This window comes from Muscardinus avellanarius, assembly GCF_963383645.1.
Source record: "Muscardinus avellanarius genome assembly, chromosome: 10".
Taxonomy (NCBI): domain Eukaryota; kingdom Metazoa; phylum Chordata; class Mammalia; order Rodentia; family Gliridae; genus Muscardinus; species Muscardinus avellanarius.
Genome location: NC_137796.1, coordinates 104283534 through 104391233, shown reverse-complemented (window position 1 = coordinate 104391233; position 107700 = coordinate 104283534). Strand labels below are relative to the sequence as shown.

At 52.4% G+C, this 107700-nt stretch overlaps 4 protein-coding genes across 4 annotated transcripts in view; 2 read left to right on the top strand and 2 right to left on the bottom strand.

The window, feature by feature from the left end:
- Positions 1–11629: 11629 nt before the first annotated feature.
- On the top strand, positions 11630–26399 carry NUBP1 (NUBP iron-sulfur cluster assembly factor 1, cytosolic; the record flags this gene model as incomplete). The annotated part of the gene is made up of 11 exons (XM_080702422.1): positions 11630–11672; positions 11751–11855; positions 13667–13800; positions 17875–17943; positions 20292–20324; positions 21552–21642; positions 22556–22710; positions 23311–23421; positions 23869–23971; positions 24957–25040; positions 26341–26399. Exons 1-11 carry the CDS (start codon positions 11654–11656, stop codon positions 26397–26399), a joined length of 963 nt encoding a protein of 320 aa, XP_080558548.1. The 5' UTR covers positions 11630–11653.
- A 626-nt stretch (positions 26400–27025) lies between these two features.
- On the bottom strand, positions 27026–54638 carry TVP23A (trans-golgi network vesicle protein 23 homolog A; the record flags this gene model as incomplete). Its single annotated transcript, XM_080703953.1, has 7 exons — positions 27026–27187; positions 28436–28564; positions 29532–29660; positions 29862–29951; positions 31121–31265; positions 54426–54508; positions 54630–54638. 7 exons carry the CDS (start codon positions 54636–54638, stop codon positions 27026–27028), a joined length of 747 nt encoding a protein of 248 aa, XP_080560079.1.
- A 13905-nt stretch (positions 54639–68543) lies between these two features.
- LOC308268848 (lysine-specific histone demethylase 2-like) lies at positions 68544–75995 on the bottom strand (the record flags this gene model as incomplete). The annotated part of the gene is given in 8 exon segments (XM_080703952.1): positions 68544–70388; positions 70390–70466; positions 70469–70580; positions 70584–70996; positions 70999–71016; positions 74130–74147; positions 75104–75162; positions 75895–75995. Coding segments are annotated over 8 exon segments (2643 nt in total).
- A 24105-nt stretch (positions 75996–100100) lies between these two features.
- CIITA (class II major histocompatibility complex transactivator) overlaps positions 100101–107700 on the top strand; it is a gene marked incomplete at both ends in the record, with an annotated part of 45646 nt that continues 38046 nt past the window's right edge. Inside the window, 7 exons of the mRNA XM_080703950.1 lie at positions 100101–100421; positions 101032–101087; positions 101314–101407; positions 103907–104026; positions 104141–104152; positions 104246–104328; positions 104460–104633. Of these exons, the coding sequence (XP_080560076.1) occupies positions 100101–100421; positions 101032–101087; positions 101314–101407; positions 103907–104026; positions 104141–104152; positions 104246–104328; positions 104460–104633 (860 nt within the window). The remainder of the gene's footprint in view (positions 100422–101031; positions 101088–101313; positions 101408–103906; positions 104027–104140; positions 104153–104245; positions 104329–104459; positions 104634–107700) is intronic.

Below are 107700 nucleotides of genomic sequence, written 5' to 3'. Positions count from 1 at the left end.
CTCTGAGCTACAACCCCACCCCTTTTTATCATTTATGCTGAAACAGGGTCTCGCTGGCTCATATATACATCCCGCCTGCATACACGCTGCTCCAAAGCTCTCGCGGGCCTGGCGTGGGCTCCAGATTCAGCGCTGATGGATCAGCTCAGATGCGGCTGCTCTTGTCTGTGCCGCCTGCGCCCCAGCACCACAGGTGTGGAGGAGCTCGGGTGTGCGTGGCAGTGCTGGGAAGGGTTCCCCAAGCCCCCCCTTTCCAGTGCCAGCTACAAGGCTGGGGGTGGGAGCATGAGGGGCTTACAAAGAATGTCCCTGGGTCACTTCCTCTCTGCAGACCAGAAGCACCTGGGCCCTGGAACGCCTTGGGCAGTTGTGTAGAGACAAGTCCCACTGAACATCCGTCCCTATGTGGGGAAAATGAGTCACCACGAACTAACCCACCTGCCTGTTGTGGCCATTGGAGGCCCGGCGGGGTTTTTTTCCTAAGTGAGGTGAAGCATCTGGGAGAAGAGAACCAAGTGGGAGCTCCTGAGGTCTGGCTTTGCGCACATGCCTTTTTTGACGGGCTCTTCCACATGCACACACACATTTATGCATGTGTGGCCTGCTTGCAATTTTTCCAGCTGGGAAAGAAGACAAGGATATCCATCGGGGCTCGGGGGTGGGGCAGAGAGTGACTTGCCCGTGTGGCGTTTTTGTTTGGAACGCAAGTTTTAGCTCTTCCGTGAAATCTTGTACTGAGTTCAAACAGTACTTTGAAAACCGAAATGCGTTCTCTTTTGTATTTGTTCATTGTATCAAAACTAAACAAAAATGTGATGATTACTGAGAACCGTATTGTTAGAAGGGTATAAAAACAATCTACTCCGGCGTCAAATATCCTAGGCTGCCTGGAGAGCCCTCTGTCTACCACCAGAAGACTGTTCTCAGCCTCTGGTAAACCACGCTAAGGAAAACCCCGTTGTCTTTCTGAAATGGTGGATGGCAGGAGAATCCACGTCCCTGTGGGAGGTGGCGGAGGGGGTGGTGACACCGGAGAGGAGGCCCGCGCCGTCCCCAGGACGGGGCTCCGGCCCTGCTCGAGCCGCCAGCCCCCCGCGGTCTCAGGGCCAGGGTCGCCCGGTGTCACCTCAGCCCCTGCCCGGCCCTGCGCAGCCTGTTTTGAGCTCCGGTGCCCGAGTGTGTGGGCTTATGAACGAGTGTGAGCATGGTGAAGGCACGAGTGAAAACAAGTGTGTGCACGTGTGCACACCTGTGTATGGTCAGGTGGGCATGTTATGTGTGCACGCATGTGAAATGGTGAGTGTGAGGGGACACGGGCGTGTGTGTGTGCAGATGTGTGTTTGTGTATGGGCTGAGGGCAGGAGTGTGTGTGAGCGTGACCGTAGTGTGTGGGTGTGCCCCCATATGCTGTGGGGGAGATCAGGTATGAGGGGCACCAGGATGAGAAGGCAAAGGAGACAGGCCCGACCAGGGTCCGAGCGCAGGACCGTGGCCCTCGGGGCGTCCCTGACCTGGGAAAGTGCGGGTGGCCACACAGCGCCGGCCGTGGCCCTGCTGGGTCAGTTCCTGGAGAGCATCCTGAGTACGTGGCTTCCTGCCGTCATCCCCCCTGCACAGGCTCACACGCACGGAGCTCTCAGGGCCGCCAGCCACCAGCCAGCTGCACTCCTTGCACAGGCGCAGAGCCCAAAGCGCCAGGTCACCTGTGATGGCTAGTGACGGACGGATGGAGACAGGGAAAGGAGGGGGCCTCCCGAGCAGGCGACAGGCCTGGCCTCCTCCAAACTGCCACAGTGGAGGAAGGACGGACGGAGCGGGGACTTAGAGCAGGTGAAGGCCGCTGCGTCCCCTTCAGTGAGCGGCTGCCTGGCAGGAGGAGTCTCCTTCCCTTCCTCAGCCACCTGCAGGTGGTGGTGTCAGACAGAGCACGGCAAACCAGAGAAATAGGCCACTCTCATCCTCCCTCCCCCCTCCCCCTCCCTCTCCCTCTCTCTCTCTCTCTCTCTCTCTCTCTCTCTCTCTCTCTCTCTCTCCTCTCATTGACCGCAGCAAAGACCAAACCCAGGAACAGCAGCTAGCTCAGCGTCCCTCCGGTGCGGTCAGCGCGTGGCTCCGGCAGCACAGCGCACTCCGCAGCAGGGCTCTGTCCCTGCTCTGAATCAAGAAGATGCGCTGCCCCAGCCTGGGCTGGTACCCAGTGATCTAGCAATCCTCCTGGAATTCTACCTGCAGACGTGTGCGCGCACACACACATGCACACACACATGCACACAGACACGTACACACACGCACTAAGAGGCTCCTGGAGCCGCACTCGGTTCTGTGCTGATGGTAGCAGGGAGATGGTGGAACTGACCCCTTGTCCCTGGGTGGGTGGGACACGCAGAACCATTCTGTGGGACACACTGCAGCGCAGAAAGAGGCCGGGCTGCACCTGCTGATAAGGAGAGCTTTGAGCCAGGCGTGGTGGCATACGCTTGTAATCCCAGCACTCGGGAGGCTGAGACCGGAGGATCACGGTTCGTGGACACCCTCAGCTACTACTTAGTGAGGCCCTCTGCAACTCAGTGAGACCGGGTTTCAAAATAAAGAATAAGCCGGGCATGGTGGCACACGCTTGTAATCCCTGCGCCTGGGAGGCAGAGACAGGAGGATAGTGCAGGTTCAAAGCCAGTTGTGCTGGCTTAAGAGACCCTATTTCCAAAAATAAATAGGTCTGGGAGTGTAGCCCGAAGGTAGAAGGGCTTCCAGGAACCCCAGTACCACCAACCCCCCCAAAAAACCCCACAAATAAACAAACAAAAACAAAATAAAGAATAAAAAATAGGGCAGGGGGTGTGGCTCGGAGGTCGAATGCCCCTGGGTTCCATCCCCAGACCCCCCCCAAAAAAGAGCTTTGCAAGATGTGTTTAGTGGAGAAGGTGTGGCTTAGACGGCTGGTGCAGCGCGAGGCCACTGAAGAGGACACACTTGGGGCTGGACCCACAGAGATGTTTCTGGAGGGAAACAGCGCTGGGGTGTCAGCCCTGACCCAGTGCAGATGGAGAAGGTGAGGGGCAGAGAGAGGTGAGGGGCAGAGAGACTCGGTCAAATCCTTTCCTAGTACTTTATGTATATACACATATATTCACACCTTATAATATTCATGCATCTTTTATGGAGAGGTATCAGGGGATTGAACCCGGGGACATTCTACTTCCAAGCTATACTCTAAGCCCATTTACCTATCTATCTATCTTTGAAACGAGATCTTGTTATGTTGCTAGGGCTGGCTTTGAACCTGTGAACTTCCTATCTCAGCCTCCCAAGTACTGGGATTACAGGCATGCACCACTGCACTTGGCCATTTTATTTTATTTTATTTTATTTTATTTTATTTTATTTTTGTGGTACTGGGGGCAGAACCCAGGGGCTTTCTACCTCCAGGCTATACTCCCAGACCTATTTTATATTTTATTTGGAAACAGGGTCTCACTAAGTTGCTGAGAGCCTAAGTAGCTGAGGCTGGCTTCGAACCTGTGCGATCCTCCTGTCTCAGCCTCCCAAGTGCTGAGATTACAAATGTGCGCCACCACACCCCGCATGTGCTATTTGATTTTTAAAGTTTTAGATTTTATCCCTCAAACAGAAAAGCAAGTATAGCAACTTTATATAAATATATCGTTTATTATGATATTCATAACACACATATCTATGCACGTATGCATATGTAAAAAAACTTCGTTCAGGATTGAGTAAACAAGGTTGAACCTTAGCCTTCTATACGACACAACTCAAATAAATGCACTCAATACATAAAACAGTGGTGTCTGAGAGAGGAGACCTCGGGTCACGCAGGACAGTGATCCCTGGGGAGAGTGTCCAGGCTGGCACAGGACGAGTCCCGCAGTGTCCAGTGATGTTCCCGAGTGGAGGAGACAGAGCTGGGAAGGTGGGTGCAGCGTGGCCGGAGAGGCGAGCACAGAGTCCCAGGGCAGAGCCCCGGGGAGCTGCTCAGGGTCCTCTCTGTCTCAGCTGGGTACCGCTCAGAACATGCTTGTGGACAGAGCTTACGAGCAAGTCCCTAAGAAAGAAAAACGTTTCCAAGTAAATTAACTGGGCACTAGAAAAAAAAAAAATCAAGGATATTTGTAATACAGGAAATTTCAGCACTCGATAAGGAAAAATTCACCAGCTTCTGGCACCCAATAAAACGTCGGTGAGCATGCGGAGAAGCAGGAAAATATGATCCCTACTGGGGGGTCAACGGGACCCGAAGCTGAATGACGCAGGCAATCGATTCAGTAGAGGACATTTAAGCTACTATCATTGCATTCTGTCCTATATGCGCGTGAAACTAGAGGCAGGATTAACACAGCGAAAGGAGGCATGGAAGACACTTTTGCTGGACTCGAAGGAGGAAGTAGAAAACTCTCCCAATTTTGTTCCCACCTCCGGCTGGCCGGGGTCCTAGACGGGGGATGGCTGCCATCTAGTGGTAAAACGGAGTAACTGCAGGCGCCTCCTGCGCATCTTAAAGAGCCCGCGTACCTGTTTAAAATGTTCCTGCCCTGCGGAATCAGCAGCTAAATTTTGACCAGGCTGGCCCAGGTGCTGGGCTCGTCCGTCCACGATTGACTGTGTGGTCGGTGCAAACTTCCCCGCTGTGGCCTCAGTTTCCCCATCTCTGCAGTTCTAACCCACAACTCTAGGTTCACCTAAACACCAGGGTGCTTCTGGGTCTTTACTCTCTAGAAGCGCTGTGCTGATGGCTTGCCTGCATTACCATTTCCCCGGCCACCTCCGGAGGCAGGTGCTGTCCTGTTTTACAGCTGAGAAACCGAGGTTGGGACATGAAGTGACTGGCTGTTATTCCGCTCAGGAGAGTTAGGGTCAGGATTTGCACAGATGTCCAACTCCAGGCATGAGCTGTAACCCCACCCCCACCCCCCGCACAATCTACCCGCACCTGCCTCACCAGCCGCCACCTGGAAGTCCGTGGCACCCTCGATGAATATTCTGAGGAGTGTCCTAAACATGCCTATGGCCCAGCCCTACGATCTGGACCAAATTGGTATGAGGGAGGAACACCCAGGCATGTGTGTGTGTGTGTGTATAATTTTTTTTTTTTTTTTTGTGGTACTGGGGTTCCTGGAAGCCCTTCTACCTCTGGGATACACTCCCACAGGCTACACTCCCAGACCTATTTTTTTTTTTTTTACCTTTTTTCATGTGGAAACAGGGTCTCTTAAGCCAGCGAGGCTGGCTCCGAACCAGCGCGATCCTCCTGTCTCCGCCTCCCAAGCACGGGGATTACAAGCGTGCGCCACCACGTCTGGCTCAGGCATAATATTTTGAAGACTCACACAGGAGAGCAGGATGCAGGGATGCTTAGGGAGACCCTGATTCAAAATAAAATAGGAGCCGGGCTTGGTGGTGCATTCTTGTAATCCCAGCGCTTGGGAGGCTGAGACAGGAGGACATCACAGGTTCAAAGCCAGCCTCAGCTACTTAGTGAGGCTCTCAGCAACTTAGACCTTTTTTTCAAATAAAATATAAAATAGGTTGGGGCTGTATCCTGGAGGTAGAAGGCCCCTGGATTCCATCCCCAGTACCACAAAAACAAAGTAAAATAAAATAGAATAGAGCTTGGGGTGTGGCTCAGAGATAGGACACCCTGGGTTCAATCCCCAGTACAAAAAAAAAAACAACATTTTTTTTAAAAAGGGTACACACAGATGTTCTAAGTCTTAATGCAGATTTAAGCTTTAATATTTCAGAAGTTTGAAGTTCATAGATGTTATTTTTAGAGTGGTTTTTAGGTGTGCAGAAACTGAGCAGAAAGTTCAGGTAATTCCTATATATTTCCCCTTGTCACTTCAGTTTCTCTTCTTGTTAGCAGCCTGCATGAGTTTGGACCATTTGTTACAACAGGTGAGCCCGTCCCGTCCTCCTATCAGCTGAAGTCCACAGTTCACAGAAGGGTTTACTCCTCGTGCTCTGCCTTCTGTAGGATTTGACACGCCAACAATTTGTGCTCACCACTACAGCGTCCTACGGAGTGACTTCACTGCCCCCAAAGATTCCCTGTTCTCTTGCCAGGCGTGGTGGCGCACGCTTGTAATCCCCGTGCTTGGGGAGGCGGAGACAGGAGGATCGCGCAGGTTCGAAGCCGGCCTCACTGGCTTAGGAGACCCTGTTTCCAAATAAAAATGTAAAAATAGGTCTGGGAGTGTAGCCCGGAGGTAGAAGGGTTTCCAGGAACCCCAGTACCACCAAAAGTAAAAAATAAAAAGATTCCCTGTCTCCTTCGTCCACTCTCCCCACCCCCCCAAAAGAACAGTTATTCTTATTTCAAATTATCTTTTATTTAGGTCTTTTGCGCTTAGTTATGTGAAAATAACAAATGTTTCATTTTGTTGTTTTGGTCTCATTTGCCATCTTCAATCAAAAGATCTGGAGTTAATAAAAAATTAAATACAGTCTTTCAAACTCACAGAAGTAAGTGTAAAGGAAATGTGCACAATTTTCAAATGCTTGTTTGGGGTTTTGTTTAGCATTCATACTTTGGAAGTTAATAGAAGAAAACCTGCTCAAAATTTTGGAACACCTTGTATTCAGGAAAAGAGGAAAGTTGCTGAGGGTGGTGGCACATGCCTGTAATCCTAGTATTGAGAAGGATGAAACAGGATTGCAGGTTCAAGGCCAGCCTCTGCAATTTAGCAAGAACTTGTTTCAAAATAAAAAATAAGAGCCAGGCGGGATGGCACACGCTTGTAATCCCAGTACTTGGGAGGCTAAGACAGGAGGATGGCAGGTTCCCGGCCAGCCTCAGCTACTTAGGGAGGCCCTCCACAACGTAGGGAGACACTGTGTCAAAATAAAGAATAATAGTTCACGATAGCCCAATTATGGAACCAACCTAGGTGTCCATCAACAGAGGAGTAGATTATAAAATTATGAGAAATACACACGGTGGAATTCTCCTCAGCAATAGAAGACAAATTCACATAACCTGCAAGAAGATGGAAGGACCTGGGGAACATTACGTTGAGATTAGTCAATCAGAGAGAGGGAAGGGTCACATGTTTTCTTTTTTTTCTTTCTTTTTTTTTTTTGTGGTACTGGGGGTGGAACCCAGAGGCTTTCCTACCTCCTGGTTATACTCCCAGACCTATTTTTTTATGTTTTATTTGGAAACAGGGTCTCATTAAGTTGCTGAGAGCCTCACTAAGTAGCTGAGGCTGGCTTTGAACCTGTGCGATCCTCCTGCCTCAGGCTCCCAAGCGCGGGGATTACAAGAGTGTGCCACCACGCCCGGCTTATATGTTTTCTTTAATATGTGAGGGATAGGGAGTAATTGGGATGCAGAAGGGACTCCAGATGAGGAGGACCCTCAGGGGAGCCAGGAGATCTAAGGGGAGGGGAGGGGGAAGAATGAGGCTCATTCATGGGAACGCCACCATCGACTCTGTGTGTACATGTGAATATATCATGGCGACCTGGGTGCTCGTATTGGGAGGGAAGGGAATGGGAAATGGGCGGGGGGACAAGTGCCGTGTGTATGTATGACGTATGTCATTGTCTACATGGTTTACATTATGATGTGAGACTATAATGCACCAATAAAAGCACAAATTTTTAAATAAAAATATGACTGTGGGTGTAGCTTGGAGGTACAATGTCCCTGGGTTCAATATGCAGTATGAGAGAGAGGGAGGGAGAGAGATAGAGATAGAGATAGAGATAGAGATAGAGAGAGAGAGAGAGAGAGAGAAAGAAGAAGAAGAAGAAGAAGAAGAAGAAGAAGAAGAAGAAGAAGAAGGAGGAGGAGGAGGAGGAGGAGGAGGAGGAGGAGGAGGAGGAGTAGGAGTAGCAGTAGGGGCAGAGGAGAGAAAAGTCAATTCTGTAGGGCAAGAGTGCCTTCCATGAGAGGACACTGCCAAGCCCGCTGTCGTGGAGGACTGGGTGATGCTGGCCAGGAAAGGGCCTAAGGATTAACATTCCTGGCAGCCGGGGAACAGCAGGCAGAGGCAGTGGGGAAAGGCAGTTTTTCAGTAGATGGCGCACTCCGCAAGAAATGTGGCTGGATGGGTAGGGATGAGTCATGACCACTCAACATCATATGAATACTGGACCTTCTTCCAGGAGCCATAGGGAGCCATTGGGGTTACTGGACGGCAGAGTGACAGTCTGATTTGTGCAGGGAAAGGATGAAAGGTCCGTGGCAATGATGCGGGAAGCTGTGGACGACTTCACCGTGACCACAAGCATCTGGTTCTCCTCCAGCTCCAAGCACGTAAAACTGCACTTAGGGATACAATCATCTGATTATGGCCAATAAGAAGTGAGCGGCGAGGTGTCCTTTTTTCTGGGCAAAAGTATGTATGAACCAATGTCAGACCTTCCAGACACCTCCCTCCTTAACGAAGCCACAAGAGCAGCTACTGAAACCAGAGGCTTCACAGGAAATAAAGATCATTGTTGCTTTAAGCCGCTACATATTGGGCTCACTTGTTATGAAGCACTTGGTGACTGATACAAGGGAGATGGAGAAAACTAAGCAAGACCAATGCTCAGATCTGTGGTCTGAGATCTTAGTGGAGACCTCAGCCATTTGCAGAGACAAGAAACCTAGACGCTGGAAGGTTTGAGAAAAAGTTTGGATTTATTATGCGGTGGGACATCCACGTAGCAAAATCCAACGGCGAGGACTGGAACACACAGATCTGCGCTGGGGAGGAGCAGGGCTGGGCCTGCGGGTAGAGGGGCGTCCACACTGGCTGATGGACGATGCCCAGGGACGGGGCCTTGAGGAGCACTTGCCTTACGTGACCCTGGGACTCGGGCAGATGTAATTTCCCCCAGGGGAAATGTGAGACGCAGAGTCCCTGGCTCAGCCTTTCCAACTCAGGAGGCACAGGAATCTGCTTTGCGGCCTGGTTTCTGCCCCTGTGTAAAATGAAGGCAAAATCCCTCCCAGGAGACCAGGGATTGGCTGGGGAAAGGGGCCACCAGAGTGGGGTTGAGGAGTGTATTTCACTTTCTGGGACTCTTTAGTGTGGAACGCTTCCTGCAGCCTGGCAGGGAGGTGTGTGGGGCAAGGGAAAGGTTGGCAATGGCAGGCATTTCCTCCTGCTGCCGTGCAAAGCTCTGCCGAGGGCTGGTGGAGGACCCTGTGCACTGATCACCCAAGAGAAACGGCAAGTGACACCTTCTAAACACAGATAGCAGGAACCTGCCCGGAAACGCCTTCAGGTACACCTGCGAGGTAACGCCTCGGGGATCCCGCCGCAGTGTGGAGTAGGGAAAAAAGGTTCCATGATCAGAAGAGTTCCGGGGCAGCCAGCTGGCTGTGTGACCCACACTGTAACTGCATAATTATCTGACGTCCCAACAAGCCTGGGCTGCAGGATGATGGGGGCGGGTCATTCTGGGAGCGCTAGCAGCAGCCGCAGCGATGCCTGACCCCGTGCACCTGACCCGTGCAGGCCGTACAGCCTGCTTCATTATCTCCTGAGCCGCCAACCCTGCTACGAGTCCTGTGACCATTAGCCACCAAGTGTATAAGGGCAAGCTCACAGCCAGCTGTGATCTGCAAAAGATACCAAAATTAACCTGTATCTTTTTGTTGTTGTTGTTGTTGTTGGGGTTTTTTTTTGTTTGTTTGTTTGTTTTTGTTTTTGTTTTTTTGGTGGTACTGGGGTTCCTGGAAACCCTTCTACCTCTGGGCTACACTCCCAGACCTATTTTATACTTTTGGAAACAGGGTCTCTTAAGCCAGCGCGGCTGGCTTCGAACCTGCGCGATCCTCCTGTCTCCGCCTCCCAAGCGCGGGGATTAAAAGCGTGCGCCACCACGCCCGGCTTAACCTGTATCTTAACCTCAGTTTTCTCATCCAAAAATGAAGACAGAGGGACCCTGAAGATAAGACTAAGGACGTGCAGTAGGTATTGACATAAAACACGCATATGAGAGCTGGCGAGGAGAACGTGTAGAGCAAAGGCCAGCTGGAATTAGCTGTGGGCATAGGTAACTGATTCCGTGCTGTTTAACACATGAGTGTCTACATCTTCAGGGCCCGGGCAGGTAGTGTATGTACTCACTAAGGCACACACTAGGCAGTGATACCCTAGTATCCGCGAGCACAGCACAGCACCCAGGCCTTAGTTTCTAAACACTGCACCCCCGCTGAAAGCAACCAGGCTCCTGCAGCAAGGACGGGGGTGAGCCAGGAGCGCCCGCCGTGTCAGGAAGCAAGAGCGGTCCCCAGAAGTCAGGCCAGAGTCCAAAGGTGACAGGAGCTGGCTTGGAAAGGCTCCACTGGAAAAAGTAGGGACCGTCCACATAAGGCTCCAAAAGAGGAGAGCGTTAGGAGGAAAGCCAGTTAATGAATATCCAGACGATAGATGATGACTGGGGAAAAATAAATCAACTTGTAAATATCAACAGAACTCATCAGACAGTGATGTTAAAACCAAGGAGAGAAAGGGGGATAGAGAAAAGGAGCTTTGGTCCTATTCATAGGACCTCAGGGTATCACCCATAGTCCTTGACTTTTGGGGGAGCTGCTGGGTTGAGCCCAGGGGCACCCTATCTCCAAGCTACACCCACGGCCCTTCTGACTTTTTCTTTTGAAACAGGGTCTTGCTAAGTTGCCGAGGCTGGTCTTGAACCTGCGATCCTCCAGCCTCCCAAGTACTGGGATAGTACACCTGACTACCCTAGCGTCCTTATTACTTCCAAAAGAAGGCAGGTCACTTTCACTGGAGAAATTGGGCAGACGCCACGATGACCAAGTGACCACGCTTCATTCCCAACAATGGGACAGTCAGCATGTACACCACAGCAAGCACACATCCAGGTGTGCTCTGCAAACCAAAATGGAGACTTTAACTTGAATCTCACCGTGGGAGATGATGGGGTAGGTGTTCCAGACAGGACAGCTGGCCTGGGCTCTCCAAAACTCATCAGCGTGATGAAAGATCAGTATATAAGTAAACGAAAGGAGGGAAGGATTGTATGGATTACAAGAAAGAGCCTGAAGAGACAACCAACGGTAGTGTATGATTCTCCATTGACTCCAGGACACGGGCGTGCTGGGGGCTTATCTGAACAGCTGAGGCAATCTCGATATAGACTGCATATTGGCTAACAGGGCTAGACCCACCTCTTGGGTACAGAAATAGTATCGAGGTAATGGAGAATAACTCCTTTGTCCTTATGAGATTTATGCCTTAGTATCAATGATAGATAATCCGCAGCTGTGGTGCTTTTTTTTTTTTTTTTTTTTTTTTTCCGGTACTGGGGATGGAACCCAGGGGCATTCTACCTTCGAGCTACACCCCTAGCCCTATTTTTTATTCTTTATTTTTAAACTGGGCCTCACTGAGTTGCAAAGGGCCTAAGTAGAAGCTAGGGCTGTCCGCGAACCGCGATCTTCCTGTCTCCGCCTCCCAAATGCTGGGGTTACCAGTGTACACCAGCAAACCCAGCTTTCCGCTGCTGTCTTAAATTAGGAAGCAGGAGAATGCAAAACCGCACCGCAGAGGGCCCGCGCATGCGCGGTCCGCTTATCGGGACGCATTTCACGCGGCTGGAGTGTGAGATTGGGCCCGCGAGGAGGAAGTGCGCCTCTGAAAGTTCCGGCGAGCGCGTTGACTAGAGCGGCGGGATGGAGGAGGTGCCCCACGGTGAGCTCGCGGAGGGGGCGTGGGTGGAGGGGCCGAAGAAATGCGAGCTGCTCTGACTGTGATCTCGTCTCCGCACAGACTGTCCCGGGGCCGACAGCGCCCAGGCAGGCCGAGGGGCCTCGTGCCAGGGATGCCCCAACCAGCGGCTGTGTGCTTCAGGAGCCGGCGCCGCCCCGGACCCGGGTGAGCGAGGGGCAAGGCCTGGGCAGGAAGTGAAAGGCGCGGGGCCGGAAGGGGCGGGGCTTTGGAGGATGACGCGCGGTAACGAGGGGGCGGGACCTGGAGCACGGGAAAACAAGTACGGGGTAGGCGGTACAAATGATGAAAGGGGCGGGGCGGGAGGGGTGGGCGGAGCAATGCGGAGATGGGCGTGGCCAGGTGTATTAAGGAAGGGCGGACCTGGGGAATGGGGGGCCTGGAAAAAAGGTCTGCAGGGACCCAGGCGGGGCCAGCAGCTTGAGCGACAGTAGCGACCGGGCAGGGTAGATGGTGCAGACCTTGCCTTGTGGAGTCCGGGCATAAGTCCTGTCTGTGCCAGGCAGACAGAATTTTCCTCCTTTTGAGGACTGAGTCTGCCATTCATTCAACAAAAATGGTTTGTTAACCATCTCCTGGGCGCGGTGCTCTGTGAATGAGACAGATGTGGTCGCTGCCCTAGTGGTTTAGCTTAATAGGGGAGACGCAAGAGAGACAGCAAGCAAGTCGCTACTGACACTGAAGGGTGAATTCCAGAGCGGCGAGGACTCCGAGCACCCACGTAGAGGATCTTGAAGGAGCTCAAAGGATACTGATTATGGGGCCGCTGCAAGCCGTAACTTTGAGCAAGGGCCTTAACCTCGGGGTGTCCTGTTCCTTCTTAGAAATGGAGAAAACCAGTTACCTCACTGTGTTGAGTTAAGAATCTGAAATAAAAGCCAGGCGTGGTGGCGCACGTTTGTAATCCCTGTAAACCTTGGAGGTTTGGGAGGCTGAGACAGGAGGATCACACGGGTTTGAAGCCAGCCTCAGCTGGCTTAAGAGACCCCGTTTCCAAATAAAACATAAAATAGGTCTGAAAGTGTAGCCCAGAGGTAGAAGGCCCTTGGGTTCCATCCCCAGTACCACACACATACACACACACACACACACACACACACACACACACAAGAATCTGAAATACAGCCAGGCACAGTGGCACACACCTGTAATCCCAATAAATACTTGGGAAGCTGAGACAGGAGGATCACAAAGTCCAAAGCCAGGTGATACACGCCTGTAATCCTAGTACTTGGGAGGCTGAGACAGGAGGATGGCAGGTTCAAAGCCAGCCTCAGCAACTGAGTGAGGCCTTTAGCAACGTAGTGAGACCTTGTTTCAAAAATAAAATAGGGCTGGAGTGCAGCTCAGAGATAGAATGCCCCTGGGTTCAATCTCTAGTACTACCAAAAAAATTAAAAGGGCTGGGGGTATAGCTCAGAGGTGTAGCTCCTCAGAGTTTAATCCCCAGTACCACACACACAAAAAAAAAGAATTTGAAATAAGAAAAGATGAAACCCACTAAACGCAAGCTACTCGTGATGGGTTCGTTTTACAAGCCTGCCCCCTGTCAGGGTTCCCGATCCTCTGTTGACATTTAGCGTTGGCTAGTCCTGTGCAGTGTAGACATTTAGATTCTACCCACTACATGCCAGTAGCGCCCCTTCTTGGAACATCCCCAGACATGGCCATACATCCCCTGAGGATTTCGCTGCAGGCTGGAAGCTCGTGATCTGCAGAGCCTCAAGACGGTCCCCCCCCCCCACAGAGTTAGCCTGCGCGTGGCAGAGACAGGCGTGTAAACAAATGTGACCCTTTCAGGTGTGAGACTAGCCTTGTTTTCTTCAAAGCGCATGTTGCTGCCACTGGTGAAGCCGTGTCCCTGGCATCCTTTGAGACTGTAGCTCCCTTTGCCCCTTGGGAGGGTGACACTCGGTCCAGAGGCAGGGACTTCATCACCAGAACCGCATTCTTTGCAGCCATAGAGGAAATCAAAGAGAAAATGAAGACTGTGAAACACAAAATCTTGGTGTTGTCTGGGAAAGGCGGCGTTGGCAAAAGCACTTTCAGTGCCCACCTGGCCCACGGCCTGGCAGAGGATGAGCACACACAGGTGAGGCCCTGGGGGAAACTGGGCGACGCCTCTTCGGTTGGGGGGTCCGTGTCCCTTCTGTCTGCTGGCTTTTAGAGAACCGAGGCCTGAGACTAAGTTAAACGGGCCTCTTTGGCCCCTGGACGTCTGGAGCCAGAAGTCGCAGCTGCCTGGCAATGGCCTGGGGCATTTCACTGACTTCGCTGGCCAAGAGAGCAAGGGGTGGGTGCGCATGTCTCTTTGCTGATAACTCATGACATTGTAGACTTCTTTTTTCTCTTTGGGGTTTTCTCTAAACCAAGAACCTGCAAATTCTACTCAGTGGGCTAAATCCAGCCCATTTCTCATGCGCTAAAATAGCATTTACATTTTTAAATGGTTCCTTTCAAGTTCTTTTTAAAAATTTTTTATTGGTGCATTGTAGTCGTACATCTTAATGGGATAAAAGATGGTGGAGTCACACATGCGCACATCACCCAGTTAGCCCTCATTCAGTTCCCGCTCCATTCCCTCCCCCTCCCTCTCTTCCATGCTTGGCTCAGTGATTGACTTTGATATGTTTGTTCAAGTACATCATGTGCTTAAGAGAGTTTCCCTCTTCCCTACACATTATTCTTGATTTTGCCCGTAAAGCAGGCAGATTTCCTGCTGAGCCTTTGCAGAAAGTATTTGTAGGCCCCGGCACTAAAGCTTTCATTTCTCCTTACGGATACAGAGGACCAGGAAAACTCCAACTATCCAGTTGAGCGTCAGACTAATAAAGGCGTAGTAAGTGGCCAGGAACACAGCTCAGGAGTCAGGCAGGACGGGTGCACAGCCCAGCCCCATCCACGCCAGGTCTGTGACCCCGAGGTCTCTGCCTCAGTTTTCTGATCCACGAAATGGGACTCACAGCGCTGAGTGAGGTCATTCGTGTCAAGTGCTAAGTGCCCCACAAATGGCAGTAGGCATGGCTACTTGGCTCCAGTAACTGGAATATGAAGGAATGACGATGATTTCTGCCTCAGAAATATATCTGTGAGCCGGGCGTGGTGGCACACACTTGTAATCCCTGCACTTGGGAGGCTGAGACAGGAGAATCGCATAGGTTCAAAGCCTGCCTCAGCTACTTAGTGAGACCCTGTTTCAACATTATTGTAATCCCAGCACTTGGGAGGCTGAGACAGGAGGATCTCACAGGTTCGAAGCCAGCCTCAGCTACTTAGTGAGGCTCTCAGCAACTTAGTAAGACCCTGTTTCCAAATAAAAATATATAAAATAGGTCTGGGAGTATAGCCTGGAGGTAGAAAGCCTCTGGGTTCCACCCCTAGTACCACCAGAAAAAAAAAAAAAGAGAGAAGAAATATATCCGTGAAATAGGTATGGTGGCGCACGCCTGTAATCCTACGAGATAGGAGGATCGCAAGTTCAAGGCCAGCAAGTGGTGACTTAGCAAGACCCTGTTAGAAACAATAAAACAGCTGGGGATGTATCTCCATGGCAGAATGCCCCTGAGTTTGATCCCCAGCACCACCAAAAAGGAAAAAGGAAAAAGAAATGCATTTGTGATCTATCCAAAGCGCCGTGCGGTCGCTTCACACATGCTCGTGGATTCGTCGTTCTGTTAGGTCATAATCTCCCTTTGCCTGAGAGTCATATACACATTGCCTGGTGAGCTGGTCAAGGATCTGTTTTGATTGAATTGTCTACACCATCCAAAATGATCTTTGCTTTCCGAAGCTGTTATATCTTTCTTTCTTTCTTTCTTTCTTTCTTTTTTTTTTTTTTTTTTTGATACTGGGGTGGAATTCTACCTCCTAGCTACACCCCCAGTCCTGTTTTTTATTCTTTATTTTGAAACACGGTCCCACTGAGTTGCAGAGGGCCTCACTCAGTAGCTGAGGCTGGCCGCGAACCTGTGATCCTCCTGTCTCAGCCTCCCAAGTTACTGGGATGACAAGTGTGCGCCACCGCGCCCGGCTGGAATATTTTTAAACAAGCCATCTGGCAGTGGGCTTTACCCTAGCCGGTGGTGAGTAGCGTTGTTCACAGCGCTCCCTGCCACATAACTACCTTCTGAAGCCCTCGCTGCCCGCATGTCTAGCTGTCGCAGTATACCAAAGGAAACGCACCATGTGTACCGGGAAAACATGGCCAGAGGAACTGGATTTCTTTGTGCAGTGGTGGTTAAAAGAAACATATAGGAGCGTGTTTTCCCCAGCCGACCCACCCGTGACAGGGAAGACATTGTTGTCTCCAGACCGTACCCAGTACCTGCACATGGTGAACACTGAATCCGCCCTGCTGATTGGAGCAGGGAGCACGGATTTCTTGGGGCCCGTGGCCGCAGGAGGGCGCGGAACACCTGCTGCCTAGAAGAGGCTCAGCACTGACCGCACAAGGCTGTCCCGGTGTCATCCTGTTTGAAAGGGCCTGGTGGAGAGAGAGCAGAAGATAAACACCCCTGGCCGGGGGCGGGCAAGGGAGTGTGCAAGTCTGAAGGCAGGAGGGCCCTTGGCAGCGTAAGCCCGAGCCAGGGGACGGCAAGGAGTCACGTGTCACCAGCCCCCTGAGCTACGACACACGTTCTGCTTTTGATCTGAAAAGTGAGTGATGCCGTTAAGGTCATCAGTGCCCGCGCCGCGGAGCATCTGAGGTGCTTCCTTGGGGCTCCTGGCCTCCCGAGCTGGAAAGGGCTAAGGGTCCCCGAGCCCCCAGTTTCACAGATGGGATGCCAGGCAGAGCGAGGAGCAGCCGCTTGTGTGAGGGCACAGCCTCGGGAGAGTTGGGATGGACCTCTCCTTCAGGGGAGCTCCGGGTGCTAGGTAAGGGGAAAGCGGCCCGCCCCGCCCAGCTCTCAGCTCCCATGCGGCGGCAGGCTGAGGGATTCGCTCACTCGGGGCCCCACCTGAGCAGCGAGGGAGGTAACCCCGCGCCTACAAGGGCCCGCGGGTGATCAGGACCCAGGAGCCTCGTGCGCCGTCTGCCTGCTGCGCCCCCACTTCGCTAAGTCCCTCCCAGGCTGCGGAGGAAACACAGTAGGCCATTCCCAAAAGGACTGTCTTGGGGACCGGGTGTGCTAGAAGCCCTGGGGCCCGAGGAACGCTCTGCGGGGTGCATCGTGGCGTACTTTCCCCAACCCTGAGGCGCTACTGTGACGTGTCTGTGGATCATTCACACTGTGGACCCCAAGGGTCAAGATGAACAAGGCACAGAGCGCTGTCCTGCCTCAGGAGGGGCCTGCCGGCCAGCAGGAAACTAGGGAGATCATGAAAGCTTCTCTTGGTGAGGAGGACGCAGGAGGCCGGGCTTGTTGACAGGACTGAAGAGGGAAGCAAGAAAGGACCGCGGGGCAAGTTACAGAGTTACCCTGAGGTGTTGCACCGTGCATCTGGCCACCCCAGCTTCCGAGAGGAGCTCCAGCCTGCCCTGCACCGCCCAAGGTTCCTGAAGGCCCTGCGTGTTGCGTGGAGCGTCATCAGAGACTGCACTGGAGTCCCCAGCAAGGAGCTTGTCTACACTTCTTTCTGGTGTTCAATTTCTTTTTTGAAAGCATACTGCTAGCCTGCAGGGTGACCGGAAGCCGGGGCTTGGCAGAGCCCAGCTGGAGTTTCTGCTCCGGCCCTCCTTCCCAGGCCCTGTGGGTAGTGCCAAGAATTGTGGCGTTGGACACTTTGATTATGTCCCGGCTGTGTCCTCGCTCACAGAACAAGTCACTGGGCCTCTGTGAACCTCAGTTTCCTTTTCTGTAATGCAGAGATAATAGTACTCAGCCCCTAGGACTGTGTAAACAGTGGCTGAATCTGAGCATCCCTGCCACCCGACACCCGACCTACAAGACCACCCCAGAGGAGCTCGGCCAGTCTGGGGGGCCGGGCGGGCAGCGTTGACGAACTTTGCCCTGGGAGCTGGAACTCTGAGTCCTAGGTCAGCAGGAGTTATCACTGTGCCTCGTGAGAAGCGGGCTGCTCCAAGTTTGGCCCAGTTTCCTTCTCCCCGCCTGTCTAAAGGTTTACGCATTTGCTTATGTAACCACCTGGTGTTTCTCTCTCTCTCTCTCTCTCTCTCTCTCTCTCTCTCTCTCTCTCTCTCTCTCTTTCTCTCTCTCCTCGCCAGGTTGCTCTTCTCGACGTCGATATATGTGGGCCATCAATTCCCAAGATCATGGGACTGGAAGGAGAACAGGTAATCGCTATAGTTCACAGCTCAGGAAAGCACGCGGGGCTGAAGCCTTAGACAGAGGCGGGCAGAGCGGCTGTTTCATGGGTTGGGATGCCGGTGCGCGCTCTACAGTCACCGCGGCTTTGCGGGGAGGGATTGTATGTGAGGTCTGTACACCGCTGGAGAAGCATTGGTTTCCATGCCTTCCCAGAGGAAGGGAAAGAGCAAGTCAAATGCAGAAGTGAGACGTGGAAATTTAGCCCTGGCTGGGAACTTGGGCCGGGGTTTGCTCCGGCCTGCACCCTGGAAGCCAGGGGGTCTTTGTGCACCCATGGGCTCTCTTGGGGAACCGAGACAGGGAGTCACTGAGGCCGGTGGGGCCGCGTGCTGGGCAGACGCCAGGCTGGTGAACACCGGGCCGGAGGATGCCCCTCCCCGGGTGTGCTTTAAGATGGCTCCTTCTGTGTCAGGCCAGGCACTGTGCTGGGGTGCAGTGGTGGCAGACGAAGGCCACCTGCTGGCGGCAGGGGAGGGGAGCTGCTCTCAGAGGGGCGGTCCTTGGCGGCTGGTGGAGGGGCAGGTGGACTGCAGGGCCTCGAGGCAGGTGGGCCAGCTCTGGAGGCTCTGCTGAGCCCCTGGTTTTGCCTCTGAGGGTGCTGGAGGGGGAGCGACGCCCCCTGTGGACGAGGCTCCTTCACATGCCTGCTCAGTACCGCGATTTGCCTACACCCCCCAGTGTGGCTATAAGCTACTTACTCTAACGGTACATAGTACTTTATGAAAGTAGAAATTAAACCAGGTGCGGTGGCGTGCGCCTGACGTCCCAGCTCCTCAGAAGGCGGGACCTGCTGGGCTCAGCGGCCAAGGCCTGAGATCCTAGTACTTGGGAGGCTGAGACAGGAGGATCGCAGGTTTGAGGCCGGCTTCAGCAACTTAGCAAGGCTGGGCTTCAAAATAAAAGATCAAAAGGGCTAGGGGTGTAGTTCAGGGATAGAATGCCAGTGGATCCCATCTTTATTACTAAGAAAAAGAAAAAGAGAGAGAAGGCAGGAGGGTGCTTGAGCCCAGGAGTCAGAGACCAGCCTCAGCAACATAGCAAGACTCCATCTCAAAAAAAAAAAAAGAAATTTTTAAATGAATGGTAAAAATTAAACACGTTCTACTGTTGTCTTCTGCCGGATGGATCATGTTTATGCCTCTTTTAAAAAAGACAGTGACCTCTTGAACAGCTATAAATAAGAAGTGTTTTTTTCAAGTTAAACTTCATTCACAGAAACCATGGATGATGGTAGCTATATGAAATGTGCAGATCAGGCAAATCCACAGAGATAGGAATGAGATGCCTTCTGGGCTGGGGAGGGCGGGGAGGCTGAGGAGCACGGCTAAGGTGCGGACATCCTCAAGAGCAGGTGGCCTGGAGGCCCCCTCTCACGGACGCACAGAGGCGCCAAGTTGACGCTCACACGGGGCGAGTTGCCTGGTGTGTGAATTCTGTCTCAAGAAAGCTGTTGGAAAAGGTTAAGACTTCAGACAAGAAAAACAGGCCTGACCGTGGCCGCTCTGTGGTGCGTTTGGAATTCACTGCCCTCCTGGCTCCCTCGGGGTGGGGACCGTGAGCCTTGGAGCCCGCTGAGCTCTGCTGGAGGGACGTCTTGAAGGAGCCTCCAGGGCTTCCCGGTGGCCCTGGGAGCAGCCGGCACTGACGCTGAGGCCACCGGCAGGGCAGGCTTTGACCCCACTGGGTCCCCGAAAGTCTCCAGTGCCCTCATTCCTGCGCTTCTGCGGGGCAGCCTTGCCAGTTAACTGAACGGTCTCAGCAACCCCCACCCCATTTCTCTCGCTCTTTTAAAATACTGCGATTCCACTGGGTGTGACGGCGCACGCTCGTCATCCCAGCATTTGGGAGGCTGAGACCTGAGGATCACGGGTTCACGGCCAGCCTCAGCTACTTAGGCCCTCTGCAACTCAGTGGGACCCGGTTTCAAAATAAAGAATAAAGAAAAAAATAGGGCTGGGGGTGTAGCTTGGAGGTAGAATGCCCCTGGGTTCCACCCCCAGTACTGCAAAAAACAAAAAAACAAAATCAAAAACAGAAAGCCTGTAGGTTCAAAGCTGTCTCTGAACTTGAATAATTTTGGCTCTCTGACTTCTTGAGACCCAGGCAGAGTTTCAAAATAATCCAGCTTGGAGAGCAAAGGGCGTTGATTGGACTCAGTCTTCCGTCACTCCCCCACCCCGCGGTTTGCGGGGTCCTATCAAGAATCTAGTGGCGGATCGTGTTTTATAAAACCGCCTTCCTATGACTTCTCCGCGCACAGTGTGCCCAGGCCGCAGCGTCTCACGCATAAATGTCGCCGCTCATGTTCACACAGGTTCACCAGAGCGGCTCGGGCTGGTCCCCAGTGGTGAGTGTCCCCTCTGCCGCGCTGTGAGGGTGGCGTGTGCGGGTCGAGTGTTCATCGCGGATTCCTGGCGCGTCGTCAGCGTTGTCTCACGCCATCTGCCAGTCCACACATTCTCACAGAAGCGCCTTTGCAGAGTAGGGGACCCAGGGAAGGCGTGGGACTGGCAAACTCTGTCTCTAAAAGGGTGGAGAGCGGCCGGGCGTGGGGCGCAGGCTCGTAATCCCAGCACTCGGGAGGCCGAGACAGGAGGATCGCGGTTCACAGACAGCCTCAGCTACCGAGTGAGGCCCTCCGCAACTCAGTGGGACCCTGTTTCAAATAAGAATAAAAAAATAGGGCTGGGGGAGTAGCTCGAAGGTAGAATGCCCCGGTTCCATCCCCAATACTGCAAAAAACAAAACAAAACAAAAGGCTGGAGAGTGGATACTTTTGTTTGTGGCTATATTCTCTGCTGTTGTGGCTCAATAGTAGCATGTGGCTGAATGACCATGAGTGTGTGCCAATAAAACTTTATTTGCAAACACAGACATGGGCTGGATTTGGCCCTGAGGCCAAAATCACCATCCCTTAATTAAGCCAGCTACGGAGAGGGCGTGTGTTTACCTTAGCACAGCCGGCTGTCACGCAGTGCAGGGCCACACGGTCCTCTTTCAAATCCCCTCAAGACGGTGACCTTTTTTGCAAAAATGGTTTGAGGATGCTCAGGCTGGGTGTGGTGGCGCATGTGTATATTCCCGGTACTTGGGAGTCTGAGACCGGAGGATCGAAGGTTTGAGGCCAGACTCAACTTAGGGAGACCGTCAGCAACCTAGGGAGACCCTGCTTCAAAATAAAAAGTAGTGCTGGCCGTGGTGGCACACGCTTGTAATCCTGGTACTGTCTCTACTGAGACAGGAGGATCGCAGAAGTTCAAAGCCAGCCTCAGCTACTTAGTGAGACCCTGTTTCCAAATAAAATATAAAATAGGTCTGAGAGTGTAGCCCGGAGGTAGAAAGCCCCTGGGTTCCACCCCCAGTACCACAAAAAATAAATAAGGGCTGAGGGCTTGGCCCAGAGGTAGAGTGCCCCTGGGTTCAAAAAAAGAGAGAAAATGCACTCATATGTCACATGATAACTTTGCCCCCAAATGGCCTCTTCAGCCAGGGCCCACACCAGAGCCGCAGCGGGCGCCCCGGTGTCTTGGTTCTGAGTAACGTGCGTCTTGCCCTGGTCCTCTTCCCTCTCCAGTATGTGGAAGACAACCTGGGGGTGATGTCGGTGGGCTTCCTGCTCAGCAGCCCTGATGATGCCGTCATCTGGAGGGGACCAAAGAAAAACGGTTTGCCGCGCCCCCTCCCCTCGCGTTCCCGGCTTCGCTTAGACCGCTGCCTGTCAGGATGCGGCCGCCGCCTCCCGGGCTTTGTCGCATTCTATCTTTATTTTTTTCTGGTGCTGGGGCTGGAACCCAGGGCTTCACACACGAGCTCATTCCAGCCTCTGTCCTGTTTTCTTCATAAGCCTCCTGCTGCCTCTGTCTTCACTGACTCAAGAGAGCTATGGGAAATACCAGGTCCCCTGTAGAATTTTTAATATCTGCCCTGAGTTTTCCTCTCCCTGAGATCTGTAGGATCCTGAAGTTCTTTTTATTATGGGTTTATTTGCGTCAGAGAGAAGTGTGTGTGTGAGATGAGGTTCCTACCAGGATGCTCCGGTGCGCACACCTGTAATCCCAGTCCTTGGGACGCTGAGACAGGAGGATCGCAGGTTCAAAGACAGTCTCAGCAAGTAGTGAGACGCTCATCAATGTATAAAGACCCTGTTTCAAAATAAAAATAAAATAGGGCTGGGGGTGTAGCTCAGAGGTAGAATGCTCTGGATTCAGTCCCCATCACACACACACAGACACATACAGACACACACACACTCACACACACACAAAGGATTGCTAAGGGCAGGTGCCCCAACCCTCCAAGGAAAGCCGGGGGGTGGGGGCTGGCGAGTCCTTGCTGGGGGCGGCTCACGAAGCCGCACAGTGACCCTGGCCACACCACTAGATGCCAGTAGTACCCGGGGCCCTAGTCTTAGCACCAAGCAGGTCCCCAGACCTCACCACATGCGCCCTGGGGACAGGACCGTGCCAGGTGAGAGCTGCTGCCGTAGAGCGGGGCCATCTGTGCACCCAGCGGGCAGCCGCTCCTCTTACGAGCCCCGCCGCCAGAGCCCGAGAGCAGCAGCTCCGGCCCCTCTTCCAGGCATGATCAAGCAGTTCCTTCGCGACGTGGACTGGGGAGAGGTCGACTACCTCCTCGTGGACACCCCGCCCGGGACGTCCGATGAGCACCTCTCGGTGGTCCAGTACCTGGCCGCGGCGCACATCGACGGGGCGGTGATCATCACCACGCCGCAGGTGAGCCCGCGCCCCCCGCCAGGCGCGCCCCACGCTCCACGCCCAGTTGCTTGTGCAGCTCTGACACCCGGGCCCCTCGCCTGCACCCACCGAGCCCTGGGTTCCATCCTTAGCACCAAAAAAAAAAAAAAAAAAAAGCCTATTTGGAGTGATACAAAGACGCATGTCCCTTATTTTCTTTGTGTCTATAAGGTGGTTTTTGCTCAGAACATGAATGAGGGATGAGCGAACATGTGCCCCAAAGGGCTAGGCAGGAGATGTCTGGGCCCTGGATGGTAAAGCCTCTGCGGAGCTGACGGGGGATGCCACCGTGGGGTGAAAATAGTGTGGGCATTCGGTGGAGCGCTGGGCCGGGCACGCTGGAAGCATCGGCCAAGCGTGGCCCATGGGCCTGCTTTGCCCTGATCCAGGAACTAGTGCGCCCCACGGCTCGGGTGATGGCAGCTAGGACCAGGCGTATAAAATGGAGGGCACTAAATAATTAAATGGCACGCCCCTCCAGGGCTTCACGAGGGGGTCCCCTGCGCCGCGGCATCTCCCCCCTGTACGGGCCTTTCTCCTCCTGACTCTGGGTCGCCTGGTCTCTCTGAACTATCACAGGAGGTCTCGCTGCAGGATGTCCGGAAAGAAATCAGCTTCTGCCGCAAGGTGGAGCTGCCCATCATCGGGGTGGTGGAGAACATGAGCGGCTTCGTGTGCCCCAAGTGCAAGGTGAGCCTGGGGCAGCTCCCAGCCTGCCCACTAGGGAACCCGCAGGGGATTCTCAATCCAAATCCTCTGTTGCCAACTGAAAAAAGATGCTTTCGGTGGGTAGCGTTTGACATTCAGAATGAGCTGTTTAAGTTTCTTTAAAAATGGGATCTGACGCTGGGTGGCAGCGCACGCTTGTAATCCCCGCGCTTGGGAGGCGGAGACAGGAGGATCGCGCAGGTTCGGAGCCAGCCTCGCTGACTTAAGAGACCCTGTTTCCAAATTAAAAAAATATTAAAAAAATAGGCCTGGGAGTGTAGCCCAGAGGTAGAAGGGCTTCCAGGAACCCCAGTACCAATAATAATAATAATAATAATAATAATAATAATAATAATAATAATAAATAAAAATGGGATCTGTCCTTTTGATACTGAGACTTGGGTTTCTTGTCCTCTGATTTCCTCGCAGAAAGAATCTCAGATATTCCCTCCCACGACCGGGGGCGCGGCGGTGATGTGCCAGGACCTGAAGGTCCCGCTCCTGGGCAGGGTGCCTCTGGACCCGCACATAGGTGGGTGAGTGGGCCCGTGGTCGCCTCAAGGGCCCTTCACGTTCCCCCAGCCCCTCACGGGCACCACGCAGGCCCAGCACGGAGGGGGCCACGGGGTGTTGGAGCTAGACCCCCTGAGCAGGCAGACCTCAGGAAGGGGCCTCGGGCCAGCCTGGGAGAGCAAAATTGTTCAGGGCAGTGGCAGCAGGGGGTCAAAGGGGTCAAGAAGAAGAGTGGCCACAGGGGTGAATGGTGGAGCCCACCTTACAGAGGAAGAGGGTCTGAGTGAAGCCCCACAGTGAGGGTCTAGTGTCGTGCCCCTCGGGATGCCTGCCAGGCCCCCTCCCCACCCCCCAGAGCTATGTTTCCTAAAAATGCTCTTCTCAGAGCACCTGGGTCCCCAGGGTCTGGCCTCGGGAACTCTGAAGGAGGGCGGCCGGCTCATGTCTCCCTCCCTGCCCGCTGCTGGGGATGGGAAGGGCCTCCCGCGACCCCCAAACCACCTCCCCTCCGTGTTCGCTGCCCCCCTAAGAGCTGACCCTAAGCTCCGCGTGCCTGTGGCGGCCCCTAGATCGAGGCACAAGGGGCAGAGGCGCGGGGGCGGGGGCGAGGGAAGACGACAGAGGCGGCCATGGGGGGAGGTGGGCACCCAGGCCTCGGAGCTCCGCCTCCTCTGTGGGGAAGGAGGAGCTGAGGTGTTGGAGGGGCCCAGTGTGCGGGGCGTGGGGACGGTGCACCTGTGTCCATGGGCACAGGAGGTGATGGAGAGGGACAGGATGTGTCTCCGAGGAGCAGGAGGCATGTGGTCGTCCTGAGAGGCTCAGGAGCCCACCCAGGACTGCCCGTCCAGTTTTCTGTCGGGCCCTGGACCCGCACTTGCCACACGCCACCCAACCGGCCGGAGCCTCGTTGGGCCGCCAGCCAGGGCCTGCGCCAGGCCCGGGGCCCCCACCTCCTCCGGGCCCTGCTGCCCCGTCCCTCATCTCCTTCCCTCGGTCTCTTTAAGGTAAGAGCTGCGACAAAGGACAGTCCTTTTTCACGGATGCTCCGGACTCGCCAGCCACGTTAGCCTACAGAAGCATAATTCAGAGTGAGTGCCGTAGCGGGTCTCGGGTACTCGACGCGTGCTGGGCAGAAGCCACGTGAAGGAGCAGAGCGATGGGGATTAAGAGGACACTTTCCCATGTAGCCGTGGGGCCTCGGGTGGAGACCGCGGGGATGGCGGGGCAGGCGGGGACCGCCGTGTGGCCTCCACACGGCGGTCCCCTCCACCCAGGAATCCAGGAGGAACCTCCCACTGTGTCAAATAGCAAACTGACGACTCACAGCTTAAAAAACGCAGGGAGGGTGAAAAGTGTGGCGCAGGGAATACACCTCAGCGAGACTATTAAAAAGCCAGTCATGGTGCACACCTGTAATCCCAGGACGTGGGAGGCTGAGACAGGAGGATCGCAGGTTCAAGGCCAACTTGGCAACTCAGTGAGACCCTGTTTCAAAATAAATAAATAAAGCAGGGCTGGGATGTAGCTCAGAGGTAGAATACCCCCGAGTTCAATATCTAATACTACCAAAAAAAAAGACTATTACAAACTTGAATTAAGCCGGGTGTGGTGGTACGCACCTGAAATCCCAGTAGTTGGGCTGAGAGAGAAGGACCACAAGTTCAAGGCTAGCCTCAGCAATTTAGCCAGACCCTGTTTCCAAGTTCAAACAAACAAACAAAAAATAGGGCTGGGGGTCTATCTCAGAGGTAGAATGCCTCTGGGTTCAACCTTCAATACCAAAAAGAAAGAAAAATTGGATTTTTTTTGTGTGTATGTGGTACTGAGGATGGAACCTATGGGCCTTACCTCTGAGTGACACCCCCAGTCCTATTTTTTTATTCTTTATTTTGAAGCAGGGTCTCACTGAGTTGCAGAGGACCTCACTAAGTAGCTGAGGCTGTCTGCAAACCGCGATCCTCCTATCTCAGCCTCCCGAATGCTGGGATGACAAGTGTGCGCCACCACGCCAGCTTGAAAAATTGTATTTAAATACCTCCCACTCCCCAAAGCCACAGTGAGCTAAAGCAGACCCTCGTGCAGGCTGACTGAGCGGCGGCAGCCATGGCGGCTGGAACCTGCGGCAGAGGAGATGGCGGAGCCCCAGTGCTCGGCTCCCGGCCGGGTCACGGCCCTCACAGACCCACCGCAGAACGGGCCGTGTGAAGCTCCAGCCACTAGGCATCAGGAGGCTTTGGGGTCACTTTCCAGTGTTCAGGACATCACAGAAACTGGGTTTTTGTAGAACTGGGTCACCAGGGGACTCTGCCCAGCATGGCTGTGGCCTTCCCTGGCCCAGGGCAGGGCTGGTGAGCCTGAGCCCTCTGTGTCTGCCGCCTTGTGTTCCAGGAATCCAGGAGTTTTGTAGTTCTCATCAGTCAGAAGAAGAGAGCATCACCAGATCCTGAAGCCCAGGACAGCGCTGAGGACCACGCAGCCCGGGCTGTGGAGCCCGCCGGCCCGCAGCGCGTCCCGTCACACCTGGACCCTTGGGACAGGTGGGGTCGCGGGCAGAAGGGACCAGACACTGGCACCATTCGAAGTCGCCTCCTCAAAACACTTTAATCATCTACTCTCTGTCCTCCTTTACAACGTGTTCCACGGCATTCCTCACACACGAACCATTCTAAAATAAAAGTGTCCTCTTGAACCTGCCCCGCGAGGCCTGCTTCCTGGACACCAAGGGGCCGGGGATGCGGCTCCATCACAGAGCCTCCGGATTACGCCGTCTCTGCCTCTGATGAGTAGGCCTACGAGGGACCCAGAGAGGTAAGTGTGTGGCCTCACTGCAGAACTGTCCAGGTGGGCACTGGTCAGATGGAGGGGAAACCCAGACCCCAGCAGAGCTGCAGGCCACACGCTGGGAGCCCTCAGAAACCCCTGGAAAAGCCCTAAGTCACCCCGGGAGACACGTGGCCTGTGTGCACGCCCTGTCACCAGTGTGCCCCGTATATTCAGTAGTTTCCAGGGTTGCATACAATCTCTAGGGTTCTCTAGGTTTTTTTGAGAGACAGATCTAAATTCGACATGATTCTCATGACTCAAGGCTCAGACGCAGGAACTGAGACCGGGGGGACAGCAAGTTCCTGTTTTCTGCACCACTCTGGGCCCGATCATGGCAGGGCGGGTTGTTCCTTCCCTCCCGCTCCTCACTGTGGTGGGATTTGCACCTGTTCCCGGTGAGGAAGGTCAGACCCTGGCAAAGGCTGGCAAGGGCCGAGCCCGGGCCGAGCCCGGGCCGAGCGCAGAGCCTGGCTCCAGCCTGGCTGCGGCCCCAGGGGGACCTGTCTCCCTCCTACTGCTGGTGAACCTCCCACCCCTCGAGGCCAGGGGGAGCCATGGCCGCTGTCCCGACCCGAGGGCTGATGGGAAGGCCTGCAGAACTGCTGCTCAGGCCCGGCACACGGCGGCATCGATCAGGTGAAAGATGGTGCGAACCATTTTGAGTCCTGTCAAACTTGAGAGACTCAGTGGGCAAATGGAGTTTGTTTTTGTTTTGTTTTGTTTTGTTTTGTTTTGTTTTTTTGTGGTGCTGAGGATTGAACCAGGGACCTCGTGCCCACTAGGCAAGCCCAGTACTTGGGCGGCTGAGACGAGTGCAAAGCCAGCTTCAGCAAAGCCCTCAGCAACCTAGACCCTGTGTCAAACTAAGAAGTAAAATAGGGCTGGGGGTGCAGCTCCGAGGTGGAGTGCCGCCGGGCTCAGCGCCCATACCACAACTCACTCATTCATTCATTCATTCACCTGTTGCTCACTTTTAGAAGTATCTGCTAACTAAAAAAAAAAAAAAAAAAAAAAAAAAAAAACTTTGTGGTTCTTCATTTTACAGGTTTTAACAATCACTTAAAATTAAATGGCAGGCCAGGTGTGGTGGTACACGCTTATGATCCTGGTACTCAGGGGCTGGGGCCGGAGGATTGTAGATTTGCTGCCAGCCTCCAGTCTCAGCCTCCTGATTTAGTGAGACCCTGTTTCAAAATAAAGAATGAAAAATAGGGCTGGGGGTGCAGCTCGGAGGTAGAATGTCCCTGGTTCAATCCTCAGAACTGCAAAAAATAAAACAAACAAACAAAAAACAAGAAAAACCAAAACAAAATAAAATAAAACAAGTACTGGCTGGTTGCACTTACAGGCGGTCCCTAGAGTTGCCAGGTTCATGGAGGCAGAGTGGACGGTGGGTGCCAGTATCGAGAGGGAACAGGGTGTCAGTGTCTCGGGGGGGTGTGGAAAGTTCTGGGGGTGGGCAGTGGTGATACCCGCACAACATTGGGAATGTTCTTAATGCCAAGAACTGTGCACTTGGGAGTAGCCAATTGTACGTGTGTTTTACCACAATAAAAAGCAAAGCATGGCAGCCTGGGGGAAGGCGACAGACCGCCACAAACTGGGCCTCCTCCCTGCTGAGCACCTGTAGGCAGTGGCCCCGGGGAGGCCCCGAACTCACCGTCTGGAACACCGTCTGGGACAGAAGGCTGGCCGTGACCTTGCTGATGTCGCCCTCGCCTCCCATCTTACAGAGGACGTAGCCATAGAGGTTTGCGGCTTGGAGCGAGATCCCAGCGATCACCAGAGCCTGCACAGAGGGGGCTGCCGAGGGACTCCCGCCACCTCCCGGCCAGACACCCGAGGGAGGCTCGGGCATCGCCGTCCTGCTTCACGGGGCGGGGCTGAAGCAGAGACGGTGCCGCTGCCGGGGCCACGGAGCCGGCAGCTGTGGAGCCGGGACCCAAACCCCAGAGCGCTGTGATCACAGCTGTTTACACCACCATCCCTCCTGACACGGGCCGGCCGTGGCGATGCCACACCACACCTCCAAATGAGAACTCCACAACTCTCAGGCGTGTTCCTAACTAGGAAGGGCTCCCTGTTCAAGACCGGATGTCATATGCTTTAAAACAGACAAAACTTTCTTAGCCCCATGCAGTGGTGCAGGCCTGTAATCCTAACTACAATGGAGGCTGAGGCAGGAGAATTTAAGTTCAAGGCCAGCCTGAGCAACTTAGTGAAACCCTGTCTCAAGTATTTGTTAAAAGGATAGGGATGTAGTTTAGTGGTAGGGCACCCCTGGATTCAATCCCCAGTACCAAAAAATAAAACAAAAACTCTTGAGGCTGAGGGTGTAGCTTTGTGCTAGAGCACTTGCCTAGCATATGTGAGACCCTGGGCTTGCTACTGAGGGGGAAAACACCTTTTTCTTAGCAGCATTAATCATAAGAATCAAAAGGCCATCAGCAAGCAAATGCCCATGAACTGATGAGTGGATAAAGAGAACACGGTCTACTCAGACAGTGGAATATTATTGAGCCATAAAAAGGAACCATGTGCTGACTCACACTACAACTTGGATGGACCTGCCGTAGCATGCTAAGCCAGAGAGGCTAATTATCAAAGACCCCACGGCAGGTGCTGCTGCTCATAAACTATCCCAGAACTGGCAGGCCTTCGGAGGCAGAACGTGGTTCAGTGGGGAGCAGGGGCTGGGAAAACTGGGCAGAGTGAAGAACAGAGAGCTGCTGTCTGGTGACAACGGCCCGCCTCACCAGCCACTTCAGCTTCAAGGAGAACAGGGTGCTGAAGAAGAACAGGACCCAAATCACGGGGCAGATGACGAGGCCCAGCCAGAAGATGCGGGCTTCCGCCTCCGTGGCCGCCGCGCCGCCGGGGGAGGCCTGTGCGGGAGGGGACCCGACTTTAGGCCCCGGCCCGCGCCGCCGCCCCTTTGCTGCCTTCCCACACTGCTGCGGCACGCCTGCTTCTCCAGCGCAGCAGCAGCGGGTTCGTGCAGGGCGGGAGTCAGGTCGACGCAGAACCCCAAGGTGCCCACGGCCGACTCCCCACTTCCCGACAGGCCGTCGCGTCACGGGGCGCACCTTCCTGGCTTCAAAAATCCAGTGGCTCTTCCCGTCTTCGTCTATCTGGTTCCACCATCGGAGGCCCACCAGGAGTCTCCCGGTTACGTTCTGAGCAAAAGAGACAAGAAAACTGTGAGCACGGCCCGGGCACGCGTCAGCGCCACGAGAAAGAAGGCGCGGTGCCCAGCTCGTGCCAAGTGTGTGCTGGAGCGGGGAGAAGGGGCAGCCAAGGTGGCGGCGACCGGAACCAGTACCCGAGGCTTTAGTCTATCGGACCCCCACCCCACTGCCACCAACACAGATACACTTATATATCCACATTGGTTGTGTATGAGGGAGGGGACTGGGGATTGAACCCAAGGGCATTCTACCTCTGAGCTACACCCCCAGCCCTATTTTATTTCTTAATTTTGAAGCAGGATCTCACTAAATTACAAAAGGCCTCACTGAGTAGCCGAGGCTGGCCTTGAACCTATGATCCTCCTGTCCCAGTCTCCCAAATACTAGAATTACAAGCATGTGCTACTACACCTGGCCGCTATCTCCATCTTTAAGTGTTTAAAGTATATGTATATATGACATCATATGTCCAGGGCCATAGGGGTTGTCACCATGTTATGATACAGATGACACCATGACAACTGATACCCAGAACCCTTCTAGTAGGCAGTGACAGCAGGACGTGGTGCTACACACCGGTCCTTCTGGTACTTGAAGGCTGACGAGGGGGACCGAAGGTTCAAAGCCAGCCGCAGCAACTTAGTGGAGATGAAACGGGTCTTGTTTGAAAATAAAAACTCAGTGGGCTGGGGGATGTGGCTTAGCATAAAATGTTTTTAGGCTCAATCTAAAGAAGAAGAAGAAGAAGAAGAAGAAGAAGAAGAAGAAGAAGAAGAAGAAGAAGAAGAAGAAGAAGAAGAAGAAGAAGAGGAAGAAGATGAGGAGGAGGAAGAGGAGGAGGAGGAGGAGGAGGAGGGAGAGGAGGGGGAGGAAGAGGAGGGGGAGGGGGAGGAGGAGGGGGACTATATACATATACACCTATATATACACATATATGTGTGTGTGTATATATATATATATATATATATATATATATATATATATATATATATATATTCAGCTAACGTGTTTTCCTGTAATCTGAACTGACAGTGCCTCTGAACTCTTAAGCGTATATCAGCGATTTAAGCCCAAGTGCGCCCAGCTCCCACATGCACAGGGATGCTGCCACGTGGATATGAAGCCCCGGGCTGAGCGAGGGCGCTGGGGGGCCTCACCTTCACAGACCAGAAGTCAAAGGACAGGAGGAGGAGAACCGCCACGAAGCAGCCCACAAAGCTCTTGCTGAACCAGTCACAGCACACGTAGGTGACGATCGCGCTCACTCGGAAAAACAGGTGGAAGAAGGTGGCCAGGGGGTGCCTGGGGAGAGCAGAGGCGGCCTCACTCCGAGCCAGGGGCAGCGCTCAGCACCTCCCGTCTGTCTCGGCTGCCGTGGTGGAGCTCTATAACCGCGGCCTGTCCCTGGAGAGCCCGTGTATTGGTGTTTGGAGTCGGTGTGGGTGTGATCGAGTCACGAGGGTTGTGGTCTCATCAGTAGAGAAATCCACTGCGCGGGCCTCGCTGGGCGGCCACCTGGGCGGGCGGGTGTGGATGGGGAAGGCGGGTCCCTGGGCGTGTGCGTGGTCGCTAGCTCCCCCCTGCTTCCCACTGCGCTGAGATCCACAGCCCGGCCTCAGATGGCCTGAACCCAGAGTCTCAAAAACCCTGAGGGCAAGTAGGTCTCCCTTCCTCGGAGCTGTGCTCAGGCGCTCGGGCTGATGGCATTGAGGTGCTACTGGCATCGCGACGGGACAGTCTCTGCTGCCTCCCGCGGGGAGGTTCAGGGCCTCGCTGTGCCAGCAGCCCCGAGTCACCACCGCACCGCAGTACTGTTCTCACCCTCGAAGAATCCAGGACTTTCCCCTCATCTGACTCCAAATACCACTTGCCCTCTTCGAAACGAGGTCACCTTTAAACTGAAACTTGACCGCAATCACTGTCTTCCCGCCTGGCAGCGACGGTGCTCAGTTCCCTAAAGGGAAAGGTGCCGATCCCAGCGGGGGCAATCCCGGTGGGGACCGAGCACCGCGGCCGCAGCGGAGGCCTCCTTAGGCAGCGATCCTGGAGAGCAGCCAGCCACGCCGGGGTGGCAGGTCCGGCTTGCACCAGCTGCCCCACGGAGACACTGATGGTGACGCTGTCTAGGGAAGAGCCCCCCGTCCACTCTGCCGTAGACTCTTACTGTCCAGAGACCTCAAAGGGTCATGCATTCATCTGGAGCAGAGACGGCAAAGGTGACGCGGGCCAGAGAGAAGACACGTGCCGCGTCCGTCCTGGGTGTCCCAGTTTCAACGGAGCACACAAGTAGGGAAGGAACCCCACTGTGGTGTTAAAGCGACAGCGTGAGCCCGTGGGCAGGGCAGTCAGCACTGCTCTCTGTGTGGGGAGGATCCAGAGGGAGGACAGCCGCTGCCCGGGGAGGCCGCCTCTCAGCGCCGGCTGCTGTATACCCCATACCAGCAGCCAGAAATCCAGACTTGCAACAAACAACTGATTTTGAAAGGATGGCAGCTAACATTTTATATGAAATATTGCAGGCTGTGCAGCCACCTCTGGATCAGAGTTACAAAGTATCATGGCCAGTTATTTATTTATTTATTTATTTATTTATTTATTTATTTAGGTACTGGAGATTGAACCCCGGGGCATTTTACTTCAAAGCTAGACCCCAACCCCCGTCCCTCTTTTCTGTGGTGCTGGGGTGGAACCCAGGGGCACTCTACCTCTGAGCTACCCCTCCAGCCCATTTTTTTTTTTTTTTATTCTTTACTTTGAAACAGAGTCTCACTAAGTTGTGTGTGTGTGGGGGGTCACTAAGTAGCTGAGGCTGGCTTCAAACCTGAGATCCTCCTGTATTAGCCAGCTATTTTTTTTTTTTTTTTTGGTGGTACTGGGGTTCCTGGAAGCCCTTCTACCTCCGGGCTATACTCCCAGACCTATTTTATATTTTTATTTGGAAACAGGGTCTCCTAAGCCAGCGCGCGCGGCTGCTGGCTTTGAACCTGCGCGATCCTCCTGTCTCTGCCTCCCAAGCACAGGAATTACAAGCGTGCACCACCACACCCGGCATTAGCCAGCTATCTTAATATAATTTTTCTCCTTGGCCCTCAAGACAATTGAATATTTTTCCAATATCTGAAGGTCTTTCCAGAGTAGAAATCATGTTTAAGGTATTTTTAAATATTTCAAGCTGGACGTGGCACATGCCTGTAATCTCAGTACTTGGAAGGCTAAGACAGAAGGTTTGGAGGTTTGAGGACAGCCTCAGCAAGTAGTGAGACTCTCATCAACCTAGTGAGACCCTACTATCAGAATCAAAATAAAACAGAGCTGTAAGCCAGGCCTGATGGCACACGCTTGTAATCCCAGTACTTGGGAGGCTGACACAGGAGGACTGTGGTTCATGGACAGGCTCAGCTACTTAGTAAAGCCTTCTTTAACTTAGTGAAACCTTTTTTTTTGGGGGGGGGTACTGGGGGTGGAACCCAGGGGCTTTCTACCTCCAGGCTATACTCCCAGACCTATTTTATATTTTATTTGGAAACAGGGTCTTACTAAGTTGTTGAGAGCCTCACTAAGTAGTGAGGCTGGCTTTGAACCTGTGTGATCCTCCTGTCTCAGCCTCCCAAGTGTGGGGATTACAAGCGTGCGCCGCCACGTCCAGCATGAAACCTTGTTTTAAAATAAAGTTTAGCCAGATGTGGTGGCGCACGCTTGTAATCCCCGCGCTTGGGAGGCTGAGACAGGAGGATCGTGCAGGTTTGAAGCCAGCCTCAGCTACTTGGTGAGGTTCTCAGCAACTTAGTGAGACTTTATTTCCAAAAAAAGTATTAAAAAAATAGGTCTGGTAGTATACCCTGGAGGTAGGGTATACTACCCTGGAGGGCTCCACCACCAGTACCACAAAAAATAAATAAATAAAACAAAGAATTAAGAATAGGGTTAGGGGTGTAGCTCAGAGGTAGAACGCCCCTATGTTCCATCCCCGGTACCACAAAATAAAATAAAATAAAATAAAGCTGTAGCCCAGGGGTTGAACGCCCTGGGTTCAACCCCCAGGACCTGATTAATTTATATAATTAACTTATAGATTAATTATATAATTATAATTTATGTATAATTTATAAATCATATTAATATATAATTAATTTAATAGCACTTAGCTTTAAGATTCTCTGCAAATATATTCATTGTGTTGAATCTTGTGGGGGTTAATTAAAATCACTGGGAACGTCTGTCTTTTTCAAAGAACAATATAAATTTAAAATATAAAACACAATATATACACAAAAAATATATACCTCTCAAAAGGTGTCTGAGAGGGGCCCAAGTGAACACCGAAACCAAGTCCATGAATAAATTCCCTGTTCACCCAGTTTTCTTTTTGGCCGTAGTTTTCCTAAAGTAGAATATAAAAAAAATTCCCATTGCTAGAATTTGCTTACTGACTTGGTTATGACCTTAACTCACATCAGGAATTCAGCTCATAACCCTTGGTTATGACTTAAATTATTATTATTATTATTATTATTATTATTATCATCATCATCATCATCATCATCATCAATGATAAACCACATTATTATTGCCATTCAATAAAAGCCCACAGCAAGCAGATGCTTCCAGCTGTGGCTCCAACCCCGTTGCCTGCAGGCGACACCCTCTGCCCCTCTAGCCCTCCTCAGCCCACATCTGGAGCTTGCCCAGCCTGGGCCCCAGGAATGCCAAGCAGCCTCAAGCTAGGTTTCTTTGTTATTAATTTTTTTCATGTGGTACTAGGGATTGAACTCAGGGGCATTCTACCATCGAGCTACACCCCCAGCCCTATTTTTTTTTTTGAAACAGGGTCTAAGTTGCTGAGGCTGGCCCCGAACCCACAACCCTCCTATCTCAGCGTCCCAAGTACTGGGATTACAGGCGGGCACCACTGCCCCGGCTCAAACTAACTTTCTAGTTTCAAGAACTTTGAGAGCCATGGCTTAAGCCCCCCCAACTCTTCCCTGCTGTAGGGCCCTCAGCTGCCTGCCACCCCCACAGCCATAGTGCACACGCGTGCATGGACACACACACACACACACACACACACACACACGCACTCACACACACGATCACCAGCACTCAGGTGCTGGTGCACTCAGGTGCTTCCCCCTCTCCCTCCCCGGCACCCACCCAGGGGCCACCCTTGGAGAAGCAAAGGGCACACCAGTTCTGCCAGGGTTCCCGCCCTCTGAGCAGCCCCATGGGCTTCTCTACGCTGCAGACCCCCTCCTCAGGCTCCCCTACTCCCCAGGAGTAACACGTCCTAGGACACTGAGGGGAGACTCGAGACACGGTCTGAACGGCGTCACCATCTCATCCCACAGCGTCTCTTGAAATAGTACTGCTGCCTGGGAGCCAGACTGGAAATCCCCCTCTGACCACAACCTTCTCTGTCCACGTCATGGGGATCCCCCAGGACCTCATCCTTCCAGGCTCCCAGGTGACCCCTCCTCGTGCTCAGCTCTAACAGGAGGCGGCATTTCAGTCACCCCTGACCCTCCCCCTCCATGGACGGGCTTAGCTCAAGGAGAGGAGAGAAGACGGCACCAGGGTGGAAAGGGAGAAATGCAATCGCTACACGTCCGTCGCCGAGGCGGGAGGCCCTTGCCTGGGGCTGTGTTCAATTTCCTCCATCTGCAAATCCAGTCCCAGAGTCCGGGGCCCCTGGGCGCATATCGTCTTCTCCCCAGAGGGAAGCACGGTGGGCCCTCGACCCACTCCACACACGGTCACTGAGCTCTTAAACTGTGCCCTGGACAGCTGGACCCCGGGGTGGGAGACCTCAATGTAAATTTTACAAGGGAAAAGCACGGCTCTCTACCAGGCTCGGCACACTACAGCACAAGGGCCAAAAGCTGGCCCACTGCCTGTTTTTATAAATAAAGTTTTATTGGAACATAGCCCTGATCACTCATTCCCTGGCTTGTAAAACTGAAAATAGCTGCCCAGAAAGTGTTCAGGTGATGAAATGAAGCCGACTACCACGACCCGCTCTCCCGTCCCCAGATCCTCTTTAAAAAGCTGGGGAGGAGGTGAGAATCCACGGACTGCCAGACTCGGTGGTTTGTGCTAGAACTCAGAACACAGTGACCTCTGGCAGGTGGGGGGCAGTGACAAGCAGAGGCACGTCCAGGGAACGCTCCGGATGTTGACTGCAAGTGAACGTGTGTGTAAAAATCCCTCGAACCGGGTGGTGCACACCTGTAATCTCAGCGCTTGGGATGCCGAGACAGGAAGATCGCAGGTGCAAGGCCAGCCTCGGCAACGTAGCAAGACATGCAGCAACCTAGTAAGAGCCTGTTTCATAAAACAAAAAAGAAATTTAAAAGACAGATGGGGTGTGGCTTGGGGGTAGAATGCCCATGGGTTCAATCCCCAGTACCACAAAAAAGAAATAAATCCATCAAACTGTTTAGGCTTAGTATGCTTTAACGTCTCAATTATTTAAAAATCCCTGTTGGAAGCCACTGACCAGGGACAAGTTTTTGCAAGTGACTCTAAAAGGCGTCGGTGACACAGACAGCAATCCCAATACTCAGCATCTACTCAAATGAGTTGAAAACTCGGGCCCGCCCACACCAAAGCAACCCAGGGACGGTGGTAGCAGCTCTGCTCTGACTGCCAAAGCTCAGAAGCAGCTAAGATGTCCTTCCACTGGGGGGTGGAGAGGCCGGGGTGCACCCAGACCACGGAATGCTGGTGAAGAAAGCGCTGTGGGGCTCAGAGAGGCAGGAACTGTGGGTGCGCCGCTTGGTGGGGGGCAGTTTGGAAAAGTTGCATCCCGGGCAACCCAGCTCTGTAACGCCCTGTAAGAGACCAAGCTGCCGAGGCAGCCACAGGATCTAGTTACCAGGAATGACCCAGCTGTAACCCGAGAGAAGGCACTGGCAGCGGCGCCCGCCCTGCGAGGTAGGAGCCACCGCGCCCGCCAGAGGGCGCCCTCGAGCGGCGGCGGCCTGTCCCGCTCCGCTCAGGGCCGGCTGCTGAGAGGTGATGTTTAAATCAAATAAAGAAACCCTGCCCCGCACGCTCCTTTTGGGTGGCCTTGTTAGAGCGAGGCTCTTCCCCACTGTTAAGACGTCAGAGAGAAAAACGCAGGTACACCATTTGCAGAGAAATGGATGGAACTGGAGGACATTATGCTACATGAGATTAGTCACAAAAAATAAGAAATCGGACGCTCTCCCTAATATGCAAAAGCTAGGGAGAAAATGGGTCATAGGAAGAACTCTAGACGAAGAAGGAGATTCAAAGCCCGGCGCGGCGGCGCGTGCTTGTCATCCCAGCACTCGGGAGGCTGAGACCGGAGGATCGCGGTTCGCGGACAGCCGCAGGTACTTAGTGAGGCCCTCAGCAACTCAGTGAGACCCTGTTTCAAAATAAAGAACAAAAAATAGGACTGGGGGTGTAGCTCGGAGGTAGAATGACCTTGGGGTCCATCTCTAGTACTGCAATTAAAACAACAACAACAAAATGAACGAGGGTGTTGTACTTTCTGCAGCCCTGACACCCACCAGCCTGGGGTCTTCTCTGCTGGCAGCGCTGCAAAGAAGCGGGAGGAAGGGAGCCGGTGGCCCGGGTGGGATCCGCTCCTTTTCTGAGATGGTGTGGACGCAGCGCTGGCCGCAGGGTCCTCCCGCCTGGGCGTGCTGCCCCCAGCATCCTTGGACGCCCTGCCCGCTGGCGGGCTGCTGGGGCTGGGGCCAGGCTCCCCTCCAGTCCAAAAGCGCGGCATGGCAGGTTTGTGTGTGGAAGCGAACGAAAGGGCCGGCTTCCCTCTGGCCGCCGCAGCTTTCCCCTCTGGTTTCTGTTCTTTATTTCTTTTTAAAGCGACATCCTAACTTTGTAGGCTGGTACGCAGCATCAGGCGGGTGGGAGCCCAGAGGCAAGCGGGGGCCTGGGCGCGAGCCCCTGTCTCAGCCGGGCTGCGGTCCTTCTCCACTCCCTGGGGCCATCAGAACCCGGGCCCTGGGGCCAGAGCTCCAGAATGTCCCAAATACGTGGGGCCCCGAAAGAACTGCAAGATATTCAAACAGAGCCCTATACACAAAGGTCCAGGGCTGCAGGATCCGCAGCTCCTAAAAGGGGGAGCATCTCTGATGTCCACCCACAGATGAAAGGAAAAGCCACATATGGTATATCCACGTTATGGAATATTATTCAGCTACAAAAAGGAGACAGAGGAAGACACAGGCTGCAGCTGGACAAACCTGGCAAACCAGATGCCAAGTGAAAGAAGTCAGGGACACCAGGACACGTATTGCACGATTCGGCTTACCTGGGTATCCGGAGGAGTCAAGACCATAGAGATGTTAGGAAGGATAGAGGTTACCAAGGTACCTGGAAGAGTCAAGGCCATAGAGACGTTGGGAAGGATAGAGGTTACCAAGGGCATGGGGAAGCACGGGGATCACCATTTGAGATGTACAGAGGCTGGGTTTGGGAAGATGAGCAGGTCCTGGATAGAGATGGTGGCAACGGCTGCACCGCGGTGTGAATGAGCTGGATTGTACAATTGAACGGGCTAAAAGGAGCCAAGCTTGGTGCAGCTGTTATCCCAGTGCCTGGGAGGCTAACACTGGAGGATCGGAGGATCGTAGGTTCCAGACCAGCCTAGCAACTTAGCAAGGCCTTTAGTAATTTAGCAAGACTCTGTTTCAAAATTAAAAATAAAATAGGGCTGGGGGTGTAGCCTGGAGGTTGAACGCCGTGGGTTCAATCCCTAGTACCAATAAATAAACACATAAAACTAATAAACAAACCAGGGGTGGGGGAGAGAAGAGAGCAGAGGGCAAAGGGTTGACCGCTGGAGCCCGGGAGCTCTGGGAAGCCAGACGCTAAAAGCAAGTGGTAGCCGGGCATGGCGGCGCACGCTTGTCATCCCAGCACTCGGGAGGCTGAGACGGAGGATCGTGGTTTGCAGACAGTCTCGGCTACTCAGTGGGGCCCTCTGCAACTCAGTGAGACCCTGTTTCAAAATAAAGAATAAAAATAGGGCAGGGGTATAGCTCAGAAGTAGAATGCCCCGGGGTTCCATCCCCAGTGGCACTTTGAGAAGACTGAAAGGAGGTCCAGGACTCAGGCTCATTCCCACCCTCAGCACTTTCTGTTTTTTTCTTTTTACATTGGAAACAGAAAGTAGAATTCACCGTGTCTGTGCTGTTTGTCCCAAAGAGTTGTTAGATTCTGCCAGAATCTGGGCAGGTTCCAAGATAGCAAATATTAGCTGGGGTCTGTCACCAGGTTCTGGGAGATCCAGTTTCTACATCTGCAAAATGGAAGCCATCCTGCCCTTTCTCGTGTGTGCGCACACGTGTGTGTGTGTGTGTGTGTTTAAGGATTGAACCCGGGGGAGAGGGTTCTACCTCCAAGCTACACCCCCAGCCCTTTTTAAAAAAACTTTTTGTATTGAAACGGCGTCTCAGTGAGACTTATTGAGAGCCTCCTTGTGTTGCTGAGACTAGCCTCAAACCTGCCATCCTCCTGTCTCAGTCTCCCAGGTACTGGGATTTCAGGTGTGTGTCACCACGCCTGGGACCTTTCTCACATTCTTATTCATTCCACAAATACCAGGTCACCACCACAACCCTGCCTGCGGGAATCCCATTAAACTGATTTCTTTATCTTTCTAGAACAGCCTGTGACATTTAAAAAAGCATTCTGCTTTCTAGCAATAAAAGGCTGTTCCAGATCCAGGCTAATTGGCTTCTGCCTCACGACTTGGAATCAGCTCCTCTCTAAGGAGTCCTCGGTTCTTTGAGAGAGAAGAAATTGAAAGATGAACCCCTGGGTGCTGGGCTTGCAGGTGAGAGGTGCTGGGGAGCAGAACCGTGCCGCTTCTGGGCCACCTTTGTTAGTGACAGATCTGAAAAAAATGAAGATATTTTAGGACGTGACATCATCTCTGCACTAGCTCTGCCAAGAACCGCTGCCCGATTCCATCATGAAAATCATCACACGGACCCAAGATAAGAAATGTGTCCCGAACAGCGGCCCTTTGCTCTTCAAAATGTCCATCCCGTGAAGGATAAAAGTTCAAACTCTTCCGGGGCCACTAAATGCAATCGACAAGCCTGGATGGATCTGGGACAGGGAGAAAAAACAATGCTACAGCGCACTGGAAACCTGGGCGTGGCGGCGCAGGCCTGTAAATTAGGAGGCTGAGACAGGAGGATCGCAGGTTCAAGGCCAGCCTCAGCTACTCAGTGAGGCCCTCCACAAGTTAGTGGGACCCTGTTTCAAAATAAATAAATAAAAATGGCTGGGGTGTCGCTCAGAGGTAGAATACCCCTGGGTTCCATCCCCAGAACCCAAAGCAAGCTCAATGGGATATGGTGCATTAGATATTGTTTTAGTTTCAATCACTGTGTTCTGCTTATTAAAATAATGTCCTGCTCTTAAAGCACACAGTGAAGAGCTAGGGGTGAGGGAGCGTGTTGTGTACACACACACACACACACACACACACACACACGCGCGCGCGGCAGAACGTTGGTGTGGGCGGGTCCTGGTCAGTGTATGCATCATTTTTTTGTTCCAGTTTTGTCTGGTGTTACTTCAAAGTAAAAAGGCATAAGTTCTTGTAAAGATATTAATTCAAGGTACTACTTCCCAATTTACTATCTCGTGGCTATATTTTACAGTTCTTTGGGTTGGTTTCCATCATCCACCGAACCCCACCCCCACCCCCGCCACACTGAAAATAGAATGCTCTGTGCTCGCCGTCTGTGTGTGTTTTTTGTTTGCAGGTTAGTTTGGTATTCAAAATAATCACCGACGTTAATTTGACACTGTAGTTTAAATTACTCTAGGACAGAAAAATCAAGTTGATAAATTACTCAAGGACAGAAAAATCAAGTTGATAAACATTACATGACTATTTTTAGTTGTGCTTCAGTATCGTTCAAGAAATGTTAAGTTTAAGCCCGATATGGCGGTGCACGCCTGCAATCCCAGTACTTGGGAGGCTGAGACAGGAGGATCGCAGGTTTGAGCCTCAGCCACTTAGCAAGGCTCTCGGCAACTTAGATCCTGTTTCAAAATAAAATAACTAAGTAAATAAAAATAAAAACAGGGTTAGGAGTGCAGTTCAGAGGTAGAAGTCCCCAAGGTCAAATCCCCAGTAACCGTCCCCCATGTAGGGCTTTAATAAATGGAGCTGCGAGTCATGGCATTTATTGAGCACCTACTGTTTACCAGGTACACTAGGTCAGAGAGTAGTGGACAGTGTGGACGGGGCCTCCCCCTCCTCCCCATCACCAGTTTCCAGGATGGAGCAAAGCAGCACAGGAGCGATTGTTAACACAGAGCGAACGGGGTAAACAGAGTCACAGTCAAAACAACCAACAACCAATAGGGCGTGGCCGGTCTGAGCGGGGGAGGGGGAGGTCCCTCTGGCCGCCCTGCCCCTGCGTCCTCAGAGCCAGACCCTTATCTAGTCGCAGGGCCTTGCTCCGGGACAGGGTGCCCACGGGGCTCTCTAATGCCAAATTAACACACGGGGCTCCAGGAGGCGGCCACAACAGCTCGCCACTGCCCTGGGGTGGACACGAGGCCCGGGGAACTTGAGTTCCACCCTGACACTGCTGGGCGGGTGTTTCCTAAGGCAGGGCCAGGAGCACACCCGCCGGGTGTAAGGTTAGCCCGGTGCGCGCATCCTACCTGCTGGACCCCAGCCCAGGCGCCTGTGCGTGCGCACTTGCTCTGCATTCCCACCGCTGGTCCCCAGCCCAGGCGCCTGCGCATGCGCACTTGCTCAGCATCCCCACCGCTGGTCCTCAGCCCAGGCACCTGTGCGTGCGCACTTGCTCAGCATCCCCACCGCTGGTCCTCAGCCCAGGCACCTGCGCATGCGCACTTTCTCAGCATCCCCACCGCTGGTCCTCAGCCCAGGCACCTGTGCGTGCGCACTTGCTCTGCATTCCCACCGCTGGTCCCCAGCCCAGGCACCTGCGCGTGCGCACTTGCTCCGCATTCCCAACGCCGGTCCTCAGCCCAGGCGCCTGCGCATGCGCACTTGCTCCGCATAAGCATTTTCTGTCCAAACTGGATCTAGATGTGCGAGTCGCTGGGGCATCAGCTCCGCGTCGCGGGAGCCTCTCCTGCACATTTTAGCACCTCCGGGAGCAGCTTCTTTGGAGGATGAGTCAGAGACCCCGAAGTCCTGGTCCCTTGGAGATCTCCCAGGAAGACAAAGCTGCAGCCGGCAACTGGGACCCGGGACCTTCGCCCATCACCGTCCGATCTCAAGAGGGGCCAGAGGAGCGGCCTCCACAACGGGGGCAAAGGTCAACACAAGCCTAGCACGTTCCTGGAGTCCAGGTCACCAGCATCTCTCAGCCCGGGCCCACCCTCTGCCTCTCACAATCTCTCTGTGCTTTCTACCCCGACATGCCGTGTGGCAGTCTCACATGGCGACAGGCCAGTCAGATCACACCTCTGGAAACACAGCCCAGCAAATGCAGACACATTTCCCAGTTCTCGACTGGGATCTTCCAAGCCCCATGCAATCCTTCCACTACCAGATATCCAGCTGTGTCCTCACCCCCACCCCCCACCCCCTTTCTACACCCTGACCCAGTTCTGCCAATCCCGGGAACACCCCCACCCCGGGGCCTTTGCACATGTTGTTTCCGAGCTGAACTCTCTTCCTGTGGATCCTTCCATGCCCGATGCCTCTTGCTCCTCCTCCAAGTCTAAGCTCAGACGAGTTTCCTCCAAAAGGCCACCCTGACTGAAAGGCCTCCTGCCTTAGGCCCCTCGCCCCTCTATCCCCCTCTTTGTAGCACTGAGGAGTCTCAAAGTCACCTTGTTTAGATATTTACTTCCATGTTTACGGTCTCCTCCCTAATTAAATTTTGGCTCCTGAAGGACAAAGACCACTGTCAACAGAACTTGGACACAAAGGTCCTGGAACTTTTTGTTAATTTAATGAATGAGCAAAAGAATACACCGGTGGCTCTCAGAGAAGCAGGGATTTCACATGCCCCCACCAATGTCTGGAGGCATTTTTTTGAAGTGTCTACTGGTGTCTGCTGGGGGCGGCCCGGGATGCTTCTAGACATCCTTCAGTGCACAGGACGGCCCCCTCCCCGCAACAAAGGATGACCCAGCCTCTACGGTAACCCTGGGGTAAAGGGATGAATAAACCCCCTGGGTCCACACAGTCAAGCTGCGGTCCGGAATGAAGTATCAGTGATTCTCACCAACGTCCCTGCTTTGTCCCCAAACCCTTCCTGATAACGTGGGTGACAGCTCAGCAGAAATCACCCTTCAGTGATTGTTATGGTTTATATAGCTTATGCAATCAAATTCATGCGAATAAGAAATATAAATTAGAGGAAGCTGAGTTGTTGTAGATATAAGGAGTTAATTTCAAAACATGTAATGCTGTGCCCTGTTCAGAGAGAACTGAAATTTATCTAGTTCCCTGATTCTGTGGGTTATTTTCCTTGGTAATCACGGACCTTCCTTAAAATTAAACAACCGGCTCTTGGCAGGACTCGCTAATGTGTCGTGTTTCTGTATTTTCAAAATGGATCTTAGAGGGCCGGGAGAACAAGACGTGTTCCCCAAAGACAGAGGGGACGGGGCCTTGGTGAGCGTCCCACGCACTGAGGGAACAGACCTCCCGGGTTCACGGCAGCTCCTGGCAGTGCAGCGCCACTCACAGACGTGTTGAGAACACTCCAAGTTCCCTCGAATCCACACTTACCCTGCAAACTCTATATTCAAACCCCAGAGAGTCCGAGGATAAGCCCTAGAGAGTCAGAGGACACCAGCGGTCTCAGCCAGGGGCGATCTTGCCCCCAGAGACACTCACCATGGTTAGAGATGTGTTGGGGTGCCCGAACCGGGGACTGGATGCTTCTGAAGCCTGGGGAGGGAGAGCAGGGATGCTGCGCAGGCCGCCCCCCAGCAAAGACGTATCTGGCCGCAAATGTCTACTGCGCTGAAATTGAGAGGCTGCTCAAAAAGGCAGAGACAACTCCCCACTCCCACTGACCCACAGAACGTAGAAAGTCCTCCCCTGGGTAGGTGTGAGATGGAAGCCTGACTCTCCTGTCCCCGCCTAAGCTTGTGCTCGAGCGTCTCACTCTGCGGGCGCCTCTGGAACCTCTCGGCAGGATCTAAGTAAGGTGCCGTCTGATGGAGCGTTCATCCGTCCCTGAGCTTAACAGCTGCGTGGTGTGGAGCCAGCCACTCAGCTCTCTCTTTGCCTCTGTTGCTTTATCCTTAACACTGATAAAAATAATAGTGCCTAGCCGGGCGTGGTGGCGCAAGGTTGTAATCCCAGCATTTGGGAGGCTGAGACAGGAGGATCATAGTTCGAGGACAGCCTCAGGTACTGAGGCCCTTTGCAACTCAGTGAGACCCTGTTTCAAAATAAAGAATAAAAAACAGGGCTGGGGGTGTAACTCGGGGGTAGAATGCCCCTGGGTTCCATTCCCAGGGACTGAAAAAAAAATAGTGGTGAGTTCTAGGTAAGTGTTTGCTATCACGGCTGTTCATTCTGTACCGCTCCCTAACCCCAGACAATAATTTTATCTGGGGCTCTTTTTGTGAACTTAATTTTTTTTTGTATCTAAGATGGAAAGATAAATTGTGGAAAACTTTTTCTTCTTTTTTTTTTTTTTTTTTTGTACTGGAGGATTAAACCCAGGAGAGTTCTACCATTGAGCTACACTCCCAGCCCTTTGAATTTAAAACTTTAAATCATGCTAAGTTACCCAGGCTGGTCTTGAACTTGTGATCCTCCTGCCTCAGCCTCCCAAGTAGCTGGACACACAGCTATGAAACTCTTCTTGAAGAACAAAACAATTTCGTGATGAGCTAGGTGTTTTCGGGGTACTTTCATCCTGTGTGATGTCCACCTTCAGGCCTGAATCGCCCTCACAAGTGACTTCCTGCAGTGTCTGAGGCCGGAGGGCAGAGTCTCGATTTTATACCCAAGAGGCTCCAGAGAGGAGCGGCGGACAGCGAGCCGAGGTGAGCCTCTGCAGATCAGCCAGGAGGAATTCGGCAGATTTCTCAGCACAGGGAGCATCTAAAGCTCCCAGAGGCTGGGCTCAGCACACCCTGCAGGGACTCAGAGCGGAGCTCAAAAACAGAAAAGATATACGCCAGCCTCATGGCTGAGGGTGTGACAGCGGCGCCATATTGCCACCGGCAGCGGCAGCAGCGAATTCACCAAGTCCACGACAGCCCCATCTGCGCACTCAACAACAGTGAGCCAAATTGTGGCCCCTAGAGGAGAATTCCCAGTACTGCACTCCCAGGGACTGGACCCAGTGGGGGAGTGGCGGTGGCAGAGATATCACACCATAGGAAAACGCCCAATCTGGCACCCTCCATGGTCTAAAGCAGCCTCGATTGACTCTCAGGGTCTGAGACTCTGTGATACAACCCAGTAAAGGAGAAGTGGGGTCTGAGATACCACAGACTCGAGATCCAGAGCACCTTAAGTGAAGTCGTAGTGACCCAGGGAAGAACCCAGAGAAGGCACAAACTTCCGAAATCATGGGAAAGAGGAATAACAATGGAGCAATGAATGCCCACAACCCCACAACATCAGAACCTGATAAAACAGAAATTCAGAGATCTCTAGAAGATCAAATCAGGAAAATAACTGTAGAAATAATAGAGGTGTTTTGAAAAGAATTCAGAGAGAGCCAAAAAGTGATAAAGGATGCAATTAATGAAGTAAAGGCCTCAATTCAAAGTACAAACAACTGATTAGACCATATGGAGAATAAAATCTCGCTCTTAGAAGATGATCATTCAAAAAATGAACGCATAGTTTCTAATTTAGAAAAAAAATTCAACAGCAGAATCTGACATTGAAGAAATGTGGGCCCACTTTAAGAGAGCTAACCTAAGAATAATTGGAATAGAGGATGGAAGAGAAGGTGAAACCAAAGGGATCAACAATCTCTTCAAGGAAGTAATAGCAGAAAATTTTCCAAACATAGAGCAAGAGGTCGATACACAGATCCAGGAAACTTATAGAACTCCCTTTAGACAGGATCGGAGAAGAGGATCCCCACGCCACATAATTGTCAAAATGACCAATGTGGAAGCCAAGCAGAGAATCTTAAAGGCAACAAAAACAAAGGGCCAAGTGACATTCAGAGGCAAACCAATTAGAATCACTCCAGACTTCCCAAACCAAGTCATGAGAGCCAGAAGGGCTTGGAGTAACATATTCCAAACTCTGAAAGAAAACAACTTCCAGCCAAAAATTTCCTACCCAGCAAAACTTTCTATCAAATTAGATGGAAAAATAAGAAGCTTCCATGACAAACAGAAGCTGAAGGAATTTATGTCTTCAAAACCAGCACTAGAGAAAATACTCAAAGAGATTAACTACAAAGAACAAATAGGTAACACACACCAGAACCAGAGAAACAAGATTTTCCATCCAACAGACAACTAAGATTGGTTATCTGTGGAGATTCATTATTTATGTTAGTCTTTTACCTATCTCTAAATTGTATTGTTTGCTTTTATTGTTGCTAATTTTTAGGATTTCTAGTTGGAATATTAATATACCTTCAGATATAGCATTTGGAAATATTTTATCCCATTCTATCAGTAACTTTTAACTCTGTTTACATTGTCTTTGGATATACAATTTTTTTTATTTTTTAGGGAGTTTGTATACTCTTCTGTTGCCTGTGCCATTGAAATCATATCCAAGAAATCACTGCCAATTTCAATGTTGTGAGGTTTTATGACCCAGATTTTCTTCTAAAAGTTTATAGTTTTAAGATTTATATTTAGGTCTTTTATCTATTTTGAGTTAATATTTGTATATGGTATTAGGTAAGGGTCCAATTTTATTCTTTTTCATGTAATTATTATTTTTCAACAATATTTAGTTAAAATATTAGTATTTCCTCCACCAAATGTTTGTGGAAACCTTGTCAAAAATAACTTGACAATATAGGGAAGAATTTATCTCTAGGCTTTTATTTAACTCCAATGGTCTATATATCTGCCTTTAGAATAGTACTACACTGTTTCAATTACTGTAGCTCTATATGGTTTGAAACCAGAAAATATACATCTTCTAGCTTTGTTCTTCTTCGAGATTGTTTTGTGTATCTAGAGTCCATATTCCATATCAGGATAGATTTTTTCTGAAAAATAAATAAATAAATGTATGATAGTTTCACCTAAAAAAATAAAAAAATATTCTCTGGTAAGAAAGAAAGCAAAAAGAAATATTGAAATGTTATCTTTAAGTCATCAAAAGCTTGGTATAAGACAAATGAAACTTTTATGTGAGATTATCATCGTGAATGTTGGATAAATTGCTATAATACTAGATGTCAACCACTAAGCCAAGCATGGGAAGGAGGGATGGGGAGGGAACGGGGTGGGGATCGGGTGGGGGCTGACTGGGCAATGTGTGCATGTATGTCTACAAAAGTATTTTCTTTATACCATTATGATGTATGAATACAGTGCACCAATAAAAATAAATAAATTTTAAAAAAGAAAAGAAACAAAGGAATTGAAAAAAAAAAAGAAATATTGAGAATGGGAAATTCATCAGGACAGAAAGCACACTGCTGACAGTCATGCACCCGGGGAAGGGGACATAGGAGGCGCCTGCCTAGTAGGACCAGGGTTTCCAGTTGGGGTGCCGAAAAGCATCCTGGGATAGGTAGTAGTGATGCTTGTGCAGCATTGTGAACACTCTGAAAACATGCTCATCTGCAGACTCTTCATTCATTCATTTTTTCTTCTTTCCTTCCTTCCTTCCTTCCTTTTCTTTCTTTTTTTTTTTTTTTTGTGGTACTGGGGGTTGAGCCCAGGGGCATTCTACCTCCCAGCTCTATCCCCAGCTCTATGTCATTTACTTATGCATGTTTATATTTTTAAAACAGGGTCTAAGTTGCTGAAGATCTCACTACATTGCTGAGGCTGGCCTCAAACCTGCAATCCTCCTGTCTCAGCCTCCCAAGTAATGGGTTTACAGGCGTGCGCCACCATACCGAGCTGATGTGTGGACTTGACGCAGGTTGATGCGTGGCAAGCGAAGTGTATTTCAGTTCAACACACACATACAATATGACGCCAAAAGTGCGGTTGATAAAAGTAAAAACAGACAAATGCAGGTTCATCAAACTCAAAAACCTGCGTGCACCCAAGGCTGTAACTCAGAATGAAATGTGGCTTATAGGGTGGGAATATTCGCAAGTTATATATCTGGTAAGGGGTTAAAATCTAGAATATATAAAGAGCTCAGTAACAAAAAGCCAAATAATCTGATTAAAATATAGGCAAACAGCTAGGCATGGTGGCCCACACTTGTAATCCCAGTGCTTGGGAGGCTGAGACAGGAGGATTGCAGGTTCAAGACCAGCCTCAGCTACTCAGTGAGGTTCTCAGCGACTTGGCAAGACCCTGTTTCAAAATAAAAATAAGTTAAAACGTAGGGCTGGGGGTGTCGCTCAGAGGGAGAATGACCCTAGGTTCAGTTCAGTCCTCAGTCACACACACACACACACACAGGCAAATGATCTCAATAGACATTTCTCCAAAGACAGTATACAAATATACACCAAACACACAAAAGCAATGATATTACCAGTCATCAGGGAAATGCCAATCTAAACCACAGTGAGATACCACCTTACGCCTGTCAGGATGTCTACTATCAAAAAACAAAGTCGGGCACGTTGGCACACACCTGTAATCCCAGTACTTGGGAGGCTGAGACAGGAGGCCAGTCTCAGCAACTTAGCAAGACCTTGTTTCAAAGTAAAAAGTAAAGGAGAAACCGGGGCCAGGTCACAGGACCCTCGGCCCTGAGCGAGATCACACGGAGCACGCCAGACCCCTGGAGAAACCGGGGCCCGGTCGCAAGGCCCTGGGCCCAGGACGGGGGTCAGATGGGGCATGCAGGAGCCCGGAAGAACCAGGGCCCGGGTTGCAGGACTCTGGGCCCCGGACAGGATCACGCGGAGCACATCAGACCCCTGGAGAAACCGGGGCTGGTCACAAGGCCCTGGGCCCCGGGCAGGGGTCAGGCGAGGCACGCCGGACCCCTGGAAGAGCCGGGGCCAGGTCACAGGACTCTGGGCCCCAGGCGGAGTCTTCCGGAGCACACTGGATCCCCAGGGAAACTGGGACTGGGTCACAGTGTTACTGAGTGCCTGATCCCACAACCTCCTCAAACCACACACATTGTCTTCTCTTATTAAGAAAGAAAAAAAAAAAAAAGGAAAAGAAAAGGAAAAAAGAAAAATATCAGAGAGGGGTCAAGAAGGCCGCGGCAGATGCCAGGATACTGGAGATGCAGACAAAACTTATCCAAATGAACTGGAACTTTTGAAAATTTCCCCCAAAGGAGGACTGCTTCTTCTCTACATTCTTAAGAATCTTGAACAACACCTGTAAGGAGAGAGTTTAGCGGAGACCTAGGAGGAAGGCGGTGTTGGAAGCGGTCTCCGCGATGGCGGTGGAGACTTGTATACAGGAGAGGCAGAAATCTGATCCTACCAACCTTATTTTTTGGAGAAATTACACCAAACATTGAATGCTACCGTCGCGCATGCTTAGGAACACTGGACAACATCCAGAGTGGAAAAAGAGTTTGGGAAAGATTTGAAATGGTGGAGGCAGTGGTAATGGCAGTGGCCAGTACTGAGGGGAGGCAGAGAGCTGATGCACTACACCTGGAACTTTTGAAGTAATAACCCCAGAGGCAGAATGCTACTACCACGCACCCTCGAGAACGTGGGACAAATGGCTGGGCGAAAAGGGTGCTCAGATTGGAGCCTGCTGAGGGGTGAGGCCGGCGACGGAGACAGCAAAGCTGGGATTGGAGCCTGCCATGAGGCAAGGCTGGCAACGGAGACAGCAAAGCTGGGATTGGAGCCTGCCATGAGGCAAGGCCGGTGCTGGAGCCTCCGAGGCCAGGATCGGAGCCTGCCGAGGGGTTAGGTCAGTGCCGGGGCCAGCAAGGTCGGGATCGGAGCCTGCCATGAGGCAAGGCTGGTGCTGGGACCTCCGAGGCTGGGATCAGAGCCTGCCAAGGGGTTAGGCCGGTGCCGGGGCCAGAGGCCGGCATTGGAGCCTTCCGTGAGGCAAGGCCGTTACTGAGGTCTCCGAGGCCGGAATCAGAGCCTGCCGAGGGGTTAGGCCAGTGCCGGGGCCAGTGGCCAGCATCGGAGCCTGCCATGAGGCAAGGCCGGTGCTGGGGCTTCCGAGGCCGGGATTGGAGCCTGCCGAGGGGTTAGGCCAGTGCCAGGGCCAGCAAGGCAGGGATCGGAGCCTGCTGTGAGGCAAGGCCAGTGCTGGGGCCACCGAGGCCGGGATTGGAGCCAGCTGAGGGCTAAGGCCACTGTGGGGGCCAGCGAGGCCAGAATTGGGACCTCCCATGAAGCAAGGCTGCTGCTTGAGCCAGTGAGGTCTGGATCAGTCCACTGGGTAGCCAGGCCACTACTGGTGCCATCAAGAGTGGGATCAGTACTTGCATCACAGCATGCACAGAGAAATATCGCAAAAATAACAACCAGATGCTTCCCCTAATCCGCAATAACTAGGAGGAAAGGGGCAACAGGAAGAGGTCGAGCTATGGAAAGGGCCCTATAGTGAAGCAACTAAGATGACCAATCAGAGGGTATGGAATAAGGGAGGATGGAGCCTCTTTAAAACGCAGGAGGTACATAAACAAATGTATCAAAGTTAATCACCAAACAAGCATGAGATTGAGGGAGGGGGAGGGAATGGGATGGGGACTGGATGAGGGCTAATTGGATGATGTGTGCTTGTATATCCTCTCAAGTCTTGTATTCCAATGTGATGTATGATTACAATGCACCAATAAAAATAAATTAAAAAAAAGTAAAAAGTAAAAAGGGCTAGGGGTGTAGCTCAGAGGTAGGATATTCCTGGGTTCAATCCCCAGGTCAAAAAAAAACTAAAAAATAACAAGTGTTATCACAGATGTAGAGGAATCAGACCTTTGCACGTTGTTGATGGGATTAATTATTATTATTGTTATTATTATTATTATTTATTTGTGTGTGTGTGTGTGTGTGTGTGTGTGTGTGTGTGTGTGGTACTGGGGGTGGAACCCAGGGGCTTTCTACCTCTGGGCTATACTCCCAGACCTATTTTATATTTTATTTGGAAACAGGGTCTCACTAACTTGCTGAGAGCCTCACTCAGTAGCTGAGGCTGGCTTCGAACCTGCACGATCCTCCTGTCTCAGCCTCCCAAGCGCGGGGATTACAAGTGTGCACCACCACGCCCGGCTGTTGATGAGATTATAAAACGGTATTGTTGCTGTGGAAAACAATTTATAAGTTCCTCAAAAAAGTAAAAAGAGAACTACCATACAATCCAGACAGCCCACTTCTGGGTAGATGCCCAAGAGAACTGAAGGCAGGGCCTCAGATGTTTGCAAGATTTGTGTGCCCGTATGTATCACGGCGCTATTCACAACAGCCGAGGGATCGAAGCAACGTGCGTGGACGAATGGGCCCACAGGAGTGCTCCCTACACACAGAGGAGTTCTATTTATTCTTGAAAGCAAAGAAAGTAGCCAGGCATGGCGTCATACCCCCAGTAATCTCAGTACTCGGGAGGCTGACACAGGAGGATTGCAGGTTTGAGGTCAGGCTCCTCAACTCAGCAAGGCCCTCAGCAACTCAGCAAAACCCTGTTTAAAAAAAAAAATTAGGGGTGGGGGTGTAGCTCAGAGGTAGAATGCACATGGGTTCAATCCCCAGCACCACACACACACACACACACACACACACACACACACACACACAAATAGGAAAGAAAATTCTGACATGTCCTGCACCATAACCCAGACACGAAAGGCCAAATACTATCCGATTCTACTTTCATGCAGTGACTACAGGAGTCAGATTCAGAGACAGAACAGTGGGCACCCAGGGCTGGGGAGGGCGAGGGAGCTGCTTCCCGGGTCGAGTTTCAGTTTTGCAGGATGAAAAAGTCCGGTTTCACAACAATCCAAAGACATCTAATACCACTGTTACTGCGAAACCACAAATAAGACAGCAGGTTTATGTTGTGGGGGCTTTTTGGGGTGTTGGTTTTTGTGTTCCTTTGCACAATAAAAAAGCAAAAAGCAAAGAAATAAAAAGCCCACTGGGGCAGGGGGCAAATACACTGTTCACAGGGCTAACACTTCCTCCGCCCGCGGAACTGGGCTGCAGAACCACATCCTCTGCGGACCCCACCAAGCCCCCACCCCAACACCGCGCCTCCCTGCCCTGGGATGGGAACTGGGGATGGAAGGCGGGGACCTCAGCTCTATCCACACACTGAGTCCAGCACCTGGCTACAAATTTACTAAATGAGTTGTACAGAGATCATCACGTGGAGATCGCAAGGCGAGAAAGCCTGCCCAGAAACACGAAGCCTGCAGGAAGCAGTAGCCCCAAATCCCAGACCCAGGTTGCGGGGCTCCCTTCACAATACCACCGCCCTCCACAGTCAACCACTCACTGCAAAGGAATTTGCAAATAGTGATTTTATATATCTGAACCCAGAGGCATTCTACCTCCAAGCTACATCCTCAGCCATTTTTCCTTTTTATTTTATTTTATTTTATTTTTTGTTTGTTTGTTTTTGAGAAGGGGTCTTGCTAAGTTGTTGAGGCTGGCCTTGGACCCGCAGTCCTCCTGTCTGAGGCCCTTTGCAATTCAATGAGATCCTGTTTAAAAATAAAGAATATAAAATAGAACTAGGGGTGTAGTGGCCTCCCAAGTACTGAGATTACAGGCATGTGCCACCGAGTGCAGCTTGATAATAATGATTGCTAGTCGGGCGTGGTGGCACACGCTCATAATCCCAGTATTTGGGAGGCTGAGAGGAGAGGGTCTCACTGTTCACGGCCAGCCTCAGCTACTTAGTGAGACCCTCTGCAACTTAGTGAGACCCTGTTTCAAAATAAAGACTAATGCCGGGCGTGGTGGCGCACGCTTGTAATCCCTGCACTTGGGATGTAGAGACAGGAGGATCACGCAGGTTTGAAGCCAGCCGCGCTGGCTTAAGAGACCCCGTTTTTGAATAAAAATAATATAATATAGGTCTGGGAGTGTAGGCCGAAAGTAGAAGGGCTTCCAGAAACCCCAGTACCACAAAATAAATAAATAAATAAATAAATAAATAAATAAAGACTAAAAAATAGGCAGGGGGTGTAGCTCAGAGGTATAATGCCCTTGCGTTCCATCCCCAACACCCCTCCCCCCAAAAAAAAGACTGTTAACGCTTTTAGATCCTGGACCCATTTAATAACCCAATTAAAGCCTGAAGTCTTTTCTTAAAACATATGAAACTTAGATAATAATTTCCAAAGGTTTCTGGATGCCCTAAAGCCCACCCATAGACCTCAGTTAAGAATTCCCTCCTGGTGCTACTAACTCTGTGTGGGTTTGTTTATTCTCAGGATTTCCTGCGTATCAGAATCAGCTGGGAGGGCTGTGTTTACGTTCATGTCCTAGGCCCGTGCCCTGTGAATCCGGTTGAGTCCAGGGCTGGGCCTGGGGGCCAACAAGGGGCACCCCAGAGGCTTCTGGTCTGACTGGTGACCCCTTGAGCTCCTGGCCTAGCCACCACAGGCTAACAAGGAGCACCCCGAGCTCCACACCTCCGCCTCACCAGGGCCCGGGGTCACCGGGTCAGACACCTGCCTCCCTGTTCTCTGCTGATGGACACGGGCTGATTCCACATCCTAGGTGCTGGGGGTGGCGCTCAGTGGTCCAGCATTTGCCTAGCATGCAGGACGCTACAGGTCCCATCCCCAGCACCATATTTCAAAAAGAAAATAAAAAGAGAAATGTTTAAGTCCCAATTCCCTTCGCCTACTGTTGCTAAGAGCTGAAAGGAGAGATGGACCACTCTGGGTGTGGTAAACTGCAGATGTGTCAGGTGCTGGGGCCTGGGCAGCCATGGTAACAGGCCACGCCTCCTGCCCTGGTCCTGCTCCCCGGAGGCCGCGGGCAGCTCTGGACCTGGCCTAGGGCACGTGTGCCAGGCCTGGGGCTGAGCAGGGACCAGAACAAGCCCTTTCCACCTGTCCAGCGCCAACCCCACTCCCCTCCGCACAGCCCTGGCTCTGACCTTCCAACACGGCTTCGCGTGGACCCCTCTCCCTCCAGAGTCTGCTATGGCTGGCTGCTTCTCCTCGTCCAAGTCTCAGCGCCCCCGGCACCTCCTGAGAGGCCTCCCCCAGCTACTTTCCCATGGCTGCGAAGGCTTTTTCCCTAACTCTCGCACACCCATAATGACTAATACCTCCGTTGTTCGAGGTGGCTGCCCCTCCCCACCCCCAGGCTCCGGGAGGGCGGGGACCGCGCTCCGCCCGCAGGTGAGTCCCGGGCGTCTGAGAGCAGGGTAAACAGAGGTGGGGGTCCGCAGGTGCAGCCGCCCGGCCGGGTCCCTACGCACCTGATCCTGGCTTTCCTAAAGGCCAGCTCCTCCTCTTCGTTGCCGAAGTCCAAGGATACATCCTCGGTGTCATCCACCAGGGCCTGGGGGGACACCAGGGCAGACTGCGCGCACCCCGCTCTCTCACGCTCCCCACCCAGGGTCCGGCGCGTCCCCCCACCCCCACCCCCACCGCCCTCCCAGCCGCAGCCTCCCTGGGCCCACCTGCTTCATCTTGCCGAGCCCACCTACAGGGCTCCGGCTGCGTCGTCCCCGCCCACGGGCTGCGGTGCCGGGGGCGGGGCGGGGCCCAGAGCGCAGTCGCGGGCTGGGGAGGGGTCGCTCCGGGCGGGGCCTTGCTGCGGGCCGCGCCCCCGGGCGCTGGACACCGAGGATGCTGGACCTGGGTGCAGAGAGGGCCGGGCCGGGGAGGGGACGGGTCTGGGGGATGGAGGACGGAGACCCTGGGGGTGGGTCAGAGAATATCGCGGCCGTTCCAGAAATGTCAAATCAGCGGCCGGCAGCCGCATCCAGGGTTCAGAGAGATCAGGGTTTCTCAGGGGTCCTTGGGAAAAGCAGATCCCCAGGCCCGCCCGGGGCTTCCCGAAGGCCTGGAGTGGTTCCCTGGAATCAAGTTGCTGCAGCCTGGGCTTCGCAAACGCGGGGAGATCTATCTGCCCGCCTGGTGCACCGGGGACCAGGCACGCTGAGCCCAGAATGGCCATTATTGTTGGGAGGGCTTCCCGGGTATTAGCCAGGAAAGGAGACTAATGATCTGAGTGTCTTTCTGGGGGTGGGGGGGAGCTCGCCTGTAATCACAGCACCAGGGAGGCTGAGACAAGAGGATCAGGTTCGAGGCCAGCCTCCGCAACTTTGCGAGATCATGTTTCAAAATAGAAAATAAAAAGGGCTGCGGGTGTAGCTCAGAGGTAGAATGCTTCTGGGTTCAATCTTCAGTACAAAAAAAAAAAAGTGTTAATGAAGGGCCTGGGGTCTGGCTAGAGGGTGAATTCTGGCACAGGGGTCTGGCTGGGCCTGAGAGTCTAACAGCTCACAGGGGCCCAAGGCTGCAGGTCTCTGCGCACCCTTTAAGCTGTAGGATCTAGACTACAGAGGCCTGGCGGCTGGCCCCCCAGCCCTTCCTGCCCTAGGCTGCTGGAAGCTCAGAAATGTTAGCTGAGGAAGCATGCTCCCAGCTCCCCCCTGGGCCCCAACCTCCAGGGCAGGGGTGTCAGGGAGGGGGCTCTCGGTAGGGGACAGGTGGAGGTGAGAAGCCGTTGGAAAACATTTAGGGGCTTTTTTCTGGCCCTGAAAATCACCAGCTGCTGGCTTCTGCTGAGTTGGGGTGGGAGGTAGGAAACCCCCTTGGAAGCTTGGGGTTAACTGACAGCCTCAGCTGAGTTGGGGATCCCTCAGAAACAGCCACAATATTTGCCATCAGAGGTCACTTTGCAAACACGGGGTGACTCCACTCTCCCCGCCCCCCAACCTGTCCACATGGGGCGAGAGCTGAGGATGCAGAAACGGAATCTCTGGGGTGGGGCTCCGGAATCTGCTTTCCTTTCTTTTCTTTTCCTTTCTTTTCTTTTTTTTTTTTTCCCCTTTTGCTGATACTGGAGATTAAACCCACAGGCACTCTACCTCTGAGCTATACCCCCAGCCCTATTTTATTGTTTACTTTGAACCAGGGCCTTGCTAAGTTACTAAGAGTCTTACCAAGATGCCAAGGCTGATCTTGAACCTGCAACCCTTCTGCTTCAGCCTCCCAGGCACTGACCAGGAACCTGCTTTTCATAAGGGCCCTGGGGAATGCAGGGAGCAGAGATATCTGGGAACACTTCTGCCCCCACCCTGCTGTGGCTCCTGGCCCTGGGGCTGGGGGAGCAGAGCGCCCCAGGTCCGTCCCATCTCAGACTGCTGCAACAACGGGCCTTCTGGCCTTGGAGCAGAACAGCCCAGGGGAAGGGTCCAGGTGGAGGCAGCCCCTGGCCTCAGAGGGCCCTTGGAGATCAAGGTCTGGTGTCTGCAAGCCGGCTGGGAACACGGCAGGGTGGCCTTGGGCAGGGGCTGTCACCTCTGGCCTTAGTCTCCACATCTGTCAAGGGGGACCACGCTTCCCCCACACATCTGGCAGGGAGAGCTTAGGAAGCAGTTGCCTGGGTGACAGTGACTGTGGTCATCAACAGAGGGGGCCTGGGGCCCAGGACCTCTATGCGCCGGCAGCAGGCCACGTGTGGTTCTCCAGTACAATCCCTTCTGTTGAAGGGGGTCTTATTTCCAGGACAGATCACAGAATGTTACACTTTATTTATTATTTACGTGTGTGTGCGCACGCGTGCATGCGTGTGTGTGTGTGTGTGTGTGTGTGTGTGTGTGTGTGTTACTGAGGCTCTACCTCTGAGCCCTATTTTATTTTATTTTATTTATTTTATTTTTTATTTTATTTTTTTCAAACAGGTTCTCACTAAATTGCTGAGGGCCTCCCCACGTTCAGTGGTGAAGTCTGTGATCCTCCTGTCTCAGCCTCCCAAGTACTGGGGGTACCGATGTACGCCACCACGCCCAACTTTGAACATTGTATTTCAAAGGGGCAGACTTTATGGGATGTGAATTAGACCCTATTTTTCTTTTTACAGCCTTAACATCATCCTATGCCTACAGAATATACAATAATCACTAGTATCAGGGATCTTACCCAGTGTCCCATTAAACTTCATTCCTTGATTGTCTCATAAACATTTTTAAGCTGGGTGTGGTGGCGCATGCTTGTGATTCCAGTGTTTGGGAGGCTGGGATAGGAGGATCACAGGTTTGAGACCAGCCTCAGCAACTTAGCGAAATAAAAAATAAAATCAGGCTGGGAGGTAGAACATCCCCTTGAGTTCAACCCCCAGTTCCAAATAAATAAACAAATAAACATTTTTACTTTTGTGATTGTTTAAATAGCGTGCTAGTGAGGAGATAGAAAGGAAATAGGCAGATAGGGAAAAGGCCTTGGTAGAAAAAAAGCTAATTTCCTGAGTTTTCTGAGGGGCAACAAATGCCTGAAACTCCAAAGGCTCAGAGATAAGAAGGCCAGAGCTTCACAAAGCCATCCTGAGTTTCCTAATCAACAAACCCACTGAGCAAGTCTGGCATTCCTGAAAGGAGACCCTTCAAAGGACTTGCAAATGCCCTATGCAAATTCTCCTTGGAATCCCAAAAGTCACCCTAACCACAAACGGACTTGCAAGTGGTCAGGCATTGGCCAGTTGGATGGCAAAAGGGGAACTTTCCCACTTGGGACCCCCTCCCCTTTTGGGGAGCAGGTTGTGTTGGACCTGAGAGAAGGCAGAGTGCATCTGAGGACATGTGGCTCGGGCCTCTGCTGGACATCATGGCTGGCCAGGCCCCTAGGGGTGACCTGTACCTCTTTTCTGGCAGATCGCGTGGACTCTGGGAGAAAGTAGTTTGCAACTGACGGGCACTTGGCTCGGGCGACACTCAGCTTGGGCGACTCTCAAGTATTGTCCTGAAGGCAGCTGCTGGACCCAGAGTTCCAGCCCCTTTGGGGGTGTTCAGCCACCCTTGCCCCCTTCCCTGCTGCTTCCAATAAACCTTTTACTCCCCTTCCTGAGGTTTGTGGGTGTCATCATTCTTTGCTCACCGTAGACAAGAACTCCCCAGGTTTTCTCTCAAGAAACCCCCGTTTCACTAGCAAAGGGCCCCACATTGTCCGTGACTAACACATCAGGAAATTCTGCAAACCAGGAGGTTCCTATTGTCTCAGGCCGTGTTTGCAGAGGGACCCGGGGCCCATTGTCCTCTCATCTCCTCCCCTGGGCCTGGGTTCTCAGGGTAGCACCCTTGACATGGCAAGCCCCCCTGAAATAGGGGTGCCACCCCACCCACCTCTGGGACAGTCGGTGAGAAGGCAGGAGAGTTGGCACGGGTGTCGCTGCACCGCTGGGGCCGGAACAGAGCGAGGCGGCCCAGGTAAGTGGGAGAGCTGGGCCCATGCGCAGTGTGCTGAGTGACTGGTGGTGGTTTTCCCACACACTGGGAGGTTCCCCAACCAACATGGCCCTTCTCATAGGCAGCCTTATGAACTGAGCAGAGCCCTCCCCTCTGCAGCCAGAGCCGTTCTCGGCCTGTATGGACGAGACAGGGAGAAACCCAGGTCTCTGTCTCTCCCATCAAGTGGATGCCCAACTCTCATCCAGGGTCCTAGAGATCGCTTGGCAGGATGGGCTGCCCTCTGTGCCTGGCTCCTGACGCTCACCAGGACACAATAGCTAGGGTCTCCCCTTTCTCAGATGCACCGGGGTCTTCCTTCCTCAGGACCTTTGCACAGGCTGCTGCCTTTGTGTCGACGCTCTCTTACCACACCTGCCGACTCTCACAGGGCTGAAAATATAGAGGCTCAGAACGGCTCTTCCTGACCCTTCCCGTAATGTACACTGGGCCACTGGCTCTACAACTAAGCTCTTTTGGCATTTGTTTGTTTGTTTTGTTGAGATACTGGCGATTGAACACTGGGCCTCTGAGCCACGCTCCAGCCTTATTTTTTTATATATTTGTTTCATTTTGAAATAGCACCTTGCTAAGTTGCTGAGAACCTCATTAAGTTGCTGAGGCTGGCCTCAAACTTGCCATTCTCCTGTCCCAGCCTCCCAAGTCCTGGGATTGTAGGCGTGCGCCACCACACCTGACTTGTTTTGAGTTCTTGAGAGCCCTTTTAACCTCCCCCTATACGCACAATTGGTCATTTCCGTTCTCTCTTAACTCAAATAATCCTGCTGGTGGGGGACCGGCTGCAGCTCGGGCCCTTTGCCAGTCCCAGGGCGGGTGACAACCCACTGCCCCGCACCCCGCACCTTGCTACTTAACCCTCAGTGCCGCCTGCCCCTCGCTCACCGGCGAAAGAGCCTCTGCCTGGCTTGGAGCCCAGCGTGGGCTGCCCCGCAGCTCTTCTGACACCCGCGATGTCCTGATGGCCCGGCCCTCCCTGGCCTGGTGGTGCGAGGACTCGCCATGGGCCCTGCATGTGGTTAGCCCGGTGCCTGGATGTCGTCAACCACCCTTCCTTGACGCAGCTCTCCCTGTGACTCCCTGCTCTCCTCGTCTGTGCCCCTCGCCTGCTCCCTCCTCTGTCAGCCTCTGCCTGGCAGGGGGAGGCCTTCTCTACGTGGCTGGACGCTGCTCTGAGGGGGACATTCCGCACCAGGGGATGAAAGGGACAGCCTGGCTTTGATGGCGCCCGCCTGGCCTCCCCAGCCACTCACCAGGGCTGTGAAGGAGTATGTGAAGGAGTGTCGGCAAACAGCCCAGGGGAGGCCCTCGTGGCTGAAGGGCCCTTCTCTGCGGGCGACCCCTGGGGGCTGGCACGGGGTGGGGGTGGAGGGCAGTGGCTCCTTGGCCCCTCTGAGTCCCTCTGTGGCCCCGTGCAGGGAGGAGGGCAAGGCGGCCTCTCCCCCAGCAGCTGGTCGGGCTGTCCCCGCTGGAGAGGGTGACTTCCGTCGTCCACCCCACCGGGCCTGCCTAATGAGGACCCGCGGGCATTGCCTGGCTCACTGTTCCCGGGGCTCTGGTAACACTAGCCAGATTATTTTCAGAAACATCCTGACTCCTTCCTAGCTGTGACCTTTGCTCCTCCCTCCTCCCTGCCAGAGCGCCCTCTCCTGGTTCTCTGAAGTCCCGTCTGGGGGGCCTTCCCGACCCCCACTCATGCCTCCCCCAGTGCTCAGTCCCTCGCTAGGTTCCAAGATTTAGATCATGGTCTGAGGCGTTTGTCCCCTCTCTAGCGCTTTCCATGACCTTTCTCTCATTTTCTTACTGGTTTGGTGACCTTTCTCCTCCCCATTAGGGAATTATGCAATGTCCCAATCTCCAGGAGCAGGTGCCGCTTAGACTGTCCGCAGAGCACAGGCGCAGCATGGGCCGGGGAAGCATGGCCCAAGAGGACCCGGAAGCCTGTCCAGCTGCGAGTCGCCACTTCGGCTGCAGATGAGGACAGAGGCCGGGATCCCCACTGGGATCTGGTCTGATGACACATCTGTCAGACGCGCACACGCACACACACACATACACACACACTCCCAGGCCTGCCTGCTTCCTCAACCCCCCCAACACACACCTCTCAAACACCCACTGTGCACGAACAAGACACACATATATGATGAGGTTCAGAGCCCAGAGTGGCCACAGGACCGGGGCAGGGCCTGAGACCCCTTCTGGGGTGTCCGGCTCCAGTGGGCATCCAGGACCACTCCCGAAGCCCTGCCCAGCGGGCGCTGGGCTGTGCTGTGCTCTGGAGGAGGAGCCTGGACAACACCTGGCAGCCTGCCCCGGCGGGCCTGTGAGCCAGCAGACAGGGAGCAACCGCTTACGGGAAATGCTCCGCTGAGGAGAAAAGGCGCAGGCTGCTTGGCCCCCGTCCAGAGCGGGTGAGGAAGCCTTTGTCCACTGCAAGCCAAGCTCAGTCCCTCCCCACACAGCCCAAGGCCTTCTGCCCTATTTACCAACACACAGACACAACACAAACGCTGCCATTCATGAAGTGTCTGGAGAGCATCCGAACCCACTGGCTAAGAGCCAACCTAGGGCACCCATAGCCGGGCGAGGTGGCGCAGGCTTGTCATCCCAGCATTCGGGAGGCCGAGACCGGAGGATCGCGGTTCATGGCCAAACTCGGCTACTTAGTGAGGCCCTCTCCAACTCAGTGAGACCCTGTTTCAAAATAAATAATAAAGACATGGAGCTGGAAATGTGAATCGGAGGTAGACTGCCCCTGGGTTCCATCTTCAGCACCGCAAACAAACCAAACCAAACCTGGAGCACCCAGCTTGTTAGGCTTTGAAGCTGGACCTCAGGGGGAGAGCTTGGACAAGTTAGTAGACCTCTCTGAGCCTCGGCGTCCTCGCACGTGGAGTGAGAATAATGGCACTTGCTTCTGGGCACTGTCGGGTGGGATGGAGGAACTCCTACTTATCATGGGCTCAGGACACCGGCTGTACTGTGCACTGTCGGCTAAGTAACTTAGGCCGACCTTCTTTCTGCTGTCCCAGGGAGCAGGCAAGGAGAGTGGGGTGGTGCCCATTGTGCGGTGCCACAGCTGGCGAGAGCCGAGTCGATGTCGGGTCTGCCCACCACTCACAGCGGGGTGCGCCAGGCCACCCAGAGCCCAAATCTGGTCTCCGGACGTGTGTGGGCCGGACCTGGAGAGTAAACAAACAAACAAACAAACAAACAACAAGAATGAATGGAATTGATGGCGGCAACTGCCACAGTGTAGAAGTTAAGTATTAGCCAGCGCAGTGGCGCACGCCTGTCACCCCAGTACTTGGGAGGCTGAGACAGGATCACGGGTTCCAGGAAAGACTCACCAACATAGCGAGCCTCTCAGCAAAATAGCAAGACCCTGTTTCAAGCTAAAAAATAAAATAGGGCTGAGGGTGTGGCTCAGAAGTAGAACTCCCCTGGGTTCAATCCTCAGTAACACGCACGCACGCACGCACGCACGCACGCACGCACACATCAAGTGTCAAAGATTTTTTTTTCTTTTTTGCAGTACTGGAGATGAAATCCAGGGGCATTCTACCTCCAAGCTACACTCCCAGCCCATTTATTTATTTATTTATTTATTTATTTATTTATTTGCGGGTCTGGGGATGGAACCCAGGGCATTCTACCTCCGAGCCACACCCCTGCCCTATTTTTTTTATTCTTTATTTTGAAACGGGGTCTCACTGAGTTGCAGAGGGCCTCACTAAGTAGCTGAGGCTGTCCGCGAACCTCGATCCTCCTGTCTCGGCTTCCCAAATGCTGGGATGACGCGCATGCGCCCCCACGCCCGGCTGCACGGTTTTTCCGTTCCGTGTGGGAAGCTGGACCTGTGTCCCCCAGGTAGTGGCCGAGCAGCCGCCGTGTTCCGGCGATAGGGTTGCAGACTCCCGCTCACCCCACACAACTGCCAGTTTGCTTATTTTTTTTTTTCTGTCTGGCCCTGGCAAGCGCGCCATGGCTCCTTAGAGCCCACCGTCGGGCTGGGGAGGTAGCTCAGCGTAGGGCACTTGCTCAGCAAGCACTAGGCCCTGGGTTCAATTCCCAGTGCTGCAGAAACAAAACAAACAACAACAACAACAACAACAACAACAACAACAACGATAAAACAGTCAGGATGCCCCAGAAGCAAACTCTTCCCCATGGGGAGGCGGGTTTGGGCAGCCCCTCTGGGGAGGAATTCTGCACAGAAGGTATGGCCATTTCCTAGGTCATAGGGGAGGGTAGAGTCCGCAACTCGGGGTCAATGGGGTCCTGGGCTTTCATGGCAGAAAAGAATTTCAGCACGCAGCAGTCAGAGACACGGACAGAGGTTTATTTAGGAGAGTAGGAGATACACATTCAAGGGAGAATGCGGGCCGTCTCAAGAGGGAGAGAGGCGCCTTTGAAGTTTGGGGGCTCTTCTATATAGCGGCCTTTCGTGAGGGGTGGGCGGGGGGTATGTGAGGATGACCTCAGTGTGCTGGTGGTCTCCAGGCGGTTTCTGGTGGTCTGGTGGCCTGGATATCCTTAGAGTTGTCAGGAGGCTCGAGGTCTCATCTGATCAACAGAGAAGGCAGAGTGTCTATAGCTGTCTCAAGATGTCCTATCTGTCTTGTTAACAGAGCACAGGAAAATTCTGTTTTTTATCTCAGGATCTAAAGATTTCACAGGAGCCGGGCGTGGGGGCGCACGCTTGTCATCCCAGCATTCGGGAGGCTGAGACCTGGAGGATCGCGGTTCGCGGACAGCCTCAGCTACTTAGTGAGACCCTCTGCAACTCAGTGAGACCCTGTTTCAAAATAAATAATAAAGACATGGGGCTGGAAATGTGAATCGGAGGTAGACTGCCCCTGGGTTCCATCTTCAGCACCGCAAACAAACCAAACCAAACCTGGAGCACCCAGCTTGTTAGGCTTTGAAGCTGGACCTCAGGGGGAGAGCTTGGACAAGTTAGTAGACCTCTCTGAGCCTCGGCGTCCTCGCACGTGGAGTGAGAATAATGGCACTTGCTTCTGGGCACTGTCGGGTGGGATGGAGGAGCTCCTACTTATCACGGGCTCAGGACACCGGCTGTACTGTGCACTGTCGGCTAAGTAACTTAGGCCGACCTTCTTTCTGCTGTCCCAGGGAGCAGGCAAGGAGAGCGGGGTGGTGCCCATTGTGCGGTGCCACAGCTGGCGAGAGCCGAGTCGATGTCAGGTCTGCCCACCACTCACAGCGGGGTGCGCCAGGCCACCCAGAGCCCAAATCTGGTCTCCGGACGTATGTGGGCCGGACCTGGAGAGTAAACAAACAAACAAACAAACAACAAGAATGAATGGAATTGATGGCGGCAACTGCCACAGTGTAGAAGTTAAGTATTAGCCAGCGCGGTGGCGCACGCCTGTCACCCCAGTACTTGGGAGGCTGAGAAAGGAGGATCACGGGTTCCAGGAAAGACTCACCAACATAGCGAGCCTCTCAGCAAACTAGCAAGACCCTGTTTCAAGCTAAAAAATAAAATAGGGCTGAGGGTGTGGCTCAGAAGTAGAACTCCCCTGGGTTCAATCCTCAGTAACACACACACACACACACACACGCACGCACGCACGCACGCACACATCAAGTGTCAAAGATTTTTTTTTTCTTTTTTGCAGTACTGGAGATGAAATCCAGGGGCATTCTACCTCCAAGCTACACTCCCAGCCCATTTATTTATTTATTTATTTATTTATTTATTTATTTATTTGCGGGTCTGGGGATGGAACCCAGGGCATTCTACCTCCGAGCCACACCCCTGCCCTATTTTTTTTATTCTTTATTTTGAAACGGGGTCTCACTGAGTTGCAGAGGGCCTCACTAAGTAGCTGAGGCTGTCCGCGAACCTCGATCCTCCTGTCTCGGCTTCCCAAATGCTGGGATGACGCGCATGCGCCCCCACGCCCGGCTGCACGGTTTTTCCGTTCCGTGTGGGAAGCTGGACCTGTGTCCCCCAGGTAGTGGCCGAGCAGCCGCCGTGTTCCGGCGATAGGGTTGCAGACTCCCGCTCACCCCACACAACTGCCAGTTTGCTTATTTTTTTTTTTTCTGTCTGGCCCTGGCAAGCGCGCCATGGCTCCTTAGAGCCCACCGTCGGGCTGGGGAGGTAGCTCAGCGTAGGGCACTTGCTCAGCAAGCACTAGGCCCTGGGTTCAATTCCCAGTGCTGCAGAAACAAAACAAACAACAACAACAACAACAACAACGATAAAACAGTCAGGATGCCCCAGAAGCAAACTCTTCCCCATGGGGAGGCGGGTTTGGGCAGCCCCTCTGGGGAGGAATTTTGCACAGAAGGTATGGCCATTTCCTAGGTCATAGGGGAGGGTAGAGTCCGCAACTCGGGGTCAATGGGGTCCTGGGCTTTCATGGCAGAAAAGAATTTCAGCACGCAGCAGTCAGAGACACGGACAGAGGTTTATTTAGGAGAGTAGGAGATACACATTCAAGGGAGAATGCGGGCCGTCTCAAGAGGGAGAGAGGCGCCTTTGGAGTTTGGGGGCTCTTCTATATAGCGGCCTTCGTGAGGGGTGGGCGGGGGGTATGTGAGGATGACCTCAGTGTGCTGGTGGTCTCCAGGCGGTTTCTGGTGGTCTGGTGGCCTGGATATCCTTAGAGTTGTCAGGAGGCTCGAGGCCTCCATCATCTGATCAACAGAGAAGGCAGAGTGTCTACAGCTGTCTCAAGATGCCCTATCTGTCTTGTTAACAGAGCACAGGAAAATTCTGTTTTTTATCTCAGGATCTAAAGATTTCACAGGAGCCGGGCGTGGGGGCGCACGCTTGTCATCCCAGCATTCGGGAGGCTGAGACCTGGAGGATCGCGGTTCGCGGACAGCCTTGGCTACTTAGTGAGACCCTCTGCAACTCAGTGAGACCCGGTTTCAAAATAAAGAATAAAAAACAGGGCAGGGGGTGTAGCTCAGAGGTAGAATGCCCCTGGGTTCCATCTCCAGACCCGTGGAAGGAAGGAAGGAAGGAAGGAAGGAAGGTTGATTTCGCAGGAATTTGGGTGAGACCGGCCTGGGAAAGAGAACTCGTTTGGGGAGTAAAGGTTGGGGCACTTTGGCATCAGGGTTTTATTATTTTTTAATTTATTTGTTGTCCTGAGGATTGAACCCAGGGACATTCTACATCTGAGCTACACTCTCAGCCCCAGTGTTTATTCTTTATTTTGAAACTGGGTCTCAAAGGCTCTCACTAAGTAGCTGAGGCTGGCCACGAACTCGGATCCTCCTGTCTCAGCCTCCCAAATGCTGGGATGACAAGCGTGCACCACCACGCCCGGCAGCACCCGGTTTGTATATTAAAGTTACATTTCACTCTTCCCTCCTGTCTCCTTCCTACCTATTCATTTCTTCCATCAGAACCACAATCCGAGTGGCTAGGAGCAGCTGTGTACCATCTCATGGTTCTGGGGTCTGGAAGTCCAAGGTCCAGGTGCCAGCGGGTGCCGTGCGCCCTCCAAACCTGGTTCCGGCTTCTCTCCCAGCTCCCGGCAGTGTCCAGGGCGTGGCACAAATGCCCACCTTCACGTGGCGTAATCTTAGTGTGCTGTGTTCAAATTCCCCGTTTTATACAAACACTAGTCATGTCAAGTGAGGGGCCGCCCTGGTCCAGCGTGACCTCACTGCAATCCACATCTGCAGTGACCCTAGGCCCACCTAGAGTCACATCTGCAGGGACTGGAGGGTAGGACTTCAACATACAATCTGGGGTGAGAGATAGCACCATCCAGGCCTTCTGCTATGGCCCTCGGGGCCCTCAAGAGACACCTCAGAGTCTCCAATCGGGGATGAGGACGTTGGCGTACTTATACACCCCACCCGTCGGCCACTGGCTAAGGGCCACCCCCAGCAGGAACATGAATCCACAGGCACACAGAGGCCAAAGGAGTTCCTGCATTGCCAGGGTTGGTCTCTAGCAGAGAGGCTCAGGTGCTGCTAGGAATGCGCACTCACAAGCAGCTGGCGTGCAGGAAGACGGTAAAGGGACCCAGGGCTGTGGCCCACACCTGGCAGCTGTGATGGCTTTGGTAGCTTTGTAAGAAAAGGAGCTTCATGCTTGCTCTGTCTCCACGAGATGCCCTCCACCATGTTCGGACGTAGCTAGACCCCGTCAGCAGATGGTTGTTCTCACAAGATGCCAAGCTCTTGGGCTGCCCACCTTCAGAACCAAGAGCCAATACATTTCTGTTCTTTATAAATTATCTGGTGTCGGGTATTCTGAGATAGCTGCAGAAAACAGACAAAGACAGCCCATCCACTTCAGTCCAGTGCAGTAGACGCAGCTGGCAACCAAGGACTGTCAGCAGGTACAGGTGGGCAGAGCCTCACACATGTCAGCCTCAATTCATGTATTTTTATTTTATTTTACTTTTAAAAAACAAGCCTAGTTTTTATTAAGCAGTTTTACACAACTATTCATGATCTGTAGTTAAATCACTGTAAACGTGTATCCACTGCTATTCAACTACAGAATCTTCAGACAACACCGAACGGCATATTCAAAGAAACTGAAAAGTACCACAGTTCCTTAAAGGGCAAACATCAAATGAAGTATGTTATTTGAGATAAGGGGGAAAAGCTTTAAATACACATTTACTATAAAGGTTTTCTACTTGTAGCACAGTTAAGTGCCCAGAAACTAAAGTAATAATTCACTGTGAACCATTCCAAACAACGTTTTGCATTTATCACTTATCACGTGCTATTTAAACATTTTATTACATAACACTTTAAAGCATAACACTTACTAATCAGTACCAATGAGTCTCAACAGATACCCAAAATATCAATATTTTCCTGTGTTAACTTTGAGACACAAAGCTCTCGGCTGTCTCTTTTGCTTATATCATACTCTGGCGGTGAGAGTACATGTGTATGTGTAAAGTTCACTGCACGCCCCTGCATACAACTTCCTCTTTCCAATTACAGGCTAATTTAAAATTTCAAAAATGCCTAATTTGAGGAGTAGCTCTGAATTTTTAGCTCCTTTTTTTTAAAAGCAGACCAATTCAAAGGATTATTCAAAGACTTAAAAACAAAAGCATGTTTCTAACCTGAAAACTGAAGTGTCTTGGCAAAATGGGCGTGAAGACCCTGAAACCAAAGTTCTGTGAGTGTAAAAATGTTTGCCATGCTTTATAGGCTTTTTAAGATATGGCTTATAAAATGTATAATATATACCAGGGTAAAGTTTTTCTAAATTTTCCAGTGGACCTGCCAGTGGAAAACTAAGTAATTTTGGAAAAAAAAATCCTAGAAACAGAATTAGTTATAAAAAGACAGGAGGCTTTTATTAAATTATTCTGACCTGACGAGATCTTTGAAAGTGTACCACTAGCCCAAATTTGGCTTTAAGAAAAATCATCATAGTCTGTGTAGTATCCAGATCTCATTTTACACTCCATTCCCAATGATGTAATGCCTGTATTGTTCAAGGGATTGAGATTTCTGTTTTGCCAATGAGCGCATATATAAATACCATTTATCACAAAAGACCAAATTCAAGTTCCTTTTGAATTCACCTAATGGGAAGAAATATGTACAGTATAAAATAGTCCAGCTTTTTCACCTTCAAGTGGAGAGTTAATGTATCAAAAAAGAAAGATCAAGATAGATTTTTAAGTAAAGCTCAGTACTGGATCTATATAAAAGTATTAAAGCTCATTGGCAAAGATACTGATATAAACTGTCACAGGAAAAAACACATGGCTTCATCTGGTTTGGTAGTGATTCCTGCTTGTTTTACTTGGTTTTACAATGTATAAAACTTGACCAGCCAAACAAAACATGGGACCCGAGGGGAGCCTCATCCGCAGAAGCCTCATGTCCACGGTCTCATTTTAAGGCTGTGTTCTGCCTTATCCGGAAGCCAAGAGGACTTAGCATTGGGCCTCTGGGAAATGCAGCTGAATATAAGTGCTCGTAAGGATTTGGGGGGCAGTGTTTTCAGAGTGGTAATGAGGGTTTGCACTTTCATTTCTTCAGTTTTGCTGTACAAGGCAGTACAACCCCCTTATAAAGTTGAGGTTTAACATGTGTTTCAGACTTTCCCATTCTGCGTACAGAAGAAAGCAGAATCCAGACAAATTCTATTTAAAAGTCTGCAATCTTGCTTGCTTCTCGAACACCGCTCAAATATGCCCCTGTAACAGTTTGTGGAAAATGTCTGTTTGTTGCCTCACCAGCGAAAAAGACAGTCCCTTGTATTTCTTCAGCAATGATATCGTAAGCCTCACCGCTTCCAAATGTCTTCACGAAACTGTATGCCATGTGGAGCCATGGTTCTGTGCTCCAGTGAGCGACAAAGTGTTTTGTGGGGTCTGGGGCCTCCTGCTCCTTGAACAGCTCCCGGAGGGTGGCCATGCACTGCGGCAGCACCTGCTTGTCATCCAGGGTCCTAACGGACGCAACGGCCTCGCCGGCGATCACCGACATCAACGCGCTCTGCTGCTTCTGGGGATCCATATCAGGGTATACAGCGAAGAGTCCTCGCTGCCTGGCACTGGGCGGGACACGGCCAAAAAAGTCAGCTCCTTGAACTTTACTGTCCCCAAATCTAGACGGAAATTTTAAGGCAATCTTTTCAATGATGCCTGCGCCCGAGCTGTTGACGGCCTTCATCTTCTTCCCCGACAGCGGTGGGTTAAACCGAATGGCACCTTTCTGTAGAATGGCCAATGGGATGGTGATTAACGCCTTCTGTGCAGAGTACCCCGTGCCATCCCCCGTGGTCACCTGCACTTCATCTCCAGCGTAATCGATGCTCTGCACTGGGGATTTGAGCCGAATGTCTAGCCCTTCGGCCAGTTTCTCAATGATTGCAGAGTATCCGGGAGGTAGAAGAGTATGGTCACCAGCAAACTGAGCAAAGAATTCACTGTGGTCCCAGGAGCGAGCAGACACCTGGTGGAGGTTGCTGCCGCAGGCATATTCCAGGTTACTGAGATGGAACTGAAACACCTGTCCTTCCAGCTCACTCAACTGGATCCCGGATTCCTCGACAAAAGCTTTGTGTATTTCCTCTATCTTTCCTCCTAAAGGGACATCCTGGAGCTGAGTCTTATCCTTCCTCCACTCAGAGACAGTATCCAAGAGGGCACTAAAATGAAAATCCATGCGCTTGTCAATGGTGGGGTCGGTTATTCTTTCACCTTTCCGAATTAAGTCACATCTTTCTCCAAATTTATGCATGCTGATGCCGAGTTGCTCACACATTAGTGCTACCGGGTTATTAATACAGCCATCGACGATCTGAGGTCCTCTTCCCACCGTGACACCTTTAAAAGATTTATCATCCCACACTCGGCCTCCAATTCTGTCTTTGGCTTCCAGGACAGTCACCTTAATCCCAAAGTTATGCGGTTGCCTCGCAGCCGCTAACCCTGCTGAACCAGCTCCGATAATGATGATGGATTGGCTGTGGTAGTCTGTAGGAAGAAGATGCCGGCCGGGTCTCACGGTCAGGACTCCAGCGTTAATGAGGCCTTTCCTCGTCATAAAGTAAAGGATCCTCTCCACTTCCTGAGCACACCGGATGCGCACCAGACCCCGGACGATGGCGTGAGGAGTGCCCTTCTGAGGAGTAAGAGCTTCTTTGCAGTTGGTGTACCACAGGGCGAGGATGAGGTTTCTCAAGGCCAAGTACATGGTGGGGTCTCGGGAATACTCTGGAAACTCACAGAGCTGATCCAGTTCCATCACGTCGGGCCGCACACAGAGGGCTTTGCCACACTCGTTGGGCTGGTCAAAGGGCTGAAAGTACCGGTTCATGCCTGGAACAAGCGTGGAGGGGGCCACCTTGGAGGGCTCCGGCTTCCCAGGGCTGGTATTACCAGTGGTGGCAGCGCGGTTCGTGCTGGTGCAGGAAGGGCTCATGCCAACGCAGTCGGGGTAGTAGGCAGAAAGCGCTGTCACGCTGTCTTTCAGCAGAGGAGGTAAGGGTGGGCACGGAGTACCACCAATGTTCGGAGACTTCTGACACTCTAAGATCCTCAGGGAGGGAGCTAAGATCTGCATCTCAGACTTCATAGCAGTATTTGGTTTCATACCACACCGATACGTCTTCGCTATTTGTGGGGCAAGCTGAATTTCCCTGGTAAGTTGCCTCCATTTCCCACACTCTGGTTTTGCTCACTGAACCCAGTAGGGAAGCCGCTGGTCCGCCATGAACGCTTTGGGGCTAGGTTCAGTTTTGCCACTGCTGGTCCATATTTTTTTCCACGTAGTGTATTTGTCATATCCATCTTTACGGCTTCTATAATAGTGGTCAAAGCATTCGTTGCAGAAATGCTCCCCACAGGAGAGGTGACACCATGGAGATGTGTGTCCATTTTTAGCACATCTTTCAGAAGCACTTGCGAAGCACACGGGACCCGCAGCCGTGCAGCCTGCATTTTCACATTTCCGGCACTTCTTCTCTGACATACCATCTTCATCTTCATCTGCCGTCTCTGTTGCTTTCTTTTTTGCCTGCCTACCGGAGCTCCTCACAGGAAGACTATCCAGAGAAAGATCCAAAGTTGCTCTTTTCTTTGACCTCCCCGAAGTGTTGCCATTGTGTTATAGTCTCAGAAGCATGGGCCAGCGGCTGCCTGCCGGCGTCCTCCCCAGCCGCGCGCGGCCCTTCCACTCCTATGGAAGTCATTTACAGAGGGGCTGAAGAGCCCCTGGGAGATGCAGGACCCCAGCTCGGATAACCCTAGCTGTTGATGCTTAGAGACATTCAAGCACAACTCATGGAATGAGGCATCTGTGTGCAGCTGGGGGCACCAGGAATGCAGCTAATGGGGAAATGGGGGTCTCAGAGTGGGAGGAGACCAAGCACAAAGCCTGGGCTGGGTGGAGCCAGGGGTCAAGCATAGTGTGCGGCTGTTCCAGCCACCTCGCCACCTACCTGCCGTGTGCAGTGAGCCTGGGAGCCAGAGCCCAGCCGGGCTAGCAGCCAGGGCCGGGACACCATGTGCTGTTGAGCTCCGTAGGCAGTAGCAGAAGCAGGATGCCCTGCCCTACTCTTTGTAGCAGCAGCAGGGTACTGATGCGTGGCCCTAACCCAGCAGTGTAGGGTGGCTTAGGCCAGCAGAAGTGGGAAATGGACCAAAGCTTGATGTGTGGGGGTGCGGGTGCTCGTGACAGCCTCGTGAGCCACTCAGGTTCCCAGGCGTCAAATAAAGGCCATCGCTGTGCCACACACCACAGCAACCCAGAGCCGAGACTCCCAGAGTCGGACCTGGGTTCAAATCCTGGCTGCACCACTGTTCTGAGCATATGAATTAGCCTCAGCTAAGCTGCTGTAACAAACAGATCTTTCATTTTCTAGTAATAGAAATGAATCTCTGGCTCACTTAATAGTCCTGGGTTAGCAGTCAATTGGCCAGGGAAGTTTTATGCTCCACTTGGAAGAAGTCTGACTCTTTATTTTATGGCTCCATTATGTACCTGGAACTTGTCTTCCATATCCAGGGACTGAAAGAAGGAAGACTATGGGATAGATAGATCTGCTCTTTTGCAGGACCCCAAAAAAGACACAGATGCCATTGGAGAGAACTTAGTCACATGACCATTCTCAAGGGCAGAGAATCCTGGGAAATGTCCAGTCACATACCTGAATAAAACCCTACAGTTTTAATTTTTAATTGACATATAATAATTGTACGTATTTATGAGGTGCATGTAATGATTCAATACACTCATACAGTGTATAATGATCAAATCAGGATAATTGGCATTTCTACTTCCTGAAAAATGTATCCTTTCTTGCCAGGTGTGGTGGCGCACTTGGGAGGCAGAGACAGGAGGATGGCGCAGGTTCGAAGCCAGCCGCGCTGGCTTAAGAGACCCTGTTTCCAAATAAAATATATTTAAAAAAAATAGGTCTGGGAGTGTAACCTGGAGGTAGAAGGGTTTCTTTCTTTACATTGGTAAATTTCAAATTTCTCCATTCTAGTTATTCTGAAATACAAAATATATTGTTGGAAACAAACTTAGTACTGTTCTAAAGAAAGAGCTTATTCCTCCTGTCTAGCTACGTGATGGTGCCTGTTACCCAGCCTCTGTCCCTCCTCCCCACCGCCCTTCAGCCCTCTAGTGACCACTATTTTTATCTCTGCTACTCTGGCATCGACCTTTTCAGTTTCTACATATGTGTGAAATCACGTGGTCTTCGCCTTTCTGTGTCTGGCTTATTTCTACCAGAGTGTTCCCCGGTCCCATCCGTATTGCTGCAAATGACAGGACCGCATCCCCTGTATGGCCGAGGAATATTCTCCTTTGTATACATACCACACTTTCTCTATTCATTTAGTTTCTGCAAATGAGGGGATCTCCTTCATTTTCATGGCTGAGCAATATCCTTTTGTGTATGTCTACCATACTTTATCCATTTATTAGGCACTTTGTTTGACGCCATATCTTGGCTCTAAGATCCCAAGAAGAGGCTGAGTGTCCGTGGATACCCATCAGCCTCTTCTACGAGGTGAGATCATGTCTCTGGGGTTCTGTCTCCTCGACTCTAAGATGGGAAGGATGATAGTCCTCCTGCCCAGAGCCTGGTGGATGGTAAGCTCTCCACCAGTAGATATCTGTAGCCACCCTTGGGGTTGGGGATGTACTTCAGGAGGACCGTGACCAGGGCTGGCCTCCCGGAGCCAGGCAGACAGGGTCTGAGCGCGATGAGATGTAGGGCCCTCACAGAAAGCGACTGTGCTTGGATTTTATTTGGGAAACCCCAAGTTTCTGTAGCCCATTCTTCCTTTACTAGACCCCTTCCCTCATCCCATCTGGAGTGCCAAAAGGGTATGAAGTTTCTCCTTTTAGAATGAAGTTCACAGACTAGAGAAGGGTGAGTCTAGGGGTATAAAGACTTATTTAAAGGGAAGACAGACGACAAGAACGGTTCCCCACACACAGAGTGGGGGAATTCGTGAAAGAGAGTGACCATTGGAGTTCCTGGGAGGTAGCTTTCACCCCTTCCCGCGGTTCCCCATCTGCTCTCGTATGATGATTGGTCAGAACTGGGTCTTGGGGACCCAATGTCTTTTGCCCAGTTTCAATCTTTAATTTGAATCTCTATATTCCAAAGGTCAGTGGGCCCTCGTAATCTCCCGGCACCAACCATCCACCATCCTTTCCCTCTTGACGATTCTTGGGGCTGAAGTTTTGTCTTAACTCGGTCGTTATCCCTGCGTCTGTCAACCTTTCCTGTTTCTGTTCTTTATACAGAGGCCTCTTTAACACGCCCTGTGCCCCGGTCCTCTGCCCAGCCTCACTGCCAGTTCAACTGTCTGCATGCTCAATGTGCAAGCTGAGCCACTGCCCCGGCCAACACGGACAGCGCCAACCACAGCTCCTGCTCCCAGGGCCCTGGGCCCCGTGACCGGCCAGGCCCAAGGCTGGACGCACATTGCCCAGGGCCCTGAATTTTCATGTCTCAGACTTGCCTCCAAGACCTGGCACTCATAACTCATACGTTCAGCTCAGTTCACTTTCGGCAAAACCCTCATCATGCACAGAGAAAGGCCCCACCTTGAAAACTTGATCAGTACACACATGGCCCCTTCTGCAGGGGAGGCTGCCAAGACCCCCATCTGCTTCCAAAACCGTCGGGAGACCCCTCCGCAGTTGCCCCCGGAGGACTTTCACTCTTGGGGCCCAGAAGTCAACACACGTCCGGCTGAGGCTCACGGTCTTCCAGGCGACAAGCTGTGGACCAGAGAAGGGATGGGGCCGGCCTGAGCCACAGCTGGGTGAGGTGGACTCTCACTTCCATGGCTACCCGCACCCCGCCTTCTACCCTCTAGACTGTGGAGGACCTGAGATGGCCGTCAAACAGAAACTGGGGTCCCCCGGCCTCGCTGGAGGCTTCCTACCACGGCCCGCCTGATCCAACCTCAGCCCTTCAGGAGGCGGCCCAGGGATGCCCCCGTCCCAGCTCCAGCGTTCAGCCAGTCACGTGAATAAAATGAAAGTCTTCTCTGTTCTTCTGTGGATACGTGGCAAAACCTACGAGCCGGCTCTAGCAGCCTTTCACATCGGGCGGAGACTCTCCGGCCAGGCCTTCCTGGGCTCCTGACCCCTCCTAGGCCCACCTGTGGGCGTCCTTCCAAAGTCCGTGTCCCTTGCCGAGTCAGTTTAGCGGGATGCCTCCCCACACCTGCTTCCTCATCTCCCTGGCCACCCGCCTGCCTGCAGCAGGAAGACCGTCTCCTCGGCTTGGTCAGAATCTCTGTGACCCCTCAATGTTCATTCCTAGTAATTCTCCATCCTCTGCCTCCCTCCTGTGATGGGCTCTAAGTCTCCACCTGCTCACACCGTGTTTGCAGTTGAGCCCAATCTTATCCTCTCCTGGCAAGATCCCGTTGCATGGATCTTGAATAAAATTTTCCTTGCTACGCTTTAACAAGTATCATCAAATGATTTTTTTTCTTTAACCCATTGAAAGAGAATTTTTAGATGTCCTTTGGCCTGGTATATGAAATATATATATATATATATATATATATATATATATATATATATATACATACACTTTTAAAGGGGCTCCATTAAAGCCAAAGGACTTAGCTCCCTCCCAAAGCACCCCTGGGCGAGGCTCACCACACCCCAGAGTGCTGGGCAGCGTGCAAGCGTAACTCTCGCAGCACACACAGGCGTGGCACCGCACACCCAGGGCAGCGGGGGCAACACAGGCACCAGCGCAAGGTGCAGCACCCAAGACCTAACAGGTAACACGCAGGGGCCAGGCCTGTGACCAGGCCCTTGACAACCACGAGGAGTCCCTAGCAACCTGAGATGGTAACTGTCGGCACCGGAGGGTGAAAATGTGCAGCGTCTCCTGCCAAGGAGCCTTTGTGCCGCGTCCTCCGGTCACAGATAGGAGGCTGGGGCTGAGCCAGCAGCTGGGCCAGTGGCCCGCAGGCACATCCTCACCTTGGGTTCTGGCTGAGCTCTGGCTGTGATCAAGTCTGAAGGCCCGGACCCACAACTGACCTCTATCCCAGATCTGGACCCAGCCAGCGGGGCTCCGTACTAAACGGACGGCCCGACCTGCTTCCCGGATTGCGTGAATCTCTCTCTGCCACAAAACGGCCTAAGTTGTATAAAGTTTGCTTGGAGTGTTAACAAATAAAGAACCTGTCTTGGTCACGATGGCCGTACATGCCTGAGCCTGTGTTTTGGTTGTTTCCCCTGGTCTATGTCTGCTCAGAACACCTGGCCAAAGAAAGAGCACACTCCTGGACCTCTCCTGCAGTTGGTGTGGCCGTGTGGCCAAGCCAGGGGAAATGAATGGAGCGGCTTTGGGGCCATAGCTTTCTTCACAGGGGTCGGCGGTTGAGCTGGTAGGAGCAGAAGCAGTCATTTTTGAATCACTGAGGTGGAGGTCGTGAATAAAGAGGGGGAGGCCATGAAAGCCAGGGAGCCCGGGTGCCTGCACCCCGAGCCACCTTACCTGTGCAGGATGATGTACACAGACAGGCGCCTTCTACCAATAGCAGTACACGCCTCCCCACACGCATCCCTGCTACAGCGGCCATACCTGCCTTGTGTCATGCTCCCAATCATGCAAGCAGGGCTGGGTGGGCTTGTGTCTGGTTGGGATACGCTGACTGCAGAGTCCTTTTGGGAAAGGACTTTAAAGAGACAGGTAGTTATCCAGGCTCCAGAGAGCAGAAATTGGGTGTGACGAAAAACTCTCATGACTGCCAGGTGGGGAGAGGGGTCTTGGCTTCTACATCCAAACCCTAAAAACCAGCAATTTTTATAGGAGTCCTGATCCCAAAGCCACCGGGGCAGGCGCTCCAACACGCAAGTGCTCTGTGTCCTGTGCTGTCTCTCAGGGCCAGAGAGGCTGAGCAATTGACCAAGGGATCCTGGGAGGTGGAAGAGCCAGGACTGGAGCCCAGACATGTATGATCCCAAAGCCTGCCCTTTCCTCTGACGCACGCTGTCTCAAAATCTGGGGGCTAAACAAGGAAACGCCAGTAGAACGGCCAGCACCCCGAGAGCACGAACACCAGGGAGGGTGTGGAACAGCCCCTGTCATCACTGCTGGGAACGCGAAGGGGCCGCTCTGGAGGACAGTTTGGTACTTTCTCCTAAACATCCTCTCGCCATGGGACCCAGCGATCGTGCCCTGTGATGGGTGATGTGGGGGTCAGCCCACCTGGATCGAGGGATGCCTTGATGGCTGGTGAAGGACTGTTTCTGGAAACGTCTACGAGAGTGTTTCCAGAGGAAGCTGGCCTGTGAGTCAGAACTGAGTGGAGAAGCCCTGCCGTCAGCGTGGGCAGGCTGGAGACCCAGGCGGAGCAAAGAGGTAGGAGAAAGGCAGATGTCTTCCCTTCTTCAGAGTGGGACACCCTCGGACACCAGATTATTTCTCTTCTCCTCCTTCTCCTGCTTCTTCTCTTTCTCCTTTTCCTTCTTCAGATTGAACCCAGGGGCATCTATGTCCAAGCTACACTGTTTATTTTGAAGCAGGGTCTACATTGCTGAGGTTGGCCTTGAACCTGCAATCCTCCTGTCTCAGCTTCCCAAATACTGGATTATACCCATGAACTACCACACCCGGCTACCTTCCTGGATTTTAACTACCCTGTAGCCCCTGTATGGGGTGGCTGCTCATTGTTCATAGCTGACTTCACACCCTCCATCAACCTGCAAGGTCAGAGGGCCTGACCCTTGCCCCCAAGTCTGAGCAAACATTGTTTCTCGGTTCCTCTCAGTTTTCTTTCCTTTTCTGGTTTTGTTTTTCTTTGCTTTGTTTTGTGCTGGGGATTGACCCAGGAGCATTCGACCTCACAGCTATACGCCATGCCCCCCTCTTTAAAATTTTTTATATTTGATTTTGAAACAGGGTCTTACTAAGTTGCTGAGGGTCTGGCTAAGTTGCTGAGGCTAGCCTCAACCCTCCGATCCTCTGGTCTCAGCCTCCCAAGTGCTGGGATTGCAGGTGTGCACCGCTGTACCCAGCTCCAGTTTTCTTAGTGGAAACGACTAGCAAGTCTAAGGAGGAAGTGGCCCGCTCCCTCCAGCTTCCTGTTTCCGTGCTCCGTGGGAGTAGGCAGGAAGGCGGGGACAGGGCAGGACCTGCCAGAGGCTTGGAACGGGGATGCACGCCCCGCTGGGCACAGGCTTCCTCTCCTTGTGCCCCCCCCCCCTGCAGCCAGCTGGGCTTCTAGGGGGTTTCTGGAAGCAGCAGAGGCAGGGAGTCGTTTTTCAGATGCCTCCATTTGGGCTGCGGCCTCAGGCTCCCACACTCAGTCTGAAACCAAAAGCAGGGCCTCAGCTCTGGCCATGGCTCCCCTCCGCTGGCACTGGCGCCTGGTGGCACTGGCGCCTGGACACACAGGCCGGGCCCCGAGGCCTGCCAGGCTGGCTGTGTCCGTTGCATTCACCTGACGTCAGCACTCACCTGGGGAGTCCGGGGTCTCCGGTGTGGCCTCACACTCAGCAGGGTGGGAGGGTGTATGGCACATGCTGGTGATCCCAGTGCCTGGGAGGCTGAGACAGGAGGATCGCAGATTCCCTGCCAGTCTCAGCTACTTAGTGAGGCCTTAGCAACTTAGTGAGACCCAGCTTCAAAATAAAGAATAAAAAATGGCTCAGAGGTAGAATGCCCTGGGTTCCATCCCCAGTAACAAAAGAAGAAAGAAAGAAAGGGGGGTGGGGAGAGAGAGAGAGAGAGAAACAGGGTCTTGCTAGGTTAAGTTGCTGAAGCTGTCCTTGAACCTGTGATCCTCCTGTCTCAGCATCTCAAGTACTGGGATTACGGGTGTGCACTGCCACACCTAGCTCACGACTTTTGTCTGTGCACTGTGAGCCCCTGAGAAGGCAGGCGAGCCGGCCCAAGGGCGCCTCCCCTCCACTGTGCTCTACACATGCTGTCCACACAGGGCTGCCCTGACCGTAAGGACCGCAGCTGCAGCCTCCTCCGTGCCCAGCCCCTGCGGCCGTCCACCCACCGAGGGTCCCGGAGGGTGGAGGGCAGCGGAGACCAAGCAGGCATGTTGACACCTCGGGCTCCCTGTCAAAGAGCGAAAAGGCCAAAGCGAGGTAAGCAGCAAGGGCGGATTCCATTCTGTAAAACTGCTGCTCGGGGCAGAGGCCCAGCATGAACGGAACTCAATTTCTTTGAAATAAAAGGTTAAAGGGATCCTGGCTGGTGGCGCACGCCTGTCATCCCAGCTGCTCAGGAGCTGAGGCGGGATTGCGAGTTGGGGGCCACGCCGAGCGTAGTGAGATCCTGTCTCAAGATAAACAATAAAGGTTTGCAGCTCAGTGGTAGAGCGTCCCTGGGTTCAATTCCCAGCACTTCCCCACTATACACACACATTCAAAGTCCTGTTTCAACAAGGGCTGTGAACTTATCACTCTGAACTACATTTTGATGTGAGATTAAACACACCAACAAAAGTGTATATATTTTAAAATCCCCCCGTTTGGTTCAGCGGCTATAACTCTGTTGTAACTCTTACGGTTTGGATGGTCGTGGTTTGGGAAACTGTCCCCGGAGACCTTTGTTAGGCGCCTGGAAACTATTCCCATAAAACCGCAGGTTCTTGTCCTGAGCTAAGGATAAATATGCAACAGCCAGACTCTTGCTGAAGATTTAAAGGAGTTTATTAAAAAGACAGAAATAAAGCCGGGCGTGGTGGCGCACGCTTGTAATCCCCGCGCTTGGGAGGCAGAGACAGGAGGATCGCGCAGGTTCGAAGCCAGCCGCGCGCGCTGGCTTAGGAGACCCTGTTTCCAAATAAATTGGGTCTGGGAGTGTAGCCCAGAGGTAGAAGGGTTTCCAGGAATCCAGTACCACCAAAAAAATAAAATAATAATAAATAAATAAAAAGATAGAAATACAGAAGACAGGTACAGCTCATGCCATTCAGAAGTGGCATGGGGGAGGTCGAATGAATTCACCGAAGATTCCTGGATCTTAGAGCCGGTCTCCTGACCCAGCCAGAGCCGCCCCCTCTAGGGCCAGCCCATTTGATGTGGGGGATTCCTTCCTGCCAGTCTGTCCTGTTTCTGGCACAGACCCCAAGCCTCTTATTACATCACAAAATGTGTTATTTGGTCATCGGATTCTGGTCTCTCTTGAAGGCTCAGGGCGTCCTCCCCTGATTATCCAAGTCTGGGATCTCCTGAAGGTTCATGGCATCCTTCCGCTTCCTTGGGAAATCTTATCAATGAAAAAGAACCTGGAGCTATCTCTCTTGTCTTGCTAATCACCCTTGGTACCTGGAAAATTCTGCAGCCCTTTCTCTGAAGCTCCTGGCTTCTTTTACTACCAAATATATATTTCAAAAATGGAAAAACTTTCCCAATACTGGTACATTAATACATTTTGAAGCCTCTTCCAAATACTGGTACAGTAACATGTGGGAATCACTTAGAGGCTGTGTGTGTGTGTGTGTGTGTGTGTGTGTGTGTGTGTGTGTGTTACTGGGGACCAAAGCCAGGGGCATTCTACCTCTGAACTATATCCCCAGCCCTATTTTATTTTGAAACAGGGTCTCACTAAGTTACTGAGGACCTTGGTAAATTGCTGAGGCTGACCTCAAACCCGCAATCCTCCTGTCTCAGCCTCCCAAGTACTGGAATTCCAAGTGTGCACCACCATGCCCAGTTCTTGGAGACCTCCCCAGAAGTAAAAATAACCCCGGCGTGGTGGCGCACACTTGTAATCCCAGCATTCTGGAGGCTGAGACCAGAGGATCACAGTTCGCAGAGAGTCTCAGCTACTTAGCGAGGCCCTCCGCAACTTAGTGAGACCCTGTTTCAAAATAAAGAATAAAAAAAATAGAGCAGGGGGTGTAGCTCGGAGGTTGAATTCCCCTGAATTCCATCCCCAGACCTGCAAAAAAATAAATAAATAAAGTAAAAATAGTGCAGGTACCTCCCAACACTCTTGATTGTAACTGAATTGCTTTGCAGTGAGGCTGCCACATTTAGAAAATAAAAACACAGGATACATTTTTTTTTTGCATGGGACACACACTAAAAAAATTACTTGAATAGCTGGGCGTGGTGGTACACGTTTGTAATCCCCGCTCTTGGGAGGCTGAGACAGGAGGATCGCACAGGTTTGAAGCCAGCCTCAGCTACTTAGTGAGGCTCTCAGCAACTTAGTGAGACCCTGTTTCCAAATAAAATATAAAATAGGTCTGGGAGTATAAACTGGAGGTAGAAAGCCCCTGGGCTCCACCCCCAGTACCACCAAAAAAAAAAAAAAAAATTACTCATGTATCTGAAACTACCTTAGTCTCAGGCTGTGCAGTCGGGGCAGAGGACACAGCGGGGCCCTTGCTGCCCGGCCTCTGATGAGGACAATCCCAGCCCTGTGTCGGGAAGTTCCCACTGACTTGGCTCAAGCAGATTCCCAACAAACCTGGAGCCCCAAAGGCTGCTGCCTTGAAGAAGGGCTGGAATCCAAGGAGCACAGCGGAGCCGAGGGCACTGGGAGGCCTCCTCGACCCCGCAGCCCAGCTCTGACAGTGACCTACGTCTCCATCAGCGTTGCCCTTGAGCGTGGTGAGATACGGGATCTCCGTCTCTGCCCACTGAACCCGTCTGCCTCGGACGTGGTCCCCGAGTGGTCTCCGTGTGGATAAACGTGCTCTCGACTCTGAGCCCGTGGGTCTGGCCTCGGCTGTTCACTGGGATCACCCAGAACCCTGTTGATCCCAGACGATCTGATGCAGGGGCCGAGGTGCTCGCCGGGCTTGGACCGTTACAGAACTTCCCAGGTGATTCCATTACGCAGCCAAGTGTGAGCCATCCATCTAAGCCTTGGTCAGCTCCGGCACTAGTGATGTTCAAGGTCAAACAGGTCCCCGTGGTGGAAGCCGCCCTGCCGCCCAGGAGGATGTTCAGTGGCCCCGTTCACTGGATGCCAGCCGCACTTTTCCTCCCAGCTGGATAAACTAAAAACGTCTCCTCCATTGCTAGAGTCCCCTCGGGTGCAAAGTCACCCCCAACTGCAATTGAGAACCACTGTTCTAGTCTCTGCTGACGCCTCTCAGCCCATGGCCCGGGGGCTTTGCTCTCAGCGTCTCTCTCTTCTTTCAGCTAATTTCAACTCTGGTGAGATAGAACCCTCTCCCATTAGCCTAGTTCTCAGATTTTATAGGACATAGTTCTCAAAGTATATTTCTGGGGCCAGCAGTAGCAGCAGAATCACCCAGAACCTTGTTAAAAATGATGATGGGCTGGGCGTGGTGGCGCACGCTTGTAATCCCCACGCTTGGGAGGCTGAGACAGGAGGATCGCACGGGTTCAAAGCCAGCCTCAGCTACTTAGGCTTTCAGCAATTTAGTGAGACCCTGTTTCCAAATAAAATATAAAATAGGAGTATAGCCCAGAGGTAGAAAGCCCTTGGGTTCCACCCCCAGTACCACCAAAGGAAAAAAAAAGTTGATGAGCCAGGTGTGGTGGAGCACGCATATGCAGGAGGCTGAGACAGCAGAATCACAGGTTCGAGACCAGTCTCAGCAACTTAGTGAGACCCTCAGTAACTTAGCAGGACCCTGTTTCAAAATAAGAACTAAAAGAAGGCTGGGATGTAGCTCAGAGGTAGAATGTCCCTGAGTTCAATCCCCTGTACCCATAGATAGATGATAGTTAGCTAGAGATAGATAGATGATAGATATAGAGAGATAGATAGATAGATAGATAGATAGATAGATGATAGAGCTTAAGTGACATCCAGACCTACTGACCCAGAAAGTCTGGGGTTCAGCAAGCCCATTGGAGGATTCTGCAGCTAATGTGCAACGTCCCTGTGCAACAGGTATTCTTGATTCCATTGCGATTCCACTGAGGCAGGAGCTGTGAAGTTGAGAATAAATTGGTCAGGGTCGCAGGAATTTGAACCTAGCCCGTGTGTTTCCAGGGCTCCCATAACAAACCCCCACTGGCGCGTGGCAGGTGATCACAGACGCAGCTCTCTATGGCTCTGGAGGCCAGAAGCCTGAAGTGAAGCTGTGCCAGCCCTCGCTCCCTCTAAAGGCTCCCGGGACACTCCTTGCCTGCTCTGGCTGAGGGAGGGGAGGCTGCGGGCGATGCTTGGCGATCCTCGGCTGGTAGACGTGGGACCCCATGCTGTCTCCATCTAGACAGGGCTTCCTCCTCTTCTGACCTCAGCATCCCTGTGCCCCACATCCCCCTGTCTTATGGGGGCACTGGTCGTTGGATTCTAAGCCTAAACTCTAGGAATCTCATTTTAAGATCCTTCATGTAATTGAACCTGCAAAGAGCCTATTTCCAAAAGATGATATTCTTGGGCACGCGGGGTTAGGACTCAGAGGCAAGTCATCTCCCGTGGCTCTGTCTGTCTCTGTCTCCATTTTCTTCATTACACTGTTTTTTGGGGAAGAGGGAGAGGGAGAGGGAGAGGGAGAGAGAGAGAGAGAGAGAGAGAGAGAGAGAGAGAGAGAGAGAGAGAGAGAGACTGACTGCTGACTGACTAGGGCAGAGAACACGGGCATATCCGCCAGGCTGGTGGAGTGTCTGCGAGCGGATATCCAGGCATCTGACTAAAGGGAGTTCCAGAAAAGGAGAAGTGAGAAAAGGAAGGGAGGAAATCAGCAAAGACATAAAACCAGAAAATTTCCTGGTACCAAAGGATACAAAGAAGATGAACAGCGCATCTTTAAGTGAGGTGGACGCGTATCCCGAAGACAAGGGTCTGGCAGTCGTAAGAGGGGGAGTGTCGAAAGCAGCTCTTGGCCTCTCCACGAGCAGCCTCTTAGCAGGTTTAAACTCAAATACAACCAGAGGAGCAATGTCAAGTGGGACAGGCACCAGGTGACAGGGAGTGGTGGAGACTGCGTCCAAGTAAAATGGCACCTTCTGTATTAGCTTGTGCAGGCTGCTGTGACAAAATACAATAGACTGGACAGCTTAAAAAGCGTGTGGTGACACACGCTTGTGATCCCAGTACTTGGGAGGCTGAGACGGGAGGATTGAAAGTTCACAGCCAGCCTCAGCTACTTAGCAAGGCCCCTCTGCAACTTAATGACATTCTGTTTCAAAATAAAAGGATAGCCGGGCGCAGTGGCACACGCTTGAAACCATCCCAGCATTGGGGAGGCTGAGACAGGAGGATCACAGTTCGCGGACAGCCTCAGCTACTTAGTGAGGCCCTCTGCAACTCAGTGAGACCCTGTTTCAAAATAAAGAATAAAAAATAGGGCTGGGGGTGTAACTTAGAGGTAGAATGCCCCGGGTTCCATCCCTAGTACCACAAATAAATAAATAAATGGATAAAATAGGGCTGGAGGTGTAACTCAGAGGTAGAATGAATGCCCCTGGGTTCCATCCGCAGTAAAACACACACACACACACACACACACACACACACACACACACACACACACACACAGAAATTGATTTTCTAACATGTCCGGGGCCACAAGTCTAAGATCCAAGGGCCTGGAGGGTTGGCTGCTTCTGGAAACGTCTTCCTTGGTTTGTAAATGGCTGGTTTTCTCCTGGTGAGTCCCCAGTTCTCTTCTGCATCAGTCTGTGTCCCAATCTCTCTTTCTAAAGACACCAACCAGTTATTTTGGACCAGGGCCCCCTTGGCCGTTTTAACCTGATTACCTCTTTAAAGACCCTGTCTCCAAATCCAGTCCCATTCCAAGCCCCTGAGGGTTAGGGCTCTTCACACGGCGGGGGGAGGGGCCACCTTGGCCCCGCCTCCCCACAGACGTCCCCTTCCTCACTGCACAGGTCCTCCCCCTGCCTTCACACTTGCTGCACAGGAGGCCGTCTGCAGGCTCTTAGGCCGTGTGTTTGTTGATTAAAGAACTGGGGGCACTAGACTGAAGCGGGTTCCTAGATGGGCAGAGTTGGCTTTGCAAGACTTGGGGGTCAGTCTTTGTCCGCTGCACACTTCAAATTTGGAGAAGCAAAGCCGGGCGTGGTGGCGCACGCTTGTCATCCAGCATTCGGGAGGCTGAGACAGGAGGATCGCGGTTCGCGGCCAGCCTCAGCTATTTAGCAAGGCCCTCTGCAACTTAGCGAGACCCTATTTCAAAGATAAAGAATAAAAAATAGGGCAGGGGGTGTGTAGCTCAGAGGTCAAATGTCCCAGGGTTCCTGGGACCCGCAAAAAATAAATAAATTAATTAAAAATTTGGAGAAGCAGACTAATACATTTATTTGGAAAGGAGAACTTACCCCCTGTGGTTTCTCCATCTTGAGAGGAAGTTCCATGAAAAAAAAAAAAATAAAAAACAACTTGTTTTTAAAATATCTTCTCCCAAAATATTTTGGATCCTGAGACTTCGATGATGCCGGGGATGGGGACAGAGTTGCTGGCGCTGTCAGCTACGGCAGCAGCTCAGCCCCAACCCCCGTGGGTCATCGCCCGTGCCCACTGCAGAGGCAGCAGCTTCAAGTAGGCACTAATTAAGCGCCTGCTGAATGCAGACCCTGTTGGTGGTGGGGGAGAGGAAAAAGAGAAGTCATTGTGTGTGTGGAGGAAGAAGGTCAGGTTAGCACTTGACTTGTAATGATGGTTTGTTTTGGTGTGTGTTACTGGGGATGGAACCTGGGTCCTCACTATGTTAGACAAGCACTCTGCCACTGAGCTACACCCCCAGCCCTTTTTAAAAATTTTTAATTAAAAAATTTTTTAATTAAAATTTTTTAAATTTTTTTTGAGACAAGGTCTCACTTAATTGCCCAGACTAGCCTTGAACTTGAGATCTTCCTGCCTCAGCCTCCTGAGCAGATGGGATCAAGAGAGCGCCACCGCCACATCTGCCTTTTTATTTATTTATGGTACCGGGGACGGAACCCAGGGACATTCGACCTCCGAGCTACACCCTCAGCCCTATTTTTCATTCTTTATTTTGAAACAGGGTCTCGCTGAGTTGCAGAGGGCCTCACTAAGTAGCTGAGGCTGTCCGCGAACCGCGACCCTCAGGTCTCAGCCTCCAGAATGCTGGGATGACAAGCGTGTGCCACCACGCCCGGCTCACACCTGTCTTCTATTGATGGGTTTTGCCTTTGTTGGCCGGGAGATCGTGAGCAAGGAACTTTGCCATGTGGAGTCTGTTTCCCTGTCGGCTAAATAAAAGGAAACACCTTAGCCACACAGTAGGGCTGCGGGCGATTCGAGTGGGACGGCTATAGGGCCCTCCCGAAGGCCCACGCAGCGCGGGGTACTGTCGTCGTGACCGGCTGCAACTGGAAATCCGAGAATGAGTCATAATTTACACACGCGATGAATACCGATGCGCAGGAAGTATCCGAGATGGGATTCCTAAAAGCTGTGAGCGGAAAGACGAGGCTGCGGCTTCTGGCTGGCTTCCCGCCTGCGGCTGTGGGCTGCACATGCAGCTCCGTGCAGCTGAGCCTCGGGCTCCTCGTGGTAAAGTGGGGATCGAAATATCTTCCTCACAGGATTATTTTCTTGTTGTTGTTGCTGTTACACTGGGGATTGAATTTAGGGGTGTTCTACCTCCAAGCTATACCCCCAGACCTTTTTACGCTTTTTGAAACAGAGTCTCACTAGGTTGCTGAGGCTGGCCTTGAACCCGCAATCCTCCTGCCTCGACTTCGTAAATACTGGGATTACAGGTGTGCGCCACCATTCCCGGCTCCTCGCAGGGTCATTTTGAGATGATAATAATAATATTATTAATATGTAGTGGGCTCACTACATGCTGGGCCCGGGTGTTTCACATGCTGCATCTCATTTCAGCCCCCTGACGACCCTAAGAGGTGGGGATTTATTTCTACTTTCCTTCCACAGATGAAGTTCAGAGAGGTCAGCTAACTCACTCAAGGTCACACAGCTGGCAGGAGCGTTGCAGGTTCCACCCTGTATGCAATGGACTTGTGGAAATCCTTGCAAGGCGCCAAACTATCAGCAATTCCTCAGCGTCAGGGATTGCAGACTCTGGAAACGTGGAGAGGGAGACCGGACCTGGTGAGTGGCAGGCGGGTACATCCCAGAAGCCTCCAGGAGGAAGCGGAGGTGGAGTCGGGCTGTGACGTGGTCTGGGGGTGTGGAGGCCCTGGCAGAGGTCTGGCATGGCGATGGATACACAGGAGTCAGGACAGAAGGATGGACTTTAAAGGGGGGAGGGGCTGGGTGAGATGGCCCCGGAAGCGGGTGCAGTAAAAAAATGTTCAGCATTATTAACAATCAGGCTACAAAGAAATAAAAACTACACTGAGATTTCATCTAAAAAAAATAAAACAACCACACAAACTCCTTACTAAAGCGCACACATGTGCGCGAGAGAAATCTGAAGCCAAGCTCTCGGGGAGGGTGAAGGACACTGGGCACCCATCTTCAGCTCCCGGCCCCACCCTCCAGGCAGCACGGCGCCAAAACTTCGGGAAGTAAATAGCGAGGACAAGCCGGGCAGGGTGGCGCACGCCTGTCATCCCAGCATTCGGGAGGCTGAGACAGGAGGATCACAGTTCGCGGACAGCCTCAGCTACTTAGTGAGGCCCTCCGCAACTCAGTGAGACCCTGTTTCAAAATAAAGAATAAAAAATAGGGCCAGGGATGTAGCTCGGAGGTAGATTGCTCCTGGATTTAAATCCCTGGTACCGCAAAAAAAAAAAAAAAAAAGTCTCCAGTTCCATCGTCCTGCCGAGGTGGCTGGGAGATTGAAAGCAAAACACACCTTGTAAAAAGAGGTCCCCATCATGATAAGCCCGGCGGCATCCGGGATGCTGTTTCTTTTTTTTTTTTTTTTTTCTTTCAGAAAAATGCAGTCTTGTGGTCACATGGTAGCCGTGTGAAACAAGTACAATGTTGTGGTTGGGCAAACTGGCAAGAGCCAGGGCTCAGGAGGAAATCGGGTGTGTATGACCTGATTGCTGGCGACAACCCTGGAGGACTCAGTGAAATAAACAACTTTGAATCCATTCTGTACAACACTGTGGTTCTGTTAAAAAGACTGGAGGAGGTAGGGCATGCCTGGTATGGAAATATCTAAAGGACAGTAAGAAAAATAGCTGAAAGTCAAGTTGCTTGATAGGATGCATAGCAGGATATTTAAAAATCTCTCTAAGCTTTCCCTAAGCAGAGGAACTAATATAGATGTTATCAGTATTAGGGGGAAGGACAGTGTAGGGATCTGCGTCCCTATTCGCAGGTGTAGTTGTTAGTTTCCAGGTCACACAGGTGGCTCTGAGATGCCCTCACTGGATCTGAGGCCAAGCATCATGGGAAGAGTCGATTCTCATGTGTGGGTCACCTTCCACGGGGCCCGTAGAGGCGGTTCCACCCTGAACTGGGTTTTCCTGAATGTACCACCTCTGAAATTCCCCCAGCCCTCCGTACTGATTAGGGGAGCTGAGCGATATATGTGGGAAACACCACTTGCCTGCACCTACAGGAGAAGCAGAGTCATTCCTGGCTAGTAAACCCCTTGGGCAGGCTTCTGGCGCACAGTCCACAGCAACTGTTGCTATAACAGAAACCCAACCACAGCCACCTTCGGGGAAGACACCATGGAGCCTGCAATCCCAGTGTTTGGGAGACTGAGACAGGATGATTGCAGATTTGAGGTCAGTCTCAGCAATTTAACAAGAGATCCTGTTTCAAAATAAAAAATAAAAAGGGCTGGGGACCGGGAATGATGGTGCACACCTGTAATTCCAGTATTTGGGAGGCTGAGACAGAAGGATTGCAGGTTTGAGGCCAGCCTCAGAAATCCAGTAAGGTCTTCAGCAACTTAGCAAGACCCTGTTTCAAAAAAAAAAAAATAGGAGTGGAGGGTGTAGCTCAGAGGTTGAACCCCTTTGGATTCAATCTCCAGTAGCATAAAAAAGATAGAACAGTGTTCACACATTTTAGCTGCATTCATGGTTGTTTTTAAGGTAGAATCTCGGCCAAATCCTTCTGCCCTCAGAAATATTCACTGTGAAATTTTCATCCCATTTTCACTGGATTCACCGTCACTCGGCTTTGTCTGGTCTAATGATTCTGGAAGTCAAGACTCTCCTGCCAAGGTCCTGTAGGGCAAAGGGCGCAGGGACTAGTTCTGGCTAGACGAGGTCAGGGAAAAACTTCCACTAAGAGACATTTGGGCTGGGTATTAAAGGGGGTGCAGAAGAGTGTGAGGTCAAAGTCCCAGGAGGGTGGGACAGCCTGGCTTCCTTCCAGGTCCTGTGCTGGGACGCCGTGGTTATAGCTGAATGTAATGAGGAAGAGATAACTTCAGCGAAAGGAGAGACAGCTGTGCAGGTGGGAAATGGTCTCACGGAAGTGTTGACAGGTACTGGGAGCCACTGGAGGGTTTTGAGTTTGGGAGGAGCATGAGCGTTGCAATTTAGAAAGGTCCCTCTAGCTGAGCATGGTGGTGCGCCCCTGTACTCCCAGTACTTGGGCGGCTGAGATAAGAAGGTCGCAGGTTCGAGGACAGCCTCAGCAAATAGTGAGACTCTTATTAACCTAGCAAGACTCTATTTTAAAATTAAAATATAAAACAGGGCTGAGGGTGTAGCTCGGAGGTAGAATGCCCCTGGGTTCAGTCTTTAGTAACACACACACACAGCCTTCCAGCTGGACATGGTGGCACACACCTGTAATCCCAGTACTTGGGAGGCTGAGCTAGGAGGATCACAGGTTCACGGGCGGCCTCAGCAATTTAGTGAGGCCCTCAGCAACTTCATGAAGACCTTGTTTCAAAATAAAAAATAATACAGGGCTGTGAATGTAGCTCAGAGGTAGAGCACCTCTGGGTTCAATCCCCAGTAGCATAAAACAGAAACAAAAGCAGATTCCTCTAGCTGCTGCTGGGCCAGGGTGGATTAGAAGGGTTGAGGCTGAATTCAGAAAAATAAACTTTAGCTGGGCGTGGTGGCACGTGCTTATAATCCCAGTACTTGAGACAGGAGGATCACAGGTTTAAGACTAACTTCAGCAACTTAGTGAGGCCCTCCACGACATAGTGAGATCCCAGCGCGGTGGTGCACGCCTGTAATCCCAGCATTTGAGAGTCTGGGAGAGGAGGATTGTGGTTCGTGAACAACCTCAGCTACTTAGTGAGGCCCTCTGCAACTTAGTGAGACCCTGTTTCAAAATAAAAGAATAAAAAATGGGGCTGGGGGTGTTGGTTGGAGGTAGAAAGCCCCTGGGTTCCATCCCCAGTAATCCTCCCAAAAAGCTGGGCGCGGTGGCGCACACTTGCAATCCCAGCATTTGGGAGGCTGAGACAGGAGGATGGCAGTTTGAGGACAGCCTCAGCTACTTAGGCCCTTTGCAACTCAGTGAGACCCTGTTTCAAATAAAGAATAAAAAATAGGGCTGAGGGTGTAGCTCGGAGGTAGAATGCCCTGGGCTCCATCCCCAATACTGCAAAAATAAATAAATAAATAAATAAATAAATAAATAAATAAATAAATAAAATAGTAAAATAGGACTGGTGGTGTATCTTGGAGGTAGAATGCCCCTGTGTTCTATCCCCAGTATCACAAAAAAAAAAGAAAGCAAAAAAGAGGAAAACAAACTTTCAAGAGCAGTGATTAAGACCCAGACCTTAAATGAGACTGCTGCACGGAGTCAGACTCCACAACACAGGAATCTTCTGGGACCCAGGAAGCCAGCCAAGTCTTGGCCTCTGCTTCTGGGAGATGGGGCTGGTGGCGGCCTGCCTCTAGGGAATGTCAGGGGTGTTCACTGGAATACTGCAGGGTTGGATAAGAACCGGAGGAGGTGGGCCCAGATGAGGGAGTGCGGTCGTGAGCATGAAGGTTAAGACGGTACAGGAGTGTAATAGTTATATAATCATAATAGAATGATCCAGAAAGAGATGGCAGGGCGGGGGAGGGAGGGCAGGGGACTCCCGGTCTTTGGCCTGGCTGCTCCCTGTAGGAGCTCCACTGGCTCAGGACAGAGGGCGGAGCCGGAGCAGGAGGTGAGCTCGGCCCCATGGCAGGCGGGCTTGGTCTTCTTGTAGAGGTACTCTTCTTAGTGCACGGAGTTTGTCACAGACAAATCCACAGGCACGCAGCTCTCTCAACTACTAGAGTACATAGGCAGTGAACTTTGTCCCAGCAGGAAAAGAACTAATGAAAACTCTAGCAGGAGACCACATCAGGACCATAGGCTGCTAGCCTAGCTCTGCCTCTATGGGGGATGGCGTGCCTTCTGGACACACTCAAAAGCTGGGGGGTTTTGTTTTTGTTTTTGTTTGAGGGTTACTGGGGATTGAACTCAGGGCTATCTCTATCTCTCAGCTATACCCCCAGCCCTTTTTATTTATTTATCTATTTGTTTTGTAGTACTGGGGATTAAACCCAGGGGATTCTATCTCTGAGCTACACCAGCCTTATTTTTTATTTGGAAACAGGTCTCACTAAATTGCTGAGGGCCTCATTAAGTTGCTGAGGCTGGCCTGGAATCTGTGATCGCCCTGTCTCAGCCTCCCAAGTACTAGAATTACAGGCATGCCATCACTCTGCTGTTTTGTTTTGTTTTGAAACAGAGTATAACTAGGTTGCCAAGCAATGAGAAACCTTCAGCTCCATTATAATCCCAAGGAGCCATTGTAGGTGCATTAAACATCATTATGCCACACGATCGTAGTGTCTTCCTGCACGGAACTGGACCCCAAAGGAGCACGCCCTCTGTGTCAGGGTGAGAAGTAAACTCCGTCAAAGACACACCTATAAACCAGGTGTGGTGGCGCATGCTTGTAATCCCAGGACTTGGGAGGCGGAGACAGGAGGATCACAGCCAGCCTCAGCTACTTCGTGATCCCTCTGCAACTTAGTGAGACCCTGTTTTAAAATAAAGAATAGGGCTGGGGGGGGGGGTTGTAGCTCAAAGGTGGAATGCCCCTGGGTTCCATCCCCAGTACCACAAGAAAAAAAGTAAAAAGGCACAGCTGTAGCGGGTGATGGTGGCACACATCTGTAATCCCAGTCCTTGGGAGGCTGAGACAGGAGGACTGTGGATTGGAGACCAGCCTTAGCAAACTCCCGACTCTCAGCAACCTAGTGAGATTCTGTTTCAAAACAAAAAGTAGGAGTTGGAGGTGTAGCTTGGAGGTAGTAATGTCCCTGGATTCAATCCCCAGTAACACACACACACACACACACACACACACACACACACACACACACACCACAACTGCCAGCCTCAATCTTTGGCTGCACGTAGGGAAAGAAAAAATACTGAGAACATGTCATCACCAGAGTACGTGGCCTGAATCCACACCCCCTGTGTAGAAAACAGAACAACAAAAACTCTCACACTAATAATTTTTTTTAAATGCTACAACTTGGAAGCCAGGTCCCCGGAGCTCAGCAGAAGTGAGGTCACCTGCTGTCTAAGGGACCGCGTTGACAGCGGGACTCCAAGGTCACCTACAATGAGGTGCCAAGGAGATGAGCGGCTCACAGTAACAAAACAGACAGACAAAAGGCCCAACAGGAAAGGCGGCACGGCACACAGCACGATCAGACAGGAGCAGAAACAGGACACAGCAAAAGCAGACCCTCCGAGCCCCGCGTGGAGGCGCACGCTTGTAATCCCCGCGCTTGGGAGGCAGAGACAGGAGGATCGCACAGGTTCGAAGCCAGCCGCGCTGGCTTAGGAGACCCTGTTTCCAAATAAAAATGTAAAAATAGGTCTGGGAGTGTAGCCCGGAGGTAGAAGGGCTTCCAGGAACCCCAGTACCACCAAAAAAAAAAAAAAAAAAGAAAAAGAAAAATTGGGCTGGGAGTGTAGCTTGGAGGTAGAGTGCCCCTGGGTTCCATCCTCAGTACTACAGAAAGAAAAGAAAGAAAGAAAGAAGAGAGAGAGAGAGAGAGAGAGAGAGAGAAAGAGAGAGAGAGAGAGAGAGAGAGAGAGAGAGAGAGAGAGAGAGAAAACGGCTTGGGGGATCGTTCAGAGGTCGAGCACCATTGGGTTTAATCCCTAGTACAGCAGGAAAGACAAATGGAGCTGAAGAAGTAAGAGATGATGGCAAGTCCAAGGTACTGCCTACGTTCAAGAGTTGAACTGGTCTCTTTGGATCTTGAACTCTTGGAACTTCAAAAGAAAGAACAAAATACACTTTGACCAGAAACCTCGGTCCTTGCTTGCTAGGTCCAGCTCAGCTGCTCTGACTGCTTAGTCTTCTGACCCTCTAACATCCTGGCACAGAGACCGTTCACTGCCCGGCATGCCAGGTCTGCTTCCTGGTTTCCCTTTAACAGAGCTGGTTTCCCTTAAAGGGACAGTACTGGGGATGGAGCCCTTCTGCCTCCGGGCTACACTCGCAGACCTATTTTATATTTTTATTTGGAAACAGGGTCTCTTAAGCCAGCGAGGCTGGCTTCGAACCTGCGTGATCCTCATGTCTCCGCCTCCCAAGCGCGGGGATGACAAGCGTGCGCCACCGCGCCCAGCCATCAAGAGATTTTTGATTGAGCTTTAAGACCGTAAGTTCCGGGAGAGCAGGACTTGGGGAATTTTTGTCCACACCCGTTTTCTCAGTGTGTTTCTAACACTCCCCTCGGATGAGGCACTCAGCTAATGGATGAACTTGTGGGGTGACTCTAGTGCCAGGGCAGGTGGACACACTTCCCGCTGACCAGCGATTTACCTCACTTCTCAAATGAGCACCTTGGGGTACAGAGATGAACAAGGGCTAGCTTGAGCTCTTTCGTGGTGGACTATTAATTCAAGTCTACATATACAACTGGGTGTGGTGGTGCACACCTGTAATCCCTGTACTTGGGAAGCCGAGAGAGGAGGGTCTCATGTTTACAACTGGACAACTTCACAACTTATTGAGACCCTCAGCTACCTAGCAAGACCCTGTTTCAAAACAAAAAAATAAAAAGGGCTGAGGGTGTAGCTCGGAGGTAGAATGCCCCTGGGTTCAATCTCCAGTACTGGAAGAGAAAACAAGCAAAAATTCCCCAAACAAATCCACTATGCTGATGGCGAATGCAGCGAGACCCTCTTGCGTTGGTGGCTTTGTTAGCACGGCTGGGATGTGTCCCAGTTGCCAGGGGGTCCAGGTGCATCGGCGCGCCCTCCATCCACAGGCTGAAGATGTCTGTGCGCAGCCCAGGCTCAAGGCCAGGGAGGAAGACAATTTCCTCTGCTGTGATATGTAAACTTGTGCCTCTGCCTCATTTGAGATCTCCAGGGCACAGACACCAAGCTGGAGTGGGGGACAGGAGGTTCGTAGGGGACAATGCCTCTGGAAGAACAGGGGAGAGGAAGCAGGAACGGAGCAAACAGGCACCTCTGACTGCTGTGGAGGCTGGTGCACGCGGGCTGCGTGTGGCTCTGGGAAGGCTCAGCCCAGTGTCCAGGGAACGGGCACAGGTGCTGCCCACGCAGGGAGGAGTCCATGCCACCTGGCCATGCAGGTCCTCTGTCACTGCCAGGACTGCCCGGGAAGCATCTGGCATTAACTTGCAAGCTGAGGAAGGGCTTGCAGGCACTTCAGCTGGAGGCCAGAGGCCGTCTGCCCATCCCGTGGCCGTTCTCTTCAAGGGAAGACTGGGTGGCGCATCTCCACGTCCACCGCACCCTTGAGAGTTTGCGAAAGACCCATATCACCCGGCTCTGTGACCAAGGCAGAGGCTTAAATTTTGGTCCTTGCAGAATTGGACAGCAGAAACCGTCTGCCTAATCCCGGCAGTTATTGGCTGCCTGACCCTCTGCATGACCCTCGATGTCTCTGAGCCTCAGTTCCTGTAACTCCCAAGCTCTTTCCACAAGTGTTCACTTCTTGGATCAACTGGTTGATGCCCACCCAGAACCGAGCCCCTGGGAGAAACAAGTGGAATCTTGACAGTGGGTTACATTCTGGGTCGACCAGCTGTCCCAACACCACTATCAGGAGTGTTAAGAGGAACCAGGTAGACAGCGGGGAGTTTGGGATCCCCTTCCAGCTTCACATCTCATGATGATCATAAGGAGGTGCAGGCCCTGTAGAGAGGGCTGCGCGGGGGTCGGGGGTCCACGGGGTCTGCAGTGGTAATGGCGCCATGTGGGTCAGTATTACGATGATGGAAGCCACGGAGAGCCAGGAGGTGGCGGTGATGGAGGGAGCTGGCGAAGCAGCGGTGGGCATGGTGGACCTGACAGGCGGCAGGGTGGTAGCGTGGAGCCATGGGGGTGGTGGGCGTGGTGATGGTCCTGGTGGTACTGGGCAGGAGGGTAGGAGTGGCCGAGGGGGGCATGGCAGGCTGACAGTAGGGAGGAGGAGGGGACTTGATGGTGGTGACCACCGCTCTAGTGTCGGGAGATGGTGGTGGTAATGGGATGGAGGAGGCAGGGGCAACAGTGGCAGGAGTGGGGGGCCACGGTGACGACGACAGCGGTGCACAGGATGTGGTGCTGGAGCTGCTGAGGCCGGCACCGCACTGGGCACGTGTGAGCCGCAGCGGGTCCTGCAGGTCACCGCCTGCGGTTTCTACCCACCCTGTCTGGCTCCTCCGCTGCAGCCAGGAGTGAACGCCACCCACCTTGGGGGAAACCCAGGAGGCCGGACTGAAGTGACTCACGCAGGTTCAGACACAACAGCCGCTGCCCTGTCTGTGGGCAGCTGGGCAGCAGCACGGGCCCGCCCCGCCAGGCCTGCGGAGCCGGGCGCTGCCCTCCCCGCCTCTCAGGAGGAAGCAGCCACTCCAGCAGGTGGGTGCCGTGTGTGTGCCAGGCCCTTCTCCTGTCCAGAACCACAGCCTGGTGTTTGTGCCAGGTTCCTGCCCCCTTCCGATGGCTTTATGCCTCTGGCTGCTTCTGTGTCGTGAAATGATGAATGGCTACCCTCGCCACACACAACGCGGCTGCCACCCACTACACGCTCCAGAAATGGTGTTGAGAGCAATGTTTGTCATCTGCCTTGAGGTCTCCTTGGTCTGGCTCGGGAGGGGCCCAAACTGCCTACCCAAGTGGGAATTGTTTGTACGCAGACACGCTTCCCAAGTGGGACCGATGACCAGGGACCCTGACCAATAAGCAAAGACCCTGACAATTTGTTTGTTTACTCTTTCCTTCCCTGATCCATCTGTGAGGACCTTGTTATTCCCTGATCCATCCCATGATCGTTTTGCTATTTCCTGAGATCAATAATATAATGTTTCCATTATAACCCTCAATAAAAGCAAGATGCCGGTGCAGGGACGGCAGGAGCAGAGGTATCTCTCTCCTCCCGTCCTCCCCAGTGCCATGCTGACTCTGTTATTATCCACGTGAGAGATTTGATTGACTGATCTCATCAATCGATATCAACGCCTTCTGCTACAGATGGCGCCCAATGTGGGGCTGAGCAACATGGGTGAGCCGGGAAATAACCCCAAGGTCATCGCAGATGCATCAGGGAAGGAAAGGGTAAGCAAGGAAACTGTCAGGCTCTTTGCTTATTGGTCAGGGTCCCCGGTTATCGGTCCCATTTGGTCCTGGGAAGCCTGTCTGCGTGCAAACAACGTCCTTCCCAAGCTGGACCGAGGAGACCTCAAAGCAGATGAGTAACGATGCTCCCGACAAAATGGTACCCGAAGCTAGTTTATTATGTTATTACATCTCTGTTGTCAATCTCTAAGCCAAGGGGGCAGGATCTTGGGAAGAGGACATGGCCTGTCACTCCGCAGGTAGGTGACCCCAAAGACCACCTGAACCCCGAGCCCTGCCCTGGGAGCAAGAGCACATGCCTTCTGCACACCAGGCTGTATGGCCTCCCCTCTGTGGACCTCAGCACCCCGTCTTTCCACCTTTCTAGACTCAGATCAAAAGCTTCCCCTCCCGAAGGCCCCTGGGCACCACAAGATAAGACCTGGGTCTCCATTGTGATGGACCCATGACGACAACCGCCAAGTCAGTGTTTCCCAAAGTGTGGTTCAGTGTCACCCTGCTGGGAACCAGATAACTGGGGGAAGGGGGATCAAATATAAGCATTAGAGAGCAGCCCATCCCGCATCAAGACGGCACACCTCTTTTGGTTCTTTCTTACCGTCATCTAGGTAAAGCCACACTTGCAAATCAAAGACAAATGCCAACAATTTCACAGGACTCGACCTAAGGGGTATTCTAGACACACCAGAAGTTATAGAAAGTGACATGAATGCCTATGAATCCCTACTCGGCTAGTGAAATAAAACATGGAAGTTCCGTTGCATCCCTTGCCACTCCCTCCCCGGGCCATCCCACGAGAATGTCCCCTGTATCAAGTGTGTTGTTTTGATTTGACGGCTTCCTGGAGTTCCACTTCATTTTGGGTATTAACAGTTTAGCTATGAGGGGCCTGGGTATGATTTTCTTGTATTCACCCCCCTTTAGGTTTGCCGAGCTTCTCAAACCTCCTGTATTCCTCTCAAATTTGGAGAGATTATGGGAATATTTCTGTCTGTCTCTCTGTCTCTTTGTCTCTCTCTCTCTCCCTCCCTCCCTCCCCCCTCTCTCTGTCTCTCTGTCTCTCTCTCCCTCTCTCTCTCTCTCTGTCTCTCTCTCCCTCTCTCCCTCTCTCTCCCTCTGTGAACCCATATATGTACGAGTTGAGCCTTTGGCTATCATCCTGTAGACCTTGAGGTTCATTTTTCAATCTTTTTCTTTTTGCTCTTCAAATTTAAAAACAGAGAGGATAATTTCTATTACCCACATCAAAGGTTACTTTTCTTCTGTCATCTCGACTTTTCTGTTAATAGAATCCAGTAATTTTTAAAATTTCCTATATTGTGTTCTTCGCTTTGATAATTTCCACTTGGTCATTTCTAAGTGTTTTTAAAATCCTATGTTAAATTTTCATATCTTTTCATTTTTAAGCATATTTTCCTTTGCATCTTTTATGTCTCCTTAATCCATGGCGATAATCACAGCTTCAGAAGTCCCTATCACTGTCACATAATGTACATCATAGTGTGAGACTATAATGCACCAATAAAAGCACAGTATAAAAATAAATTAATTTTAAAAATCTCTGTCTAGCTGAGCCCAGTGACACACACCTATAATCCAGCTCCTTGGGAGCCAGAGGTAGTAGGATCACAAATTCAAGGCCAGCCTCAGAAACTTAGCAAGACTCTATCTCAAGATAACCATAAATAATAATAATAATAATAATAATAATAATAATAATAATAAATTCCAGGCATGGTGGTGCACACTTGTAATCCCCGTGCTTGGGAGGTGGAGACAGGAGGATCGTGCAGGTTTGAAGCCAGACTCACTGACTTAAGAGACCCTGTTTCCAAATAAAAATATAAAAATAGGTCTGGGAGTGTAGCACTAAGGTAGAAGGGTTTCCAGGAACCCCAGTACCACTAAAATATAATAATAATAATAACAACAATAACAATAACAATAATAATAGACTAGGGATGTAGTTCAGTGGTAGAGTACCCCTAGGTTAAATCCCCAGGACTGTTAAAAAAAAAAGTCCCTACCTACTAATATCAACATCTGAGTCATTTGGGTGTTTTAGTGTTAGTTTCCATTGCTTTTCTTTTTCTCTTGAAAATTGGTCACCTTGCCTGTCAAGTAATTTTGATTTGTATCCTAGGCATAATTAGTGTTGCAAGCTCCGGATTCCAATATATTCTGAACAGCGCTGACATTTGTGTTTATTTTGGCGGTGACTGACCTGTCTGGAGTCCCATGCAAAGTCTCCTGCCCTGCCACCCGTGCCTACTGGGCTCCACGGCCGATTGCCCTTGGAATCTCTGCTCAGTTCCTTCCTGGCTGAGCTGCTTGAAGTCTGCCCTATGGGTCACGTATGGTTGAGAGGACAGCTAGGGGTGTGGGCAGTTATAGACAACCCAGGGCCTTGTGCGTGCTCGGCAAGTGTTCTGGCACTAAGCTACACCCTCAGCACTTTTTTTCCAATCATTTTTATCTGTCCTGCACAGTACGGATCAGGACCTGCCTTCAGGCTATCAGGAACTGAAAAATAATGTTCTCATTTTTTGAATATTAACCTTTCCAGGACCTGCCTGGTCTGTTACCCTCCAGCACCTTCAGGTAGTTGTTTTTTTATGTTTCCCAGACTTTAGAGTTGTTCTTTATGGTAGAGTTGGTCAAATGTGAGATATCTGGACTCAGCAGAATGGGATCCTCCTATGTCTCAATTACAGTGAACTATACCAATGGTCCCATCGAGATGGCGAGAGAGGCCAGGAGAGGAAACAAGGGTGCCATGTGTTTCAAGACGGGCAAGCAGAGCAGTCAGCTGTGAATTTAAAAACTGGGTTGGGAGCAGAGCATGGTGGTGCACGCTTGTCATTCCGGTCATTGGGAGACCAAGACAGGAGGAGCTCAAGGTAAAGGCCAGCCTCCACAACATAGTGAGAGACTCTGTTCCAAAATAAAAAATAGAGCCGGGCATGGTGGCGCACACTTGTAATCCAAGTACTCGGGAGGCTGAGACAGGAGGATCGCAGGTTCGAAGCCAGCCTCAGCAGCTTAGTGAGGCTCTCAGCAGCTTAGTGAGACCCTGTTTCCAAATAAAAAATATAAAATAGATCTGGAGGTGTATCCCGGAGGTAGAAAGCCCTTGGGTTCCATTCCAAGTACCAAATAAATAAATGAATAAATAAATATTAAAAATAAAATAGGGCTAGAGGTGTCACTCAGAAGTAGAATGCCCCTGGATTCAGTCTCCAGTATAATAATAATAATAATAATAATAATAATAATAATGATGATGATGATGGGTTGGGAATTTCTAGAATTCTAAGATAGACTGGTTCTCATGCAAATTTTCTTCTGTCTTGTGCTTTGGTAAACTAGAGCTAATATTAGAAAATAATCAGTGTTTATTACTGTATCCCTACGTTTATTGAATCTTAACACTCAAGGCAATCCGGTGAGGCTGGGTTGCCTTTACTGGGAGCTTTTCAGCAGAGGGGAACCCTGGGGTTAGGCGAGATTAACCTCAAGGTGACAGTTTGCATGATCTGGGGGCAGGGAGGGCTCTGGGGTGTTTTATCTCCAAGCTACATCCCCCAGCCCTGTTTTAAGATTATTATTTTTTATTTTCAAACAGGTTCTCACTAATTGTTGAGGCTGGTCTTGAACCTACAAATCCCTCCTTTCTCCGCCTCCCAGATACTGGGATTACAGGGTGCACCACCTGCCTGGTTTGTTTGCATGGTTAATCAGGGATAAGAAAGGCTCATATCTGGTGGACTATGTCACATTGCAGATGGCACGCACGCTTCGCTCCAACAAGCCTCTCAGGTAAGGACTGTGGTCTTCACTCCACAGGTGAGGCTTGACAAGGCTAGGTCATTTGCCCAAGTGGTGGACCTCGGCTGTGGACCCCAGCAGATGAGTCCAAATCCACGTTCTCACCCGCTCATCCACGATGCCGCCATGCTGTGCTAAAACCTCTGAAAAGACCCCTTGCCTTCCAGGTCCTCCTCAGAGGCAAGCTCCCCGCCTCTCGGCACATACTAGGTTGATTCAAGCAGAATCCTCCAGGCTGTGGACACTCGGACACGTGCACCCAGGTGACAGCCCGCAAACTGCGGCGGGGTCCGAATCAGCCGGGGAGTCTGTTTCTGCCCATTCACCAGGAACCCCAGCCCACAACCCAAATGAGGAAATCTGCCTAAGAAGGAATAAGCTTCAGAGGTTCCCCGGTCCTGGTTTTCACTTCACGTTTTGGATGCGGCAAGCTGGCAGAGCAGAGATCCCGAGCTCCTGCCAAGGCCTCCGCGCCACCTCCGAGAGCTGCCATGAACCACTTCCAGGCCATACTGACCCAGGTCCGGACCCTGCTCTGCCGCCGGCAGCCGCGCCAGGTGCAGGCCCTCCTGGACAGCCTGCTGGAGGAGGAGCTCCTCTCCAGGGAGTACCATGGCGCCCTGCTCCACGAGCCCGATGGGGAGGCTCTGGCCAGGAAGATCTCTCTGAGCCTGCTGGAGAAAGGAGACCTGGACCTGGGCCTCTTGGGGTGGGCCTGGAATAGGCTGCAGGCCCCAGTGGCCGAGAGGAGGTCCAGCTGCAGGGACCATGGTGGTAAGTGGTCACCCCCTTGGACTCAAGGGGTGCGACTGGTAGGAGAAGCTTAAGGATTCTCTCTCCTTTCTGAATGGGAAGTGGATGGACAGGAATCGGGCATCCGGTGAGCTGGTCCTCTCAGCAGTAGGCGCTCTGCCTGCTTCAGTAAGAAATCATCCTGGGTACATAGGGCAGGGAGGCCTGCCCAGGCCGCTCCCCGAGCCCCTCCAGCACGCCAGCACCGGGGGTGCACGGGGACACAGATCAGCACCTGCCTGCAACGGCTCACAGCCTAGGCCCAATCGAAAGGTTCAAACGTGGAGAAATAGGCTGGGCATGGTGGCGCACGCTTGTAATCCCAGCACTTGGGAGGCTGAGACAGGAGGATCACGATTCATGGACAGCCTCAGCTACTTAGTGAGGCCCTTTGCAACTCAGTGAGACCCTGTTTTGAAATAAAGAATAAAAAAAGAGCTGGGGGTGTAGCTCGGAAGTAGAATGTCCCTGGGTTCCATCCCCAATACCACACACAAAAAAAGAGTATCGATGACACTTAGGTGTTTATATTTTGGGGGTGGTGTGCTAGGGTGGAACCCGGGACACACTCAGGCCGAGCATGTGCTCTGGCAGTGAGCCACCCGCCAGCCACCCTTGTGTCCTAAACAGGACACCAAGCCCGCAGCTGCTGTGTCTGCCACCCCACCGCCAAGGCTCCTCCAGCGGTCCGGGTCTCCTTCTCTGGCACAGGCAGGGGCTCACCAGGTTGCAGTGTATTTTCTACAGATGTGAGCTTGTTTTGACTTCTGCATGTGAAACTGTGCTTTTCTGGCCTCTGGACTTAGGGCTGTTAATTCTGGCCCTTCTTGGGCTCTCGTTTTGATGGTTGTGGAGTCACTGGGAACGTGGATGCTGACAGTGATTGACATCTTCTGAGCCTTTACGGAGCAGCCTGAGCAAAGCCCAGCAGCCCTTTGCTTGGTTTTCCTTCCTGAACCCGTGGACCATCCGCTCCTTCACCCAAAGACTGCTCAGAGGGCCCCAGGTGGGAGGTGCAGGCTGCATTTGAAGACTGTGTGTGTGTGCGTGCGTGTGTGTGTGTGTGTGTGTGTGTGTGTGTGTGTGTGTGTGTTACTGGGGATGGAACCCAGGGGCATTCTACCTCCAAGCCACATCCCCAGCCCTAACTTACTTTTTATTTGGAAACAGGGTCTCACTAAATTATTGTATCCTAGCCTCAAAACTGTGGCCTTCCTGTCTCAGCCTCCCAAGTACCAGGATCGGAGGCCCGTACCTGGCGCGCTTCTCAGGTCCAGACCTAAGTTCATGTCCGTCCTTACTTGGGCCCTGGTCCCGTGGTCCCATTCTCGCCCAGGTGGTTCCGATCTGTCTCTGGGACACCCTTCTATCGCTCCATCCTAACGGACGCCCAAGGAAGGGGCCCTTGGACCACCCGCTCATCTCTGGGGGTTTCTCCGCAGGGGCGCAAGCAGCCCGGGTGGTCTTGCTGGGGTGCAGATGCCACAAGTCAGAGCCTCCCTCTGCCCTGGCGGCCCTCCCCCCGCCGCAGAACACTCCCTCCCGCCGTGGCTGCCCCTGCCTCAGCCTCTTCCCCCACTTCTGAGGGGGCTGGTTCCTGTTATTTAACTCTGTTTCCTCCCTGGGGATCTAATATTTTTATTTTGGAGGCCACGTGACTTCAGAAAGTGGAACTGGGCTCGGGGCGTTGTGGTCCTGGGGGGGCTGGGAGGCAGAGAAGGATGAACAGCCTCCTTTCCTGGCACCCCTCTCTTCCTGCCCTGCAAGTCAGCCCTCCAGGCCTCCCAGGTTTGGCCTCCCCAGCAGCAAGCAAGCACTGGGGGGGGGGACAGCAGGCTCGGCGGGGAGCTGGAGAACAGGGAGAGAGAGAGGCACGTGGGGTGTACGCAGGGGTTTCAGTGGGAGGCTCAGAAGAGGAAATCATCCGTGCAGGGTTTTGTGCCTCTCCCTCTCGGCCACGCTGTGATGACCTAGGCCCGCCACCGCTCCCCACGTCACTCAGAGGAAGAGCAACAACGGCCCGAGAGGCCTTGCAGATGCGGTCTCGCCACCGCTCCGCTCCTCCCCTGCTTTTCTGCCTTGCTAGGTGACTCCACCATGCCGGTGCCCTGGCTCTTTCTCCCACACACCTGGTGGCCTCAGGACCTTTACACGTGCTTTTCCCTCTGCCTGGAGCACTCTCCCCCAGGCACCCTCTCAGCCAGCTGCCTAAATCCATTACCTTGTTAATGACGAAGCCCACCCGTCCCGCTTGGAACTGCAGCCCCCCGTGCTCGGAGCCCCTCCTTGAATGAGCTTCTTCAGCTTCTAGGTCTTTACTTTTGCACCGAGTATGTCCTTTATCAAGCTCCACGGGACCTGGACCTGTGCTTTAATCACGACGCGCCCCACAGAGCATGGGCGTGGTGCACGTTTCTTGGATGCTGAATGGATAGGGCCTAGTGTGCTACCGCGAGCCCTGCTTTACAAATGAGTAAACGGAGGCGTCAGGTCATGGCCCGGGGAGGGGGCCCCACGGGGCTCCCGAGTCCAGACACATCGTGACATTTTTCTGCTTGGCTTCCTCTTCTAAACAAGCAGAGAGGATACGGTAAATCTGCCCAAACCAGATTAGCCATCTCCAAACTGAAACTCGCCCATGATTCAGAAGGCGCCTTCAGATGGAGCGGCCCGTGCGGCCCCAGGGCAGAGGCCCCCCAACCCCACTTCTGGGGGCCTGGGGTGGGCTCCGGGCTACACGGAGCCCCAGGAAAGCTCAGGGAACGTCTTGGGTGAATGTCTGCCTTGGGTGACCCTGGTAGAGCCACAGGGAGCCAGGGAAGGGAGAGAGAGGCCGGTGGCAACGGAGAAAAGCTCTGCTAGCTACGAGCCGGGACCTCGCCACGTGGCTGGCCCACGCTGAACCTCGGTGTCATATCTCTAAAGCGGGAGCGCTGTAGCTCTCCTGGGCAATAGTGGGTTAACTGAATGGCTGCAGACCACCTAAGGAGGCGAACATGAGGGGCATCAAACAGCGGGGAGAAGTCAGGCGAGTGGCACTCGGTCGCAATCCCAGTGCTTGGGAAGCTGAGGTAGGGGGATCACAGGTTCGAGGGAAGCCTTAGCAATTTAGTGAGGCTCTCTTTCAGAATAAAAAAATAAAAAGGGCTGGGGGTGTAGAATGGGCTTGGGTTCAATCCCCAGTGCCAATAAAAAGGGGTAAATGAACCAGGGCCCATGTCACTAAGGCCCCACACGACATTCCCTCTGCGTGAAACAGGCCGGCGGCGGGGCCGCGGTGCACTCTGAGAGCCAAGCCATCACATCGTGGCCCTCGGCTGGGCACGGCGAATAAGCGCAGAGGCTTTGCCCTCGCACACCTGAGCTCCAGTCCTGGCTCCCGTTCCCAAAGGCATGACTTTGAGCGCTGCCAGGGCCCCCTCTGGGCCTCAGTTTACCCTTCTGTATGCTGGGGGCAATAACCGTCCTGAGGACAGCATCCGAGGGCAGGCGTGTGCGTCCCCAGCCACAGGGCGCTGCTCTGACCCAGCGGCCTCCAGGTTGTGGCAACCAGGCGGGGCGTGAGCGGCTGGAGGCTGCAGGCGGCCTAGGCTTGTCCCTGGAGCAGGAGGCCACGGCCGCCGCAGTGCCGCTTTCTCCAGGCTGCAGGGCGTCCCCGGCCCCGCGACGTGTTCTGTGCTGTCTTTGGCTCTACCTGGCTGTCGTGGTTTCTGTGATTTTGCTCTGTGGTCTGTTCTAGGAACTGTCGAAGGTGCGCTCCTGCTAGGATATGGCCTGCTTTATAGGAAAGGGAGGGACGTCTCTGCCACTTGGCTAGCCTCCCTCAGCTTCCTTCTCCATTTAGCCTCCAGAGAAAGGAAACCCGGCCGCCAGGCTGCGCAGGAGCCAGCCCCGCTCTGGGCGGGGGCGCCTTGCGTCTAGAAAGAGGTGCGGCTCTTGGAGCCCTCCTGTTCTTGCGCCCGGCCACCTCCCGGCCAGGCCCGCCGCCACCCCTCACCTAGGTGAGGAGGAAAAGCCCCTGCTCCCGGAAGCTGGCACTTCCCCTGGGTTTTCCCCAGGCCGCCGGCCTCCGAGCCTGGCACCTCACCTAACCAAGGCGGGTTTCTGTTCCCGGCTGCCGTCGCCAGCTCACCTGCGTCCTTATCTCCCGTCCACCGGTCGGTGCCTCCAGCTGGCCACCCTGCCTGCCGGCCGGCCCTCAGCTTTCCAGGCTCAGCTGCCTACCTGCCTGGGTCGGTTTCTCAATTGACCTGGCATGGTTTCCTTGTACACATTCAGCCGCCACCTCCACTTACTGATTTCGGCATTTCTGTGTGATATGTCCATAGAAACCTGTGTGCCTGGTATCCACCTGTGCACATGGGTGTACAGACACCGAGAGAACTGAATTCCCAAACCCCTGCCTGCCTACCTAATTTGGATGCATGCCAGTTTTATTCTGTGTATTCACCTATTTGTCTATTTACCAACCTCCTCCCCTCCTCCTCCTCCTCCTCCTCCTCCTCCTTCTTCCTCCTTCTCCTTCTCTCTCTCTCTCTCTCTCTCTCTCTCTCTCTCTCTCTCTCTCTCTCTCTTTGTGGTACTGAGGTAGAACCCAGAGGCTTTTCTACCTCCGGGCTACACTCCCAGACCTACTTTATACTTTATTTGGAAACAGGGTCTCACTAAGTTGCTGAAAGCCTCACTCAGTAGCTGAGTCTGTCTTCGAACCTGCGATCCTCCTGTCGCAGCCTCCCAAGCGCGGGGATTACAGGCATGCCCACCACGCCTGGCACTGCCCATCTCTCTTTCCTTCTTCCCTCTTTCCTTCCCTCCTTCTTCGTCATTTATTTAACTTTTACTAGGAATTTTGGTGGTCACCAAAATGCACCAGGCACTTGCAACATCTTAGGGGAGAATCTTTTTTTTCTCTTTATGGTCCTGGAGATTGAACCCAGGGGCATTCAACCTCTGAGCTATACTCCCAGCCCCATTTTTATTTTTATTTTGAAATAGAGTCTCACTAGGTTGATGAGAGTTTCACTACTTGCTGAGGCTGTCCTCGAACCTGCGATCCTCCTGTCTCAGCCTCCTAAGTCCTGGGATCACAGGTGTGCACCACCAGGCCTAGATCTTAGAGGAGAATCTCTTCCTTTAGCTTATTTTTGGGGGGGAGGTACTGGGGATTGAGCCCAGGGTCTTGCACATGCTAGACAAGGCTCTACCACTGAGCTACACCCCTTGCCTTCTTCCATTTGGGACGAGAGGCTGCCTTGATTGTTCAAATCTCAGATCCCATCCATTGATTCCAGCAGCTTTGAAGCTGGGTGTTTCTTAGACGCTCAGCTCTGCCAGGTGTGGAGGCGAGGGCCATAAAAGACCTGAGCCCAGACACAGCTTCGTGGTCCCAGCAGAGACAGTAGAGGCTGTTCTCCTGAGATACAAATGGGACCGTTTATTGCCGACTCATCTGGCAACACGTTTGTGAAAACAAAGCGGAAGATGGTTGTTGGCTGGAAGGGTGACCAAGGCAAGGACTTGGACGTGGGGGGACGGCTGAGACAGGGGCCAACCAAGCCCGAGCGGGGGCAAGAAAGAAGGCCTGGGAGGGGGTTAGAGCATCTTAGACCTGGGAGAATGGCTGAGAGGGGCCAGCGGTGCAGGAAGAGGGCCTGGGAGGGGGTCCGGGGGAGCAAAGGGACGGAGATGGGAAAGAGCAGGGTCCTTGCGGGGAGATCGCAGCAAGGACTGGCAAGCTTCTGAAACGGTGTTCATTTGATTAGTAGCAGTCGTAGCAGAGATAGTAGTATTGGACTCAGGAACATTCCACCTTCAAGCTACCCCTGACTTATTTACGTATGTATGTATGTATGTATGTATGTATGTATGTATGTATGTATCTATCTATCTATCTATCTATCTTCAAACAGAGTCTTCCTAAGTTTCTGAGGCTGTCCTCAAACCTGCAATCCTCCTGTTTCAGCCTCCCAAGTATCGGGATTGCAGGCGTGCGCCACTGCACCTGGCTTGGGACCCTGTTCTTTCCTGGGAGGAGTCACCACCTCTCCATCCCACTCTGGGACCGGACGAAGGACCCCAGAATGGCAACCGTACTGTTTCTACTGCTTGCTAACGGTCTGTCATGTAGATCCTGACTTGAGACACGAAACTCAGAACCTTCCGGCAATGAGGTTGGCTTCATTGCAAGCAAACTTGGGTTCAGACAAGTGGTCACCCCGGCTGTGGGTCTGAGCCCCTGAAAGGCAGATAGCTGCTTTAACAGAGAAAAACTCCTCCTCTCTGCCCTTTGCCCCCATCACTCAGGCCAGGGAGGTTGTCATTTGACCCCTGGGTCCTCCTGCCCCTTCTCACCATCTCTCCATCCCCGCTGATCTGCGCTGTGGTTCAGAGCCCGTCAGCTCCTGGCTGGGTACCACAGCCCTGCATCTCTAGCCGCTCTGCCTGGTCCCTCCGGGTGCTAATGCAGCCTCCGCCCCCCGCTGAAACAGCAGCCCGGTGCAGCTCTCTGCCCTGCTCAGAAACCTTCTATCCTGACCCTGGCGTGATCATCTTGGGTCTTGTGGAGTGTGGTTCTGGAGGGTCAGGAAGGAGGGAGAGGAACCAGGCAGCAGGTGGCTGCTGTCGCCCAGGCAGGCGCAACCCCAGGCCCGGCCGCCTCTTGTTCCCAGCACCGCCCTCGCGCGAGGCTGCCTTGGCAGGGTGGGCAGGGGCGTCAGAGCCAGCGCCTCAGAGAGCAGGAAGGGACCCCCGTAGGTGGCCTGGAGACAGCAGAGCGGCCAGGGCGCCTCTCCCCGGGCATCATCCCACGGGAGAACGATACTTCTTAGGATTCAGCCAAACAAAGGCTGCTTCAAATGGATTCTTAGCGTTTCTCATTGTCTGTCTTCTTCTCCTGAGACTTCTGAACGCGGTGGCTGCTTCAAAATGGCCATCACACAAAGGTAGGCCTAACCCTCATCTCACACACAGGGCAGCCGAGGCTGGCCGAGGGGAGCAAGGGGCCCGAGGTCAGGCGCCTGCTAGTAGCGGCGGCTCCGCCTCGGTCCAGCATCCTTTCAGGCACAGTGCACGAGCCTACAGTTCAGTTTCCCAAGCTCCGTTCATTTCGGTACCACTCTCTGAATTTATTATTTTTTCCTGCATGCCACCTACACCATTATTTATGCAACAATTTTTTTCAAACCTTTCACATTTGTTTCTTTTTTTATATGGTATTGGGGATTGAACCCAGGGGGTATTCTACTTCCTAGCTACAGTCCCAGCTCTTTAAAAAACAAAACAAAACAGGGTCTCACCAAG